Source organism: Cinclus cinclus, chromosome 3, assembly GCF_963662255.1.
Source record: "Cinclus cinclus chromosome 3, bCinCin1.1, whole genome shotgun sequence".
Lineage (NCBI taxonomy): Eukaryota > Metazoa > Chordata > Aves > Passeriformes > Cinclidae > Cinclus > Cinclus cinclus.
Genome location: NC_085048.1, coordinates 94622041 through 94746167, shown reverse-complemented (window position 1 = coordinate 94746167; position 124127 = coordinate 94622041). Strand labels below are relative to the sequence as shown.

The following is a 124127-nucleotide window of genomic DNA, read 5'->3' as shown; positions in this document are numbered from 1 at the left end:
TCACAAAGCAAGGCCCATACCTGGGAAAATACAGATGAGGAGCAGGACACAACTGAATGGCAGGAGCAAACAGTTGCAAATGGAGCTGAAGCTTCACATGCCAATCTGGAAAAGCACAAAGTTGGGAAGGGTGCACACTTGGGTTCCATGAGAAGTGCAAACATGAAGCAAGGAAAGACAGACAAGGAACAAGATATGTCTTTAGGTTCTGACTCTACAAACATGAGCAAGGATAATGTCCTAATGGTGTAAGAAGATCCACCTGGAAATAGCCCAAGAAAATACTGGCAGGGTTTCTTTACACCGACACACTAATGCCAACAGTAAGCAGGCAGTTCTGTAAATTAAGGCTTCCAAAATCAGAGACTGGTGTAAAAAACCCCAAGGAATAGAAAACAATTATAAATGTCTGGTATTTGACCCTGCAAAACCACATTTTCACACTTTCTGCATGATCAAAAATGGTAGGTATTCATACAGACTGTAAATACAAGAGCCAAGAAATTGCCCAAGTATTTCAGGACTTCTGCTCAGCTGTGAAGAACATCTAAACTAATCAGGCCTGGAATAAAGAACTTCAGGAAGATGATGGAGAAAAGGCAGGACTTTCCACCTTCCCAGCCCTCTGTGGGCTGTAATCTCATATCACACATATCCTCTTTCATGCAAGATGCAACATGCAAGATGTTTCAGTAGTTGCTGTTAAATAGGATCAGCAAGACTACAGCCTTGACTGCAATGAAATAGCATGAAGGAGAAGTGACAATATGAACATTTCCCATGCTGACAAATTGACATCAGCATTCCTCACAAGGCCTCTCCTGGTGGTCATTCCATTAGGCTGCCTGTCAGACTCTGGGAAGGTATGAAACATTTTTGGAATGCCAAACAGCTCGTTCTGCCTTTGGTACGAGCACTTTTTCATACTCAGCTTTCACTTGCCTGTTTTCTGATTTCTGCCTCCCAAAGATGAGCTGAACTTCGTTCTTCAGTCTCACTATGCTGCTCCTGGCAGCCATCAAAAATTCCACACACACACCTGGAACAGAGCTGCAGGTGCTGCTCCACCAGTATTTCCTTTAACTAAACAAAAACTGTAAAAGTTAAGTTTAGGAGGTGAGATTTACCCAAAAGGCCATGTCAGCACTGACTTGAACCAGAGAACACTGTATGCCAGGCAGGTACCTGAAGTTTTAAATTCAGCCTTGCATCACATCTAGAAATTACTGTTGGGCCAGGCCAACTGCCTACATGATTCCTCCTCTCTGTACAGATTGACAGGAGGCTTCTCTTCCCTCTCTAGCCTTTACTTTGTTTTCTGTATTTTATATATACACTGCAGTGGGTCCCAAAAATAAGTCTACATTTCCTTTCCCAATATGCAAAAGTCAAAATGTAGGTATGACATGAGTTATTTCATAGTGCAGAGATTATCTATTCATAGCAGACTCTGTTTGTTTCAGACATGTGGTTTTCCTTCCTTTTAGATAGTCTATTGTTTGTCTTTTTCATTTGTATTAAAAATAAAATCTTTGAGAACTGCAAGCAACAGAGAAGAAAAATATATTTCTTCTGAAACTAACAATTCTCCAAACAGGAAGGTTAGCTTTTTCCTGTTTAGACATTATGTTCAAAGAGAGGAAGTTGGGATTTTCAATTATAATAATAATTACATGGTATGTAAACATCAGTAAGTATCAAAGGAGGCTTCACTCTTTATTTAGTGTGTCCCAAATGCTGTATAGAGTATTTTTACCAGTTCACCAGTCTCTTGCAAAACTGGATTTATGAGCAGTCATTACACTGGGTTGATCACCATATACAAGACTTCACGGAGTAAGAAGTCAGGCTGCCTCAAGCCTGCATGGAGGGCAGTGAAGGATAGGAGTGGAGCAAATGGAGAATCCTCATGCAGAACAACAGTTTGAGATATCAGATTTGGGGGAAGAGTTTTGAATCAGGATTATACCTACCAGGCTGTTCATGCTGCTGCCTAAAGCTAAGTACTTCAAGTCATGAGGTCTGTTGACACCGTTCCTAAAAATTGGATTGGCATTGTAATTTCAGCATTAAGATCGGGTGCAGTTTCAAAACACCTATTTGGCACGTGTAAAACTTTGTAGCAGCAAACCTAGAAGAGTTTTATGGAGATGAGTGCATGTTATTATCTCCTCCTTAAAGATGCAGAAGTTGAGGCAGAGAGAATCAAGTCATGTACCTTTGGGCACTGGCAGCACTGGGAAGAGAGCTCAGGTTTGTCCAAGCTCTTAGGTCTGTTTGCTTGGTTTAGTAGGAGTTTTACAATGGGCATTTTTATTGCCATCCAACTAAAGTCTTCTGTTTATCAGCAGAACTAATTAACAGTGTAAGGCCCCATGTGGGTCAGAACTGGTTTCACAGGGAGAAGAAGGAGGCTGAAGAATCATTGAGTGTCACCAACTTGATCTGAGCCTATTCAGGATGGGAGCAAGAATCCACTGGGCATTTCACTGGGAGGTGCTAACACTTTTCAGCTACCCACCTGGTCTAGTATTTCTCATGAGGGCTTGCAAATTAAGAATGATAGGAAAAATCATGCAAAACGTATGACCCCAATAAGGACATTGTCCTCATGAAGATGGACCTATGGGAAAGTGAGCAGTGGAGTAGGGAGAATAGGGAGAAGGCAATATAATTTGAAATGCATTAACTCTGTTTTGAGAATTCTCAGATACTAAAATTCATCAGTAATCATGAAAAAATTTTGGAATGGGCCATTTGGATATGTTGCTTCAAAACAATGCCTAAGAATGTAATGTCAGTAAGAAATAAAAAGGTGAAGCAATAAATTGCACGGAGCATGAGAAATGAACAAAACTATAGTAACTAGAATCTCCTTTTATCCAAAGATCTGGTGTTCTGGAATTTATTCACTTTACCTCATTGGAAAGGAAAACCCCAGGCCCATACACCCAGCTTTCACTTTGGGATGGTGAGAAATGCCAGGGTGAATCACTTACTTTGTATAAGAGTGCTAGCACCTGCAGCCCTCCTGACATAAACATTCAGCACTTTCAAAAACAGGCCATGAATTTCTTTCTGTTTTTCTAGGGAGAACAGCCTTCAAGCTGCCTGTTGGAAGCAATCTTGCAATTTTTAGTGTGAGCTTCCTTAATTTCAAGCTTTAACTGCTTTGCAACTCCTTTTTGCAACCTCCCTTGTTCTGCACCATCAAAGATCCCTGCATCATCTTTTGTTTTAAATAGATGTGCAGCCACCCAGGAAAAGCCCATCCTGTGCTGAGAGGGAGAACTGAGGCAGCTCACAAGTACCATGAATGTCTGTGTGATTAAATACAGGTTAGGAAAGATCTGCAAACCATTTACTCACATAGGCCCACCATACTCTACCAGGGCTTCAGAGAAAAGCCACGGATTAATCACAGCCCTTCCTCTGAAGTCTGAGCTGCACTTTTCCTGCCAGAGGCAAGACCTTTTTTGAAGGTGCTAGCTCAGTCTTCAGCTGTAGCAGCCAGTGGTACCCTTGACAGACCTCACGGCACAAGGGAAAATACAGGCTGCTGTGGAACAAAGACAAATCCAGAACACACTTCACCTTTGCCAAATCCCTTGATACTCTTCAGGGACACATCCAGCAAGAGGAAAAAAGTAGGCTGTTGGCTAGTACAAAGACAGTGGTATTTCACTCAGTTCTGTCTTTACAATTCTTTATCAGGAGCAATTTTGGAATGTGACTTGATGGAGAACAGACCAGAGCTGGGAATGACAGAGCATGGTTAGTTTAAATAAAGGGGGGATTTCTTCTTTTTTGTTCCTGAACTTGAGACCTGCTTTAGAAAAGCCCATGCAGTTTTCTGCCCTGATTTCCATTTTTGTGCAATTCTCCTTGCCAATGATGGAAACAAATCACTCAAGACAGAGGCTAGGAAAGATCTTTAGTCTGATTTGAAATAGCTGAAGAACCCAGAGAAGCAGAACTACCAAGAACAGCTGCAGGAAAATGATATCTGAAGCCAACAGGAGTTTTCAGTGTGAAGAAAGAGGAGCTGCACTACTACAGAGGGCACTTGTCCCTGTCAGCTCACTGTCTATTCATATTGTAGAGGACCAAATGGAAGACAAAGAATGGTATACAAATTCAACTTTTAAAGAACCTCGTGCAAATCGCCCTCTTTGTGCCTCACTTTTTCTTTTTTTTTTTTTTTTTTGTGAGAAGACAGCACAAGCCCTGTGTGATGAGGGTGCTGTAATTGTAAAGATACTAAAACTGAGAGACAATTAAACAACATGCTGATGAAGAAATGTAAATGCAGAAGACAGATAAGAGCTTAACCTTTTTTAACTTAACTCCTCTTAAAGACGAATCCATAGGCTTATCCTATGGCCATGGAAGTACACCAGGACTTGTCTTCACACCCAGGAGAACTTACACTAAGGACATATATTATTTCAGTTTTTTGCTAAAACTGGAAAATCTTTCCTATTTAGCATGACTTCTGAAAAGAAAATAATGTAGTTCACTAGAAAGTGGGAACCCACTCCCCCTGGGTGTTCTTCCTTTCGAGTATTTGCTCATACTTCTGTGGTCGTTTTTGCTAACAGTGTCCTTTTCATCAGTGTTCTTCTCTGAAGAGACTCATTCATAATATTCTCATTTGGGTACACACACATTCGCCCCCTTGACACTTCAGAAATCCGCAGCTCCATTCATACCCCAGCACACACATCAGAAGGCTGTTTAAAAAGCCCCAGGAAGTTTGCTCAGACATGCTATTTTAGGAGACCTGGACTGGGTCTTGGAATTTTACAGTATTTAGAGGATTTGGCACCGTGACTGTTTCCACACCAGGCCACGTGTGCTGTCAGAAAACGGAGTGCGTGCCTCGGAAGGGAGGAATGAGCTACCTGCAAGCTGAGCAATAAAGAAGAAGGCCTATAAAATGCTTAAGAGTGGCTGTAGTAAATGATTTGGGGAAGACTGACCCAGTCAGCCAAGAGCCTGACCCCAAAGAGAGAGGCAAGCCAGGCTGCAGGTGGCCAACCACAGTGCCCACGCAGGGGACACATCTGTGCCCTGCCAGGATGAAGGGCACACAGGAAAGTTTGTCCTGCCTGAGGACAGGTTATAGCACAGTTTGGAGTTAGCTGAAGGGACAGAACTAAACTGCCTTGTTCATGTCACAGCACTATAGTGCACACAGCTACAAAGCCTGACATCTCTGCACAGCTCCACTAATCCAACATGTGTGTTACAGTCCTAAAATCACTGGGAGATAAAAGGGGTGCCCAGCTGTATCATCCTGAGGAATAAAAACAGTTCCTGCAGTTTTCTATGGAGCTCAAACATACTTGGGAGCTGCCAGAGGCCCCAGAGATGCACCTTTTTAGTCCATCCTGCTGATCCTGTGGTGAGTAGGCAGCAGTGGCACTCTACAAGCTTGGACCTTCTCATCCAACATGCAGCCTGGGACCCTTGAACAGACACCACTGACTGACCTCAGAGAGCTGCAGCAGGGACACTCTTATCACTAAACAATAATTTCTGCCACTCGAGTTACTCTCCTTGAAGGGCCCAAGATTTAGGAAGGATCCACAACTCAGCTCGGGTTTGCATGTATTCACTGTTTGCGAGCCCTTAGGAAAGAGACTTGACCCTATAAATTAGGGACCATCAGGAATGTCTGGAGAAAAAAATATTTTACAAAGTAGGTTGCTGCAAGTAATTATTATGGCTGGGCTGTTCTGCCTTCTCAATTCTCAGAGAAAGGTATTGCTCAGATGTCTGTTCTCCCATGGGAGAAGGACATTTATCCAGAAATTGGCTCGTGCTTCACATCCACGAGACACAGCAATGGGTGATGAAATTCACTGAACAGATCTGCATCACCTGCAGCACAACAGCAGCTCTTCTCAGCGAAGCCTCACCTTTTCTACTGCCATGCTGTAGACTTCCCAGATGGCCTCAAAATCCAGAGTTTTTAACTCAATAATTTACTGCTCCCTGACCTTGGTTTTACCCCTTTGAGGAAAAAGCTTAGCAGAAGACACTTTGAAAGGACACACTTATACTTCACAATACAGAAGAAGCAGCTTTTCTTCCAGTGACCCTTTGGTAGCCCTTACTGAGGTTGGAGGTCTCCCCACATCCTGTTGTCTTGTGTTTCATGGGCAGGACAAAGCAGCACATCCTGCCTAAACCTATGAACCTGAGGCCAGGGCACATCCTGAGAGCTGCAGGATACATGCATTAACAATTCCTGATGATCTACCCCAATGTGTTTGGTGCCTTAGTCACTGAAAGATATTGCAAAATATCACTGTGTTCTGGAATGTGCAGCTGGAGCCAGAACCTTCACTTAGAGCTGCTGCACCCCCAAAACACCCTCCACAGCAAAACCAGCACAGACTTCAGACAGTAGCTGCTGGGTTTATTGTGACTTCCTGAAAAGACTAGAGATGTATTGAGCCTCAGTTTTCAAAGTAGCATCTGGGATCAATGCAGACCTTTGTCACAAGTGGCTCAAGGTGCAAGGCTCAGGCTGCCTCCCACTGAGATCCAGCAGCTGCATACATCTCTGACAGACTGATAGCTGTTTACACAGCAGTAAATATTTTCTTACCCCATCTATTTATACTTTCATGTCACTTCAGAATTATTTATGTTTGTATTTTAAATCAAAGATACCAAGAAGGCTATATAATTCTGTGTGTTACTTCACAGTTTGATAGAGAAAACATGACCTAGAAGGGTAAGAGTCTGAGAAGTGAGATGTGATTACTTTAGCAGAAAGATCAATTAAATAAAATTCCTCAAGACCTAATCCCTCCTGCCCAGCTCCCACTTGGCTTTTGTGACTGCTCTGAATGTTTCAGTCTACCCACTGTGAAGTCATTGAATGGGGTAAAGGTTGCAGCTCACCTGCCTGATACCCACTGACTTTGAGGAGGATGGGAAAAACATATTTTTCCAGATTTACGAGAAATAAACTCAGTTAGTAAGTTGGCGACTGGTTAATGGATGTTTTGGCTTTTGTGAGTCATCTGAGATGTGATCCTAATAAATATGTGGATGGTTGTAAGCTGGATGAACTGGAAAGGGTAAGTCTTACACAATTATGTTATGGTAAAAAGAAAACCACTGACCACAAGTTAGAAGATAACAAAAGGGCTTGAAAATCAGAGAAAACTAGAGGAAAACAAAAAGTGCAGAGGAAAGCAAATAGGCCTTTCACATTTCAAGCAATCTAAGATGTGACCCAGCTTCATCGATAGAAAGATACCCAGGGAGTTCCACTGATATTTTAGGCGTATTTTTTAAATGCATTTTTACTACATCTTGAGTAGATTAATCCTGCAGCAAGAAGTATAATCTTTTTTTTTTAATCCAAAATCTTAGCCCTTCTTGAGAATTTTTTAAAAACAGTATTAGATCTTGATGGGGCAAATGAAATTATCTCAGAGCAGGGCCAGCTTCTGACTTAGGGCATCCAAAATTGTCAAGATTATTCTTCTGCAGATGTGACCTTAAGCATTTTTAAAATAGACAGCTGTCTATGAATTCCACATCTAAAAAGGAAAAGAATTACAGAAAGGGACCCACACGGTAACACACAGTTCAAATCTCCCTTACAAAAGAGATGTCTCTATCCCTTCCCAAAACATTGTGAGTCACAATTCTCTGATATGGGCCAGAAATCTGCCCTCTAGTTCTCAGAAAACCGTGTTTAACGCAGCAGTATCTAACAATTAAGGAATCACAAGGCCTCCTGGAGAAACAAAAGGGGCTGCTACACACAGGTTCCAAGTAAATTGCATGACCCCTGGAGAGAAGACATCCTTGCGGATGAATGTGGGATGGGAAAACAAAGATACAAGGACTGGTCTTGATGAGGCACCATCTCTGTCTTTTCCCCATGACTATAATACTGTTCCACAGTCATAACAGGAATTCATTTGGCAACAGAAGCTTATCAATATGTATTTTAAATAATTTCCAGGTTTTGATCCCTCCATGAACTTCTTCAAAAGTTGTCTTGGCAATCAGGCACTTCTGTTTTGCAAATCAGAGTCTCAAGCACACAGGAAAATCAAGTACCCAAGACCTGCTCTCAGCAGGAGCCTGAGCAGCATCTGCCCTGGTACATTACCTTCCCCGTTAGCCTCCTGAAACTAGGTTTGACTTTGCAAAAAGGAGTGTGGGGGTACCCTTGTCAGCTCCAGAGGCAGGAGGCGGGAATGGCACTTTAATGATCCACTTAGAAGTAATGAAACAGTCATTTATCCTAATTGGAGGAACACTAATTATACCAGAAAGTGGCACACTCTTAGATGGCAGAGTGCAAATGCTATCTAATCAAACTTAATGAATAGGTAAAGTGTCCTGACAGAGCATCTGTGCATCACTCATGCATTCCTGCAAACAGAAAAATTAGCCTGTAGGGAGCTGATCTGGAACTGGAGGTTTTAAAATGGAAAGTTAATTATAGTGGTTGGATACACATTCTTTATCTAAAAACACGTGTGCACATGAGCCTCGAGGGATATTTTCCTTTTGAAAGAAATGAAAGTGGCTGGAACATGAGAGGACATCCAGTGTGGAAGGCCTGACACAGTTACTGGGAACATTTGAGGCACTCCTTTCTATCCATGGCATGGAAGGACGAGGCTCAAGACAGTCTTTGAGTAAAGACAGTGCTGCTGGTAAGTCACAGGGGTGAATTTTATGCTGAAATGTCTTTGTTTTCTCTATAATTGGCTCCCAGCAAGCAGAAGAGAAAGGCCTTTGGCACTGCTGCCAATTCCAGTGTCTTCCCAGCCTTACAGGCTGGAGGGCAGCAGAAGCAGAGTGTACAGCCCTGGGCTGGCACGAAGAGCCTCACAAATCCTTCAGGACAGCAGTAGGGCCACTTAAACCAGGCTCTGAATGACACCTCATTTGCTCTGCATTAGAAGGGTGGTTGGGATGCAAGGGCTGGGAATGGACATGAAACAAGGAACAGGGAAGAAGTCCTGGAGAACACATTGGAGATCAGCACTCCTGGAAGAGAAGATTATCATTGCAAAGGGAGCACAGGGGTCTTGCCTTCAGTAGTCACAGAGGATGCATTTCTATGAATTGAGCTGGGCTTTCTATGAGCTGTTCATTGATGGCATCCCAACAGCCATGAAAAAAAAAAATAAAATCTTTGACACCTTTTTTTAAGAAACCTCTAATGAGGAATAGCAGTGAATTGACAAAGTTGAAACTTCTGCCAATGAAAGGAAGTAATCAGAATTTGCTCCTGTGAGCAAGATACACAATGTTAAAGTCAGAAAACATTTACCCTCCAGCCACATTAGTCAGAGCCTTAAAATATTAGCAGAATTGCTGCATGGAAGCCCTGCAAACAGCACTGGGTTTATATACTGAAGATGCCAAGTAAACACACAAGTCTTGACCAAACAAGTACTGCACTGACAGCTAATCTGGAAAAAGGAAAAAAAAAAAACAAACAAACCATGAGGAGTAATAAAACTCCAAGCAAAATGTGCTCCCAGCCAAAAAAACAAAACAAACCTCAACAACTCAGGATAAAAAGACATTCACAGCCTCTGAATGCTTATTGAGATTAGACATAAAAGCCTCTTCAATTTATCTTGAGTTGTGCTTTCCTCTTAGTGTCAAAGGGTACCCTGCTGCTTAGGAAGATGTTTATACCCTCTCATGGGAAGCCAGAGGCTTCAGATAAGGGAGATGTCTTTGGAAGAAGAGAGCTTTAAAGTCTTGGGCAGATAGCCTTTATTATCTGCTAACCCTCTATTGGGTTGGTGAGATTCCTGTTTGATTTGGCTGCAGTCTCTGGCCTCAAGTTCCTGCCCCAGCTTTTAAAATAGAACAAGATCTCCCTGCAGCTGAAAAAGGGCGAAGAGTGGAATGTGTAAATAGCAATTAAAGCAAAAATCTTGTTTTTAAAAAACCCTCCCCTAAAAGACATTCTGTGCTCTTCCCCAGTGGCCAAGGTTGGAAGGCTGACAAAACCAAGCATGCTCCACAAACCAGCTCAAGTTAAATGTGACTTGCCCAGCTATTTCAAACTGCAGATGACAACACAAGCCTGACATCACTCTTTCTTGGTCTCATGATCAGAGGCAGTTCAGCCAAAAAGACAGACTCCTTGACTGGGTTTCAAGAGTGCTGGGGGCTGTCCCGGCTTCCCCAGCAGCCTGCTAGGTAGATACCTTGGGGCATCTCTGCTGTTTTAACTTTCTGAACTATTTTGACTATTTTAACTTTCTGAATTATTTTTTGAATAAGAAGTTCTGACTGAGGTATTATATAGAGTATAAATTCTTACAGTCAGTGGGGTATGTTCCATATAGGTTGGTAAGACTACCTAGAAAAATAAAACAGCTAAGCAAACCAAACTTGGATTGGGGAATAAGAGCCCCCCTCAATGTTCCTTCCTTCTCATCATGGAATGGGCCTGTCAGACTCCTCTGAGACCCCATTTACTGCTCATGTTTTGTGACCTTCCCTCACCTGTTTCTCAGTTTTTCACTGTACTCTTATAAATCATGACTTTCTTGTCTCTCAGCATTTCAATCAATACATAAAATGTCAGATGAGATAACTGGTGCTCTCTCAATGCACACTAATGTAATTTCATAATGTGATTTCACTTTTCAGAGAAAGAATAAGAAAAGCTATTATTGGAACAGGAAGAACCAGGTAATCGATAAAGAGCACTTTAAAGGCAAAATTCTTAGAGTTTTAAGTAAAATATTTAGCTTTGGATTGCACAGAGTGGCTTCTGTGACCTCCACTTCACTTGCACATGCTACAAACCAAAAGTTGTTCCAAAACCTAAGAACACCTATAACTGACCTTGGACAAAGTATCCACTGGGATAGCAAAGAATCACAGGATGTTTAAGTGCCAGTACCTTGAGAGGTCTGTCAGGCTATGGAAGTTTTTCAGCATCTATGATAACTTTTTATATAGCATTATTACCATGTGCTACATAAAATTTATATAAGATTTCTATATCAGGTGGAAGTCATCACAATCCAAACCCATTGTTTTCTGTCTCATTTCCAAGCAATATCTGACATATGGGATGTATCTAAGGTGAAGTATCTCCAAGCATGACAACGCTGTACAGAGCTCTTGAAGAGCTGCAAAGTGTGAGGTGTGAAATGGAATTGGCTACCAAACTTTGGGGAATAATTAAAGAACTCACACAGGAGGGGAAAAAAACAACAAACCCTCAAAAATTCAGGCTGTTGTTTTCAATCTGTGCTTCAAAAAAGACAAATCCAAGATACAGACAAGAACCAATCTCAGTCCTGCTGGCTCTGGAAGCAGAGCTGTGCAATGACAAGATGAAATTCTGCTCATGTGTCTGCACATTTTCTCTCAGTTCTTTCATGGCCATATCATCCCACTGATATTTTTCATTTGGGATTCTAGGGAAGAGGACTTCAGTAACCAGGTAGTCCGTTCCAGGAGCAGATTAGGAATGTCTAGGTGAACTGTTCCCAATTCATGCCATGTAACAGCAGCCTGCAGTTCTTGGGTATTTTGTAAACTTCCCTCTGTTCCCTGAAGGATCAGCATTATCTTCCCACCACTGCTCAGACCTGAGAGCACACAGAAATTGAACAGTACAAGTCATTGGAAAAGTCGGAGTCTGGGCTGTTAATCACAGTCCCTATGCTTCTTGTTTTAACCACCACATGGACCATCCAAAATCTCTTGAAAGAAAAATCAAATAATTAGGTTTTTGCTCAGCTGAGTCATCAAACTCAGTTTTTGCCCAAGAACTGGTTGGACACGCTGGACACCTCAGAAGGAAATACAAGTAACTTTCTGTGATTGCAATTTCACTGTACAGTCTTGATGAGCAGTTTTGTTTCAACTTGTAAAAGCTTTTGCTTCATAGGGAGGGAGGTTTGGTCAAGACTGAAAAAAATCATTGTGTTGCACAGTTATTCTTATAACACCCCTAATTTCCAGGTGCCTTTGCCAAGGAAAATATAATAAAACAGATTTTGTGTGAAACATGGCAATAAGCAAAGAAGCAGAACTAAGTATTACTGGGATAGACTAATTTGAGATGGGAGGGAAACTGCAAACAGAAATTATGTAATGCAGCAAGGGAAACTGGCACAACGCTGTGCAGACATCTTGATGACAGTCAAAACTGCCCCAAAAACTTCACTGAAACCAGAGTGACCTCAGATATTTTTTAGCACTGATAAACTGTGTGGATGCCAGCACCTGGATGAAGTAGCAACTTTTCCTAAGAGATAAAAAGGAAAGAAAGTGAAGGATTTGGGAGATCTGGGCATCTCCACATAGAAGGATCAGCAATATGGGAGAAAGAATGCCTTTTTTTTTTTTTTTTTTTTCCCTTCCCTTTCCATATCCGCTGGTGCCAAAATTACCAGGAATCCAAACTTTCCTGGAGATGGATTCCCTCTGTAGTTTCTGCTCCCAGGGACTCGGGTTGCCAAACATCAGGCACACATGGTGGAACTGAGGAGTCTGGGGAGTTACTGGTTTTAATTGTTACCTGGAAAAGCCTGGAAGGAGACTTCACCTTGAGGTGACAGAGATAAACCAGACAGCTTGGGCACTGTTACACAGAGACATCTTAATGTCAGTGTGTGCCTTAAAGCAGAGAAGGTTATGTGGGAAATTTGACACAGGCATACCTGACATTCTTCCCAAATTGGAGTGAAAAGACCAGCCTGTGATTTATAAAAGAGGAGACAAAGCTGCACAAAGGCCAGGGGCAGGAAAGAGATCAAAGTCTTAAAGAAAGCAAGCTTTTCTTATCAGATTGAGGTCCTTTCTTCATTTCAGAAAACATTCAAAATATTAGTTTCCAGCAAAAATAATATATTCAGAATCATCTTCTGAAAGAAAAATGAACCGTGGATTAAAGAAGTTTCAGTTTTCTTGTGGCTATTTTTGTTGTTCACTTGATTGATTTCCTCTATCTCTTTTCCTCTTCTTTCACTTTTTCAGCAGCAAAATGGAAAGACTTCAAGAGATAAAGCGAAAATGTCAAGCAGCCACAAAGAAATGTGGACATTTTCTGTATAAATGCTGGTAAAACATTTTGAATTAATAAGGTGTTTATGCTGTATGTAAAGGCCTTCAAAACTGAAACATTTTAAAACATATTTTCTTCTATCCTCAGCACTTCACAAGCCCTGTAATAATACTCTGAGTCATATAAAGCATTTCTGACATTTCAAAATTGTCCAAACTGCACTTGAATAAAATCATAGCAATAACATTTGAAACAAACAATAAACCTGGAGGGCTGAGTCCCTGGATTCAGGTATCACTCAGCATCAGTCTGAAAACAAAGAGCATAACATGGTTGTTTCTTTCTTATTTTCTTTCCAGCTTCTCTTTTAAAAAATGACATTTAGGGGAGTATAGGGCTCACTGTATCTTATTCCTTCCTAGTGTCCCACACTGAATGGCAAGCAGAACAAAACATTGGCTACTGCCAATCCATAGTCAGACACAGCTCTAGACAGTAATTTCCAGAGTTGATAAACAGAGTTTATTTCATTAAATGGCTAAATTTCTTGTATTTGTGTTTTTCTTTAGAGTTTTCCAGTTCAACCGTGTTCTGAGGTTTTCGCTTAAAGATCAAGACTCCCAAATATTGCATTTTCTGACAGCCCCACTCACTCCAGGCCTGTGACTGCTAATTCTCTCCAGGCTGCCAGAAAGACAAGGTAGAGCAGCAGTCAGTCAGAAAGACACACTTATTTTCATCTCTCACGCAGCTGATATCTGAGAAGAACATCTCAGTGAGGCCCTAAGGGCAACAAGGACTTTGATTTATTCCAGAAACTGCTTTCTTAGACAAGTTGCTCTCTTGGCAAAATTTAGAACAAATTCTTGAACTGTAAAGGCCTGGGGAAGGTTTTGACTTCCTGCTTTGCTTGAAGAAATATTGTTTGTGCCATATTTTGTGTGACCCACTCAGCCCCCCAGCAACAGCATTTCTTGATGGCACATCGATCTGTTGCCTTCATTGTTCAGAATATCAATAATTATTACGCAAGCACAAGATTGAAGAATTATTTAAAATCCTCATTAACTTCACTACCAACAAGAAAATGAAACTAGGGCAGGAAAACCCTGCAATTACTCTTGTGGATTCCTAGCAACATCAGTCTCACCACGTCAGTACAGTGTCTTCCTAGTTCTTCTCCCTTCTGCTTGGATTTCCTCTGGCAGGGAACAAAAGCTGGATTAGACATTAGTAGGAATAAGAATAGTATCTAATATTACACTGGCTAATGAAAAATGACCAAAGGCATTGATTGTCATGCTTCAAGGGGATAAACTGACAGCCAGTCATGGAAAAGGAGCTTCCCCACCCTCACCCATACAACACCTCAATGTGATTCCAGTGGGAGCACAATCAGCTCTTAAACCTCTCTTGAAACAGCCACACCTGGGAGCAGACAACTCACTCACCTCTTCTGTACCTATAGCAGTGCAAAAACCAGGCAGAGCAGCAATCCAGCCTGAAATAATGAAGGAATTTTGCTTTTCCACTTGAAATGCTGGCAGATGAGTCACAGATGGCTGCGCGCTGCAATTCCTGCCAACACAGTAGTGGGTGTCTGTGAAGGCACTCCAGTTACTGTGCAGCATATTGTCTGCACATCCACCAGGGCCCCATGTCACAGTTCTGCACACACCGCTTGACTCCAGTTGTTCCAATCCCTGGACCTGCAAGGTCAGGCTGCCTTCATAAAGTCTGGCAGTTCTTCCTAACTCAACATGCTAAAGGCCCCTACCCACCAGGACAGCAATACACACTCTTAGGCAAATCTACAACTCAGGCCCTCCTATTCTGTGTGCCCCTTTTATTCTTTCAGTCAATATTAAATACACCTCTGAGCAGCCACTTCTGTCTCTGCTTCATTTACCAGGCAGAAGAAGGATTTATCTGGCTGCCAGTGCTATAGATTTAACCCATTATCTGATAATTAGGCTTTCCTTTTTTATTTTGTGTGTGGTTTTTAATAACTATAATCATTCAATCAGAGTGGAGATGTAATTTATGGGATGCTGCCTTCTCCTGGGGCTCTGCAAATTCTGAATCAGAAGTAGCTAACTGGAATATTAGTCACCTAGCTCTCCCTAATTATTTCATCTATTCCTCTCTTAACAACTTTTCCTTCTAGAGCTGACCTTAAATTTATCTGTAAATCCTGGAATATCCAGAAAAGGCTGCAGAAGCAATACAGAACTAAAAATGCTGGACAACCAAACCATCTGCCTTATTCTGGCATTCTTTTCACTAATGCCCTATCTTTAATATTGCAGAAATGAAGCTGATACCATGTACTGCCTTCTTTCTTAGAAAGCTGGGAGTGAAATACTATGATTTTAGAAACTAATGCAAACTTAAGCCTTCTCAAGAAAAGTGTGGTGATGCATCTCAAAGCTTCAGCTGGCCTAAACACTGTGAGTAAATGCTGTAAGGACAAGATTTTTAAAATTATTTTTTAAAAATATTCTCAACTTTTATGACCAGACATAACCTTTAAAGAAATTCAGGATTTGCCTGCTTATTTAGCTTTTATTTTTACACACACACTTACATATGTGCATATAATGATAGAATTTACCAGAAAAACTACTTGCCATTTAATTTCTCTTCACAGGAAAGGACAACACTAAATTCTACAGTCAGAGACGTTTTGTTCAAAATCTACATCAAATGATGACTCTGACATGCAAGTACAGAGGTGTGCAAGAGCAGATCACCTGTATTTTCTGACATCTGTATTTACAGTCTGTAAGATTCTGAACTGGAAGTCCACTGTTTTAGTTTACAATGAGCACACAAGATTCACAAAGTTTTTATTAAAATGCACATTGCACACAGAGCAGCACTACCAGCTGTCCTGGGTGAGTGCTGCCTGATACCATGGATAAACCCCACGCCTTTTCCTGTTAAAAACTACACACACAAACAAATGGGAACAATAGATTGGTCAACTGAATCAAGCTTTCCCAAGGCAGCACATGGTTGAGGGCTGACTGTTGGGAGGAAGATGAAGTGGATTTGAAGCATCAACACGGGAAAGACAAGAGACAAGAGCTGGGCTCAGAGCCAGGGACTACCGAAACCATCGATTCACCCCTATCATGACACAGGTAACCAGTTACCCTGAAAAGGAGATGCTCTGTCCCTAAAAGGCAACTCCTAAAGACCATTGCATGGAATGATTTCCCACAGAAGCCAGCACTGGCTTATGGTTCAATTTCCACAGCACAGTGATACCTGTGGGAGCTGAGTACTGAAGGAAGGATAAATAAACCAGGCCAGAGCTTGTATTGTCCCAGCTGGATTCCTTGGGTAGCTAAGGGAAGCAGAGCACATATCTCAGGTAAGGCTGTCTACTTATTCGTTTGTCTGGTCAAGCAGAAAAACTTATGGAAGTCCCTTTGCCATATTGCAACCTCAAAGCAGATAGAAGTTTGTCACCTGTTCCTGTGCTTTTACACCTTTCCCATGTTATTCCAGTTTCAGGTCTCAACCCGTTCATCTGTGAATTAACCAGAAAGAGCCTATGCAATGTTAGCAAAAAGAAAAAAAAAAAAAGATATTGCAACCTCTGAATACCTTCAGAGGGTGATGTTCCAAGTTAGGTATGATTTGCTGCTCCTGAATTAGGATCTTGGGCTCTCTGGACAGTCACTGGGAAAAGACACACATGCTTCCAGAAGGTTGCACCTGGATTAGTTGTCTGCAGAAGACAAGGGGGGTATGTCTCATGTTACCATTCCATAGTCCGTAGCTTCCTGTCCCACATTTAATTTGGAGTATTTTGCAGTGAGAACAGAGGGATTCAGCACAGCACAGCCCAGGATGCACATCCTTTTCCTTATAACATCAATCAGCTCGAGGTGCTGCATCCAAACCCAGGCAGGCTGGAGCTCCAAGATCTCCCTTTACTAATTCACTATAGGGCAACATTTGGTAGCTATAAGTCAGTTTTTCCATTCAGATCATCAGCTACAAATCAGCCACCGTTCTACAGAGACAGGATGGAAGGACTAAGTCTTTTAACACAGTTTCTGTCTTTCCCATCTCCCCTCCTGATGTAAGAGAGGTTACAAACAAGAGTTGCATCTGGTTCCATACACTGAAATATTACTTCAGACCCTCTGAAGTAAAAACAAACCAGTCTGAGAGCTGAAATTTCTTTGAGGAAATCTGTATTGAGCCAGGCACACCTAAATGTAAAAACATGAAGAGGCTGTGGCTTCCTCACTGTCTGGATTTCCTAAGGAAGGGCGGGCCCCTTTCCAGATAGCACGGGTTTGGGTGGAGGGAAGTGGGAGGACACCAGCAGCAACATCTGACACGAATCTTTGTGCTTCTGATCTTCAAAAGCAGCGTGAAACCAGAGCAAGTGCAGAAACTGAAAACTCCAGCAGGGTTTCGCATCAATCAGGCTTTTCAGGATACACTATTTTAGTGTATCAAAACCCAAGAGTGAGACAGCAAATGTGAGCTGTCAGGACAATTTCTGAGATCAGAAGACACTAGAGGTTTAAATTCACACCATTTACAGTTATGGCCCACCTCAGGAGCCCACAGCATCCCTGCTCTTTTCCCAGACCCCAGCAGGCAGAGGAGTTGACTGAACAAACAACGCCTACCTTTGGGGCAAGGCCACTGAAATTAATGAGTGCTACCAGCTCTTCCTCCACTTATCAAGGAGCTCCAACAAGGCTGCAACACCATGTTGAGAGCAGCAAGGATTCTTACCCAGTGGGAAGGGGAGGAATTTTTGCAGGCAGCAGCAACTGCAGGGATTTGGGGAATGTGAGCACCAGGAGGGAGCTGCTCTCAGCTGCCCAAAGGAAGGGGAATAACTTGCAGAGTAACACAGTGGCAATGGACAAAAGGCAAATTTAAACCTAGTATTGGACAGATAAATTGCTGAGAGTTCTAATCCTCAGGGGTTGCATGGTCCAGTGCCCCCCTGCTGCACAAGCCACGCCACCTGCTCTGCTGCTTCAGATCAACTTCTCCCTCTGCTCAAAGCACTAGGAGAGACATAACAGTTGGTCTTGTTCAAGTTCTGTATCTGGAAACACACTTAAAAAGCAGGTATACCCTGGCATAAGTGCAGCCCCTGGTTGGCCCCTTGCAATATCATAACCAGCTCTTGTCCTTTAGGATGCAAGTTCAGGTGCTTTGAATCACCTGTGCATCCAGACCTAGCCTTTCAAACTCATCATTTAAAAGGCCTCATTAAATACAATCACAAAGTAACAAAACCGGTAAATTAAATCAGAGCTTATATGTCTCTACTGGCCTTGCCCATTTATAAAAATACTGAAGTTATAATAACATTAAACATCAGTTATAATAATAGGAGTTTACGCAGGGATGTTATTCTAGCTTTTATATATTTAAAATAAATATGAATTGAAACATAAGAGCACAGTGTTTCTTTGACAGCACCAAAGCAGAAATAGATCAGGCCCAAATTGTCAACTTAACAGAGTGAAGTGAAAAATAAGTAAATTTGAACATAAGCAACTTCTTAGATACAAAAATCTAAGTATTTATTTGGAACAACCAAAGAATCCCAGCCCATACACACACTTTCAGCTACACAAGGACTTCGCTGAATCACCTTTTGAGTTTTGAAATATCTATGCTGGGCAAAGTTCTCAGTTTCTGAATTCAGGGGACAAGCAGAAGCAGAGATTTCAACCTCCGTTCTCCATTGCTTACAACAAACCAGTGTCTGGCATAAGCCAAACAGGCATACTCACATTGTGCTTTCAGAGGTGGTCTCAGTTTTGAGCTGCTCCTTCAGGAGGCACTTCAGTCCCCATCCAAAGTTCAGACTGGTGACAGCTGAATTCACTGCACTGATGTACCTATGAACCTGTGTAACTGATACCAAGTGGAGTATATTATAGTTATAGCACTAAAAACTATGTGGATGTACTTGAACAAGCACCAACGAGTTCTGCTGCACTACTTAGACACACAAGTTTGTGGGGTTGGATGAGATCCCACAAAAGGTACCGGAGGAGCTGGTGGATGTGCTCTCCAAGCCACTTTCTATCATTTACCAGCAATCCTGGCTAACTGAGGAGGTCCCAGTCTTTTGGAAGTTTAGGCAAATATGACTAAGCCCACTCCAAGAAGGAGTCTCCAGCGCACTAGAGGCCTGTCAGACTGACCTCAGGGCCAAGGAAACCATGAGGCAGATCAGCTGCGCTGCCATCACATGGCACATGCAGGACAGCCAGGGGATGGATCAGGTGCAGCCAGCACGGGCTGATGGAAGGCAGGTCCTGCTTGGCCACCCTGATCTCCTTCCATGATGAAGCGACCCACTTAGCCCATCAGGGCAAGGCAGTGGATGTACTTACCAGGACTTTTACTAAAGCCTTTGGCAGCATTTCCCACAGCATTGTCCTGGAGCAACCAGCTGCTCGTGGCTTGGATGGGTGCACTGTTTGTGGGTAAAACCTGGCTGGGTGGCTGGGCCCACAGTGGTGGTGACTGGAGCCACATCCAGCTGGTGGCCAGTCACTGGGGATGTTCTGCAGGGCTCTGCACTGGAGGCCAGCCCTGTTAAGTGTTAGTGATCACTTTATCAGTGGCCTGGATGAGGGCAGTGAACCCTCAAATGCTGCGTCCACTTCTGGGCCCCTCATTACAGGGAGGACATTGAGGGGCTGGAGTGTGTCCAGAGAAGGGCAGTGGAGCTGGTGAAGGGTCTGGAGCCCAAATTCTGCGAGGAGCTGGGGATGTTTAGCCTGGAGAAAAGGAGGCTCAGGGAGACCTTTTCACTCTCTTCAACTGCCTGGAAGGAGCTTGAAGCTAGGCAGGGGTCAGCCTCTTCTGCCAGGTAACAGGGAATAGGACAGGAAGCAACGGCCTATAGTTGCACCACAGGAGGTTTAGACTGGATATTAGGAAATTTTTTTTTCACAGAAAAGGTTGTCAAGCACTGGAACAGGCTGTCTGGGGAAGTGGTTGAGTCACCATCCCTGGAGGTATCTAAAAGACATGTAGATGGGGCATTTGGGGACATGGTTTAGTGGTGGCTCAGCAGTTCTGGGTTAACACTTGGGCTCAAGGATCATGAAGGCGTTTTCAAAGTAAGTGATTCTATGATTTACTGCAAGTTCATTGAAGGGTCCCTTTTCATAGGCTGGTGTTTTCAAATGCACAGAGGTTCCCATTCCCTAATTAAACCTCGATCACATTGTACATGCTATCGTTTGGAACAGTTTCATGCTTATTAGTTTGAGATCATAAAAATTACTGTCATCTCAAATATTGTGGTTTAAACATATTTTCAAGACATTTAGTCCCTCTATGTAGGATACAAGAGTATTTCAATACAAATAAGGATTTGGAATTCTCTCTTTGTCCCCTGCTCTAAAATAATTGAAGGTGTTATATCTAAGCTACCCAGTGTACCTACTGAGCTGTCTCAAATTCTTGCATACAGGCTTGAGTACCTTGCAGACAAAATGTATTAGTTCAAGTCCCACAATACTTCTCAGCTGCAAATGATGAAAAAGCCACTTCAATGATAGTTTCATTACAACACCTTATTTTGGCAAGACATCTTTCCCCAGTCCTTTTATTTCACATACTCAAACTTCTCTGGAAAGTGATACTGCCTAGAGGTATCAGAAAAAAGTTCCTTGAATTCTTATTCAACAACATCGTGTTGTTCACCTGGGACATATTAAGCAAGGTGGTTTTAAAAGTCCTTACAGAATTGAAAAAGCAGCAGAGTTTACTTCCTGGCAAGCCACTGTAATCCAAGAACTTTTCAATTTTATGTTGTTTTGCTTAATACTTCCTGAATTACTTCTTTTAAGTTTCTTTGTGTGAAGGCTATGCTACACAAAAGAAGGTGACAGTAAGTTATTATCTGTCTTTTATGTTACAAGATTCATAATGCCTGTCTTTGTGAGGATTATACTCTTTCAGTGCTATGCCAAATAAAACACCTCCATGTAATGGAACTACCTACTGCTCTAAGTATTCAAACCAGTGTCAATGTAACACAGCCCTCTCTATTTCTGCCCTATTTTGTAGTGCAATGCTGCTGTGAAGTCTTACAAAGCTGACATATTATACTCCCCAAATGCAAATAAAGCTCCTCTAGTAAGAAAGGCTCCATGAGATTATGCTATGCCACTACAGAAGCCATACTCCAGGAGCTCCAGAGAAAAGAAACCAACAAAAGGAGAGAAGGCTGCTACAAGCAGTTTTATGAATGCATGGGATACAGGGAAATTAGTTATCTTTAATGTACACTACTGACAGCACGAGCTACATTTGGCTCTTAACAGATTCAGTATTATATCAGGAAACAAAGCAAGCTGTCAGGGCATCTAAGAAAGGCCCAGAATTTTAGGGTTTAGTTGAGACAGAGCCCTAACTAAGAACACAGTATAGAAGGTAAATAACAGACTTGGACAACCTTGCTGATGTGACAGCCATGAGTTCAAGTTCCATTGGATTGAATAGAATATTTTTTAGGGAAAAGGTTTGATGTTCAGCCATGGTATATCAGGCCATTCGGAAAATTTTGCTACAATACTACCATATATTATAAAAGAGATATTTAAAGCATAGATTTTAAAAATATAAATTTAAAACTATATATTGAAACAGGCTATTTTTATAAAGAAAAAGGAGAGTATCTAATTTGGTACTGCAGGATGGCTCCAACAGATCTCTCCACTTAAAGCAGTGCTAAACCCGCTTTTCTGTGCTGCCAAATCTTTTCAGGACGGAGTTCACATACCTTCAGTTGCCAATTTCTGTTCATTTTTACCTGGACTGTAAGAACTTCGATAGGTTCTGATTTTGCACTCTCTCCTCAAAAGTGGATTTTGGGCCAAACAGTTTGGAATTTTTACAAGAGCCAGTAACTCAGCAGTTGTGATACCTCTCTTTCTTACACTAACACAGCTCAAATAACTCAAATTAACTTACCTCTGATTTATACCACTACAGCAAGAGGTGAATTATTGCTCCAGCACACAACACACCAAAGAGGCTTTTCTTACCAAATGGAGAACTTTGGCAGGGAGGAAAGGGGAGGAGAGGAGGCTGGTGCAGTTGCTGCCCCTCTGCTCCCCACCACGCTGCGGGTACCTGGCTGCTCCTCTGTCAGCTGCTGAATGCTGCCACCACAGCCAGGTGATCTCAGGTGACCTGCTCGGAGGGCTGAGTGAGAGCAACCAGAGGTGCCACCTTGTCAGACAAGCTGTCCTCACCTGCCCTTCACTCGTCCTGAAAACGACTTCAAATACGTGTAAACTCAGTAATAATTTCAGTACATCATCAATCTTACAGTTTAAACTATGACATTTCTGATTACTGAATAATACCGTAAAAATATTATTGTATGCAGAAGACATGGCTTAGGTCAAATTTTTAAGAGCCTGCCATTACTGAGTTTGTATTTTAGTCACACTGTTTTTCAAGGATCAGGGCACTGTAATAAAACCAACATTACTAAGTAGTCAGCCATGAATGATCTGCTCCTTTCCTAAGCCACAGAGAAACCTTCTAGAATTGCTATTAAGATTAATCTACAGACAATTTTGGTTAAGGCTTTACAAGGGTTTAAGAAAGTTTGTTTAGGCCTCAAAGCAAAGCCATCCATCTGCTCTAAAGACTCACTGCTGGAAGGGTTCAACATTGAACACTGCCACCATTGTGGCCAGCCCTCAGCAAGAGAGCAAGCCTTATCCAGCTGCTCTTAAGAAGACAGATGAGCATCAGTTTTAAATTAACAGCTTGGGAACTAGACTCAACATACATTTCTAAGAGAATTTAAGTAAAAGCAAAAAGCAGTTGCTCCTCTGGAATATGTCTATCCATTTGCAGGTAAAATGACATTGATCAAAACCTCAAATAACAGAATCCAAACTCAAGGTAGACATATTACCTTTAATACATTTCAGGTGTACCAAAATATCCCAAATGACATGTCTCCAGGACGCACCTGATTCCATGCACACCTGACTCCATGCAACTTTCTGAAGTGGGGATTTTAGGAAAAACTCTTGGAATACAGGCTGCCAAGTAAACAGCAAAGTCAAGAGTCCTTGGTTTTAGAGTACTTAGTATTCAGACAGTACTATCTAAAAGCTGCAGCCTCTCTAAGCTGTGCATGATCTATGTCACAGGCTTTGCAGACCTCAGGGACCTTTTTCTGATAAAGTGAGTGAATAAAATAGTCAAAGGATAACACAAAGTGAGGGTAGCTCTGCAATGGTGACACCAGAACCAAATTCATGAGTCTGCAGAGATCTGTTATGAACTCAGAAAAACTCCTGCCTTTCTTCCAGGCTATAACTTCTCCAGGCTGAGCTTTTTATTGCAGCGGCAAGCCTTGTTTTGCACTGTGGGAATATGCAACACTTAGTAGGATGGTGTCCCAGCTCACCATCATAAATCAAATGCTGCATGTATAGGCACTTCAGATGTTACTGGCAACAGTAAAATTTAATACACCTTGCCAGCATGTGGAAAAAATTTAAGGTCGAATTCAATGAAGTCAGTGTGATTCTGGCCTGAATCACCCATCTGCTACCTGTATTAAGTAATATAACTTTCTTTGTATAAATAAAATATATTCAATTTTTATCACATTTGACATTTCTTACAGTGCTGAAATTTTTGTCATTTGTCAACCTGTATTTTTAGAGCTCTCTTGGACTCACTGCCAGGACTCCATCTGGCAAAATGAGTGGTGTTCCTCATTCAAAGCACTTCAAAGCGATTCTCCTTCATCAGTTCAAAAAGATCAAATTAAAGTGATTATGGGTGATTGTTAAAGGATGAATTTTGATTTTCTTTAAAAACACAATGAAACAGTAACTTAAAGCTCCTTTACGTTACTCTATCAGCTACCTACCCACTCCCCAATCCTTCATATGAGGTAGTTGCATTTCCAGTGATTATATATTGAGCCGGGTTAAATATTTTAAAGAACTTACTGTAAAGTTTTAAATATTTTTTGTTAAACTGATTAATGTATTACCTACACTATAAATGTGATTATGACCTGAAAAACACAGATCCTAAGGACAATACATTTAACTAAGGTTATCTATTATGTTAAAAATTTATTTTCCCCCTGGGTGAAGCAAATTTGAGTGAGTTGCTCTCAGATACAAGCCCCACTCTTGGGAAGATTCTGGCTTGTAGTCTTTATTCCTGAAGAAAGCATACCAGCAACTTAAGAGCCACAAAGAGACCACTGTCTTCTCATATAGTGTCTCTTTCCTTCCTTGAATAATCAAATAGATGCCACTTTGAAGATTCTCTACATGTGCAAGTTACTGTCAAGTTTTTCCTAGACTTTGGAAAGGCAGAAAGCTCACCTGTCATGTCTCAAGCTACATGTGTCATCACTGGCAGAACAATTCCCAAACATGATTATCCATAGAAGTAAAGCTCTGCATCTTCTACATCCAGGACCACATTACTTCCTGGAGGAAGCACAAGCCAGTGGCAGGGCCCTCATCCAACCTACAAGAGAAGCACCTCACTGAGACAACTATGGTGTGCACACATCCACATCCCCCCTGCAACCCCAAAAGCAATGGACAGAAAATTAGTTAATGGAAATGCCAGTATTAAGCTCATCAGATTCCCTTGGGACTTGGCAAGTCTTTGAGAGATGTCTCAGCAGGATGTAATGATTCTTGTTAAAATTTCCTGGAGTGGAACAGAATTCCACCTATCCTTGCTTGCTCCCAGTAGCCTGTAAAAATTTAATTATTAGCATTTATTTATATATCTCCTGGATTTTCTGGGGATAGAGTAATGCAGAGCCTCAGCAGCATTCATCTGCCACTAGAATCAATTCCTACTCTCTTCCACTCTCCAGGGGTTGCACTGGCTTGGATTTGAGAGTCTACACCTGAATTGACACAGATGCAGCACAGACACACAGACACACAGACACATACACACAAGGTGCTACATCTCCAAGCATCAAAGTTATCTAACTTATCAGTGATTGCTCCTTGTCCAGCCAACTGATCTGGGAAAGATAAAGCAGTTTGCAGGGAGGAAATGGTAAAGTCACAAAAGGCAGATAGAGCAGTGATGCTGCTCTAGCCCAGCATATTAGCTCATTTCAATCTTTCCTAAGAGCACGTTACATCTCAAGACCTTATCTGCCCCATTTTTCTCACTGTATCAGCCTTTAAGAACATATAAATCATCATGGAGGTATAACATGACTCTCTGTCATTTACATCACCATTACAAAACCAGCTATTAATACAAGCAATTGAAGATAGTTTCCTTACCCAGAATGCAAGATGGAAAACTGGCTTAAGGAAAAATCACATTTTGAGCTCATAATCTGACAAAGTTCTCTGTTCTGTAGATGCATTGGCTGGGGACCTCCCCAAAGGCCCATGTCTCAAAGGTGTGAATGACAGCTCTTACCACAGGCACGGTGATCAGCACTACATGCTGCTTTGACAAAGGTCTGACAAACTGCACTCAACCAGGTGTGGTCAGTAGGAAAAAAGCTGGACAACAGCAACAGTCCAGTTTATTTCTTATTCCCTTAAATTTCTTTAGATTGCTAGCACTGCAAGTGTTAGCTTATAATTAATGGCATCTGCAGTGCACAGAAAAGATCTGAATTGTTTTCATTACAAATGAAAGAATCAGGCTCTAAATTGAGTGACAAGTTCCAAGGTAACTAAAACCGAGTTTTTATTTTATAACTAAGGAATAATGACAATCTTCTTAAACCATGTAGAACTAATTTAAGTTTTTCTGTAGATTTCGACCTCTTCCAATCACTGGGACATATAAACACTAACATCACTACTCTCACCCAAATCAAAGTGGCTTTGTTGCATGGTGTGAACCTTCAGCAAGCCTTCGACATGAGCACTAGCACAGAATTAGCCAGGCTTTTCCTCCAGTGATTCATTACACACTAAGTACCTGGTATCACATCAGCCCATGAAATCTATCTTCTGTGTTTCATCAATCAATATCATCAGCGTAACTGAGCGATGAAATGAAGACAGATTTGTCATTAAGGTACAGAGAAATCATGACATGCTACACAGTTCCAGCTCTCAAGTCCATTCTCCCTGAGTGATAAGAACAGCAAGTATTCCCATGATTACCCACAGCTATCATGTGACTAAACCCTGTACTTACCCTGATACAACATCTGAAATCCAATGTCTTGGTTACACGGTTTAGTTCAGTATTTGTAACTTCATCCTGGAACTTCTCCAGATAGGCACACTCAGAACACAATACTTTATGTTTCTGAGCTTTTTGAGTTGACTTAATCTGATAGTTGGCAGTAAGTCTAGAGCCTGTGCATTAACTACGCTTTTCTCCACAGTAGATTAACTCTGTGGGAAAAAGTTCAGTACTGCAAGGCACTTCATGTTCAATTATACAACTCCTGATTTTACATGCATCTGTTGGCTGCGTAAACTGTCTTTTTGTTGTCATCACTGAGAAATCAATGTTCACTGACTATTGTCTTCACCTGTATTCTCTGGTATTTAATGGTAAAATCTATACAGTAACTTTCAGAAAGGCAGTTTAAAATGCTTTACTGCACTATGTACACAGAAATGCAACACAGAACGCAAATGCTGTAGATCTCCAGGAGCTTTTCTTTAGATTTTGCTAGGATGAATAGTTAAAAATATTCCCCAAACAGGCTACTCTGTAGAGCTGCTCTGTCAAACAATCCTGAAAGAACACAGTTACAGTCCTGCTGCTGTTTCAAGCTGTGCAGAAGCCTGCCAAGGCAGCAATAGAATAAAGGTAAATTATGTCACTCAGGAAATGTGGCAATCTCGGTCTGCCCCAAATGTTCTCAATCTCACAAGTCCTGGCTTCAGAAAAGGGAGAGTTTCTTTGTAATGCTTTATAAAGAGAAATCAAACACTAATGCCCTGGAACAAAATGAAGCACAATCCACCTTATGAGTTATAGCAAAAAAACATTCTGGACAACATCAGCTTTTACTACATGTAATGGCTTTATGAAATGTATAAATGTTATTGTTCTATAAAATACAATTTTAATTCCAAAAGGCAAATTATAATTAATATTTCTTCAGGATTTACCTTTCTAGTGCTTTAAACTTACTTTTAAAAGAAAGACGCAGGATTGCCAAATTGAAGGTTTATTATAGTGTTTTTATTAACAAACTTTCATTGGAAAGTTCTGGGCGCGTTAACATAGGAGGCACATTGGCTTCGATGTTTGGCATTTGACAGTCAACAGAATTGCACTTCACTGCGATTGCCTTGCCACAACAGCGTGAACTTTCATGGCAACCCTCGGAGCGAGCCTCTCTCCCTGATCTGGTCAGCAGGTGTTTTTTATCTTTTTGGTCAGCCTTCAAAACTCGGTCATTTTGCAAAGAATGCTGATCTATTTTGCTCTCAGCTTTTTTTTTCTGCTTTGACAGAGAGGCTTTCTTGCTTTCCACCCCATTTGCTTCTGTACCACCCTTTTCATCACACTTGTCTGTCTGCTGACAGAATCCCTTTTGGTTATTTGAGACGCTGTTCTCACATTCAGAGCAACATACTACTAGAGGTGCTGCATTTTGGCAGAGGAACTGTGAGGAGCTCATCACCTTTGGAACAGTTCTTAGGTTTTCCTCCAAGTTTTGATGAGCGTGTGTATCTGTCCTGTTTATTCTTTGATGTGCCTGGAACTGTTGCACGGACTGGAGGAAAAAATTTTTAGGCAGAGAGTTTTGTGTCATCGTTCTTTTGAGCCTTCCTTGAAGGCAGCTGCAATGGAGGACGTGCTGGACTGGATGCACGTAACCCTCGGCAGCTTGCTGTAAAGCATTTATAGGAGCTACAGAACTTTGGATCTGCACAGTCCCTGGGGAAGGAGAACACTGGTAGCAGAAGGTGTCACTTAACCGTTGACAGGAGTGCGGACTCCACTTCACTGCCACCTGCTTATATGCATCAGGACAGCTACACTGCCTGCTTTGAGAGAAAATCGGGCATATGGTGTGTTGGTCAATAGATGACGGCAGCACAGCTGAATTAGCAACATTTTGGATGCCTTTACTCACTTCACTATTATAGGCTGGATGCATAGGCACACACGAGTTTTGGGGCCTGCTGCTGAAGAGCTCTGAGCAGATATGAGTTTCTTCATACGTCACTTTCTCCGCAGGGTTACAGATTCTGGTTTGTGATGCCAGAGGTTCAAGCTCATAGTGCTCATGCTCCATTTCTGGCTTTTGACTTCTGGAGTCCAGCTGGTACTTGCTAACAGGATGTGACTTGTTTTGACTTCTGCCCCCTTGGGCTCCTGAAAAGGCCTGAGAGAAGGCATTACACCGCAGTTTTTTTGGTAGTGGGATCTGGCCACAGGTGCCCTGGGGCCCAAGGCATCGGCACATGCACTGGAAGAAAAAGGTTGCGAAAGCCCAACTAATGCACATTATAAGCATCATGAAAGTGCCAAGCTGAGTGTATGCCAACACTGTCGAGGGCATCATCATTGCCCCAGCTACAAATGTAGTCAAGGCAGCCATTGCAATAGCAGAACCCATACGGCTCAAAGAAAAAATTACTTTCCCCTCTCGGTCAGGGTCAGGGGCTAAGCGATAAGCCACTCCGTAATGAACAGCAAAGTCCACTGACAAGCCAACAGCCACCGAGATTGTGACAGATTCCAACACGTTCAGCTCCCACCCAAGAAGAACCAGAGAACCTACGGTGACAAAAATAGTTCCAGCTATTGAAACTATTGCATAAAGGCTTATGATTATGTTCCAAGTTGTAAGAAGCATTACACTAAATGCAACAGCAACTGAAAGGCCCATGGCAATCAGAGTACCATCAGAAAGACTGTCCTGAAGATCATAAAATTCAAGATTGCTCACAAACCAACCATTGCTAAGACCTTCAGGAGCAGAACTAAGCTCACTCGAAATCCATGAGTCCACCTCTTTGTAGAACTGATGCATTTTCTCATAAGCCAGTGTGAAGAGGTAGGTGCTTTGGAACTCCAACACCACCGCCCTGATGGTGTCATTAAGGTCAAAGCGAGGCCCTGGAGTTTTGCTATCTAAATGGTACCCTGTGCTTCTTTCTAGCTCCATTATAGCTCTTTTGATACATAATTCAAAAACTTCTTGCTTGTATGGAAAGCTCCAGTGGCTGCAGCAGGGGTAAAGAGATGGCTCATCACAGTCTTGATTTTCCATCCACTGCTTAAATGTTTCAATGAAGCAGCTTGTGAAGTCTTGTTCTTCTGTCTGATAAAAAAAAGTCTGATTTCTTAACTTCTGACAGAAACGCAAAATCCAAACCTGTGAAGCTGGGCTAGCGATATTAAAACTGGTATCCAGCTGCAGCTCTCCTTTGCTTTTAGGGTTTAAAGGGTCACCATTATCCTCAGGTGTGACACCCCAGATTACTGTAATTGGCATGTGGAGCTCTTCTCCGTGGTGGACACGTTCAAACATAAAAAGTTTTTTGTATTCTGCATCGTATCGTTCAAACGGGTGAGAAGACCTAAATACCTGAAACTCGGAGAGCTCCAGCGATGGCAGTTTCATCTTTGGATTCACACACACGATATATGCTCCACCAATTGTTAAGGCAAGGAACCAGAAAAGCCAAATATACCGAAATTTGATAACAATGCACGGCAAAACTTTCTCAAAAAATATCCTGGATGCTTCTGAGACTGCAAAAATAATCCTGTGGAACATTTGGCACAACACTGTCCAGCAGTTTTTGCTGTTGTATACCCTCTGCTGAGGTTTCTTAAAGCAACTGAAAATATTGAGAAGATATCGTTCATGTAATACGACTACAGCAGGCAGCCATGTAACCATCAAAACATAATTCACCAGAATGGCAGTGCCAGCATAAACACCAAAACACCTGATTGCTGTGATATTGCTGACATAATTAGCATAGAAGGCAGCAGCGGTTGTAAAACTCGTGACAAACATGGAAAGAGCAGCGTGTTGCAATGTGATGCTCACTGTCTCAGAGGTTCCAGCATGAGGTTTATCAAACTTTGTGTAGTTCCAAACATCACATAAGACAAAAGCATCATCTGCTCCAATCCCAACAAGGATAATCAGTGCTGTGAGATTCATGAACGGAAAGAACTCAAAATTAAATACTACCCGATAGAGAAAATAAGAAATTATCAAGGAACTAATTATTGCAAACATAGTCATCAGCGTGATAAACATGGACTTGGTGTACACACACATAACTAACAGAACAATTACAATGGCTATGGCAGGATACACAGTATCCATCAACAGGTAATCTTGAAACAACCTATGTTTTATTCCAAATTCAATCCCTGTGACGGTTGTTACACCATCTGAAGCATTCCAGTTCTCAAAGTTATCTAGGTAAATACTCATCATGCTTTCCCCTTTCTCGGTCGGAGAGAAGAGCATGCTGTATTTTAAAGCTGGTAAGACATAGTCAGCTGTCTTTGGGCTTAGGAAATCCTTGTCCACTAGGTAGTGAAGGATCTGGTAAACAGCATTGTACTTGGTACATTTGCGAGGCACGTTAGTACACTTGAGTTGGTCCTTCCTTTTGGCATTCATGTCCCAGCAGTCCGGCCCCAGGGTCCCGTTGTAGTAGTATTTGGCACAAGTGCGAAGTAGCTTTAGGGTGTGAGACACGTCCCGTTCGACAATTTTCTGACACGATGACCTGTTGTTCAGAATAGCAATATAGTTGCCCAGTGTCCAGCTGGGACAGCATGAAGCAGCAGTGGCTCTCTGGCAGAGATCACCAAACTGGGAATGGGATCTGATCTGTACAAAGACAAGACAGGGAGAAAAATCCAATTAAAAGTAACAGTAACCAAAAAAAAACACCCCAAGGAACAACTTTAAATTATGAAAATTCAGTTTACGGTGCTTTGGCACTACCATTTTAAATTCTTATGTCCACACACACTGCTTTTGATCAGCATGCTCTTACATGCTGCAGACTAAACCAGCCAGTACACAGACTTGTCACAGTGGCACAGAATTGCCAGAAGCGTTAAGAGCATTATTTGAAGACCCACTGAGGTGTTTTGCTTCTTTGCAGACTGAGGACTGTTAACTCTCTTCTATTATGCTACACTCCTGAGAATAAACAATCAGACATACATCAGTTTAATTCTGCTTGGAATCATATCCTGAAGTTCCTAGGAGATGCAAGGACTTAACCATCCTGAAAGGCAGGATGTGACAGCTTTACCATAACTTCCATCACCTGATCTCTCTTCTACAACCCTAATTTTATGAGTCTCTTTTAGCTCTTGTACAGCTGGCAGGCACCATCCCCAAACAGCTCTGCCTGCCACCCAGGCACTGCATGTCCCTAAGTCATACAGGATTTCCAAAGCACAAACACAAGGGAATTCCACTGTCCTGAAGCAGCCCAAAATAACAGGTCATGCCTCTGAACACTGCACCCACGGTGCACGGCACATTCTGACTAAAGATTCTCCTGAACTAAATGAGTCTTGATCCCTTATGGGGTATTTTTGTTTCACTTCTAGAATATTCCAGATTTAGCTGAAGACAGTAAGAGCATGACTTAGCTAAATCACCACAAGACACTTCTATGCAAACTGAAGGTAACTGTAAACCAGAAGTGAAACTCTTAAGTAACAAGGTTAGATCAGGGAAATTTTCACAAGCTGAGAAAACTCAATCTTTGGAGAGCATGAGGAATAAAAGTCTCAAAAAACAGAGCTTCTGTTATATGTGACCAAGTAGAATTAATCCTTCTAATAGTTAAAATATATGTAAAAGTTCTGTTTTGATCAAGTTACATAGATGAACACATATTAATGTGGTCACATAAACAAGGCCATGTGCTTCAAATTTCACAGGAGTGTGCCCTGAAACAGTTGTCCATGTATACTTTAAATTTAGGTGATCTGAAAGAAACCACTTAGCCTCTTATTTCTTTTTTTTCTTCTTCTTTTTTCTTTTTTCAGCAAAATTGGACAGGTTTATTCTTAGCAATCCTCTGTAATGCAGACCAAAAGATACACCTGGGGATTCTTTCAGCAGTTATAAAAGCTTTAATATGGACCAAATTTTGTCAACCAGTTTCTGAACAATAACAAACTGGAATTCCAAAAAAACAGGATAATTCACATTTGATTGTTTCCAGATAAAAACACTCACACATGCAAACTCAGGAAAAACTGAACAACCTACTAAATAAAAGGAAGCACTGGAATAGCATATCTGTTTTTCATGGCACATTTCCAGGTTAGTCCTATGAGGACATAATAGGCAATCTGGGAGGAAAGGATTGTATTGTCTTCCCTATGTATTCAGGTTCAAGATGGGACAATGAGGTTTATATACGGTTCTTCTACACTTGCTGCAGGCCATAAATAATCACTGGCAAAATAACTGCTGCCATAGACAAAGTAACATGAGCTGGCAGCTGGAAATTAGAAAGTAGAATACAAAACTTAGCTCCTGATAGCTCATTAAAATACTAGGTAAAATGTTAATAGATTGTAGCGTTGGGCTTTGTTGGTGATCCAAAGAACTGGAAAGGTCATTCTGGTGTTTCCAGACCTGGTCTGCCACTGGCACCTCTCTAATTTACTTTGGAACAAGTAAGGCAATAAAACTGTGCAACCTGCATGCATCTGCGGGCAGATCTACCCAAATGGCTCTCTGCAGTGACAGAGAATCACAAATCCACTGCTTTGGGGAAGCAGGCTGAAGACATAATATACAGTCATTAAAGTTTATAAAACAACTGTTTACAGTTTATAGGGAAAACATTCTGCAATTAACAGGTGGGAAAAAACCCCCCCCTCTTCTTATCCAAGTAGTAAAAAACTTAGAACACCTCCTACAACTATTTTGTATATAAAGTTTCCATGAAGATTATAGAACTACCATATGCTGAACAGCTGCAGGGTAGAGCCCCTAAGTGTCAGTAAAACCTATAGTTAAAGTAGTTACAAGCAGATGGGAATACAATTAATACATAGAGGATATGCTGTTAGTTCTGTACTAAAGCCAGTACTAGTTGGTGCTGATATCCTACTTATCATCAGAAAAATATATGAATTCTAAGGTTTGCATTTCCACCAAGCAGTGCCTGGTTTTCCTGTCTTTGACTACAGAAAGCTTTACCACTCAGTTCAATAGAACTGTGGCCCTAAACAAGCATGAACTCAAAACTAAAAATAGCTACAGCCAGAAAAGTCTGTAAGACCAGAAGGTCATCGAAATCATGGATTTTTTTGTTATGGCTGCAGTGCAAGTCAGCAACCTCTCCCTCCCCAAGGACTGGCTGCCAGCAGAACTTAGCATTCAGGACACAGCACAGCACTTTGTGAGCTCTAAGAAGTGCTAAAAGTACTTAAAAACTGCTAGAAAGTGTTAAAATAATTTAAAATGTTACTTATAAGTAACAAGCATTTAAAAAAGAAACTATGAAAAAACTTCATGGCTTTCTTAGCCCTGAGTATCTAATTTTTATAATAAATGTACATGCACAGACTCGCAATAATAGCAAAACCAAACCACATTAATTTGTTTTCTGTACTAACTAGCTAAAAATCAATGCTGCCACACCATGATGCACTGTTGTTCTACTCAGCTGACGTGTTAAATTACTTTATTTCTAAGTAGTTTACAAATAAAGATCTACAAAAACATTATTTAAAAATTATTATTTATTAATATCCACACAACTGTGGGTGTAGATGATGCAGCAAACATTTCATTTTCTGACGTGTTCCTAATTCAAAGGAAGAGCTGTTTTTATGGGGCTTGTTTGTTGTAGTAAAGTAGTTTCATCCTTCCCTCAGAAAGTACAGCAGTATTTGATATCATACATTATTATCAAGGTGAGCAGATGGGGAGGAACAAAAGAAAAAACTCTCAGGAGCAATGCAACCATTACAGAGATACTCTTCAGAGGTAATTAACTGTCTTCTGTAAAACAGAATGATGTTTTTTAATTCAGACTTCACTGCTTTGCAATGATATGCGCTACCTGGGATTTACCTGCCTCAGCTGCCTGTGGGATTGAATTTCTACAGTTAAATGCACAGATTAGCATCTCCTCCCTCAGTCTCAATTTCTACCCTTGTTAAAGGTTATTCTGCCCTGGTGATATGACTCCTCCCTAGATCAGCTCATTCAAAACTGAGCTGGGCTGCTTTAGATCCTGTACTCTGCTCACCTGGCTCGTTCCGATGGCAAGAGATAAGGGCTAAAACCACATGAGCACTCCTGTCAGTGCAATCATCTCTGATGGGGAAATACAGAACATTTCGAGAGTGTGTGAGGACAAAACCCACTTCCACCAAGGGAGGCCAACCAGGACAAAATGCTGGTCAGCAGACTGCCAAGGGAGACTCATTATACAATGCTCTGCTACAGCTCAACATTTTAAGCCAGCAAATGATGGCTGTTGTAGAGAAAGCAGTTTGGGAATTTGCTAAATTAATACAGCTGTCTAATAGGCAACGACCAATCCAATAATGAAAATATTTCTCATTAAATAAATGAGAAATATGAATTAAGCTGTCTATGAATATTTTTAGAGAAGAGCAAAATGGAAATAATTTGTACAGTATTAACAGATGAAAAACACATTGCTTCATTTCCATGCAAAATTGCTTCATTTCCATTCCATTCATTTCCATTTTCATCAGTACGTGAACCAAAAGTTCATGTTTACTCAGAGGTTCAAAGGAGTTTGCTCCAGCAAGTGACAAGTTTTATTTTACTGTGATTTTTATTTTACAAGTAACTTGATTTAATGATAAAGTTTAAAGAGAAAATTAGTATTACTCTTCAATTATCATTATCAACATCTAATTAACTGGGCTGCATTTCTAGTTATTTTACCTAAGTTCCTTTGTTGTCCGTTGGACAACCTATTGTAAACTAACAAAAAAAAAAATTGAGTGATCCACTGTATGCCAGAGAAAACTGCATATACTATGAGATTATAGTTAGTTCACCTGGAGGTAAAAACACAAGAAAAAGCAATTATTTGCTGGGACCCAAGAACAAAAATCCATGGAATAATATTCTATGAGGAAATACACAGTAAAAGTTTAGACTGTCCTTTCCTGAAGAAACCCTCTTCTAACCCATTCTGGATGCTATTAGTAGAAAACTCAAAGAAATTCCCCAATATAGAACCTGATCTACAAATTGAAAGCAGTTTTTAACTACATGTACATGCTGACTGACCATTTGACAGGAGGTGAACCACATAAAGTCCTCTCATATGCTACTAGATGGCAGTGGGCAGCAAAACAAAGTTCCAAATGCATGCTCTGTACCTGCAAGTGAAACAAATGCCATAGTGACTTACCCTCAAGTTGTCTACATTGCACATTGACTTAATTGCATTCAAATTCCATAAATTCTCTCCTTCTGTTGATGTAAACACCACTCGTGAATAGCGATCACCTGAAATTACAGAAGGGGGTTTTTCACTGATTGTTTGGGTGGACCCAGTATCAAAGGCTGGGGCAAAATCCCACCACTCAAATGACACATGTGAAATCTTTGTAGAGTCATGGGAATTCACCTCCTTTTCAAGATGAGCTGTTTATCTGTAAGAATCACTCCACATGAAAGTTTCCATTTCCTTAAAGTGCTTATAGTAAATATGGCATCTTCAATACCACATAACACTCAGAAGCTCTACAAACCTTCTATTCAAGCAAACTATCTTCTGAAATATGACAAACAAATAAAAATCAAAAGATCTAATCAGCAAACTATGAAATTCTTGGCACAGCATAATGGCAGTATGCTGATAATAGTAATCAAAGGCTGATTTACTAAGTCATTTGGGAATATAAATAATAATTATAAAGCTGTTTCCACAAGAATGTTTTTGCCTTAGAAGCAAATGACTGCAGTGGAAATTGTGATATCCTTGAGGCGATTTTCAAGAATTCCACAGTTTAGACATACAGAGCTTAAATTAAATTGCATTTATCAGAAGACAGATTTAGGAAAGGAAATAATTACTTAGTGGCAGTGAGATCTGTCTGCAGAGCTCACAGGGGAAACAAATATACAAATGCAAATATACAGTACTGCCTAAGACAGTATGATACTTTGGGTTAAGAAACATCATCACATTAATTAAGATATTCCAAAAACCCAAAAGGCTGCATTTTCCCCGCTGCTGTGAAGCTGCAGAACTTTTGCCTTCCATAAGGCTGCAATGAAAAGACTCAGGGGCAGTGCTTCAAGATCTCCAGCCATGCTTTAGGATCAAGGGAACTGAAATCTGGAGGTCCTTGAGCAGACAAAGAAAGATACCAGGAATGACAAAAGTGGGTCAAGAGGAAGTAAGCTGTTTTCTTTACATAATGGACTGGCAAATTTTCCCATAGACACACAATTCCTTCATGATTGTCAGAACTGAGACTACACAGACACAGCAAAGGAAAGGAGAGTGAGACTGTGCAGAACAGCAGCCTGCATAAGAGGAGTTAATTCTGCTTCAAGTTAATGCTCAGCAGAGTACCAAGTACATTTCCTCTCCTTTACTCATGATATTCTCAGTCTAATTTGGTTTTGTTCACAGGAGCAGAAACGATGACCTTGCTCCCATCATCTCACTTAGATATAAGACCATACTATAATTGAAAAAAAACAAAAAAGAATAAAAATCTATTCTTCATGCCGGTTTTCCCAGGTCATTGCTCTCTTAGACCAAGTAATCTAAACAAATAATTTCACAATTGTGTTTTTCTCCTCTGTTATCAGTCCTCACATGTGGAAGTAGCCACAAAGGAGCTCAAGTCCTTCTATGAATAGAGGCAAGATCTACATCTCTCTGCCAGAACAGGACTTATCAAAGTTCTGCAGTGTGCCTTGCAAAAAGTCAAAAGACTTTGTTTTTTTTGTCCCCTAGTTTAATTTAGCTTCATAAGCCTACCGTGCTTTAAGGTAGGGACATTTTATTTCTGTTTCTTTGAGGGGGACATTTTCTTTGTTGGTTTTTTTGGTGTGTCTTTTTTTTTTTTTTCCATAAACAAACCCTGACATTCTGTACAAAATGTAACTGTGGATAAAGTTGTATTCCTTTAGGATATATACAGGAAAAATATTTTGATATAGGTTTTTTAGAATTAAGTTAATGGCACAGACAAAACACAACTTCTTCCCAAGTGTGAAGTAGCAACTACATCTCAAACCACACACAAAACACTGATTTTACAATGTTCAGTACTACCAAGAACTATTAAAATTCCTTACAGCAAATGGACACACTTAAAAGGAAGCACTTCAAGTAAATACAGTTTATTCTGAGAAAGAGCCAATAGAATAGAACCAATAAGGCAAATCTTTAAATAATTTTGAGAGTGACTTTGAAACATTTCAGCCCAATTTTATCAGGATTTCTGCATGGAGAAAAGTGGTGCTTATCGTGTGTATATATTAAGTAAAAAATATCTTCCTAATACGTCATACAATATACAGAAGAGTTCAGAAAATTCTGAATTGTCAGAAGTTTTTAGCTTCCCTTGTATCATTTCTCCACTTACTTGGAATATCACAGAAAAAGGTATCCTTGTGGAAGTTCCAGTCTGCTTGCCTCTTCTCTCTTTCATAGTGATCATCTGACCATCTGTCATCTTGATGACTAAACCAGAACAAAGAGTTTTACTTTACCTCATCGAAGAAATTATTAAAAGAAGCACCATCCAAACAAGTCACACAGCTTAACAGCTTTCACATGAGAAAACATATTTTTACCTATGTGATTTTGGTATACAAAAACTGAACCAGTAATTTAGTTTTTTCTTTAAATTAAGAGACTTCAAATGAAAGGATATTGAGTCCAGTACTGAAAATATCCATTGAGTAAAGTAAAATGATACATTTTTTTGAAAAGCTTGTAATGGAAAATATCTAGCCTGATATGAAAGGCCTTATTAGAATATTAGATTCCATATTTATGGCAATCAGTGGCAGTATATAAACTTCAGAGAGCACTGGTGAAAGCACGATGTACATACAAAACCACCAATAAAACAGAACAAAACACATTTTTACTATAAAACCTTACCTTTTAGCTTGCTCATCTGCATATTTGAAAGGATAGTTTGCAAGTGTTGCTTTGTACCCTGTGTTTTTCACCATATTGTTCCATGTGACCAATCTCTGTCCTATAGCTGTCCCTCTGGGTTCAAAACCCTAAGGGGAGAGAAGCACAAAATTCCATTAATGCTTTTCATTCCTCAGCTCAAACGGGAGAGTGGCAACACGATTGAAGTGATGGATAGTTTTCATTATGAGGCATAATTACTCCAGGCATCTACTTTTAGAGGCAAAATGCTTTATGACAAGTCAGACAAAATAATGAGTGACTGTAGAGAGTGACAAGGGATTAAGAATTCTTGCACGTCCTACTGCTCTCCTTGAGAAGAGATGATGATTTAGCCCACCAAATGAAAACCAACACTTGGTTTTCAGAGAAAGGGCATCTACAATGTCCTGTTCTGTATCTCAATTATCACTCTTTCTGGATTATATATTATTAAAAACTGCCAAGTATTTCTTCTCTATTTCTCCAGGAATAAGTCAAATATTTAAATAAATTTGAAAGTGACTTTCAAACAGTTTTAACAACATAGCTGTTTTCAGGACATATCCATTACTTATGCATAGGTACAGATACACATACTATCCTATAAATACCAATAACTTAGAGGAACAGTTTATTTTTATTTGAGGATAATAATTAAATGCTGTATTTTCAATAAAAAAATCCTGAAAGGTACTCATGCTTAAGACAATTCATGAAAGTAAAAAATGAGTGCAACATTTAACAGAATCTGATAAAAAATACTTTTAGCCTTTCAATGTGATGGTTACTATTGCTCCCCAGAAGGCATTTAGAGTCCCCTCTCCTTCACCAGATCCTGGACTTCATCAGAGGGAATGGAAAGTAGTGGGTAACATTCTCTGATGGGAACTGCAGCTTTGTATTATCGTTTGCTGCTCTGATGTCAAGATTTAATACTGTATCAACTGCTGTACCTGCATTTGCTGTTTACTGGTTCCACTGGGAAAAAAAATGGCAAAAATAAAAAAAAAAAAAACACTTATTTGACAGTACAACTAATTGATAAGGGCTTACCAGCAGTGGATCAGAGAAATCTGGAAGATCTGGAACTAATATTCCCACGAGTGCACACACCACTATGAGCACAGTGCACATGCCCAGGACCACCACGGGCCAGTCGGCGATGAGCGCGGCGTAGCTGCGGGAGAGGAGCAGGGAGAGGTGCTACAGCAACCAAAGCTGCACACAGAACCAATCCATACTTCTCTAAAGAGCTCTGCAGATCACACCATTATCCTTCCCCAGGTTTCTGACAAAAAATGTAAGCTTATCTATGACTGCGAACCACTAGAAAAAGATGCTTTGTCAAAAACATCACTGCTTGAGGTTTTTTTAAATTTAAGCATTTTAAAGAAAAACATCCAAGAAAGAAAAAGATCTGCTTGAAAATAGAACCCAAAGAAAACATTTCCTCTATTTTAAAAATAGTAATTTAAAAATATTCAAAACCTACACACTCATGATCCATGAAATCTGTTGTAGTTCAAAGGCTGGCAACATGATAAAGTAACCAACATTCACTCTAGTCTTACAGCATAACATCCATCCCTGGATTTTAACACCTAGTTAATTCTAAATTTTATGAGTGCAAGAACTGTTATATGGAAACTTAACTCTCATTATTTTTATAAAACATTTTTTGTTTTTGTTAATTCAAGAGAAATGTTCATAAAATTAAGTGAAACCAAGAAATCTTAGTTTCTAAATGATTTTTCTTACAATAAAGACTTGAATTCATAGAGTTTATGTTTTAAAAGCAACACTGTCCAATACTGGGAGCAAAGAGAATACAGGAAGTCCCACAAAGGCATTAGAAAAGTAATTACTGGCTATGAAACTTCTATATGAATGGTCTCTGTACACATTAAGTATTGATCAAGAAGATCTCCACTCTTATTTCCTCCTCAACTTACAAGCAGCATAACATCAAAGTTTATAGCAGAGCTGCTTTACTTATTTCTACTGTCTTAAAAGATTATGGCTCTTTTTCAGTTTTAAGAGCAACTTGCTAATTAATCACAATACAATAATCAGCTCGACCGAACATTTCTGTCCTGCTGCTAAGAAGGGAGGGACTGTCCATCTCCCCACTCCAGCAGTGGGCTCCCAGTGTTCTGACTGCAAAATCAATGGCAAGAGCAAGATTATTCCTGTTTTTCCTTACCATGTGGAAATAGGCAGCTCTAGGGCTCTAAGTGAGCTTTGAGAAGCAAGGAAATCCAAAGCACTGGGTGTTTCTCCATTTCCCATTAGGTAAACATGGAATAATTCTGACACGCTCACACAAGAGGTTAATTAGCAAAAGCTTGAAAAGCTATCTAGAGGCAAAGTTTTCATTAAAGTCAATCACAAAGGGGCAGCTTGCCAAATGAACAATTGTACAAAGAAGTGAAGGGAAGTAAATGACCTAATAGAATTTTCCTATTTACAGGACTAAATGTTTTTCTAAACACCAAGCAAGGCAAACTAGCCATTACAGACATTTGCTCTGAAGTTATAAGAGTTATACCCAAAATATTTCTTTTCCTATTCATCATGAGTGCCAGATTTACCACTTTGACATGTTGTCTCTATAGTTCCATTCTCAGCTGAGCACTCTTAAATTGGGTAAATTCCTTCAGCTGTAAAAGAAACTCTGTCCTAAGTGTTTAATGTGATAATAAGCCACATACAGAAAACAGTGAAGTGCTTGTTTACACCTGTAAAATTCTCTTGTTTCTTTTACCACACACTGAAATTCAGGTAAGTAAAGCTGACCTGGACTGACAGAAGGACTGACCACTCTATTTTTAAATTTTAAGCATTATTTAGTGCTGCTGAGGGCTCTAGCTCCAACCAAGTTGCCTAAAACCAGCCTCAACTCCAACCCACTGTATATGGCTAAGGAGATGGCAGGGTCTTTTATTTTTTTATCCATTAAAAAGCTATAACATGAGTTTAGTTAGTTTTTTTTTTCTCTATGAGGAGGAAGCTACCACCCTGACATATTGGGCATAAACAACTACTTGCCTGAAAATGCTTGAGTCCAAGGGGAAAATGCTTAATTCAATTTCTCAGTGGAGGAATCACATTCAGAAAGGACATCCTTAGTGCTAAGCACATCCTTTAGTACTCTTCTAAATCCAGATAAAAGCTCCCACTTTTGGATGGCTAATTAGAACTATTTTTTGGTTGTGCAATGACCTAGACATATAGCCACACTTACACTGTCTTGGTTTTTTTTTTTCATCCAAAAGATTCCAGCACTGAATGAACTCACATAAGTTTAACACTGAGTGAAATATCACTTTTTATGACATTTGCCCTGTTTTCAGTCTGTTAGAATGGTACTAATTTTAGCTAGCTATGTACCGTTAAAATGCATACAGCTTTCATTAATTTATTTCCTCCTGATGTTTTTCACACACCTAAAACGATTTGGTTTTAGTTGTTTTTTGTTTTGTTTTGTTTTGTTTTAATTCATGCTTTAAGTAATTCAAAATGCTTAGGAGATACAGTAATTCAACCTATATTTAGTGACACTAAAAGCACCACTGTTATCTAGCAATTTGTCAAAAGGTGATCCAAGACCTCAGATGTTTTCTTCAAAAGGAGAAGGTAAAAATGAGAATGTTTAGGTTCTTTTCCTATTTTAAGCATAATATGTGGCTAGTGACAAACTTCAATTCGGCTCCTGTATACACAGAAGCCCTCTGGTTCAACCACTTCTCAGGCTCATGTAGAGACAGAAATGCACCATATATAGTTTCTGTATTGTAAAAAGGTCACTATGCACAACAGATATTTGTGCAACCTAAATCATATCAACACAGATTTCTGTAACTCAAAACAGATAGCTAACAAACAGGCCTGCTCTCTACTGAAAGCAAATCCTAAGGATGGATTGTGTTTTTAATGTATTTTCACTTGAGATGGTTTCTTGTTGCCATTCTGATGCACTGACAGTTTTAGATACAATGCTCTGCTATTTTCTCTGACCCAGCCATGCTACAGAGCCTATACAACCCAAACCCAGTGTTCTAGACTGCATGGAATTTTAGGAAAAATTAAAACTTCTATTATAAAATTTTCTAAACTTGTCTGTCAGGTTTGTTTATCACTACTGATGATACAACCAAGCCACTTCTCAGGGCAACCCTTAATCAAAAAAACGTACTGAAGCATGGTGTAGTCAGGCATAGATTTTAATAAAAATGCCCTAAAATAGCTGAAAACAAGAAACATTGAAATCTGCATAGGTTTTTAAATTCTGGCCTAATATTAATGAGGAGACTGCTTTTCTGTCTGTAAATAGAGCCTGAGTTTGGATATCCTGCATGTTCTATCCCCTTCCTGCTCCCCCCTGATTTGCAGATGTGTTATTAGGGATGTTAAAGAACTTGGCCCTGGCTCTTTGTTTCAGTGTTTATTTAGGGACACATTGCAGATCAATTCTTCTAAATGTTCTTTGACCTTGCTGATAGTATCTACCTACCTGGTTTCCCACGGCAGTTGCAGAAGTTTACTATCCACTGCCTAAAGAAATACTTTTAAAATCTGATTTAATTTGAATGTTTATTATTTCCTTTGAATATTCCTTATTCTTGCTTTGCATGGAGAATATCAGCTTTGCCATCACCTCATCTACGACCTTTAGAATTCCACAAACCTCAGCTACGACAGCACTGAATCTTACCTTTTTGGTAACTTGAATGGTCTGGTTGGTCTGAAACAAGAGAAAAAAGTGAGTAATTGAGAATGCATGAAATATGCATGCACACACCAATTTGTTTCATTATTCTCATACAAGTGTAAGCAAATAAATTATAAAAATCAGATATTTTAGGATGTGAATTATTTTGAAAGGCCCACAATCATATTCAATTGAGTCTTTGCAAACAAGTAGTTCAGAGAATAATTACAGCTACAGACAGCTGGGCTTTCAAAAGTGGAATTTTATACAGCTGATTTTTGGAATTACTATTCCAGAGGCTTTTCCAGTGTTCAGCAAGAGACCAAATAAACTAATATGATGAAAATTCAATACTATTGAAAATCATGATAAAGTTTGCATATGATGGAAACAGAGACCCCCAACACCATGTTCTGAATGTAATTCACAAAATTTCACAGCTGTCCTTTGTAATTCCATCACAAGAAATTATTTTGACCATAAATTCTGTCTTGCCATAATACAGGTACTAGAATGTCGTAGGATACCTCTATGAAATATTTTTATGCAAGTTTTTGTTACTTCTTAAGGATCTAATATAAAGTACATTATTTTGAGGAGGAGATAGCAAACCCAAACGAAAATTATTCTTCTCTAATACTGTTCAGTTCAATTTCTTAGCTACTGGCCCAGTAATATTCACATAAATTTCACTTAAAAAAAACCTTCATGAAGAATCTGCAAGTAATTTCAAGAATGTGATAGAAAATCACTCTGATGTTGTGACCATACAACGGCTTCAGTTAAGTTATGGATCTGTTTTTCCACCAAGGACACATTTAATATTGCTTCTTTTAAAAAGTATGGGAAGCACTGAGTTAAGAAGCAGGCACTTGCATAAAATCGATCACTTAGTAGCATCACACGCCAAAAGCACAGATTTGCAAGCTGTCACACACAGATAACCAGTTTAAACCTCAGACTCATCTGAGATTTTCAGAAAAACTTAATCCACTCCACAGAAATGAAATTTACTGCTCTTCAAAGTAGAAACAGCTGTTTACTACTACACAGTAGTAAGACTTGCTCCTTTCAGCCACGAGGAAGTTGGAGAAAAGCAGAACAACCAATCTGCAGTTACAGAGTAACTCAAGGAAAGGTATAGACAAAGATTCTCTGTTGAATGCAGCCACAAAAGATTATATTTATGAAGTGACCACCAACCTTCAGATTAGGTGCACAGATCTGACTTCCAGAGGTACTGAACCCTACTGAATACCTACCTATCCTACTGGTACTTACTGAATACCCAGTTTTCCAACTGATGCAAAAAAATCCTGGTAGCACTACAACAGACTCGCCAGCAGCCAAAATGTAGAGAAACCCAATTGAACTGAGTTCTGAAATGACTTTGAACTGTCAATTCCCTGAGGCTGAAAGGAAGTTTGCGCCAAGCTTGGGGGACTGCTTGTCTGATCGACAGCCTCAACCACAAAACCAACTTTTCCCAACTCAGGCTACACTGGAGGATCAGAAACCCAGTACTGAAGTCAAAACTCTCTCAACTTGAATCTGAAGTGAGCAGTAACAGGACTCTGGATGAAGAGAATTGCTTAAACAGACAGACCCTTTCATGAACTTGCACCAAGGCAGAGCAAACACTGAATGTGCCTTCACGACTTCATGGAAAAGGAGGCAAAGCCACAGTGTTGGCAATAACAATTTTTTTAACTGCAGCATAGACTCCTGGGTTTACAGATGAGAGAAAAAACATAAACACACATATTTACTGTTAGTAAGTTGATTCAAACATGAATTCCTAGCTTTCATTTGTAAAGATCTGAACTTCCACATACATTCAGTCACTTATTTTTGGCTGTGCCATAATGGGCTCTGCCATGAGTAATAGTATCAGACAATGCTTTGGCACGGGCAGACCCACCCAACGACAATGATGAGTACAGGCTTTGTATTCATGCTGACTTGTATAAAGGTTTCTATGGCAATTCCAGTTTATATTAGCAGATAAAATTGTTTTCTCCTGCATGGGGGCTACTTTAAAATTAAATTTGCCTAATCTGGTTTACACAAGGTAGGTAAAAATACCAACACAATCATTCCTCATCCTCCCCCTGTCCCATCAAAACCAAACTACATTTCCCTCTGTTTCCTCCACCTGCAAAATATATTCAGTGCTGAACAAATGATGATGATTAAGTTCTTCAAAGTTAGGGAGGGTTAAAGGTCACACCTGCTATCAAACTGCTTTGTTTTGAAAAGCATGCATTGAAAAAACCTGAGTACACCCAGGCTTAAATTCCAGCAGTGTAACCAATCCCTTGCAGCTGTTGTGATGACTCTATTATATTGGTCAATATAAAGTTATCCCTGAAAACTATGCCCCAAAATTCTTTAGTTATGCTCTGAAATACAGAAATGCATGGCAAAACCAGATCTTTCCCACTTAATTAATTTTGCTGTATCTAATTTTTGAAGTATTATACTTCCAATGATCCAGTTTAAATATCACCATCAGCCTCAAAAAAAGCCAAAAAAAACCCAACCCTGTGGACAAAAGAGTCCTCATCAGTTTTCATGAGAAAGAAATGGTGAATTACACTCTTTTGCTGGGACAAAAGCCAAGTTGATCTGTGTATTAAATTACCTTTGTACTTAGTTCTCACAAATCTGATAGCAGAAAGTGACAATCACAGTTGTTTGTGACAAAACCAGCACAACCAAGTTACTGCACAAACTGCAGTCACTGATTACAACTGAATAAACACCTTGCTCCAAGAGGGGAAAAGGAAAAGAGGAAGAAAAGCACAGGCTCTGTTCCAGCACCATTTACTGTGAGCGTCAGCCCCTGCTCAACACGTGTTTTGCTTCATTTTGTCCTTTCCTAGTGGCAAGTTTTGTCTGAACATCACACAATTAAGAAATACATAAAGAAAATATAAATAGATTGGTTAAAACCCACAGATGTTTCTCAGTATGAAACATATTATGGATAACCAGCATCCTTCTTTGCAAACACGCTGAAAAGGAGGAATGGTGTCTTTAAAAAGGGTTGCTGTAATACCAGCAAGTTCACTCAAGGAAATAACTGAGTATCAGGAGGACTGATCAGCTTTGGACTGGACTACTACAGCTCTATTTAGTCACCTTTCCAGTCTAAATAAGCACTTAACTTCAGTGCTTCTACCGGTATTTTGAACAGTGAGGTAGTAGAAAACATTTGTTCCTTTGTGTACAAACCTACTTGAATAGGGGCAGTTCACAGGTATAAAAATGTGATTGCTTTACGTATTTTTCAAGCTGAGAAAGACAATGACCAATGCTTGAGCTTCCTGGAGGGGAAAACACTGTGTAACATGGCAGCATCCTGACTTTGGGCTCCCAGGGAAGCCAAAGCCTCCTTCAGATTACAGCACTGAATGAGTTTTCTCATGGAAGTGAATAGGGTATATCAGAGAGGGAATTTGGTCCTCATTTGAAGCATCACACTGGAAAACAAGCTTTTGGAAATCCTATGTATTATTAAATCTGGTTCATAGCCTTTATGTCACCTGAACATCACACTGCACAAAGCAATGTTAAAAAAACGTGTTCCTCAGCATGGGACTTAATAATAACACTATGGTTGATAGACTTCATCTGCAGTGTGTTTCATTCATCTAATGCATTTCAGGGAAACACAAACCTGAATGTGTCAAAGGACAATAAAAGTATCTAGATATTCCAAGACATTCTTTTTCAGGCTTTCTTCACAAACCTCAGTTGTGAGAAAGTATCAATGTGAGCAACTCCTTGGCCTCACACCCCAAGGCATCAATGCTCCCTGCTTCCTCAGTGGTGCAAGAAATCCTGCAGAATGCAGCCATGAAATAGAAAATTAGGGAAACAGGCTGTGTTTTGAAGCATACTTTGAAGAGTTTTCTAGCTGTTGTGAAGCACCCATCATTTCAAAAAAGTGTTAAAAAGGCAGCTGTTAATAACCTAGGAGGTTGAAAGAGATATTAATATGATTTTAAATAGGAACATTCCCACTTACACTGACAGTAATGTCAGTTGGGGTTTTTGTGAGTCAGTTAAAATGCATCAACACATTCCAAATCATATCTTTGCACTCCCTTATTCAAACACTACCTTCCTAAACTTCCAGTTACAATTCTGGATATAGCCCTGTCTAAACATTTGATTTCTGATTTATATCATTCCACTTAGCTGCAATTAATTTCTATTTCACCATGTGCAGATCTAGAGACTGGAACTTGGAAATAGAAGGGCTTTTCTTTTTTCCCTTGGAGGAACAACAAGCCATTTTTTCCCTTGGAGGAACAACAAGCCATTTAGACTTTAAGCTGAAATTAATGCCTACCAGACTGACATGGGGCAGCACAAAGGCACTGCCTGCAATTGTTGTGCCCTGTTTTTAGGTGTAAGAAAACAACAAACAGCTTCGTATAAAACTGAAACTATCAGTGTGGGTGCTTCTCCTCTGCTTCATTCCTGGGAGACAGGAGTTAAGGGAAGCAAAAGCTTAAGTGATATTTATCATAAAGGATTTACACAGTATAGAATCACAGAATATCCTGAGATGGAAGGAACCCATCAGGATCACTCAAGTCCAACTCCTGGCCCTGCACAGGACAACAGATTCATTTTGCACTCTTGCTTTTCACTTAAAGATTCACTGGAGTCAAAAAAAGGTAAGTTGCAATAAATAGCTGTATTTACTGAAAAAAAAAAAAAAGAAAAAAAAAAAAAGACTCTCCTGTCTAAGGATTATGAGGTGTTTAACCTCAATGCTTTACTTTGCCAGAGGGAAACTATTCCCTTTGTTGGTAGATCTGGTTACCAGAAGTGATAAAACATAGCTTTTTGTCATTATTATGCTCCTGGATAAGCTAAATCCCTGCAGGGTAGAATGAGATATGCATCATATTGTACATTCTCCATGAGAACACACAATACAAAATAAATCCCTGCACAGGAAGAAAATCCTCATGTTTTCAGAATGTCATTGACCCAAGAGAACAATCTGAATTGCTCCTAAATATTAAGCTAGTTTTTGCTGTTATATCAGATATAACACCTATGTGCTTTATCATTTTAACAGCCACTCAAACAACAAATCCCACATATTAAGTTGCCAAAAAAGTTTTTATAAGCCTCACAATTTAATTATTTAGGTATAATTAGCAGTTTTTCATTATTTTAATCATGAACTCTATCTAGATGTTTTTTAAACATGCAGTGTTCATTCTATTTGTCTGCACTTAGCTTTACTTGTTTACATCTCCAAGGAGCAGGACAACCCACAGCAAAATGATGTAAAGGAGATAGAGAATTCACTTTTCTGGTAAGCTGCTTTTTAAAGGTTTTATTAAAACCAAGAAGAATGCAAGTAATTTCCATGGGTTTTATCCCCACATAAAATATCTATGAATAATCCAAAAGGATTTTATATTTTTTTAATGTCTATATTATCGGGGTGAAATTATCTGAAACTAACTGCTATTTCATCCCATTAAAATATGGGAAATGTCAATATTGCAGCTTTTCTTAATGTTGTACATATGATTGTTCTTTTGCTTAAAATTAAGCAAAATGCAACTTAGCACACCAAAAACTGATACACTATTTGGCAACTGTATTACAGACATCAATGCACATTTTTACAGTTGAGACATCACGTTTTACAAAAGTTCTTATCTACTTTTCCTGTGTTCCTACCTACCTCTTCAATTCCAACTGAGCATCTGCTCTATTTTCACAGCAAATAGGAGCAAAAAAGATTGCCTTTCTATGAGGAAAGCACTTGTAAGGAAGGTGTTAACAATAAAAGCATTGTCTGAGTGATTCTTGCTCTGCTTGATTTATATTTAGCATAAAAATGTAAGCTTTACTGAGCTACAGCATGCCCACTGGCTAAAGCCCCACAGAGTGGGGAAAACCCTATATACTTAACTAAGCCAGTATTTCACTCAATTCCTTTCTGCTATGAAATCAATATTAATCTTTATTAACCCACTCTGCAAAAGTAACAGGGAGTTTTGATGTCTCCCATGGACAAACTTCTGGCTCATACCAGAGTTACAACAGGGAAATACGATTCCATCAAGGCACCAGATAGGAAAAGGTCAGTGCAATCCTATTAACATCCTCAATGTACGTATTTTCATTTGGAAATTTAGTAGCAGTACTGTGAAGAATGTCCTAAGAAGATGGGTTGAGGACTTTGGACTTGTCTAATTTGGAGAAAAGGAAGCTGAGCTGTGACCTCATTGCTCTCTACAGCTTCTTGAGGCAGGGAAGTGAAGCAGTGATCTCTTCTCCCTGGGATCCAGTGCTGGGACATGCAGGGATGGCTTGAAGCTGAACCAGGGGATGTTTAGACTGGACATTTCTTTATCTAGAAGGTGGTCAAGCACCTGAGCAGACCTTCTCAGGAAGGTGTTGATGTCCCAGTTCTGTCAGTGCTCAGGAGGCCCTGGGACAATGCCCTTAACAAGATGCTTTAACTGGCTCAGCCCTGAATAGGTCAGCCAGTTGGGTCAGATGATCCCAGCAGGTCCCTTCCAACTGAAATAGTCTATTTTACTCTCACTCTGTATAACTCATTATAGGCTAACATTAAAGCTTGTATAAATTTTTAACATACAGGCGATGAGAAACTGATATTATTCTACTGCAATCATCTCCAGGGCCAGGGGGATTGTTGGGTTCACCCCCCCGCCCTTTTCCTCACTGCTCTATAGGAATGGTATCCATATATGAGCCTGGGATTTACTAACCAACTCTTCAGTTTAAGGTTCCTTAGAAACCCATTTGTCCAATACTGACTTCTAATGTCTTTCCTCTTTCATCTTCAACAACTGACTAAATATTATCAACCACTAGGAAAGCTGGCTCTTTTATAGCTTCTACTTGGTTCACTTGTCTTGAAAAGGAATTAAATCATCATCTCTGTAGGAAAATCTGAGAGCATATGAAGGAGCCAAGTCATACAGACCCTCCAAACAAGGAAAATTTCTTGTATTCTTCTTTCCCTGAACTTTTCTCCAAGGAGTGTAGCCACTTTTAAACACTGCTCCAAAACTGTCAATAAGAAGATTGCCATCAAGCACGCTTCAACTGGATTCTCCCTGCTTTAAATGGCAAAGTTTATACACAATTTAAAGTATACAGCTCTTAAAAAGGTTTAATTGAAGCTATATACATATTCCTTAAACTTTTAAAGCACTGAAGGCAGGACCACATAGAGCACTGCCTGGCAAATTAAACAAAAGTTCTGAACTATTAAAGAGAATAAAAAAAAAGTGTAGTAAAATACCACCATGAATCATTATTTGAAAAGAAGCCAACAGCTAATTTGGAGCAGACTAATATTATTTCAAGATCCTTCACAAGTCTAAAACCATTAGTCTTTTCTCTTTTCTTGGTAATTACAGTGAAATTAATAGATATGTTCTGGGATTTAAATGATGACTAGAGTAGTTTTCAACATTTTTACTGGCAAAAAGTCCCTTCCTTAGAAATATTTTATTTCAAGGTTGTTTTTATTACACTTCCCAGTTGAATGAAGCAATGCAAGGTCATGGCCACATCTTGTATTTCTCTGACAGACAGGAAATTAACATGACCCAAGGAATCACAACATACACAGAAGAAAAACCCCATCTCATGATACCAACAAGAATGAGAATGTCCAAGAGTACCTATTTTTATGATGGTATTTCTCCACACAGGCTGAAGTGCATGTTCTTATAGGCAGTAATGACTGACATTAAGCACATGGAAGTTTGGCTCAGGAGTGGGGAGACTTGGAGTATCATAAATCACACCTCAACTGGTTCATGCTTCAGTCTTCCTTCCTGTTTAGATATAAAACTTGGTGATTGTAAGTCACCAAGGGGTTCAGTTTTGCTGTCAGAAAACCTCCTTTGACCAGAGAGCTTTTCTAAAGGCAGACTAAAAGCACTTAAAATTTCTCCAAATTATTCATCTAACTATGGGGACAACCGACAGTTTTTCTCTTTCTGCATGTTTAATCTCTTACAGCAAATGAAAATACTGTTAAGATCTTTGTTCTAAATTTATTTAAGTATTTCTCTTCAGTGTTGAACTTCTGTTCCAATATCTGTGAATTTAGTAATTTAGAATGCCACAACTTTTAAGTGTTATAAAACAAATGTGTATTTAACACAATTAAGATATGTAAAAGGATTTAATATGTAACTGCACAAAGAAGTCTCTTTAGCTGTTGTTAGTGCTAATGAAAACTTGTACATATATAATGCAACGTTATTTTCTGGTTCTCCTGAAATGAAATTTGTTTTGTGCACTCAGTAACAAGTAAATGAAAAAAAGGAAATATTTACTGAACATTTAAGGTTTCCAGTTTTGTAGCAAATACCCCAAAAAAGCACTCTAGGATTAACAGACTATAAAACATTTAACATAATCAAAGCTGTTCAGCAAAATGTTTGAAAAAGTTCATGTGTCTGACAGAACAAACAAAACATCCTACAAACTGGAATTGTAACATAATAATTTCAAAGCAGGGTATCCCATTAACATGCTAGAAAATATGAGAGAAGTGGCAGAAATGATGCATATAAGCTTTTCCTCCAGTACATAAATCTATTTATGATTTTACTAGAAAATAACCAAAACACACCCTAATTTGCAAATAGTGAGGCTAAGCTATCTGAAATATCATCAGGATTTCTACCTGTAACTTCCCTTACCTCCACTGATCTGTCGGTGGTACCATCTCTATTTTGCATTGATAGTCCAGGCTTTGCATTTCTATTTTGCATTGATGGTCCAGAGATGAAGAGATTTCTTTATTCAGTAGAATCTCACTGCAATTTTTGCATAACGAAATCAATGCGGAATTGCTCAGGTACCCTCTGTATTTCCCTCTTGAACTGTGTTTGGGATTTTGTTTTGCTTTGCTGTTCAAGCACCACTGAACCAATTAAAAGCATGCACATCAATTACTATTCACTAGGAGATGAAGACAACACTGAAGTATCAGAGAGGAAGAACAAGTGATTTTGGAAGGAATTAGAGACAGAGACAATGATAGTAACTCATAAAGACCTTTCTAAAGGTGATGTTGATCATTCTGCACTTTCCCCCATGAGAAGGAAGACTCAAAACTTTTAAGTAGGAATTTGCAAATCTTTCAAAACCTATCTCTTAAAGAGTGATGACAGTCAGGTCATTGGCCATGCAAAGTTTAGACTTTTGTTCTTTGTTGTTCTTTGTCTGGTGTTGTCTTATTCCCATTTGAACTTTACTACAACCTCCTATTAAATTAAAGGTACATCAAAACAACTATACATCAACAAAACATTCCAACAAACTGACATCATTTTGGATGTTGTGGGGTTTTTTCTGTCATAAATGCTCAGTTTTTAAAGTCATCTGAAACACCACTCCAATTAGTCCTTTTCCAGAATGAGCACAGCTAATGCTGGTTTTCCAGTCAATTTAGTACAAAAGAAAGGAACCATGTATTTTACAGCTTCCATCCCATTATTAGCCTTACATCTTCTAAAGACATCAGTTCAAAGGCCCAGATTGCTAGTTACGAGTGAGCTCTTCTGTTGTTCAGGGAAAGGTGAGGGATGCAGGGCACAGGAAATTCATCTTCAAGCACTCACAGGACCTGAATTCCCAAAGGGGCAGAGCCTGTGTGGCAAAATACAGGCAGGCTGGTACTCAGCTGCACTTGGAACCTTCCAAGCACCGCCTTCCTATGGCAAAAATGTTTGAATCCAAATAACCTGAAGTCTTGATGAACACTAGTGTTTAATTAGTACAATTAAAAAGCCTGCAAAAATCCCCTGGACAGCCCAGATTACCAATGCTATTTTTAATTTGGTCAGCCACTTCATTTGTATTCTGGTCTCTGTGCGTCAGGCCTTTGCTTTCAGCTCCAGAAAACGCAGCAAGTTGTTTGCACAGCCAACAATGCACAATATTTATCATGGGAAGAGTAAATGAATTAGTAAAACCAGAATAAAAATCTTAAGATATCACACTCAGAGATCATGCAAGACTAAAATAAATATTTGTGTAAATGAAGAAGCACAGCTCAAATTAGACAGACATGAAACATCACTTCAAGGAAGGAAAAAGAACCAGTTCATTTGGCCACAGGGAAACCTATTTCTCCACATGTGCACAACAGAGAATCCCACATTTGGACTCGGACGCATGAGGTGGCTTCACATTCCTTTACTTCTTTCTCAACTACATCAAAATCCCAAGCATGCCATTGGGTTGTTAATGGTTCATAGTAAGAAGAGGAGAACTCCTACACTGGCATAGAATAAAATGGCTTAAATGAGAATAGAGCCAGAATTTTTATTGCTTCAGGAACTCCTGATCTATAGCATGAAGCAAATATTTTCAACACCCTGAACACTGAATGAAATTATGGTAACAGCTTTTGCCTTTTAGTTGCAAAATGTTGATAAAACATTGCAGAAATCCCACTTCCAGAAACCTGACCTAAAGGTTTCTTCTTAAAGATTACTATTTTTAATCTTCCTTTATTAATTTTTAAATCATTATATGCATATATATTTTGTACAAAAGACATTAATATATAATTCATATAAAAAGTGAAAATGAAAATATCTTTTAATGCATCAAATAAACCAGAAGGTAACAACTTTCAAAACAGGATAGGTTGTCAAAAAAGCTCTATGGAAAAATGTTTGTGAACAGTTCATGTTGCTGAAATGAGGATACTTGAAAGTATTTTATTCACATGTATACGCAAAATCAGCTCTGCAAGCCATGCAGAATGTACTAGATAACAATTATCCTTTTCCTGGAATCAAGCAAGGAACTGTTTCATAACAAAGTCTTGTTATTAAGATTGGTATTTGGCAAACATTCCCTTGCTTTTTCAAAAAACAGGAGATTTTTATTTTTTTCTGGTTCTAATCTTCAGGCCAAATAAGTAGAAGGAAAAATCTAAAATGGGTAAGAGGCAGCTGTAATGTTCTATCCTCACTTCACAGCTTTTTCATTTTTACAGAGCTTTGTTTTAAAGTATTAAATAAAGTCTAAGTATTCACGTATATCTGCAGTACTGTTTGAACAGTGTGTGGCACAGAACTCTGAGACACAGCAGAACCCAGAATCCCAGAACCGCCACATAAATCTGCAATGCCAAAACACTTCAAAAGAAGGTTTAAATCTAACTGAAAGCAAGATGTACAATAAGTCTGGATGCTTTAACAGTTTCCTGACGCTGTTTTTTGCCTTCTCTAGAATATAAACCGGTCTAGCAAGCAAAAACTTTGAATCTAGCAATTTAAACTAAGTAAGCTTTGGGAGCTAAAACCTCCAAAGTAGGCTGGTGGGCAATGAGAAGCAATTCTTAAATTTTAGCCAAAGTAAGGATTCCGTGGGGCTTCAAACAGGTTTTATTTTCCAGTTCCAGCTTGAGATGCTTGTATGATTGTGGAGAGATCATCCCATATATCCTTTCAGCCTCTATTTTTTTTTTAAGCACAGATCATGCAGATGCTTTTCAGAACAGTTTTCCTTATTTGTCTGCTTTAGAGAAAAGCACTAACAGTATAGTCTAAAAAAGTAAATAACAGTGGGTGACACAAAGCAGGTTCACCCCGAGCCAAGAGGGCTTGTTTTAATTTACTGGTTTGATACTGCAGAAGTGCAAGCTCTGCACACACTGGCAGTCTGGAGCATTTTCCTTAGCAGCAGCACCATCAGTTCCTTCTCAGCTCCCTGACCTCTTCTGCCCCTACCTTTTGTCTCTGAGTCCACGGACTTAAGTTTTCTAAATTTTAGCACCAGAGAGATTCCAGCAGAGTTGGCATCAAGATTACAAAGCACGCAGGTAGCTTTTAACTGGTGTTTTCTCACTAAAACCTTTCCATACATGTCTGAGGGAAGCAATCCAATTTGGTACCAGAGATACCACCACTGTTACTCCATGTCTTCCACAATCCTGAGACAACTTCCTGAATGATCTCTGCACATTCTTCCTCTTCCACTCCTTTTTACATGCATACATTCCTATATGAAGAAAAGGTTTTGAAAAATACCAGGAAGGATTGTATGAGTTTTCTGGCTTCTTTAAAATGCTGGTAATTAGCTCTCCTAGAGAACTCTGCAACTGTTCACTATTTATTTTATCCTCCTTTTGTCCCACTAAGCTACTGGGCTTCAGAGTTTGAGTCTTCCCTAGAGACTCCTAACTCAGTGCTTCCACTCATTATGGATAATCTTCATGCTTCTGTCACAGCCTTACTTAGTTGGTTTTCCCCATTTTCTGCTCCACCCAGGTGAAGGCTGCTGATGACTACAGAAGCAGGTGGCAGCAACTACCCATCTTCCAGTGTGTCTAAGCCCCCAGGTTTCTTGAGACACATAAGTGCATTCCAACAAAAAGGGATACTTCAGTATGAGCTCTCCAAAGGCGCAGGGCAGAGTAAAAAAAAAAAAAATCCAACAGCATTGAAGAGAATTAAATGTGCCACGCTCCTACACAGGTAAATTTAGAAATGGTTAGAAAGCAAATCAAACCCCCAGACAACTATATTCTGATATGGAGAGATGGCTAGAATTTCCCAGGAGTGCTTGTGAGGCCAAGATATTACAGCCACTGAAAAAAAAAGAGGTATGAACAAGTTCACATGAGCTACTTTTTAAATATGTGCACGAAATAACACAAGAAACTTCACTCAAGATCTTCCAACCTCAGAAAAACATCTAAAAATCATCAGAAACATTACAACCAAATGTTGACCTTTTTTACCTACTTTTGCAATAGAATTTTTTTACCATAATAATGCTGCAAAACACCAACCACTAAAAATGTTTTCTTTTATGCTACAGAACTTTTTCACCAGCCTAAAACAATTAACAGTTGTCCAGACTCTCAAGCTATGGTGGATAGATGACGTTTCCATGTAATTTAGTTAAAGTACAAAGCTGAATCCTCTACAAAATTCCAGATCCAGCCAGCTTTAAGAGGACAGGACAAGTGTGGCATTATTTCAATCTGTCTTTACTCATTCCAATCTGCAATGATACATCAGAGCCACGTTCCTTTAATATTAGGTCACTGACAAATGTTAAGCCTTGGGCTTCAAAATCTGACAAAACCTGTTGCGCTGAAACAATTGGTTACCTGCCCAGAGCTGTAATCATCAGTGATGCAGTCTGCAGAGTGTTCGACCTCCTCTATCTAGTCATATATTTTCTCCTTCTTCAAATTATAACAATATTTGAATGCATTTTTTAAAAATAGAGAGAAATTAAGTGTAGTTTGACCACATACTGAATTTAACTAATGGACTGTACAAGAACCTGCATTATAAACAACCCTGTTAAATAAAACATGCACATTTTATAAAGCTGGATGATTTCCAATGAACCTTGTAATAAAAATACCTGGAAAAGAAGCTGCTGTGCAGATTATAAGCTCAAACTGCAATAAAATTAAGAGTGTGGAACAATGATTACATTAAAATATCACACACCTAAGCGCTACTCTTCTGTTTACAGGAAGTTACCCAAGCACATAAAAAATTAATACACATTTATCACCTCTCCTTTTTAGCACTGCCAAGAAGCTACAAATGAAGCAGTTTGCTTCTTCCTCAATGCACATCCATCCACCTGTGGTGCTGCATCCAGTTGCTCCCAGTTTTTACCATCTCCCAACATGTCTACGTTGACAGTGGCCTCTCTGGGTGATAACTTCACAATGCAATGAGAGATTATGGTATTTAGACACACATTGTTGAGTATGGAGAGAGAAAAGAAGTCTTTGATTCCATGCTAAGTGATAGTCAGATCAGTATACACTGTATGCACTGTCCATTAAGGCAGCCATGGGCAGTTTACAGAGCGAAAAGGCATGGAAGCAGTCCAGTACTCATTTGATAGGGATATGCAGGGTATGCTAAGAGAGCTGATTAAATAAGTAGAGGTGTTTTAAAGGTTGGATTGCATCTTTGTTTTGACTGCTCACAATAAGACAAACCATTTACCATAAAACATTATTCATAATTTCTATACATTTTTGTAGAAGTGTATGGCATGGCAAGGAAGTGCAAGATGAAAAACCAGCATCTTGGCTCAAGAACCCAATCAGAGCAGTTCAAACAGTTTTTGTATCTGTGAAGCATGACAGAAAACATTATTTTATCATATCCATAAGAAATTTTAACTGTTTTTATTTCTAGAATAAAACCAGAAACCCAGACTATGGATGCCATTTGTTCCCCTCCTCATGACTATGGAATACAGATGAAGTTTAACAGCCCTGCTGCACAGGGGGGAAAAAACAGTGAAATCAATGCAACCATTCCAACAGTTTGAAAAGTATGACTGATCCTACAGTAGTTCAGCTTCCTGCATACCTTTGCATACAAAATTGTACAACATCTTTGCTAGACATTTAAACAAGTATGGGGTGGAAAAATCATCTCTGATTGTAAGTGGTTCTGACAACTACGATTTTTTTCCATTTGTACGTGGAATAATTGGCAGGAGAAAGCTGATTTGCTCTCTGTATTATCATCCCTATTTTCATCTGCTTTTACCTTAGGAAAAAAAAAGCTTTATTCACTTTGAGTTTTTCCACACTACATGTTTTTTCCCAGTCTGATATTTTTAGGAGTTTAAAATTAGTTCATGTATTTCATCAAGGCAAAATTATTGTAACTGACTGAGAAACACTTACAGCTCCAAATTCTCGAACAAGGTTGCAGATGTTGGAGAACAGGGAGAAGGGTAGTTTTTAAGGCTCCCATGAAAATCCACCCCTTTTAGCCCAACTGCAACTCAAAAAATAATAACCTTGCTTAAAAGCTTCAAGGTGTCTTCCTTCAATGGGGAATTTGGTTTTTAGAAATGGCCTCTTAGAATGACTGATTTTGCCAGGACCAGGAGGCTAGAGAAGATTTTTTCTTGTTTGTTGCTCCCTGAAGCTCTGGAACTCCAAAGCTAACAAATACAAAGAGGCAAGTTCTTATGAAATGGAGAACAAAAAGGACTAAAACCTGGAACAATCCCAAATTTCTCAATCTGAGCACAATATTAAAGCTTTGCAGATAACCTGCACTGGAAAGACATGAGGGCAAACCACTGAACCAGCTGACCTGACAAATCAAAAACACCCTGTACATTTGAGAATAGAATGGTTGAAAGTATTTTCCAATTCATCTTTTTAAGGAAATAGGAGTTTTGGACTATGCACACACCCCAGATCTTTCAGCGTATTCTTAGCTATCTCTGTAGTGGCTTGTTTTACCCTGCATCTTCTAAAAGAGCTAATGAGCTTCCAAACAATCCCCAAGAAGAAAAAAAAAACAGCCTTTTTTTTTTTTTTTTTTTTTCCTCCCAAGAAAGAACTAATTCACTTCAGGAATATTCATGGAGCCCAGCAAAACAAATCTCCTGACTTGGTTTCTTCTGGACACAACAACTTGGTAGTGCATCAAAAATTGATCTGTAAAATCACTGGGAAAGAATTTTGGTTCATCTTCCTTTCAGACCTTCTACTTCTGTACAAAAACAAAATAGTTCTGGGAAAGATTACTCATCCTAAAACTAAGAAATAACGTAACCTGCTTACCTTATCCTGGCTATATGTTGCTGCACAGGCTGATGCTGGAAATGGTCAGGCCACTGATGGTGAAGGCAGAAGGATGGGGAGGGCTGCAGACAGCAGGCAGGCTGATAGATAGGGGTGTGTTTTTGGCAAATAGAGGCTGAGTACTCAGTGTGTGGCTGCATGCAGCACGAGGTCATAGGAGATGGTGCTGAGCTGCCAACCACTGAATGACATTCTTGCTTGCTATTATGGCTACTTAAAGAATGGTGGTATGGACAAGGGTGGCAGCATTGCGACAACATCTGCTGAGTTCTTTGGTTGTCTAAAGGCAGAAAAGATGGTTTGATTGTACCATTTAGTTGCAGGCAGCCATTTGGACTTGGTTTTGTTCTTGGTGTTTCCTTGGATGGGAGCTGTTGGACCGTGATGTCTCCGTCACTCGCTGCAACAACCCCCGGGCCAGCAGCATTTGACAAGATGCTGCCATTGCTCAGGACCACAGAGTCACTGGTGTTGCTCATAGCCATGCTCCAGGTTCTCAGTGGACACGTGATGATCCTGAAGAAACAAATAAAGCACAGTTTAGAGAGCTGCAGTGCTTTCAAGATGCTCAAAATAACTTTAGATTAATGTGAGTAAACTCTGCTCTGAGCTTCACCTTTCACAACATAGGGAAACAGAAAGGAGTCATACACGCTGCCAGGAATCTTTTAATGTACTTAAATTTGTTCAACAAAATGTTAAGAGTGAAGTTACGTAAATTTTCAGTGCTTATACCGTATTATAAGTCAAATGAATAGAGATTTGACAGTTTCTGTGTCACAGCTAAGAAGTAATGGTTGACACGCGCAGAACAAGATCATTGTGCACAAAACTAAGCTATAGCCACTATTTATAAAAACAGATTTTGGTATAAATGCTGTCACCATCCACATCTTGCACTGCAATTTTCTGTGTGCTTTGAAAACCTGCAGGAGACAAGCCCACACAATAGAAATTATTTAATAACCAGTAATGTGCTGGTTTCAGTAACTTCCTTTCCAGTTTCTATTAAAAATGAATCATATTCATGTTTATAAGGAAATTTTGAAATGTCTTATTTGAATAAATCAAACCATTTCATCAGACATCAAATTTTCTGAAGAGTAGTCTAGGTCTTTAGCAGAAGCTCAAAATGAACTTCTACGAATACTAAAAAGATAGAACACAACCAAAAGTTCTTCCCAAGTTGACAAAAAAATAATCCCAGGATTGAATTACTGCTGATTGAGAAATTCTTGCAGGTACTCTAAAGGCAGTACGTAACGTACCATATTGTAAAAAAAGGATATTAAAATATTTTCTCCTAAGGTTTTCAAGCAATATGTAGGTAAATGAGCCCTATTAACATTGTAGAAGTGACCACAGCTCCAGATCAAAACTTGTGTGAGATGCTCACAGCAGCCAATTTTCCCCATCTTAACTATAACTTTGTTTTAATAAGATAAAAAGGTAAATCGGAGATCATTATTTTGATAAATAAGATGAAAGGTCAAACACCACACTCAGATAAGAGTTTGCTACCCAATTTACATAGGCCTGGGGGAGGGAGGAGGAGAAGGAGCAAAAAACCACTAACTATGTACTACTTAGAAGAATAAATCAACACTTGATGAAGAAAAAGAATCAGTTAGCTACAACTGCTTTGACTTCTTAATACCAAATTTATTTAGCAGCACTGCAAGTTCAAATTGCAAGGCTTGCATTAAAGACACTGAACTTTGCAGAGAGACACAACACGCACAGATTAAGGCAGATAAGCAAGGAAGTTTCTAACTCATTTTCTTCCCTGATGCCTTTGCTGAGTGCTCAGAGAGCTAAGCTTTCCGAGCCAGCTGAGCTATTTAATTGCCTGAATGCTAATTCCGAGCAGAAAGTGCTTTGCCGACTGGAATGCTTCCCCTGGCAGCCCCCTGCGTAGCATTTTCCTGAGACAGAGCTAAATCCTCCATTTCTGAAACCAAAATTAATCCTCAGCTATTTGTTCTAGATCATGTGCAGGGCCAGATGCCCTGGGAAATCACTTTCACTTAGATAACCAACTGCTCAGAACAGGAGAATATGCTGCTTGACAAGCAAATTTTTCCAGCCTTCAATTCCACACATTCCTGCTGGGTACCCCCTTCCCTGGCCCAGGCAAGTCAAGCCCAAGGAAGGCTTTCTGCTGAGCACAGAGAGCAAATTCAAGGGGCTGGCTAAACTTCAGTTTTGTCTGAAGAGATATATTAGTTATGTGAAATTCCACTGTGTTTCAGCAGTCTGGTTTTCTCTCACACTGCGGGCAACGTCAAACCTCAGTGGACACCATGAGAGCTGGACACAGAGGCAGAGGAAGGTCTTCTCTAGGTGTCTGGCAGCATTTTAGGAATTTCTGGCTGCTTTTTTTTACATCCACTCATATAAGAGATAGGCTACAAGGTGATGCTGTTCCATTTGTTTCTATGTTAGTTGGACCCATCCATATTATCACTTGAAACTGCTGCACATTGCTGTCTACTGCAATAACTGAACAGAAAGGACTGCAAACAGAGACTGCAAATAACTGATATTTTGGGAAGACAGACACACATCCTTTTGCCTTAAACCCAGGACACTTGCAACATTAATTTTTAGTAGCTATTTTCAATCACTTCATGCAGGAAACCAGACATCTCTGTGCCAGGCACACACGTGCCCAAGCTCATGCCCACAGCAGCTGGACAATCCCAGCACAGACACACAGGCTTGGTGCTTCAGTCTATCCTGTGCCCCTTGAGAACACTGACATGGGAATTGCAACTTTTGTCCAGGCAGCTCAGCAGCCTCTATTTAATATGATTGAAGATAAATGCTTTATTTCCCATAGATGTAGTATTTACCTGAGTACCTTTTGTTCAGAAATATTTTAGAACTACTAAATGTGAAGAAAATATCATTAGTACCACAACATATAATTCTGCCTTTGTTTTCCTGTTGAGCAAACAATTCATGAACCATTTCAAACATTAAAATTTTAAGAGATAGAGCCAATTTTTTTCTTTTTTCCTAAGCCTTGAGGAACTCTTAAGTTCTGTCCATTTTTATGGAGTCTTTTAGAGAGGCAATGGAAGCACCTGCTTGCCTTGAAGTTCTTCCAATGATGTATTAAAGCAAGACCACTTTGCATGCTAAGGCAGCCATCTGATTAAGTATTTTATTCAGTCACAGCTAAGAAGAACTGGGACTCAAACCAATTCTCTAGACTATGAGCTGGGTTGTATATTTTCATTTGGTTTGGTAACTTATCTATTTTGAGTCACTGAATTTGATGAGGCCAAAGTCATCTGAGTTTTGTTTCACACGTGTTTGAGGGGATTAAAAATTCTGTACTGTGGTACTTCATTTGTGTCCCTCACTGCAGAATTGACTGCAAATCCACTGACAGCAAGACTTCACCTGCAGCTGTCACACCAAAATACATTCTTAGATTATATTCAACTCCTGACTGTATTTTGTCTCCTCTGCCATAACTGCAGTGATTGGGAACTTAGAGAAATGTAACAATAGCCCAATGAAATAGCTAATGGAGAGCCTTTTCTTTAGAGGATGAATAAATAAGCCATTTAAGATGTGACAAGTAAAAACATTTAAGATGTGACAAGCAAGATTTTTAATATGACATGGGCATGGGAAATCTAAGAATGTGCTGATCACAAAAAAAACCAAAAACATAAGAATCTTTGAAAATTCAGTCTTTGAGAATTCTGAATTCTTTCAATGTTGAAGTTTATTTTTGCTGCACTCCTCAGAATGCTTTAGGATCTGGCATTCTCCAGTACAGTGGGGTTTTCATACTTATGAAAATTTACACCGGCAAACTTTGATGCAGTGGACAGGTAATCTGAATAATGAGGCTGTAGAAAACACAGGTTCAGTGCAGGCAGCCCTACTTAACAGAAGACTAAATACCATTACAAAAAGTTCTAATCTGCACCTTTAATACATCCCATGTCTCTAGCTGGACACAAGGTATTTTAAACATGATCATCTCTTTAGAAATTATGCCACCTGGACTACAAAGGGAAGAACACCTGAATTGTCTTTAATTACTGCACTCTTGATAGCAGAAACTCCTCAGAAAGGACTTTAGCCATGCAGTTCAAAACAGCTCTTGGAAGATTATCATATCTGGAATGCACCATGGTCTGCAGCAGTGATATTCCTTCATTACAATTTTATGGAATAATCCTTCCACTATTTGTGGAGCTGACAGTGAACATAGCTCAACCAGCAGACAGCTGCCATCTGCATTGCAAGCCCTTCAGGAAATAAAGTAATACTGTACCACACAAACATTGTGGGATTTGGTGCTCCCCAACTAGCACGTTCTTTTAAAACTTGGATTAAGTTCACCTGTTCCTCTGGCTGCAACTGAAAGAATTATTCCTTGATTTAAGTTTCTTAAAAAGAAAAACAACCAAACAAACAAAAAAACCAACAAGACTTAAAAAAACATTGGTTCAACAAATCCCATCTGGACTCATAATGCCTGCAATTGGGAATGACAGAAGTGCTAATCCAAGAGGGAATGATGTAGTTGAAATTTAGTATAACCTAATATATTAATACAGATAATTTATAGATTTTTACAGGACAACAGAGAACAGCCAAGTGTGGAGGTTTGTTTTAACCATTTAACAATATAAGAAAAGACACCCCAAAATCTGTAATTTGCACAAAACCGAAACTAAACTGTTGTAAGACTTTAGATTTTTCATTAAAGGTAGAACAAAATTCAAATTTCATTTCAGAGTTATCTAAAGCTTTTCAGTCAGCACTGCACCATACAGTCACCTGAACCAGCCCAGGCTTTATGGACTTTGCAGACCCGTCAGCTACAAAGCATCATAGTTCTGAGATGGACACGATGTCCAAAGTAACAAAAACGTCTTTTCACGTTGAAATTCATCTAAACCAGCTGGATTCTAGAAGCAGTGCAGCTCTAAAAGAAACAACATTTAACAATCCCAGCACTACCTGGTAAGGCTCCTTCCAGATGAAATGCAATAATGGCCTTGCAGTCCTTTAAGATGCTGAAGTTTTCCAACATGGCCAATAGTTTTACAGTCTGTGTAATCTCAGTTAAATCCTCTCCAGGCTTCGCCTGCTGTGCCAGCCAGTGCATAGCCACTCAAAAGGAGGGTTTGCTCCTCCTTCACATTACCAGAATTCTTTGTGTCTTTGCTTTTTCTCAGTGCTCACAGAAGTAACAGGTGGTGCCTGGTGTTTGATACTGGGTTTCATGGGAGATGTCTACTTATCTATCACTGCAATGGTCTGTAGCGAGTCAAACTGCTTTTTATGTTTTATGGTTGTAGATCTCCATTTTGGCTCTCAGCTAGACATTTTTCAAATTCTCCACCTCTTACTCCACTGCTATCATATGTGGTGCTTGGTTTCTCTCAATACCTCGATTCTTGCTTTTCCATTTCAGCTGTTAACCCCTACCTCTTCCCTGAAAAGCCTCCTCTGTACAAAATGCAGCCACTTCCCAGAACAAGCCACCCCTGTGCTTTCCTTTTTTTAACCCCTCAGGTATTTAAAGTATATTAAATGTACGCATTTCAGCTTCAGGAAGTCTGAAATTCTTATTTCATCAACAAGCAAGTCTACCTGATATCTTTATTAATGCTGCCATTTCACTTCGAGAACTGGTACAGCACAACTCCTATTTTTGAGAAATGCCGTTATTAGAGTTTGTTTTCTGCAGTCTATAAATACCCATTTTTTCAACTCATGTCACCCTATTAACAAGCAGATCTTCAGCAATCTAAGTCCTTGTTCCGAGGCAGGAGTTAGCAGACAATTATGAAGCAGAAGAGGTTTGTAGAGGGGACATTTCCCCTCCTCCAAGTGTTCTGAGAGTCAGCTGTCCCTGCCATATCCCTCCACAGCCTGCGAGGTTGTGAAGCTGTCCTGTCCTGAACCTGAGACTCCATGAGTTCATTTCCTGTGTCGCAGGCTGCCTCGGGAACCATAATTCCTGTGACAGGGAGTTTCCAGATGTCACCATGCCAGCACCACAGCTCACGTACAGATGGGCGCTGGCAACCAGTGCTGCCGAGCTGGCACGAGAATGGACCCACCAGCGACAGCTGTGGATGGGGTAAGGGAGCTGGGACAGACTGCAAAGGGTGGGAAAACCAGGACTCTTCAGACTCTCAGAAACAGATTTTGCTTTGCTTTTAAGCTAAAGTTACTTCTCCAGACACAGAGGGAGCAAAACAACAGCAGACCATTTCCAGAAATCATCTGCAGGGATTCGACTACAGAAATCGATGGCAGTGCTTTAACTACAAAGTATTTTCAAAGTCAAAATTTACAACAGATATAATTAGACTATAGATAGAAGCAACAACAAGGAGCTCTGAATTATCTTCCAGAAGTTTTGTATGATTCTGTTTTAACTAAAAAAAAAAAAGGGGGGGGGGAACCGATCTATGTAGAGAAAATGGGAAAAAAAGGTACTAAAGTTGGAAAAAAACTTCAAATACTCTGAGCTTTGGAATGAGATACAGCTACAAGCAGAAATTATTGGAATATTGGAACCGTGCTACTTCAATAAAAAACGTGCATAGTTCTGGAAAGCAGGTGTATACCTCGGACAGTTTTAAAAGCCCAGAAAGCTGTTCGAAAAACCCCAAAGATTGCTTACAACTGCCACACTGTCATCGCGCTAAATCTTATTTACACAACTTACTGATTTTCCATTACCATATGAAAGACTTTAGCGTTTTTGTAATTGCAAATATTCTGATCCAAAACAGCTCTAATCCTGCTTACACAGAGTGGGGATAAACCAAAATATGTCTCTTCCTGGCTCTAAGAAGAGTTACTTGCCTTGAAAGTTCCACAGGCTTTTATTTCATCATGCTGGGGGATTATCACTGAAATTATTACAGCTGCAAAGAGACACAAAAGTAACACTCTTCAAGATATGGCCCCCAGCTATATCTACCATCACCCTGGCTATATTAATGTTATGTAAGAGGTTAAGAAACCACTCCACCATCTGCTTAGAATTAGACTTTTAGTTTTCTGTCCAAATTTGAAGGCTATATTTGAACACAGTAACACAGTAACAAGAACTGTAACTGATATTAGCATTTTTCTTCCTATTTCAGTAGAAGCATTAAAATAATGCTCTTCTACAGTGCATTAAAGAAGGCAAAGACTCAGTGAGAACGTCAGGGCACATCAGGCAGGTACACACTGGCAGTCACACCTATTTGATAAACACAGAGCATTCTTCGTATTTGGCTACAGAAAACACAGCAAAGCACTTTTACACTATCAGTCCAGCAATAATTTTCCTCGAATGCTAAACATGGGAGTTGTTTTTAAGTTGTTATTTTTTTTTATTTTTTTTTTTCCCCGCTTCATTTCCCAAGCGTGAGTGGATTTAAAGTCTCCCATTTGCTGAGCCGTGCCGTGAAGGTTAAATGATAAACCTCGCACAGCGCTTTTATCACATCGCATCTGCCCAAAGAGCCGCATCTCCAATCGGGGAGGGGGGGGTTTGCTTTCTCACCAGGCTCTGCAGCGCTGGCAGGGTCCTGTGCTAAGCTCTGCGGTGCTAAGCTCTTTTCTACCCAGCCGAAAAGCCCCTCACAACCCCAAGAGCGCACTTGCGTTACGAAGTAGCACTGCAGTGTAAATACACGCCCTGAGTTAAACCTTCATCCATCCCAACGGGACGCAGCTCTCGCCACTCACCAGCCGCACACGGGGGCAGAGGGGCAGGTAGGAGGCGGCAGCCCGCTGTCGATGCAGCTATCCCAGCTATCCCAGCGATCCAGCTGTGCCCCGGCTCCGCGCCCGCTCTCCCCGCTGCTCCGCTCGCCCCAGCCCTGGCCCCGAGCGGGGAGCGCCGGGAGCCGGGGCCGCCCCTCCCCGCCGCAGGTCCGGGCTCCGGCAGCGCCCGGCGGCTCCTCCCCGCTCCTGCTGCTCCTGCTCCTGCTCGTGCCGCCGGAGCCCCGGGCCGCCCCCCGCCCTCCTTCCCAGCCCCCTCGGATCAGGCTCGGGGCTGCAGCTTCACCTGCCCGCGCCCACCGGCGCTGCTCTGCGCACCCGCGGGCTCCGCGCCAGCCTTCCCACCTGGAGAGCACCCGGGCATTAGCTTGGCACCGGCTGCTGGAAAGGGAAAGAGCCGGGGAAGGCGAGAGACCCAAAACTGCTCCGGGGCTCATTTAGAGTGCTTTTCAAAACTCACTTCGGCCCTCATTAGCTCCTGGCAAGGGCCTGTCCCTCAGCACCAAGCTCTTACTTCATCTTTGGTTTATTAGGCATTTCTTACAAAATATTGGTGTGCGGCTACAAATCTCCAACAGGTCTCCAGCAACAAAATACCTGCTGGGATTTAAGGGCTTTTATCCCGCCAGATTTCACAATATTTGTACCTAAAAAAGCTTCTTCCACACAGGAGTACTTGAGGACCTGGCAGTTCATCTCTACATACGTCTCAGATAACATTTTTTTTAATGACTTTATAAATACAAACATAATTATTACTGACTATTAATGCAAAAAACTGAAAATTTCATGGTTCACAACTCAAAATGAAAAAAAAAATAGAGATTACCAAAGTCTGGAGATATTTGAACCCTCAGTTGTAGGTATTAACGTGGGGAACAGCTCACTTAGCAGAGCTTTTCTATGAGGAGCTTAAAACCCTACCAGGAGTGTAAAACCCTATCAGAAGAAGAGCTATAAAGGGTCTCAATCTATGGTACACCAGGACATTATGTTCAAACTAACTACTAAAACCCACATGCTCACAAGCCTTGCGTTTTGAAAGCTGACTCCTGGTTCTTCCAAAGCTCTGGGTACCTCAGATACAAACATCTGAACTGGCATCTTCCTGGGGCACATCTTGTGAATCAGTCCTTGATCAAAGTAGTTCACAATTCACAGGCATCTAATTGGCTTTTAGAAGTGCTCTCCTTACTCTCTACTTAAATACAGGAGCTCTGATTTCAGGGTCAAGTTGAATTGGTTGGAGCAAAAGGAATTTCTCATCTATAAACACCTTCATTCTTTGTAAAGCAAAAGACAACCAAAGGGAACACTGAGGTTCAATCTCCCTCGGTGGGACCTTAGAATTATGCATTCCAGCTGTGATACAATTTTTTACACAAAGCAGTTCTTCCTGCTAATTGTATCTGGTCTTTTAATAGGGGGTGAAAAACTGTTGCTTCCCCACTTCTAAGTGGAAACGTCTTTTTTAAACCTGTCTTCCTTGACTTTCTCACAGAGCTTCAACTGGGAAATTTCACTAGCATCAGCTGCCATCTCCACCTTCCCCACACCATCAGCATCCTATCTAGAACATAATATTTCTAACATTAACGGATTCTCTTACAGGCAACTTGCTTTCCACCCAAGGTAGAACCATTCAGTGTGAATGATCTAGGACAGGTTTTATATAAGAAATGTATTTTGCTCAAAATGTATTTAATGAGCAAAACAGCACTACTACAAAGCAGGTAACTTTCAGCCGTATTTCAAAATGAAAGCAGGACTGCAATACAGTATTCACTTTCTGAATATCTGAAACACATAATATAGCCTGGAAGCACCAGAAGAATAATCTCCAAGTCACTTTTACAAAGTCATACAGCAATACGTATTTTTGAAAAACATATCCACTAATAAAAGTATTTCTGAAATGTATAAACATTACAGTGTATCAGTATATATATCAATAATATTTGCTCATTGCTTTTATATCTAGGAGGAAAAGGATTATAAAAATCTAAAGGATTATAGTCTAATAAAGCTCTTATATTATATGTACTGCAGAAAATACTGTTAGCTTCGTAGCACGTAAATTTAATGCAGATAATTTGTTCCCAAGGATGACAGTAAAACAAATGTGTAATTCATGTTCAGAGATATGCTTAATCAAAGTATTTGTCCAAATGGGATTTAAATAGTGTATCATATATTTGAATTACAGCTTTGTAGTAGATTATTGCCTAGTATCTGAAAATCAAACTCAACATTAAGCGCTGAGAAACCTTTTCCCTGTGCTACACTTGGTTGCCCTGGGTCTCCCCAGCATATTCCTGGTTTGAACATTGCCACCATCTACCCTTTAACATCACCTTCTGCATCACTTCTACATATCCCACTATTCACCTCCAGAAACAGCAGATAAATGTTGACTTCTTTATTTGCAAGCGATTAAAAATACAACTGAGCCCTACAGCATATGAGATGCAGGTTCAGGAAAACCAGGGGAAGGTAAAAAAGGATGGAAGAACTTAAGAGTGATTCAAGGCAGACCAGGAATGTCAGATTTGATCTGTGGAAGCCTCAAGAGGATAAATGAGTAACACTGCCCTATTCACTGCCTGGAAATGCATCTATACAGGGAATCTGGAGGACATCTGCACTACTAATTTAGCCTTGGTTTAATTCAAAATGATCCTCGATGCATCAGGAAGTTCTGTCTACCTATGGATCTACCAGTATATTTTACAAGTACTTTGATTGTTCAGCCAAAGAAAAATTCTTTAACATACCATAAGAGATGCTTTCTCTATTTTCCTATCACAAGTCATGGTTTTTTTAAATTGAGATTTCAAAATAACATTTTTCACAGTATACTTCATTAATAAAATCAAGTAGTAGTAAAAAAAATAATACAGTTCCCAGATTTCTATATACAATACTTAGGGAAAAGGTTATGAAGATAACCATGGTAGAGACTCAAATGAGCTATAGTCTGTGTAAGAAAATAAGCCTAATAAACTGAAGGTTGTATTTACAAAGTAGGACTGACAGAGTGTTGTAATGCAAGAAGTTTGACCATTCCCTCTCTTCCAAGATACAAAGAGCTGCAATACTTGGCCATGACCCTTTTAGAGCCCCTCCTAGACTGAAGACATCAGGGAATGCCATCGAGTGCCAGCCAATTCTTTGATCTTTGGCTTCCCATGATCAAGAGTCGTGGCCAAGCTGTCACCCTTCCACCACAGGAGGTGCAGCTACACACCTCGCACCTTTTCCTGGCTGGATGCCTTCACATGCCTCTCTGAGCTTAATATGACACTAATCACAGGTTCTTCTTGGCACAGCGTCACTCTTCCACAGAGATCCAGAAGACACTGAAAGACTTTGAGCATTGAATGCTAATAAGAGAGTTGGTGGAAGTCTTGGGTGTTCTGGAGACAAATGGGTGATGAAGGACTAAACAAGTAGTCAGGAAAAAAGTGCAGAGGCTTCCAAAATCCTTGAAAGCCAGACAGAAGGCACAAGAGGTGCTTTAGAAATTCTGATGAATTGCTAATGAATGCAGAGAAGAAGGGGATATGGACTAAAAGAGCCAATTAGAGGTTAAAATGACAAAATGAGTTCTGCACGTGGCACATGTACTCTGCACATATTTTATTACAGCTACATTGAATTTTTATTACAATTCCTATCCACCTACAGAATTTCCTGGCTGGTGGTTTTTTTCCTTGGACACAAAAGTATGTTGCCTTTTAGATGCCACAGCACAGTACCTGCAGTAGGCAATTTACCAAATGCCTTAAAATAAACAATGCAGCAGGAAAAATATGGTATGAACCAACCATTCATTTACTACTTTTCATACTAAAGTATATTTTTGTGCAACACCTGAGGTAATACTAAAGTAGCAGCACCTACTTTAATTATTCAGAGGCACACAAGGCACAGACCAGGAACTTCCAGCTTCTACGTATTGAGGAAGTTAACTGGGCTGAGTCAGCTTGATCCATCAGAGATCACAAGGTCTAGACTGCCACTGATCCTCACACCTGACAACTTGCAGAGAGATCCAAGAGCCTACAAGTGTTCCCAAGTGTTCTTGGGTCCAAAAATATGAAGCAAAGACACAAAGTAATGCATCTGAGACTGCAGCCATGCAAATGTGAGCTCCTAAGCATGGCTGCACCCACAAGAAAATGAAGTTGGAAACTCTCAAAACTGACCTCTGAACACTAGAGTTGATTTACAGCCTCTGTTACCCATCCAGAGATGAGAGAAAACATTGCAAAATATAAAAATAAAAGCAGCCAGCAATGAAAATCTGGCACTTCAATCGGTAGGTTTATTTGAGATACAGCATGAAGAAAAGGAAGTGACTGAAATTCAAGGTATTAAAATCTGCATCCTCTTACACCAGTATTCTTCTATACACTTTTTTCTTCCCCTTGAAGAGTCAAAGAGACAGACCTATTTATAAATACAGTTTGTACTATAAGCAAAACTGATTCAATATCATCATATACCTATGGCAGAAGCCTTAAACAGAGTCCTCCCCTTACAGACTGCTGCCTCCACAAAGATTAAATATTGCCTGATCAATAGAGGACATGAAGTAAATTGACTGCCCTTTTCCAGCTTCCACTCATCCAGACTTTATCACAAAATCTTTCATAATTGATAACCTGGAGAAAGGCTGAGAAATCTTTAAACCTTGCAAAGCAGTCTTTCTCCAGCACTAGTGACAGGGAATTAAGACATGCTCACTGCTCAAGATCTATTCATTGTGGTTGTTTCTGGGCTTTGGTTTATTTGTTTGTTTTAGCTGTTTGAGTTTAAGATATGCAAAAGACATGTGGCTTGGATTTGGAAAATTTAAAGTCCACACACTACATTCAATAAACCAGATCCCAACACATTCTGTTTAATATGCTAGAAACTGGACATTTAAGGCCACATCAGCTTAAATAACATTGAAAGTCAAAGTAGAGAAATAAATTTCTGGGAAAAAAGAGGGTTTTTCATTCTCCATGAAGCACCTACAACAATGCCCCCTCTCAGCCCTTAGAGTAATGAAAAAGTTAGTTCAGTACAAATCCGCAAACAAATACACCCTGACTCTATAAACTATTTCCTTTCTTGATTTTTTTGTCCTTTAATGACTTTTTTTTAAAAAAAAGCTCTCAAAGTATGATAATGACATTTTACAGCCTTGTCTCTTCCCCCAACTGAAATAAGTCACCAGCAGCATTTTCCTAACTTTTTTTAATTGAGATCCTGAGATTTTTACTGTAAACGCTGAGTTTTATGACATGTAAGACTATCTTGTCTGATCTACTTACAGAACAGAAATACTAATATAAACTTAATCACTTTTTTTTGGTGGTGATCTAAGAGACATAAACCTTTTGTTTTCCATGTTTCCAAACCATATATACTCTCAATTGAAATGTGTATCTGAGACTCCACAGTAACTCAAGCCCCACATCATACAAAAGCCTTGAAAAGCCATTAAGTTTTAAAATTCCCCACACTGGATGAAATTATTTACATTACTAAAATAAAACTGAAAGCGGTGTATTAATCATGAAAAACAGAAGAAAACATTAGTTTTAATACTCTGCAAAAAAAGCTTTAATATGGAAAGTTTGTAAGACAGTTTTATTAGCATCTCAAATAGTTTTCAGATACTAATATGAAGAAAACTTGTTAAAAAAACCAAATAAATCTGGAAGCAGAATTGAATAGCTGTACTTCTGATTTATCTACAACTTACAATGTTTTGAAGGAATTTTTAATAGCTTGTCTTCAGCTGTCAAAGTTTCATTCTCTAAACAGAGTGCTCCAATAATAAGTGACATTAAAATGCAGCTGCATAAACATGTTTACACACAGTTATATTTTCACATTCACATTCCTTTCTCACAGGTGTACCTTTTCCACTATGAAGTAACTAAACTTAAGCATATCTTATGTAACTACACACATGTATAATGTCACTTGTAAAATAGTCCAGACTGACCAGGGGGAAAAACTAACAGAATACTTTATCTGAACATAAAATAAACAAGTGACATAAAAAGCAGTAATTCTACCACTTGTACAACACCAGCACTTAAATTACAACCAGCCTGATGGCAGCGAAAGTGACTATTGCAGTATAATTTTTTTTTCCCATGACAGGAGAAATGTATTTTACTAATACTGTTTTAATAACCACCACATTAACTTGTCTGCAATCAAAGAAGTAACAAAGAACTGCATTTCTCCCATCATTTGGAGAAAATCATATAGCAACAGTCCAGAAACCACATTTCCATTTCAGTAAGGGAAGCAACAGGAAAGTCACTTTTTTCAGATTCATATTCTTAGCTGACAAAACAGTAAAGTCTTGCAATGTATGGGATTCTTTCAAAAGATATAAATTATTTTTAAGATAAGGACAACTGCTTTGAACTAAATTTAGGGAAACTAAAACGTAGCATCCGTGCTTATTACAACTGCGTAAGTATTGACATGTAATACTTATGCAATATTAACAGCAGTGTGCCAAATAAACTTTTATGTTACAGATATCAGAAAACTCTTTATTTTGCTTTTCACTTCACTCACAGAGCTAAGCAGAAGGTTCTCGCTATTTATTTAAGAGTGAGCTAGGTAGCAATGGCAAATCAAACATTTCTCGTTTCTTCTACCTATTGCAGGTTCAACTTTCAGCCTAGCCTAGCTCCCTTGGCTTAGTAAAACTAACAGGAGGGAAAAATCCCGACTGGCTTTTTTTCTGTTTTGTTTGTTGTTGTTGTTGTTGCTGCTGATGTTGTTGTGTTTTTTATGATTTTCAAAATTCACTGCCTAAACCTTCAAACAATACATGAAAGAGCTCCCCCTCCTTTTGTGCTCAACCGGTATCACACCTTCACCTTTCTTCATTAGGAAAGTGAAATAAGCACCAGAGCTAATATTTTTTTTTATCCCTCCAGAAAAAAAAAAAGAGAGATCTAAGTGTTTGGAGTAGACAAGCATTACTAGAGCCCACAGAGGACCTTTTATTTGAAGTGAGCTTTACTAACACACTAACGAAGGCCTGACAGACAAGGCAAGAGAAAATGGTATTTGAACACAACCTCAATGTTTGCTCACCAGGCTACTTGCCTGCCACAGGCTTACCCAAACACAACCCCTGCAATGTGAAGTCAGTCTTTTCTGGCTTTCTCTTAGCAAACAGATGTGAGCCTGGGAATTCCTCATACTTTCAGATAAATTAAGAACCAGACCATTCAGAGCCCCAACCTTCATGACTTTAGGAGGAGATGTCAGATTTCTGGAGGAGCCTCTGATTTCACATGACTTAGACTAAAATATAGTTACTGCCAATCATGTTCAAGTCACATAATTTCCAAAACTGTTCACCAAGTTTGATATGCTTCTGTTTCACCTGCTACTCTATGGTAAAAACCTTGAGACAAGTCTAAACTGCGAAACACCTACTTAACATTCCCCTATGGATTTTTTTAATGCTATCTCTGTTATTTTTTTATTATGCCCAGGGATAGTGAGGCACGTCTTCTCAAAAAACTGATCTGACATTTTCTACTGTGCACAGGTTCCCACACAGTTCTGACTGTACAGTACAATACCTGTGTTGTCAGTACAAAAGTGCACTTGTACCTTCCTGATCAATGCTTGAATCAAGAAATCCTTTAGAAAAGCACAAGGTACACAAACATTGCATTACAGCTGTAATACAAACCCACATAAATTGCTTCTCTGCATAAAGGCCATTTAACAAACCAGATTTTTACGCAGATGACCCAGTATTGACCAAAATGTCTAAGGTGAGGTACCCGAGTGCTTTTCAAGCTTAAGGGTACCTCTTGACATTTACATTCAATAAATGTAGCTGCATACCTACTTAAAGATGGAATTCAAAAGCAGACTTGGACTAGATTACTTTATATATACTGTGATGTATGTAGAAGTTCAGTTGGACAATACTGATTTTACCATTTTATCCAGTTACTATACAGGCTACACATGCTCAGTTTCTAGGAGTTTCACTGGAATAGGATTTGGCTCTCTACTGGTTATATGAACTCTAGCATCAGATTAACTCTCTTCACACAAGAATTAAGGAATGTGAAGAGGATCAGCTGCTGAAATGTATATAGGAGCACAGTATCTTTTCCTACCCAGGATGTGAGGATCAGGACTCTGAAGCAGCAAGACTGATACCAGTCTGCAAAGAGAGTCAGGCTATGAGAATTGAGAGAACACCAGTCACTGTTGGTCATTAGAGACTGTAAGTGTGCAGTTGTTTTTTTATATCCTGGCAAAGAGGAATGCCTGGGTATATGCCAGGAGTACCACAGCTGTACAAAGTTAACACCAACAAAGCACCTCCATTATCAGACATGGAGACAAGGGAACAGCAGCTGTGGAATACTCCTGGCAGCCCCAGGCAGCAGCAGCTGCAGAGCCATTTCATGGCTCCAAGGAAAGTTTGGTCCCTTTGCAGTTCCCTCCCTTCCAGCTCCCTTAACTACACCATGTACCTGTTCCAGGGTGTGGGCACTGGTAATTTTAATGGACCTGAGAAATCCATTTACTACCAAGCCACTGAACCTTTATAGCTAATGTTCAGATATTAAAACCTGAATATGCTTTTCATAATTTTAAATCTTACTTCACAAAACAGCCTTGTTTAGTCTACAGATTTAACAGTCACCAGCACATATCATTTTAAAGAGCAATGCATGCAAAAGATACTGACCTTCCCAGCCCGAACTCACAGCCCAGCTAGGAAAAAAAAAGACCAGCCTCAGTAAGGTTGCTCCATTTGTCAGAAGATATTAAACTTTGTATATGCCCTTTCCAAAACAAGTGTAACCCCACCAGCAAAAAAAACCAAACCCCTCTCCCCCCCAAAAAAACCCACCCAAAAACAAACAAAAAAACCCCACAAAAAACGTGAGAAAGAGCTTGCTTTAGAAACAAAACCAAAAATAATCTAACTGAGGGAACCATCCCAATGAATTTTGCATGACTTGTTCTTCATACCTGTATGACACATCCATGTTTTTCCTCACAGTGAGAAAAAAAAAGTATCACATAGATCTAGTCACAGTACTCAAAGGCACACAGAGCTATTGCTAGGCATTAGAAGAGAATAATAGTAATAATACCAGCCAGTGTTCCTTCCACCTTTCCAGTACAGCTGAGTGTGATCTACCAGGCAGGGCCAACACTGTGCACAGTGACCGACCCTGAGATCCTTGGTTACTGGCACATTATAAACTAGGGGTGAGATCAAACTGCTCACACATATCAAGGGGAAGGGGGGCTGGAAAGAAGGGAGAGCAAGGAACCTGGAATGCTTGGCCCAGGGTCAGAGGACAAAGAATTTCAGAGTTAGGCGGTAATTTTAAGAAGGAAGTGCCTATCACGCAAACACGTGCTCATCATGCTCACCCACACACTTCCTCTTCAAAGATTAGTTTTAATCCCAATAAACGTTCTAAATTCAACCCCCACATGCTTGCACAAGCTTGTTTGCTGGCATAAGGATAGTGGCTATAGCAGGCAAGGATAACCAGATGGGGGAGATGCATTTCTTTCAGTGGCACTGATGATTTAGGTTCACTTAGGAGAACATGTGCATATAATGTGTATATTAGGGTACAAACTGCAAAAGCAACAGGCTTTATAGGACTAAGGAGAAACTTTTGAAAAAAGCTTACGAAAAAGTATGCAGTACACAGAATATAACTAAAAGGCAGAAATGCAAATCACAGGGATAAGCATGATGCACAATGTCTGTCTCCGAGTTTTCTGTACAAATTATTGCTGAACTAGCTTTGAATTCTCACAAAATAACAAAGCAGAAACAAAGGGCTATGTTCAAAACACTTACAAACTGAAATTCCAGTTCCCTACTTACAGGACTTTCTTTCACTAGGACAAGATGGGAAAACAAGTCAGTGATTAGCATTCTAATTCAATACTAAAACATAGTGGGGTAAAGGCACTGATGGGCATTTTCCCAGGTCCCTTGTTGAATGACTGCACTTTTTCCTTTCAGAAAAAACAAGTCAACAGTTCAACGACATCATTATCTGCTATGACTTTCCCCACAAGCGCTGCATTACTGAGCTCCTTGCATGGCTACTGTAAACATTGAGCAGGAGCATCGAAGCTCCTCAGATTACCAGTCAGAGCATGACTGAGAACAGTCAGGTTTCTTGTGCACAGAACACACCCCAAAGACTCCACAGCCATCAGGAGCTGGTTTTCAGGTAAACGTGTGAGTGACAGCAGATAAAGCTGTATTCCATTTAAATGGCAGCAGTGAAATCTTCAGAGGGAGGTAATTCAAGGAAAACTATGCTGCGCATCACTGGAGTCTGCACAGTACTTCACAAAAGCCTCATGATTTCAAAAGTAAAAGAACAGGTTCTATTTAATTTCCTATGCTCACTCCTTATATGTAAAGGTGGAAAGAAATATTTCCCTCAGGGAAGGAGGTGTGGGGGGCAGTTCATAATTTTTGGATTAAACCCATTACTATCAGCTGCAGAATGAAATTATTAGTGACAGGTTCACTGAATTACCTCTTTACAGAGGTCACTGGAGCTTCCTAGAAACCTAAAACTGCCACTGTAAATTTAACTAATAACAACTGAGTTTTTGAAACCAACTAAATTGGAGGTAAACATAATAAAGAGCCTGCTTTAATACCTTAATCTAGTCATGCACTGTAGTACAATACATTTTCATTTCTTCACTTTGAAGTTATAAACTGAGAAATACAAGAGTTCTGGCATGCACCACTATTACATCAACATTTTATATCCACAGATGTGGATGTAGAATTTCTATTGATTTTAAATATGTTCATTTCTCTTTGAACTATAACACAAACCAAGAATAATTTTTCTGGCAAGTACACAAACTGTAGCTTGATTTGCACATTTAAAATAAGATTATGCAGAGACTTAAAATAGGATTAAACAAAAGCTTTAACCACATAAAATTCTGTTATGAAATGAATCAGTTTTGCAATAGCAAGAATCTGAAAAAAAAAGAAACCACACGTACAAAAACTTTACTTTGATTCTGTGTTTATTACCACCATTTTGAAGTTTTGTTCACAATTATTGACAAAGCACCTTAGACAGAAATTGTTCAATCCACCACTTCATAGGTTACACTTAGCTCTGCTTAATCTTCCAAGACAGTTCATAAACTCTGTGCACTGTTTCATGTAAAGTACATACAGAGTCCTCAAAGTCCAGCCTGTGTTTTCCCTTTCCAAGGAAGTGACCTCACCACCAGATTATAAAGTCCTGTTTCTCTTACAGGTGCTCTCTGTCGCTCTGGTCTTGTAAATTTTGCATTCCTAGGAGTACAAAGGGTGCTCTTCATCACCATCCAGTAAACAGCTGAGTGGTTAAGAGTCCACTACTTGTTGAGAAACCTCAGCTGGAAATCCTTCAGCTGGATTTCAGCATTAAATCCAAGTCTTCCCTTTCTCAGGGTTATCACATAGCTGCCCAGCAATTAAACCCCATCTTTGCAGGGCATGTGGAGACAGCGCTGTGGTGCTGCTGCAGTGGCACTGGGACACTGGGGTACTGGCAGGAGCAGCACGGGGCACAGCTCTGCTCCCCAGCACACCAGTTTGCCTGGCTGCTGGGACCACAGAGGGACAGGATGTCACATCTGCTTACACCAGGCTCTCCAGTCCTCCCACAAGCAACGGGAGCCCTCATCCCTGCTGTCCCTCCCAACTCCTGATCTACTTTGTCAGATGTTACTTCAAGAACTCCCAGAAGTAATGCCACTCCATCCTAGCCAAACCCATTCTGAAGTGCCTATTTTTACATGGTGTAAAATAAACACCTTGAATTCCTCTGGTTCACAAGGAATTGACAGGTAAAATGGGGCTATAACTGCATTAGTGGGGAAGAAATGGAACACCCCATGAAATGGTCATGGTAAATCTTACGCCAAATGAGGGTCATCTGTCACAACTGAGCCCTGTTCATTGGTATTAAACAGGAACCTAACAGAGTTCTCATAGTCTCACAAGCCTTAAATAGATTTAAAACATGCTCTGCTAAGATTTATCTTACCAGTGGAACACTATTATGCAAAGATCACAGAATCCCACTGACCCTGGTCATGAGTTCTTTGGAACTATTATCAAAAATCCACAGTTGCCAGAGACCTTGAATTTGAAGCAGACTGATACTAACTTGCAATTAAGAGACTAACCTACCACAGAGTGCAGGTTTCTTGACCTAAATTCAGTTCCCTTTGTAATTTTTCTGCTTACTATTGCAAGGGGTTTTGTTTCAGTAACTAATACATCTCATGCAACAACCAGACATGCTCTAAACAGATAATGATGCAAAAGGCTGGAAAAAAAGCTTGATTAATCAACTCTAAGATTCAGTATCACCTTTTGCACAGGACACATCTCATTCTGAACAAGGCAGGCAAACATGTTCTGTGCTGTGCTAGTCTCTGTATCTTTGTGGTAGAGAGTAAACCATATTATTCCACTTCCTTTTGGTACTGAGTGCCTAAATTGAAAAAACTGCCACACTCTTCAGTGTCTAGGTTGGGCAAATGACCTCACTAAAATGAGAATTTCTTTGAATTGTTCCAATTCAGAATTTGCAGAATACTCTCAGTATTCAGAATTTGCAGAGGACTCTCAGTAAGAATAAGACAAGAAAGGACAGGCATTTAAATACTGAGGAGTTTCTCATCCTGCTAAACAAACTTAGAGGTAAAAAAACATTAATTTAAGTAGGTAACCAAAATGCTGAGAAATTTGCAAAGGAAACTGAGGCACTGAAGTCTTAGAGCGGTCTAAACTATCTCCAAATTTTATTTTATATTGCATTTCAGGAGTCTAGCTCCTCTTACAGAGCAACTTCTGCCAGCCTCCAGACACTAGGTGATCTAAAATTCAACAAACTCTGTCAGGGGCTGTGCTGAATTATCTGCCATCCAGAAACTGTAAAACATCAAAATCATAGGAAGGGACATGAAAAAAATACTATTAAAACACAACAGTGATGGTGAAGCTTGTCAACTTTCCAGAAGAACTAACTGGAAACCTGCTTTTTCTGAAGACCAATACAACCTGAAGCAAGCTCAGTGAGAGCTAAGAGCCCTGAGGCATGAGGTAAGGCTACCCAAGCAGAGTGTCCTACCTGTGGAAATGAAGCTCTATTTCCTTCTACAATGAAATGCAGAATGTTTTTTTCTAGCTTTTTAATTGGATAAAAAAATATAGATCTAATTTTAAAACACTGAAGTTCTGTCCAAAAGTACAGTTCCCTTTATCCAGCCAACTCTGTATAGTCTCTTTTTGAAAAACACAGCACTGCTCAAAATTAAGTTAAAGGATTATTTGGAGTTGTCTTGCATAAACACAAGCCAAGAATCAGCTTAAGTTACTATAATGGTCTTTATATAGGCCCATAAGTCACACAGCAAATTCTGGCAGAAACAGACTTCAGTCTTTGGACACATTTAGGTATTTGAACACAGTGCCAAAAATCTCCTAAAGATAAGTGAAACACACCAGGAAAACTGGTTTTAATATCAGAATAGTTATTCAAGCTCAACTGAATTTATCAAGACAATGAATACATTTTTTTCTTGCTATGCAGAGAACAGATCAATCTTTCTGCTCAATATCAAACAGCTGTTGAAAATAACAGATGCTGAAAACTTTAACAGATTCTACAAAAAATCTTTTATGGAGCAAATTACTTTGCAACCTAAACACCAAACCAGAGTTCCTATAATGAAATCAATTTCTATGCCATGGTCTTAATTTCAGTTTATTTCATATATTCATTCAACCTATGGCCCCTGAGCTTTACACTCAAGAAGTTCTCATACCAGCAGTTGTCTTCCATAAAGAGCCCTGCTCCCTTAACAGTGCTAGTATTTGCCCAGTGAAATAATAGTTCCTGCAACCTGTCAGAAAGGAACCAAACAACAACACACTCTGGTCTGCCAAAGGAAAAAAAAAAAAAAAAAAAGCCTAAAGCAGAACAAAAAGGATACATTTTCAAAACTTCGTGTTTTATTCTACATAGAACAGTTCATGCTGATTTTGTACTCCAAAGTTGAAAATGGTAATGTTTCACTAATTTACCAAAACAGCTTGTATGTTTTTCACCCAAGGTTTAAGCCAAATGTCTTAGCACTGGATCCCAAACTTTAATTTCCTTCTACTTCTGCTATTGTTACGCCAGCACTTCTAAATATTTACCATTCCCAGATTCCTAAAATGGAAGAAGCCAGGGCTCTTTTGTAGTGCAGATGATTTGCACAGACCCCAAGCAGTGGAGAAATTCTCACGCTTTCATGGGAGGGAACCGGATTTAGGGGACACTTTGCTTCTGACAGGGTAAAGTAATCTTTAATAAATTTAAACTGAAGGGTCTTTCTAACACCGAGGGATTATGTATATCTTCCCTATGTACAATGATAAACATTAAAGGTATTACGAAACATTCCTTAGAGAACTGCAGACATACATTTTTCGTAAAGTGTAGATGTGGTTAAACTGCATCTAAAGCTAGAAATGTTTAGCACTCAGCTACTGAAAAATTACTTTTCTGTATATGTCACTTCAATTTATCTTCTGAAAAATTAAACTGACATTATATATAAGGATCCAGTAAAAGCTTGATAAAAAATGTGAAGGCAGTACTAGCAAAATGCAGGCATAAAACAACATGAAAAAGTAAACTGCATCTTTATGTCTACTGAATATTTTGAAGTGTCCATAGGAGCAATTTAGTCCTTGGCATCAAAGAGGGAAGCCAGCTTGGTCATTTGCATCACACTTTTAGCAAAGTGACCTGCAAGAGAAATGCTCCATATACTGTTTATTTATTAAAACAACCCCATAAAAAGTCATGCTACAGTAAATCTAAAGGAGATGTAAACATGTAAACACTACAGAGTCATCTGAGACAACAGCAGTTTTCCCATTTTTGTAAGCATACACTCAGTTATATCCTCCTACTTAACAGAAATTTGTTGCTAAGGATAGACAGAAGGCTATTTAAAACTTGCTAAAGCCATTGATTGTGTCATTTTAGCTGAAGCTGTGAGTAAAAGTAACAATGTATTATAATATTCTTTATTTTGAAGTTGTCAAATCATGAACTCTAAGGAAAATCCTTCCAGAAAATCTTGGTGAGCACTGATCCTCTTTGTTATCAAAGTAAACATTTCTTTGTGTGTCTATCCTATCTGATAAAGTTGGATTTTGCCCCATTGCAGATGCTGAAAACTTGGGGGATAAGAATCTAAATGAGATCATCATTCCCATGTATTCCTTAAGTATCCATACAAGTGCACAGTAATCAACAGAGGAATATGAAGAAAATAAGTGGGGAGCTACAGTTTGTTAGTACTGAACTCAGAACACATGGGCAAATCAAAAACGAGGGAAGAAAACAGAGGCTGTCCCAATCTGCTTTTCAGTCTAAGGCAGCAAAATACAAGCCATAATTTAAAAACTGAACAGGACAAAGATACTTCAATGGCATGGCTGTTAGTGCCAAAACCATTTCACACAGTTCCACCAGTCTATCAAAAGCCATCTCTCCTTATACTCCTGGTACTGTGCCACTCCTCCTCACTTTACATGACCTTTGCTTCTCTCTCTTCTCCTGTTTCTGCTTTTTATCTCCTCTTGTCCTGAATTTTCTTAATTACAAAGCCTTCTAAAACAGAGGAATCAGAAACTTCGATGAAAAATTTCCAGAAGCAGCAGTCTAGATAGGGAAAAGGAAATCTGTCTCTGTCCTGCAGGCAATCTCCCTGTGTAGAATACCTGTCTGCATAAACACCACTTATCACTGCAAGAAGTTTAGATGTGCAGGACAGTTTGAACAAATAGCCAAGGAGCTGCTCTGGGCACACAGGTTCCATAGATCTCATAAACCAGTTTCACCTTTTAATAATTGCAGTGAACTGCACTGCACTTGTACCTCACACAACACTCAAGTGCCAGTCATCATAATGCTCATTCATGAGGCATTCCTTGAGTTCTCCAAATTAGGGTAAGATTATTTCCAAGCTATTTAACCCCTAAGGGAAAGAGCTGGAAAACAAAATCTGAAGTTCTGTTCATGAGACCAGGGAGAAACTGCAATGTCCAAAGTCTTCATTAAAATGACTTTATTTTTACAGACTGACTTCAAGGAAATACTTCAGAAAACTCTTTCTAAATGGTTCTAACTTCATTGGTAAATTACAATAGAGTTACATTTCACCAATTTCAGATCAAGCCAGGCATTTAAATTAAACTTTAAATTTTTTAAGTTTTAATTTCTTTAAGTTTTTTAAGAACTTTAAATTCTCAAAAGACCACTGAATAAGCAATAGCTACTTAACACATAAGCTATCTTTAGAAAATATTGAAAACCAGCGCTAGAACTTTAAACCCTTAAAGCAGAACTTCAGAAAATAACAATGAACACTGACAAATTGTAGGCACTTATTTTTTTTAACCTTTCTTTTTTAATAGGTATAACATTTGCTTTAGAAGTCATAAGAAAGAAACCCAGTTGTTTACTTCTCCCATTTAAAACTCACAGCTGAACATTTAGGGTTTGATGCACTGAGTAACGCAGCTGCTGGCTTCAAAACCAGTAATTATGAGAAAATTTTAAGAAGCTCAAAAATGCTAAACTTCTCATAATCTCCCAACTGCAGTAACCAAAGGTTGAAGATACTGAGGACTGGACCAACCTTTTAAATACTCTTAATTCTGCCTTTCCCATTTACCTGTCTTAAAATGTATGCTTTCCCCAAATCTGAATTAAAAGCAGAGAGGTAAGACAGCTAGCTAAACTGGAAACTGTAATAGCATCAACATTACATAGATATGCAGCAAACAAATAGATTGCTAACACTGACTAGTAAGGTAAGAGTCTTATGTTCAGATAGAAAACCAGTTTTAAAGAGCAGTCATGGTGAATTTGCGTGGTGAAGAACAGTCTTAAAATGGTAAACATTTAGAGAGTCAATAGTTCTGTATATAAAATAAATAACATCCAGACAACTGGCCACAGGTACAATTCTTTCCAAACAGTGTCTGCTATTTTCAGGAATCTTGCCCTTTCCAATGCAGAACGTATGATGGCAACTCTGGAAAGGCAAAAGGGTACAGGAGAAGAAAAGGCACCTGGAAAGAAGCAGCCCAGTTTTAGGTGGGATGATAACACTCTGAAAGCTGCTGCATAAAGAGAAAAGCAACTTGAAACAACTCTTTGTGTTACCCTTCAATAGAAGATTTTAATGATAACAAAAATAAGACAATCTGAAAAAAAAATCCAACCTCAAGCTACATAAAAAGGGGATATGTTCACAAGAAGAGATGCAAATACTTACTGCCCTTTCTTCCAGCCATCAATGCAGACCATGACATTCTATGTCCACATGTCCTCAAACCTAATTTTCCATCGATGCTCCTAGCTAAAAGCAAGAAAGATGTCGCTTCCTGGTTCTGGGTTAGCTACCTTGAACACAAGTGAGCTGACAACTTTAACAGCACCTTCCCAATAGAGCGGAATTGAAAACATGAACTTCCCAGAGCCTGCACAAAGCAACCCCATCCTTCCTTACCCAGCCATGAGTGTGACTCTTGAGAAGCAGCTGACTGCACTCAGACCAAAGTCTCTGCTGGAAATCAGGCTCATGTGTAACATTTGATGTACTTCAGGCAAGTGAAAAACTTCATTAGAACATTCCAAACAGGTTTCCAGGAACAGCAGTACGCTGAATTAGAGGCTAAAGGAAGAGGAGTTGTCAGTTGTAAGTGCACCAGAAAGAAAAACAGGAACACACTTCCTGGGGCTTTTTAAATTACACTTCAAGAGTTATTGTTACTAATAGCTGCTCTGAGCTGTAAAAACTGCAAACTTGGAGGGCAAAAGTCAAAGAAACCCTACTGGTTTTCCCCGGATTACTCACAGAATTAATAAGATCATTTGGAAGGCAGCCTTGAGGTTATCAGAAATCTCCCGTCACATGCCCACAGCAAACTTTTCCAGCATTTCTGCTTACAACTCTTTAATGAATTGCAGCACTGAAGCAGAAATCCTCTTGCCTGCTAGCAGGTCGTGCTGGAATGCAATTTGGCTACCTATGTGTTTTGTGTTTCCAACAGCAAAGTTACCAAAAAAACCCCCAACCAACCAGATAAGTCTTAAGCAGTTTTCCACTACATGATTCTGAAACAGCTTATAAAGTGTACCACTGAAAAAATAAATGTCAAAACTTATGTATCAGTATTATTACTGACAACATAAGCAAATTCTCTTAATTTTTCAGTACACAATCAAAGAGAATATTGCCTTAAAGTGCCATAGAAAGTGTTCCTTCTTCAAATATTCTTTAAAGCAACAGCACTGGAACAAGCTGCTCAGGGAGGTCATGGAGTCTCCCTCTCTGGAGACATTCAGACCCCACCTGAACACATTCCTGTGTCACCTGCTCCAGGTCACCATGCCTTGGCAGGCAGTTGGACTGGTGATCTCCGGAGGTCCCTCCCAACCCTAATGAATCTGTAATAGGTCTGACATGTAGAAACAATGAGAATAATGAGAGTTTGTAGTTGAATTGAGCTGTTTTGACACTCAGAAAATCCTAAATACCAATGGAAGTAAAGGTGGACATGATTCAAACAGGTTCTTGTCAAGGAAGGAATTGTAGGATTTTAGCTACAGGTGTGTCTTCCCTACACCATGCTTGGGTACTTTGAGGATTTTGGCCCAGGCCGCTATTTGTGCACAAGTATTGTGCACATTCTGAGCACCTGGTTCAATGAAGTTCCTCACAAAACAGACACACCAGGGTGGATATCAAAATTCAGCTTGCCAGCCATAAGCTCAGACATTCACTATGATTTTTGTGATGGGACGTCAGCAGGAGAACGACCCAAATTGCTACAGCCACTACAGGACAGCTTTTGACATGGCCTCAAGAATAAGCAGAAACAGGTGGAGATCAGACAAATAAAGACAATACTCATGGCAAACCAGGATTTCAATTTGTTCTTAATATGATGGGCTTGAACAAACACCTGGCATTGCTGGAAGTGTGCATCTGGAAGTGTTACACATCTGAAAACCTTTTCTTTTGGCCTTTTGGACAAAATTTCTAAGAAGAAATTGAAAGGACCTGAAGAGGGTGAATTCGTCTGGGAGCCAGAGTAACATCAGAGAAGAGCAAAGACTGAATGCATGTCATCATCAGGTTGGAACCCAAGGAATTATAAAAATCTCAGAACTTACTTTCCACCTTAAAGTCAAAAAAGAGGCCAAAATCCCCAAAGCAGCCTGTCACAGGTAAGAAGCTGAGTTAACTTTATCCATTTGAGAGAAACCAGTATTTGTGGAAGGATTTTGCTGGTTCAATCAGTACACTCATTGGAGACTTAAGATAATCAGGCACTGACCGTCACAGCTTAAAACAATGTTTTGCAATATTTGACTTTCCCTCCTACATCTCAGACAATCCAAAATGGATTCCAAGCAGGCAGGGAAATTAAGGGTCTTTAGTCAGTCACATCTGTTTTACTTGAAACACTAAGCAGCACAATAAGTACAATAAGCAGCACAAATTCAACACATCTCACAAGGCAGAGGGAGCACAGATGTCCATCCAAATACATTGCTGTTGGTTTCCAGAACAGAAAGTTAAATCAGAGTATGGAGTGAGGTTGTGTGTCTCAACTGCTGTACATGGAAGTTCACTGTCCTGAGAAGCGTTAACATGGAGAACTTACTGACCACTTGAGCATGCAAACCTTTGCATGTCTTTCCGCACATTAGAAACAGCCCTAACACACTGAGATATTTTAAGTCATAAATCCTTTTGCATGAGATGCAGTTATAAGAAATCTCATGAGACTGCTGTTGTCTGCTATCAGAGCACTACTGATGCACTGTTTGTATCCATGTGCTGCAAAGATTGCTGTCACGTGCAATGTTCTGAATCCGAGCTGTGCATATTATTGTTTTGGCAGGAACTTCTGCCCACTCTTGACAGAAGAAGCTTAAGAAGAGGCTTAGAAATTTCTTGTTCAGGGCAGATTCTTCCTTCTCCTCATACGACCCATGTCAGGGAGCAGGAAGAAGGACGACAACAGAAACAAACTTATTAATAAACTCTCAGACCAGAGAAGCATGGGCACATAAAATTTTGATAAACCAAGTTAGCAGTTATCTACACATTTTACTCCAAAAAAGATGGAACAAAGGATCTCTCTTGCTTTCCCTGGAATGCTATACCACAACCTTGGAGAGCTGCATGTCCTGCCTTGGACTCAATGATTTCCATCCGATCCCAACAGCAGCTCTTGGCCTTACTCTTTTTTTTCCCCTTTCTTTTACCTTGTTCCCTCCACCAGCAGCGACATGAACCAAATTTGCCATTTGAACAGGTGGGTAACAGCAGTTTGCCCATCTTGGGCCTTCAGCTACCTTCAACATTGAAAACTGCTCAGTACAAATATTCTTTTATCTGGAAGATGCTTTGCAAGTTCAAGCAGCACAGTGTCAACTGGAACACCCAACAGATGGGACAGATGTACACTGGCTGATTACATCCATGACAGCAGGGATGCAGCAGACAAGTAAATGGTTGTAAATCACTGAGGTTATGGAAGAAATCCACTGTCTCTGAGAAGTCACTTCCAATGATAAGATGCGAGGATAATTTCCATTATTTGAAAATAATATTCACATCAATGTCCTCAGCTGTCAATACAGAAAAAAGACAAAGTTTTACACTACGAAGAACAGGTGTGTCTTGGAACTACTGGTAGCTAGAGACATCCATTAGCTTTCTGATTTTTTTTTTTTGTAGATTTTTTTGAGCCAACCAAGTTTTGCCAAGAGGCAAAGTTTCACCCTGCCATTACACAGGGAGTCCAATGACTACTAGACCAAGACCTGTACAACTCCCTGAAATTTGCCCTGCAGACCACTCTGTCAAAAAGGTTAACAATGACTTTTTCCCCCTTTTGTAGTGCTTCACCAGTAACCCCCTGATTTGATTTGTATGATACAACTGAAATCTAATTTTTGCATCTTCTGGATGATGACTTCTTGTCAGAACTGTATTATCTTGGGACTTTTAGAACAAGATGCAATTTTTGCACAACAAGATTAATAGGAATTATCATCACAATCTCATTCTCTCTACAAAGTAACTGGTATGGATTTATTATTTCATCTATAGTATCTTCAAGCAAAAATTTTCAAGTCTGAAACAATGCAGTGAAAGCAGACAACATCTACACTCCACATTTGTGCTTATACATTACCAACAAAACAATTATCAACAAGTGTCTTGATACTCAGCTTCTGGCAGCATCCATTAAAAAAATGTCATCAGACAACTTTTTGACTGCTCATGCAAATTGAACAAATGACTTGATTCCAAGAACTGAGAGTAAAAAGCTTTACTTGGTGGAAACCTTGGGAGTGATGGGAAGGGAGAAGAAATGCCTGCAAAAATAATCTGATATTATTTCAGCATCCCTCAGAGATTATCACTGGGAGAGGAGACTCCCAAGGATGCTCCAGTCAAGGCCTCTATGATGCAGTTTGTGCTGGGTATGGAAAGCCACATGAATTAGCTGTCCAAGGAAATGCAATTCCTTGGCTGAAGCATCTCACTGATCTTGCCTACTACATGAATATAAAGTACCTTACTCAAAACCCAAAATGTAATCAAATCTGTGTAACTGAAACAATAAAAAGGTAAATATTTGTGTGCAACTGATGGCAGATTTCTAATAATCTTAATACCTGATTAACATCAGGAATATGAACTCATGTTTATCTAACCTTTATTTGAGGTAGAAAACACACCAGTAAAACACACCAGTACAAAGTATTTAGGAAAATAAAAAATATTTAGTATTATTTAGGAAAATCACATCTCTGCAAAGGGTACTTATGAGAAAGACCAGAACAAAGTTTCTCATTATCAGAATACCACTTCACACTTTCTACATAGCTTTTCTAAGAAATCAAATTTTTCTTACAGTGAAAAAGGAGTTGTAACTGGATTGAAAATCAACAGTCTGAATGAGGGAATCTCAGTGTAAATTTCTAAGTGGAGCTCTGCTTGGAATTTCAACAAGGTAATTAGATATAGACCACTTCAAAGTAGGACATGTCTATACTGATCACTGAAACACACAGTAGTGCAGAAAGGGAGCCAGTACTTCCAACAACATTTGAATAAAACATGGATTTAAAAAAATATCTGTACTCTAAAGGAAATATAAGAAAAGACTGAGAGAATATCTGAGCAGGTCTGCTTTTCGCTTTTTTTTCAGCTAGCATTATTTATGCCTGTATCAAAAGCTTCTCTGGAAGCACCAGAACTTAGCTGTTGGCTCCAAATACCTTAAAAATAACTTCGTAACTTCAGTTATGCCATGCTTCCTCACCCTTCTGTGCACACTGAAGGGGACTGAAGATCCAGTTTGCCTTCCCTCTTGCTGACCTCAGCTTGTCCTGTTGGAACTCACACGCGTGAAGGTTTCCAAGCCACAACTCTTCTTCACAAAAGTTATATTGTCAGTATATTAATCTGTCTGCTGCAGAAGTGGGACTTACACCATTCTTTCCCCTCCTGTCTGCAACCACAAGTAAAAAAAGTGTTTAATCACAGTATTGAAGAAAAAGATTGTGTGCTGGGCTCCGAGTTAGCTGATACTGCAAAACAATAGCTAACACAAATACTAGGGCCACTATCCATTGTTTTAGCAGAAAAAGACTTTATGTGCCACACAACATGCAGATTTTTTTAAAAGGAAGAGGAAAGTTCACTTGTCTTTATCCTAAAATAGAATTTCTGCTTCTCAGTTTACTGGTTTTGGGTTTGGTTGGGGTTTTCTTGATTGCTGTTTTTTTTTTTTGTTTGTTTGTTTTTGTTGTTGTTGTTGTTTGTTTTTAATAGCTAAATCCACACTTCATATATATCCCAATGCCCAAACACATATTTGCATCAAAAACATATTTTGCAGACTGAGGTGCACAGTTTTGACAAACTGAAACTTTGCCTGTGATGACATCAGCCACTTGCAAATAGAGTCTAGGTACACTGTCTAGGTACACTGAATACAGGCCAAAAGCCCTGGATCCCTCTCTGGAGACCTTGACAGAAAACAGAATTTCACTTTTAGGGCAGAATACACAAAGAAAAATAATGTACCTGCCTTTTATAACAGAAATTTATTTGGCTAGATGACCAAACAGGTCATAGCTTCAAATTACCACTATGAGATTCAGGGTGATTTTTTGGAGCTGTTTGCTTGTTTTTAAAATATAAACTTAGACACTCTTACAGTCTTAATTTGCTCAATGAGCTTTATAAAAAAATCTGCCATATTCTGCAGCTTTGCAAACTGAGACCATATGTGAGCATTACACACACCACAATAAAAAGGCAAGCTGCCTGTTCAGCTGAACATGTCTTCCTGAACACGGACACAGATGGAAGCAGCTGTTGCCACTAAACAACTCACAGAGCTAAAATGCATCTGAGAAACTGCTCCATTCCCCAGGCAGGACCTGCTCTTATGGACAGCAGCAGAGCTGGATGGGATAGAAAGTAGATGCAAATAGTGAGGTGGTTTGACATTCCCCCTTCAGCTCCTGAAATGAGCTCTGCACAGATACTCATCCATCTCCAAGAAATGAAAAGACAAATACATACACCACTTCCTCCTGTAATTGCTAAGATAAGCAAAAATACAAAGCGCTCTTTTATTTCACAGCACAGCACAAACAAGAATTAGGCTTTTTGTACCAAACCATTAAAACATGCAATTTGCCCATCAGGTCACTGTAGGAAAAAGCAGTGGAAAAAAGTAGTGCCTGCAACACTGGCTTATACTGGAAAACAAGGAGGTGGAAGGATGAGGTAATGGAAAGAGGGAAAGCAGTTTATCACCCCACTCACTCTCCTCTCAGACAAGACTGAGCACTCAGGAATAGCAGGGGACTATGCTCCTACTCATGACCTTTCCTTGAAAAAGTGCAGTGCAAAGTCTCAAAAAGTAAAAGTCAGGGAAGAGGCAGAAATCTGGCATTCCAGCACTCCCACTCCCAGCTTAAAACTTCAAGGCAGACCTATTACTATTTCACAGTCTTCTGGTTTGCTCTACTTTCCACAAACCATGAATGCTTAAGAAATTCTGATTTAATCTCTGCTTAATGTCTCAGGTTAATCACATTAAGATTTTGCTCATGGAATCTTCAGTATCATCAGTGGCAGTAGTGGGCCACCGAAAGTGAACATTCAATAAGAAAAAGAAAACTAAGAACCTCCTTGCTGGAGGAAAGTGAGCCAGAAGTCTCTTTTCTTGAGCATTTTTGAGACAGGTTAGTTTCATTTGCACATTTTTTGACAGGCATGCGCCTTTAGGAGGAGAAATCACATGTAAATCAATGTGGAAATAACACAATTCTCTCTAGTATTTATCAGGTTAGGACAAACCATTAGCAATGGTACTGAAGCATACATATGTGTTTATGGATTAGAAAAAGCATTCCTGCTTTCTGCAGCTGATGAAATAATTTCTCTTGTAGAAAGCAACTATAATACTACACACTACAGTCTATACAACAACTGTAAGTATTTACATTTCTGTGACTGAAATACAGGAATGATTATGCTGAATCAATCCTCAAAATAAGAACTTCTTAAGCCTCAAAACCAACAAAATACCTGATTCTTCAGATAAAAGTATCATTACCACAAAATGGACAACTCTATGGGGAATGCTGTCCCTAGGAATTTTGATTTAATTTTTAACTGTTTGAACAATGTTTCAATTTTGGAGTCCATGACATTTTTAAGGTAGGTTTCAGACATGGCAGAGGGCCTATCTCTGCATCATCAATTCCGCACTATGTAGCCAAACTGTCTCATCTCCAAACAAACTATGCCTCTTATAAACAAAGAACTGCAATTTTTGCATTTCTGCAAAGCAAATAAATTTGTAGAAGTACTTCATGCTGGATGCTCCTTTCCCTGTCATAGAACTATTTTACAATTAAATGACTAAAACTGTCAAGACTTACATGAACACACAGGATCTCTCTAATCTTTAGGTATTATTATATAGGTGTAGTTCTGCTTGGACATGTAGAACGTAAATATTTCCAACCACTGGCCCTTTAGAGATACTGAGTGGGTAACGTTAACAAGGGAACACGAAAGCACACATGTTCAAATTTTATTTGCAACTTTCACTCCCAGTTCTGTCACCTAAAAACTTTATATAAGTTTTCCATTTCAATAGAGAAACCATGCTACTATCTTCACCCAGACAAAGTACTTCTTTCATCCAATGAAAAAGGGTTAATTCCAAATTTTACCTAAGTATTCCTACAGCCACCTTCATTACTTGTCCAAGCAATGAGGCAAACCAAAGGAAAAAGTCAACAATTCCATGAATCACACAGAAAATGCTTTGCTTCCACTGACAGGATCGATGTATAAGTGAAGTACTGATGCCATTTTAATGGCACACCCTCCCCTGCTGCAGGACCTCACACTCCACAGCCTGTGCCCAGCTTCCATCTCATCCAAGCACACTCATTAGGTCTGCACTTCTGCAGCAGGCTGCACTTATGTTTGCACTGTATTTTAAATCATTTAATTGTTCTACCTGTTTTTTTTAACAGAGTCGAATCAGATACAATAATCATTACAAGCAGAAAAATAAAAATAACAAAAAGATTCAGTAAAAAGAATCCTCAGTTACTTAATTGCCTTTTAAATCCCATATATTCAACTTTGCTGTTTCCAGTTCTTTAGGGATAGTAATGGCTCATTTGACCAGTTCTTTTTTAAAAGTCAATTACTGTACTTGTAAAATTTACCTTTAATGAAACTGCCACCCAAGACCCCTTCATCATTGTTGCTGACTGATTGCTCAGGTCCTACTCTCAAAGTAAATTTCTTGTCAGGACTGCAGCATCTTTCCCCAAGTCACTGCTTTTCTTCTTCTCCATCAGCATCAAGAAAGCAATTTCCAATCACAGAATTTCCATCTACCCTCCATCTTAACTCTCCCTAGTAAAACAGCACTCTTGTCATTCTGACTTTCCCAGGTGCAGAAAGTCCATACCAAAAGACACTGAATTTACAGAAGATAATTTCCCTTGCAATAACTCATATATTCCTGAGCTTGCAATTTATATTCCTGCCTTACACTGTTTCCCCCTCAGCTGCCTGCATCTCCTGAGTTTGCACACAGCACCTTCATTTTCTTCCCCATACCTCACATGCTTTGAGCAAGATTCAGCTGCATGAAGCCACCAGGCATCTGGCACATGGAAATAAAGCAGAAGAGAAAGCAAAGCCTTATTACAGACAGATGTTGCTGCTCTTACTGCAGCTCCATGCTCAGGAGTCTCATTAGAAAGAATATTGCTCCCAGTTGCAGCCTAACAGTGGAGAGAAATACAACAGAAGCAACCAAGTTGTCTGCTCCTGACAAGGGAACATTCAATAAAAATCTAAATTTGGCACCTTAATGTCTTTGAAATCAATCAGCCTTTAAAATTCCCTGCCACATGATGCTAACCATGGAATACAGCAAAGTTTAGTACACTGCAAATTTTTATGGCTGTCAGGAACTTTTAGCTGCTCATACTATTAATGCCAACAGAAGGACTATTACAAGAGAAGTAAATATCTGCTGTTTAAGATGTTAAGCTTTTCATGCCTCTAGCTCAAATAATTTCACACTCTGAGACAGCAGGATTCCACGTTCTTCGTCAACTTGCATTTTCTCCAGCTTAATAATGGTGCACTCTCTTCTGGCTTATTCTGTTCCTGCACACTTGCAAAAAGCATCATTGCTCCTATACACACCCAGCACTCTGACAGGCCTTGTACAAATAAGGATTCGACTTCTTCCTGCCTTCTCATAGCTATTCAGTCCTCTGCCATCTCCATCTCATCTCTCCTCAAACTACCACAATATTAAAAAAAAGTAGTGAGTAAATGGTACAGCAAAAGGGTAGTGAACAGCTCTCCCCTTTCTAATAACGTTTTTAATGCCTTAGGCTAGATCAGATGTTTCTCTTCATCTTAGCAGGAGCACTAAGTTAGTATTTCCTTTCAGTATCAAGATTATGATGCTACCAAATAGTAATAAATCTCAACTAAATATTCTCATGAAATTAAGTTCTAAAATTAGACTTGAAAGCATTATTTTTAAGAACCTCTAACGACTATTAGAATGGGAGAAAACATAAAAAAAGAAAACTGACTGAAGTGGTTTCAAAGAACACTGTAATTACAGATGAGCTTCTAGCACTTTATGATCACAAAAAGAAGTTATCTTCTTAAACTGAATTATGACAAATTGCTCCTTCTCAGGTGTGGAACAACACGAAACTGGTACTACCAAAATCTTCAGCTGAGGCAAAGTATCTTCAGCAAAAATTTTTGTCTCTATTATGATCTTGTGGACAGATGACTATTACATGGCCTAGCAAAACCAACTTTAATGTGAATATATTTCTAACCTGTAGCTAAAGAAACCAAAGTAAACATTTGTCTGCATCAGTTCCTTTATATCCATTTGCAGAACATGAGAGTGTAAGTATATAATGCTCTTCACAAACTTTAGGAGATGGTACAATTCAGGTAGAGCATCCCAACAGTGAAACCACAAAAGAAATAGCCTGGAGACAGAATCTGGGAGGAGAGATAAAACAAACTGCCTTTCAGACCCATTCCAGGAGGGCAGCAACTTTTCATTATTTGCCACTTGTAAAAATCTTTAATTCAGGCATTCAAATAGAACCTTCATGATATGCAAAATCTCTACATAAGGACACTATTCCTAAAAGGTGAATATATAAAGTTATATATACATACATAAAATATATAAACATACCAACTGGAAAACTGGGATGAAACTCTCATATCACTGCTTCTTGCTTAACACAGAGGGATTTCTTTAAGAACACTTAGTTTTAGTCAACTACAGATAAATTACTAAGGTTATAACTATGCAAAAGAACCCTCAAAATTCAAACATGTTCAGATGAACTGTTCTGTATTTCTATCTGAGAAGTGAGTTTTTTGCTAGAAGTGCTGGTTTTCCCTAGCTCAAATAGCTACCCACTTCTAATATTCTAAATGAAGTAATCTGGCTTTTTCCTAATTGCCACTTAGACCCAAATCAACCATAAAGACACAAAAAATAAAACAGAGATACCAAAACCTAGGACTATTCTAGTAAACAGTACTTTTGGTACCCAAGCCAAGCAGCAACCACAAGAATGCAGTCTGGCCATGATGAAACTCTTGATATCCAGTCCTTGCCTCCCTGACTGACCCCTCATCATCCAAAACATTTCAACAATTTCTGCAGGCTTGCCCTAAGATATTATTGCGACTACAGCGTGATACAGAATAAACTATCTTCATCTCACAGCACTTTAATAATCTCCAGCTTCTCCCACAAATGTAAAGCTATAAAATATTTTAGTCGTCCAAGACTAAATGCTAATTTTTAATCAGATTTCACTGCCATCATCTTTCAACCTAAATATTTCCCCAAAAAGTACTTTTTAAATTAGATCTTGTAAGCAATACATTCTTTCCCTTAGAAGCAGCATCTCATTTTGTGCAGGTTTAAGATACCAAAAGCCCACCTAAAAACGCACACTATTTCTTGGGCAAAGTTAATTCTTTGTTAATGTACGTATTAAAGCTCAAAATCATGTTTGTTTCCAAGTAACTAAAACAGCTCTTTAATAAAGCAGCAAACTGTAGTTTGAATAGCATGAACATTGTCACTGTCTCCTTAGCAGATAACTTCATTTCACCATTTTATTTGTATAAAATAAAAAATTTATTGTAACTACCTTCCAGTACTTCTCCCCTCTCAAATTTTTCCTGTTTTGTAACACTCTGGAAACCCAACATTTCGCTTTGAAACAGCTTTGAAACCCTGGCTTATGGCCAACTTGCAACTGATACTACAGTTTAAATACCTTCCTAGCAAAGTTGCACAAACTTCAAAACACTCTGGGATCAGTCATTAAAATGTTTTTGTTTCAGTTACAACACTAACGAAAACCAAATGCCTACATTTATTTTAGCCAGCTTAATGGTCTAGGGACTTCGCTTGAAAGAAAGCTCTGAATCAACCCTCATTTACTTGACTGAACAGATTAGCAAAACAACATTGTACAGAGATAGAGAAAATATTTTTAAAAGGTTTAATAAGAGCCTTTCAGCCACAGATTCAATTATGGAGGCCCAATTAATCGCCTCAATTTTCTTCTTCTCCGAAGTCTTCAATTAGAACACACTCAAAACGATGCACTTTTAGCTGCAACTTTAAAAGGCTCAATTTGCAAACAGATTTAAGACCCAAAACTAATGCTGTGCTACAGGACAGGCTATTGCACATGAAATAAGGTACAAAACACCAGATCCTGCCTGAAGTTTGAGCCTTCCCAAAGTGCCTGCCTGTGAAAAATATCACTGTGCTACGTAAGTGTTATCTCCCAGTTATACACACGCCACATTCACCGGACATGGGAATATTTGGGGTGGGAATCGCAGTGTGCTAAATGAAATGCTCCATATAAAGCTGTCTTTCAGCTGAGAGTCGTGACATTCCGCTGCTGCTTTAATCCATACCTTCCACAATAAAGCCAACAGATTCTATGCTGGTTTTGTACAGCCTTAGCAATTCAAAATGAACTGACATTTCAGCAACATTTCATGCCTAAATTAATTTTCGAACTTTGTACGTCCTTCTCCACAGCAGAGAGTACGGCAGGTCTGCTGAAACAAAACCAACACAAGCTATCACAAATATCTACATTTCAGTAACACTGCTGACCATCATATGTATCTCAGAATGTTTGGAGCATGCACCACCTGTTTCCAACTAGATCTCACACTGTTCAACCCCATGATTAATGACAGCTGCTAAAAAGTCTAAAATATCAGGGAAAACAAATAAAAGTTTAACAGCAGCTATGCAGGACTGAGGAAAGCCACGTTCTTTTTGCTAAATATGAGTCATTATAACACATACAATACTGCAGTAACATGTATTTGCACTTCACAGACTCCCTTCACCACCGTAACAACTCAAAAGTTAAGAGTTTCTGTCTGCAGGAATGCCAGCACCTCTGTGTAACAACTGTTTCTAGGCCAGGAGGGTGAGCAGGCTGCTCCTGCACTTCCAGAGTTTTACAGACCTAAGGAATCCCAAGCAGAGACTTCCCAGTACACAGCCCTAACATGCACATCCATCCTATTTAGCCAGAAAGAGAAAACAGAGCAAAAAGCCTGCTCAAGAAGTGATACCAAGTGCACAAATGCCAATCCAAAAAGAAATTTTAAATGAATGAATCACAAATCATCAAATTTTTACTCACCAAAATGTGTAAGAACTGATACACAGCAAGAGTAATGGTTATAGGTAACTGATGAGCCAGTAAATAGACTTTGTAACATCCACTTTAAGTGCATTGCCACTATATTTGAAAGTGCATTTTACTTATGAACACTGCCATTCTTGCCATACTTTCAAAATATGCACAACTCTCCCTGTTGTTTCCTTCTTTCTAGCACAGCAACACATGGAAAAGAGTGACTTCTCATACGCTTAATTCAGAGCTTCACAAAAAAAGAAAAAAAATCACATTCTTACAGTAATTCACTTCATTTTTCTATTTAGGAGATTTTTTTCCCCGAAATTAGAACATGGAATTCTGGTACTCGGTAGCTGGTAATTGCTTTTTTTTTGTTCATCCCAAAAGGAGAAGAAAGGAAAAATACAGGAAAAAAATGCATACTTAAAATTAATACATTCATGTTTCATAAAAAAACTCCAATGCAACATAAAAGTCTTCCAAGGCCTTAGGTCTCTGACCTGGTCACTACTTTATAGATGATGGACATCACATCAAGAGCACCACAAACAAAGAATGCTTTCTCAAAGTTTCAGCTAAATTATCAGTAAAAGCAACAGGAAACAAGATCAGATAGTCCAGGTATTTAAATGAAAAAATATCTGGGAATAATTTCTTATTCCTTTATTTTGTAAATCCACATACCTGCTCTTTATTGCTTTGAGAGAGAAGCACGGCATCTTGTTTATATAGTTATTTCTCTTATGTTGATAAGAGAAGTATGAATTCAACCACACCCTTCAAGAACTTTCAAAAATACCATTTCTCAGTATGAATTTTTCTCAGACCCTGGCAGCCTTACAGAACAGTCACAGCCCCAGCCAGCAAAGAGGTCCTCTCCTGACATTTCAAACAGACACAAAAACGCCTTCATTTATTATACTGACCATACCTGCCTATCACAATTTCTTTCAGACATTCAGCACAGAAGATTAATAAAGAGCATGTGGATCAAACAAGCAATGCCCACTGAGAACAAGAATAACAAATTCCTGCAAGAACACAGTTGGAGATAAGTTCCTGCTATCGAGTACTGTTTGCACAAAGCAGCACAGAAGTGCAAATCACGAACTCCCAGGAGACTCCCATATCCCAACTGCATACAAAGGGAACTTCTAAGTTTTAAAACCTAACCTGTGGTTCAGGACAAACTTCTCAAATATTACTCTTTTAAGCAGTAATACACATTCATTCCTCTCTCAAAGGAAAACAATTACACCAAAATCAGATTACAGAGAAAGAGCAATACTGAAGATTCAAATCTCATAAATTCAGAATATTAAGATTGATTTTTATGGCTCATAGAACAAGCTCCAGTTCTTGCACGTGACAGGGGATCTTTCATGTGAACACACCTCGAGGGTAAACAGATAAATATTTTCCAGCAAAACAGAACTTGAGACTTGCCATATATTGAGCATTTTCACTTTAAAGCCTCATATAATTTAGTTCAGACCATAACCCATATCACATGACCTGTTCCAGAAGAGTAATATGAAAGCAAGGGGAGCTTAAGAACAAGGTGGCTGCTCAGCTTCCTTCACACTGACACACTCAAAGGAGCAATCACCCTTTTTGGAATAAGAGAACAAGATTCTGAGTATCCTTTTTTTTAATCCAACATTTCGCATTTGAGACATTTTCTCACTGGGTGTTAAGGGTTAACCCAAACATATTTAATAGAGATTACTCTGTGAATATTTAGGATCTTGATGGTTGGTAGCTTTGGAAGCTGGCTGTTGGGTCATTTCAAGAGGATTGATGGAAAACGAGGTAATTGAACAGTTGTACACAGCATTTTGGGTTTTCTTCCCTGTCACTAGGGCCAAGTGGCCTTACTATGTACAGAACAGTTCCAGGTATGGGAAATCAACCTATGGGATGACTGAAAAAAACCCAAAAAATACAAAACCACAACACACTAAATAGAAACATGGTGGCTTTTAACCTAAAAATCTGCTTGGAAATTAGGCTTGAACTGCCATAAAAGTGTTCTAAGCCAAAAGCATTTGGTCACTGGTGATTATCAGGAGAAGAGACAGATTGGTATTGTTAAGACAAAATCTAATAAAATGAAATAAGCATGGACTGCAGAAGGCATTCTTCCCCAAGCACTGTAATGTTTTAACACCCTGCTGAGTTTGTACATTTCTGGGATAGGGGCTGTTATTAGAGCAGCATTTGGAGCCAATACTACATCAGGCCTCACAACCTGAAGCTAGAAATTCACTTCTTGGCAATTCCAGTAAATATTCTCACAACTTCATTTAGTCCTGGACACGTCTTCAGATCCGTGCCCGCTTTCTTCCCAAAGAAGCTGAACTTGTGTCAAAGAAAACTGGACTACAGCTTGTCTCACTGCTCTGCAAGGGTTCCTTCCCAGGCACACACTCCTGACTGGATGTTTGGCTACAAGGAAGGACCCAATGAAACTGTATTTCTACAGAGGTGCAGAAAGTACAGACTCCACACTGCTCATTCTGAATTGAAAATGCAGATGTTTAGCAGAGGTGGTGCTTAGCCTGCATGAACCACTCAAGATATTTAGCACTACATCTACAAAAGCAATGAAAGAGCTCTTCTGTGAAACACAAATAGTTTCAAACACAGCTATCTCTGTACCTGTCACTTTACAAAGGCACCTCTTGCTACTGCTATGGATACTAAACCCAGAGAACATCTTGTCACCCTCACCTGGAAACTCAGACCTACTGCATTAAAATTAGCACACTGAGGGTATTTCATTTACACTTTTTAATTAAAAACACACAAGACACTTTTTGTAGAGACATTTCAACGTTTTGGAACACACAAGGTGTAAGACTACCACACTTTTCTCAAAACACTTTTAAAAAACTTTATATGTGAGGTAACTTTAAAAGGTTGACAGCAGAACTCATAGGGGAACCAACTGGCACAGACTGACCATGCCCAGGCTTCTCCCCACTCAAGAAATCACTTTGATTATGAAGTGGAAAGGAACAGAGTCATAGTGGCTGTGGAGTTTCACAATTAAGTTCTCACACAATGTTCACAAAGATCAATTTTACCAAGAAAGCTGCTGCTAATTCTTTTACTCCACTAAGAGTGGTCATCCATTTTTAGCAGCTGCTTCTTTAACAGGTGTTTCTCTCTCACCTTTCACTTTCCACAACAGGACATTCACCTTTTCATTCTTCTGCACTACGTTGCCTCTTGAGTTTTTGCTATTCTTTTGGCTATTTGACCCAAAACTGAACCAAGTGTCCTGCAGCACTTGTTTGTCTCATCCTTAAGGATTGCACAGCTTACAGTAAGACACGAGCAGCACTTAGTGACACCTTCACTGTGACAAACACAGGGTTGGTTTTCCTCAGCTTTCACACTTGCCTGTCCACACCTCTTTCAGTGAGACCTGGGAAAGGAACAAGTTAATGTTTGACTTCTGGTTTAATCGCATACTTTTTCTAGTGGTCACTTGACAGCAGAGTCTGGTGCTGCGCAGGTTGTTTGCATGAGTTCCAAAGTCAGCAGTTTGTATTTCTGAATCAAGATTTGAGAGGTTACATAAACACATTTATCTTTGTGGTCTTTATTTTGGAAGGGGAGAAAAGTAAGTGTGCAACTAGGAAGGAGCAAAGCAGATGACTTGGAAGGCAGAGAACAGATCAAAAACATTTCAAGCTTTGTATTATGTAATAGAAATGCTCTCTCATGGGCATTTCATCTATGCATGCAGGAGTTTTATGGCTTGATTTCCTTGTTATGCCAGTTCTTAGCCAGCAAAAATTCATCATCCCCCTTTTCCAAATCACAGCAAGTGTTTGAACCTCTTTGCTTCGTGCAGGTGCATGAGATGCAGCACGTTTTGCAGCAGCAGTTCCTTAGCTCTAGGTGAGTGCACTGCCTCCCTATTTCAGTGCTGACTGACAGGACTCCGATGCACAACACAGGGCACACAAAATCAGCAGGGTCATTTTACTGCAGAGGGAATAAAGCTACCTGAACAGCTGACAAGCTGATGCAAAGAAAGGATATACAAATGAACGTCTCTGCATTAACTCTTTTCAAAGTGGACATAATTCTCAAAGCAGACAGCAGAATTTACATCTGGCCAGTCAGTTCCAGTGAGAACAGCATCACTTGAAAGAAGAACATGCATTTGAAAATAGCTACCATAAACCTCTACCTCATTCCTCTGTAAATAAACATTAAGAACCTGACATATCCATAGCAACTTATGCTGTGGAAACGAGAATTCAACATAACCTTTTAAAAAATGATGCCAGTTCTTTTACAAAGAATTCATTGAAAGAATTATAAAGCCTGTAGGGTGACACCACAATAATAAATTTAAATGTCTGTGCAGGCCGAACTTTAAACAAGCACCTGCAGGAAGAAGCCTGCAGGGATTTCAGCCTGATGCTACCAGCCTTGGAAAAGGTATTTCATTGCCCTAAAGACCCCACACACCCTCTTACTCTTCAACACTGCTGGTCTGTTGAACCAGAATGACATCATGCAGCACTGCCCTCAGCCTCTAAAGGAACTTAAATTAAAAAATACATCCTTCAGCTGTATTGCTGTATCAATGCTCCAAGACAAACAAGCTTATACCAATGCAGCCTCCTTGCTTAGAAAATAAGAGGACTGGGATTCCAGTAAAACTTAAATTCTGCAATCTTTCTGTATCTTTATAAATCATTAATTAAGTTAAAAAATTACACCATACATCTGAAGTCTTTGGCAAAGGAGCTGTCTTCAACAACAGCAGTAAATCAAAACAGCAAAGGAAGAAAAAAAGAATTTGCATTTTCCATATATAAAGACTAAGGAAAATACCACAGGGTTAAGTATTTTTTAACGTGTCAGAATTTTAAACTATCATTCTTTAACCTAAGAATACTGCAGCAGAAGAATTCAAACACAACTTAGGAATTCATGAATGAAAACCTTGGACTTACATACTAACTTTCAATGAGGAAAGACAAGTCTGAGAGTTTTATCTACACAGCTAAAGACAAAAATTAATCCTTACAGCTTTACATTCTGTGAGTGGAAAAGAGGGCCAGGAATTAAACATGCCCTTCAGCAAATCAAAATTCAACATGTCAAAGATTAAGATGCTGACAGTTCTATCTCCCAGGGTCAAGTTACTGCTACCAGAGTACACTGCCTCTTATTCACATATTTCAATTGCCAGGTTTAGGAAAAAAAAAAAAAAAAGGCATGCAAGATAAAGGCTCCTATCTGCTAATGAGGGAATGGTTGATTTTATATCTTAATTCTGATTTGAAGGGATGAGCTAAGCAGTCTGAAATCGTTAGAATCTGGTATCAAACTTACCACGGGGTTTGAAGAGTCTAATTTCTCCCTCATCCCCAAAGCAATTTTACATATAGCTAGGGAAGAAAGATGATTCTGGAAGTTTGTAGCCATCAGTACACACTTAGTGTATCAACTGGAAGATATTTATAGACATGAAATGGAAGTGAGCCAGAAGATTTATAAAAGTATTTCCCTCTCTCCCCCAATGCAATATTACTTTCTTTGAAGAGCAGGAAGTGGAATGAGGGAGTACAGATGTGTAATTTTGACAGCAAGACCCATTATCACAAAATGAGAAGGTGATTAACATGGGCCCAGTGCCATTAACCACTTTGATACCTTTTTAATTCGAATGTCCCTGCTTTCTAGAACCCCTTCTAGGATTTTCTAATACTCTAATGGTTAGAAAGCAGCTCAATAAATCAGCTAATCCTGCCTCTCAGGACTGAGAGAGAAAAGCATGGTCTAGACATAGTTAATCTGTGCCTTATGAGGCACTCTAGAAATGGCAATACCACAGTCTTCCCAAGCAATCTGTTTCAGTGGGTCACAGCTCTTTCCTAGTGTCCATTTCCACTCTCTCTGTTGCAGTTTAAGCACATTACCAGTGGTTCTGTTGTCAAAGAGACTAGACTGATAAATGCTCTCCATGTTTATACCCGACCTGAAGAAAACTCTTCCTTCCCTCTGTAGTCTTCCATTCCACAAAGGAAACACTTCTCAGTTTTTTTCTGTGAATAAAATATTTACATTTTCAAGATTTCATTCTTCACTTTCTTCTATACTGTCTTGTAATTGAGCTTTTCCTGGGGTGAAATGCTTAAGCCTAGCATGAAAGATTATTATGGGATATGCAGAAACTCATCCTTCTTACATATTACAGTACATCCAAGCTGTTTGCTGCAGCTGTGTTAACAGAATTGTATCTGGCTTCTCGACTGCAACATCCCCAGAACTCTTTGCACAAAACTGATTCTACTCCTCCACAGTCTTCTTGTACAAAGATGATAAATGGAGGATATTGAATCTTGTCCTCATCCAAAAGGCATGGTTTTCTCCTTCCCAGACTGCTTCTTCTCAGTCTTCAAGTCTCTCTGAACCCTGACCACATTTTCCAGCATACTCACCAGCAATTCCAAGCTTGATACCATCTGCTGTTAATATTGCACAGCCTTGACATTTCACTTAAGTCAAAATTAGTGACAGAACCCTGCAGAGAGCATTCAGTCTCCACATCCTCTGGTCTGACAGTGATCCATGAAACTATTTAAGGCTTTTCACCAACTCTATAATATTTAGAGAAATATCCTTGGTTATAATAGAGAAAAAGTCATTAGAATAATTAAATAAACTAAGAACACATTTGTTCCTCCCAAAAAAGACTGGATACCATACCATAAAAGGAGATTTGGCTGGTTGTGAATTTTGACTTGAGAAAATCCACACTTATGTTTATTTAACGTTTTTTGTACTTATTACTTGAAAAAACTTATCCAAAAATGCACATTTGTTGCAATGTTTTTACAAGTGGACTCCAGAACACTTGTGCTTCTTTTCCACTTGACCCACTTAGGCACAGGTGCCAGGCCTGGCTTCTCTCCCTACGTACAGAACTTTATCTGTCTACATGGAAACTGGTAACAGTTCTGTGACCAGGAAGCACGTAAACCAAATAATCCTTTAAGTTTCACCTGTTTTCCAAATTAGCCCTTTTGGAAGTGTTCTTCATCATCTTCATTATATAAGAAAAATTCCTCTCCTTCTGTTTCTGGTGTGTCAGGTGTAACTACAACTTATCCTGCAATAAGGATATATCTGAAACAAGTGTATTAAGCAGTCTAAAATTTTTAAATGTTTTTCTGGGAAGAAAGTTCACTCAAACTTTATTTCCAAAAGCGTTGCAACCAATTGATTTCTTAGAATATTTTCACCACTCAGGTCTTTTATTAGGTGTCTGCACCCCGATTTATAAACACCCAGCAGCACTTCACATTCAAGTTAACAACAGTCCAGCTGGTGCACATGCCACCATGCCTTGAGCTCGTTCTGTGTAGCCTCCTGCCAGGACCTTACAAGGACAAAGGATGTCCAGTCACTGGAGCACAGCTGCTGCACACAGCAGCCACATCTACACCTAAAATTACTTGATATTGTTAATTACGGACACCCGCCCAGGAAGCTGTCTGTACATGTCTGAATTCACTGGAAGGAGGTAACTGTAAGGAAAGAAGAACTTAAGCAGTGGAACAAAGCACTGTCCCTTCTCCATGGAATAGCCATGATTGCTTGTTTTGGCCCATGGATTGTTACACAACACAGCACACCATGGAAGGCTACCCAGAAGCAGCTCACAGAAGAGATAACCACATGCAATTAAGAACTACCAAAATATTTACTTAATTCAAACTTCTCATTTGCTGCATTTTTGTTTTCCACTCTGCTCCAGTCATTCTGCTCAATGCTGTAATAAAATGGGGAAAATTCGTAACACAAATATGAACACCAATTTCCAGAAAAGACAAACAAGATACCACAGAACATCCTCTTAACAGGGCTGATGCCTTAAAGAGTAAAGTAGTACAACTGCTTTGACCTATCATTCAGATCCATTATTATCAGCTAAATTTTAACCCATTACCTTTGACACTAAGGCACTAACCACTAGAGCCTTCCCTGAACCAGAGAGGGCAGTGATGACAGGCACAGTACATAACAGAGAGCTCACAAAATTGAAAATTCATCTCAGAGTCTCATAATCCCATTATTATGGCTTCAGTTTGGGTGTTTTACAGATTTTGCAGCCTTCAGTTTGTAGGTTCTACAGGTTTAGCATCCTAAGTTCTAAAATCAGCAAGGAACTTGAAACAGCATACTCAAATTGCCTTTAGGGGATAGAGGCTAAGATGCCAATTTAAGAAAAAATAAAATCTTATTTGGCACAAGCAAACAAATGCACTCTCTCTTGCTTAGATAGTAAATAAAAAAAATAGAAAATCTTGTCTTTTTTGAAGTCAGTAACTTCTTTTTTGTGTATACAATTAGTCAAGCCCTAAAAAAAGAGAAGCTAAAGAGCTTCACAAAACAAAAAAATCTAACAGAGGGACAAGCCTTTCCCAATCCATTCAACATCACACATCAGTGATCAAAATCCATTTCAAAAAAAGTAATTAAAACCTCTTTCAGTTTTGCCAGAAAGCAGTTTGGTTTGTAGAACTCAGCCATATACAGGGCACTAACAAACTACCATGTGACACTCTTATGGTAAGGCCACGGGGGAAAAAAAAATAAAGAAATCTGTCTGGAGTTTGTGTTGGCCAGGCAAATCAACATACTTAGCCATAACTCAACTGCACTACTCACAAAGCAAGTAACTGTTTTCCCACTAATGCCATCTCTACCATTTCTAACAGAGAACAAGTTGCCAAAGTACTCTGTTTGCAGCAGATCAAACTGGCTTTGCTTGACAGTAAAGAAAAGCAGAGAAAAGCAATTTACTGATGCAACATTTAAGCAGTAACAAAAAAAGAAACCCCAGTTACAGCTCTCAGTCAACCACAACTACTTTTTCCAGCTGTCTTGGTGTATAAACATTATTACACCATGACATTTCCAAAACCCTTAAAGCAAATCTTGCCTTTTCAGTTCGTGAAGTTTCACTGTCACAGAAAATACCCGATGACTAATTCAGACCCAGAAAGCATCTAGGACCATTCAGGATCTTGGACTTCACTGCCACAGAAGCGAGTTCTAAACTATATTAATGATCTTAGTTTTAGTTTTAAAATAGATTTTGGTTTTAATTCCATTATGTTTTTATAAAGGTATCAGCATGACATACATTTCACAGGACTTAACTTCAAAGGGTTAAGATTAAGTTACTGAATTCTTACAATACCTGCTGTAGTTTTTTATAGTATTAAAGAAGCTATCAACAATAAGTGAGAACATATGTTAAAGACTCTGGTAAAATTTATCCAAAAGGCAAAAATTCCCTTCAGCTTTATATAATTATTTAGAACAGCATACATATTAAAGAAAATATTTAACTTACTTGCATATTCAAAGTTTGTGGCATAGCACTCTGTAATTTTCTAAGCCCAAAACATCATAACCACAGCAATATTTAATTAATTACCTAGCTCTCAAAATCCCCCTCTTCCTTCCTCCCACCCAAAGATATCTCCACATCACCCAGTTTTTGATGCAACTTCAAGAACTGCTGCCAAGAGGGGTGTTTCAATATTAAATACTTTTACCATTAGAAATGGATCCTATCAGCTGCATTGCTGAGCACAGCAACTGCTTTCAGTAAATACAACAGGGAGAAAATTTCTAAGTCTTTTAAGTTCACATCAAGTCTAAAAGCATCTTCAATCTAAGCCTATAAGTATCAAGCACCCTCTAGGTCTTTCAACAAGTAACAGGAAAGTGCAAAACTTGGAAGACCACAAATGAGGCTTTGCAAAACAAAACAAACAAAACAAAAAAAAAAAAAAAAAAAAAAAAAAAAAAAGCAAAAAAAAACAAAAAAACAAAAAAACCCCAAGCTTTAATTCCAACAGCACCCCGAAGCACAAGTGTAATCTGAGCTCATTCCACTCACATTCCAGGTAGAATGGATTTTGTGTTTACAAAACCTGTCCTCTCAAATCTCACTACCAAAGCTCCATCCTGTCTATAAAGACTTAATCACAAACACTTCATGAAAGGCAGCTCTTTGGCAAATGAATCACCTCTAAATTAAAACACAGAAAAATTATGTTCACATAAATATGGTACTGGAAAAGAAGCCTTAAAGAGAGATGCATTGAAAGAAACAATTTCTTAAGTCAGTCACTTTATATCTAAAATAGTTTTCAAGCATATTCATTGACCAGACATATACATGTCACAGGAAGATGATGCTGTACTTAAACTTTGAAACCTGAAACAATTCTCCTCGAGACTCTCTCCAAACACTCGGTAACAGCAGGCAGGACACTTTTAAAAAGCAAGGCACAAGCCCAATATTAGCTGTGGCAATAAACCTTAGGGTTCAGCTCCAGCAGGCACGTCTTATCTCATGCAAGGATGGCAATGGCATAGGGAAATACCAGGAAGTCTAAAACAAGGCTGTTTACAGCCCCTGACCAACCCTGGCTACATAAAGAGGAAAGATAAGAATTAAAGCTCTAGGAGGAGGAGATATTCTTGTCAACCCAGGAATAACAATAGTTTAATTTCTAAACATTCTGGCTCTGCACAAGAAAGGAGTATTGCTGAGCATGCAGGCTTTACCCAGGAGCATAAGTGTTTTCAGATGACAAGGCAAACATTTTCCCTTATTAAAGCCTATCTCCCTCCCATTTTATCTGCATGTGAAGTTCATTAACAAGGAGAGACTACACAAGACTAAACCACAGTTTCCATCTGCAATTAGTTATGACTTAATTCAGTCAATTTTATTAATTTGTGTTACACAGCACAAGAGTTATGTTGTACTATAGACAGCACAAGAATGTTTTTATCATGCTGTGTTTGTCTGTTCCTACAAAAACAACAATGCTATACATAAAGATACACAGCAAGACCTTTCTTCAGAGACTTGAATTCAGAAAGCTGATGTTATTTCCAGTCAAGTGTTGACTGTACCAACCCACCAGAAACCAAGTTTTTCATGTCTCCCATAGAGAATAAAGATGGAGGGAAGAATAAGAACAGGGAGGGCAGAAAGGATGCTTCTTTCACAGTTTCTATAAGCTGTGCACACTGTGAGCAGCACTCTGGGCTGTGCATCACTGAGAACACCCATCATGGCACACAAACATGTCCCTCTTGAGGTTGCCACACAGCTTCTCTCATGTGGGGCTGCAAGTCTTAAGCTGTCTCCATACCACAAGACCCCTGGATCCCCACCTCAGCACTGAGGTTCTCCCCCCTCACAGCAATCGACTCCACATGCCCCTATTCTCATTTTTCTTCCACACACTCCAAGAACATGCACCTTTATAGTCACTAATCCTTTTTCTGGTTCCTTTCAGATGTATTTCTACTTAATTTCCAATGGCACTTTCCTGCCTAGTTTCTTTCTCTGTCCCTCCTCAATGCCATCTTTACTAACCAGAAAACTTTACGCTTGCAAGGTCTACGCTGCTCTACAACACCACCAGCAACCTTTAGTCTTCTGATCCCTGGCTTTGCCCCATTCCATTTCCCAGCACCACTTTTGTTGCTTTTCTTTGCCCCACTCCCCTGACTTGATTGCTTCCACTTCTAGATCTCCTTCCAAGATCACCATCTGACACTGGCTCCCCTTCCAGCAACTTTCCTAGATAGGTTTATTTTTGTTAATATTGCATGCTGAAGAACCTCCCACAGAGAAACTTAAGCTGCTATTTATAAGCATAGAGTAATGGTCAGCTTAAAAAACACAGGATTTTTCACCTTTATAAAACTGCTTCATAAACAGCTCCAAGCTTTCCAGCCAAAGACTCCTCTGTGTTATCCAAGCTTTCACCAGTGCAGCTGAACTGTGCTCCTTGATGCCCAGAATGTTCTCAGAAGCTCTTGATTTTAAATCTTAGAATCATTACAGTTGGAAGAGACCTCTAAGATCATCAAGTCCAACCATTAACACTGCCAAGTCGACCACTAAACCCTGTCTGTAAGCACCACATCCACATGTTTTTTGAACACTTCTAGGGATGACTCCATCACTTCCCTGCGCAGCTTTTTCCAGTGCTTGACCATCTTTTTAATGAAGACATTTTTCCTAATACCCAATCTAGACCTCCTCTGGAGCAACCTGAGGCTGTTTCTTCTTGTCCTATCACCTGGTACCTGGGATAAAAGACCAACTCTCATCTGTCTACAACTTCCTTTCAGGTGGTCATAAAAAGCAGTAAGTAAGGTCCCCCTGGGCCTCCTTTTCTCCAGACTAAACAACCCCAGTTCCCTCAGCCACTTCTCATGTGACAGATAAAATTCACACTTTTTTGATTACTGCAGGCCTCAAAAAATCAGAATTCAGATGGAAATTTCCTGTGGCTGTTGTATTAATGTCATGACACATTTAACAACAGCACTAATGCATCATACCTCAAGAAGGAAACCCCTTAAAAGGGTATGACACTGAAAAAGGGGTCTCCCTTTTATAGAAAAGCTAAAAAGTATTTTGTTTGCCACAGAATTGATCTGTTGATCAATTAGTTACATTAAAAAACTTCAGTGTCAAACAAGAAGTTACAAATTTTTACTGCTTTAGCATTACAGTCTCCCTGGAACAAGTGATTTAGAGGCTACCATCTACTCTTACACCAAAGTTAAAGAAACCTGCTTTTTTTTTTTCTCTTTTAATATAAGAACATTTTCACACCTTCCCATAGTATTTAATTTTTGCTGCACTTCACACCAAAGCCCTGCTGACTTTGTAAAAACCACCTACAGGAAATCACACTAAACTCAGAAATACCATATGGCTGCTGAATGAGAAAATGGTTAAGAAACCAAATTAATGCCACTGATCACTTGAAAGAGAGATAGATGTAGGCTTGCTAATTACTTGAGGTGCTTATTATGTATTTCAAAGTTTGAAAGTAATTCTATCCTTCTATCAAAGCCAGTAAATCAATCATCTCTGTTAAAAGCTTAGAGAAAAAGTCAAGCTTACTGCCCAAATAAATCTATGGTCAACATATGAGAAACATTACTATGAAAGCCATTCAAAAAGCCTCCTCATGGGAAAGGGTAACATTATGAGAACTAAGTGTTTTCACATGTTGTTTTTACCTTTGTTCTTTCAAAGTCTTACTTTTCACCTCTTCAAGATTTTTTTTGGAGGCTACTAATCTGAATTCCACCTCTTTCTTCTCAAGGTCCCTTGGGACTGCTTCTCCCCCATCACTGATCCTGCTACAGTAATTCTCTGAGCAGTCAAAAATAGCTTCACATGGCATGCTCCAACAGGGCCAGGAATCTGTGATGGCAGTGCATTTGGAAAGGAGGAGTGAAAAAAACTGAAGTGAAGAGAAAAAGAACACCTTCTCAGCAATGTTGTGAGTCTATACGCTAAAGAAAGCTTCATCCTCAAGTCATGTCTCCTGTGCCCTACCTGGGCAAGAGAAGGCAAATCAATTGAAGCAAAGGTACGGATTTCAAATTGAAGCAAAGGAAAGCCCAGCCACTGACACTGCCCTCTCCCAGGTGCCTTGAAGGCAAACAGAAGGCAAACTGTGGCTTTATTTATCACTTCATATAACCTGCAAACAACCTTAACTTCGCTACAATGAGTTCAAAAGCAGGCTAAATTAATGGAAAACCCAACCATTATGTTTTATTCCCTACATATACCTTGTGTCCCTCGAAAGGGGAAAAAGCCCCTCCTGAGTCATGGCACAAAGCTCCAAATCCTAAGACACCCTCCCAGACTTTGCCCCACTCTGGTGTCAAGCCCCCACTTCAACATCCATCTACTTTTAACCAACATGCACGTTTAAGCTTCTAATCTCAAAATAACTAAGTCCTCCAGCTAGGCTATGATATTACTACAGGATATAACTCCCTTCACTCTAAAGGAGGAGAAAAATCTTCCCGTGGAATTTGATTGTTCTTTCTATTTAATGACCACTAAAATATCCAACACTACAACAATGGCAAAGTTCAGAGACTCTCTTCTGAAACAGAACATGAGTGCCAAAGGCTGTTTTGTTTTCTTACTGTAACATTTAAAGATAATTACTTAAGAAAAAAAAAAAAGCTTAAGTAATTATCCAGCCCCAGCTGGATGTTTGCCTCTTTAATTTATATTTCAATTTACACAAGCATTCAGCAATCAGCATGGCAGTCCCCCAGTACTAGTTAGAGTTTTTGGGAGCTACTAAAAAACTAAAGATGCACAAGTTGTTTATTCTGCATTCAGAGAAAAATATAAATATATGTAAAATAAATAGAATCTGTAAATGTTATATACATTCTAATATGGTGTAGAGGTTTGATTACAAGCTTAACCATCTGCCACAAGAGACTACAAATCACAGAATCTCCTGGGGTGGAACAGAACCACAAGAATTATTCAGTCCAACTCCTGCACAGGACAGCCCCAAGAATCATACTGTGTGCCTGAAAGCACACTTCTTGAACTCTGGCAGCCTGAGTGCCATGCCAATATTTGAAGTATTTATATTTTTCAAATACACTTTTCCCTGGTGCCACCTTGGCAGTTTGACACTGGATCTCTTCCACATCCATCCCTACAGGCTGCTTGCTTCAGGCTTTTATTCCTTTGTCCAGTTAAGAAATTACTTATTCCTTCCAGTCTCAATTGGAAGCCATCTGCTTCCTGGCACCTATTTTTGCCTATAGTTCCACCAGTCAACACTATTAAAGCTGAGCACTTTTATAAACCCACTGACAATCCAGATGCTTTGTCCTAAAAGTGTGTGTTACTACTTCACAGGTTTGTTCAAGCCAGCTATTCTATAACAAGCTAATTGCAATTCTGGATCAGAGTTTTTGTTCACTTAAATCACACACATGCTTACAGACACGCTTTGAGTAACTACAGCTCTTCATCTCTCTCCCGAAGAGCTGGTTTCATTTACATCCATACAATGTGAACCATCAACCATTCTGCAAAAATGTGTTTTTCCATCTTCTCCAGAGGCTGAGAAAAAGAGATGGAGCGTCCTATTGCCATACTCACAGAAAAGTTTTTCATTCAACTTCTAGTATCCTCTCAACCTCTGCTAGGACGAGGACGTGCAGAACTAGCAGGTGAGCTCTCCCTGATGGAGAAACTAAGCCATTCCCAAAGCGGGGTACAGCGAGAGCTCCTGCACTGGCTACAGGTGCCATCTCCACAGAAAACATGGGAACTGGTTTCTCGCACCGAATCCAGAAACTGAGGAGGCTTCCACACCCTTCTGGACAGAGCTCTGCCCTAGGTCCCTCCAACACACCTCCAGCATTTTCCACCGCCGCTGGAAGGAATGAGCAGCCGCATCACAACATCGGTTGTGCGGCCACAAGTCAGGAATTGCCGTATCCTTATTTCCCAAGACAAAGGGTGCCATACGAGCTCCCTTTCGAAACCACTGCCCGCAGACCTGCTCTCAAGGAGTCTTTGCTCCTAACAAATAAAACAGGCAACTACAAGCACCGTGTGTCTGAACAAAGGGCAGGAGCACACGAAAGGCTGATCGCATCTCAACCCGTACCGAACGAAAAAAGTTAGGTGCTTAAACACCTTTAAATAAAGAGAGGGGGAGGGCGGGGGAAGGCCCCAGGTCGCATCAAAATAAACACAAAAGATTCAGAAGTGAAGGTGAAGAATTAACTCATTTTTACAAGACATTTTAAGGTACGGCTCAGCCGTCAAAAGGGGCACCTCGGCCCCCGGCAGGGCTATCCCCCGCGGCGGCTCCATCGCTGTCCCGCTGTCCCGCGGCTCCCGGACCGGGGGTTCCTCCCCCCGCTACGCGAGCGCGGGGCGGCCCCGCCACCTCCATCCCGGCGCCGCCGGCCCGACCTGGTAGCTCGGCGGCGCGGAGAGACCGCCCCGCGGGGCCCGCCCACCCCGCCGGGCTCCTCTCACCTCGCGACCTGGCGGCTGCCGGCGGCGCGGGCCCGGAAGCGGCGGCTGCCCGTCGTCGCGGGCCGGGCGGCGGCAGGAAGCGAAAGGCGGCCGCGGCGTCCCCACCGTGGCGCAGTTACCATGGGACGGACGCCCTCTCCCGCTCCCTCCGGAAGTCACCGCCGGCGGGGCGGGGGAAGGCGGGGCGACCGGCGCCGCCATCTTGAGCGTGGCGCCCGGCCCGGCTCCCGCCGGGCGCCATCTTGAGCGTGGCGTGGGGCTCGCCTGAGGGCCCGCCCCGCCTCCGGCCCCCGCCCCGCTCCTCGGGTAGGAGCTGCGGTGAGCGGAGCGTGACCAAACCCCCCAAAGAACCACAGTCGAATAGCCACACTTTAAGAAATGTATCGGAACTGTGGGAAAGTAGTGTCTGGGGTTGGAAGGATTCCGCTTTAGTGTAAGGAGATTACACCGCGAAGGCCACGGTGGCACGCAGACAGTTCCATCCTGGCAGTGACGCAGATCAGAGCCCACGCGATGGACCACCCTTCATCTCTAAAAACACGTCACTGTTGTATATGAAATTGTACATAAGAAACAACATTATCCATATGGATAAACCCGGTGCTGAATTCCTAGGAGAAGCTTGATCCAGACGTGATTGTGCCACTTTGTGTTAAAGGCTCAGTTTTTAATTACATGATTGCGTACTATTCTGTCCCAAAACGTGTCTTTCTCATTTAGCACACGGAATGGGCCGAAATACGGACGTGGAGTTTCCTAACCTTTGAGCGCTTCCTTTCGCAGTCAGAATGAAAGTACGCCTTTGTAATTTTTAAAACCATAGCAACACATGGGATGATCTGCAGTGATCCCTTGCACATGATGAGCTGTTTCACATTCATCCTGTCCTGAGGGTAATTGGTTCTCTAAAAACCCTTCTGAAGCCTGTGAAACACCCGGGTCAGGCTGCTGATAGTTGGAGAGCCTGAGTCAGGTTCCAATTCCTTCCTTCCACTTCCTTCCTTGGTTCATTTGGAGTGGTTTTTATTGAGGGCTCCTTGTGATCTCCGCTTCTGACTCCGGTTCAGGCCTCCTCCTGAACACCACCGCTGTGTCTCCTCCGTCAGCCCAAGGGTTTGCCTTTGTCAGATGGGGCAGAACCAGAGCACAGTGATATGCTGTGAAAGTTGGTGGATTTAACACTGTCAAGTTTGGGACTAGAACTGCACTCAAGGAGTGCTGTGGTGACAGGGAGGGAGCACGTGAATTCTGGAGGAGACGTTCCTGAAGTTCCATTTCCCCCATCTGCAAAGGGACTTTGCTGTCAGCCCTGATCATTTAATATCATGCTCTGTCACTTCATCTCTAATTGCACCAATTTCTTCCATAGACTCGAGAAATAACTGAGTTATGCCATAAAGCTTCTGTATTTCCTTTGACTCTTTTCTGTCTTTCTTTCTTCCCCCCACAGAATGGATTACAGGATATCATTTATGCTGCGGCAATCCTCCATTGAAGTACTCAAGAATGTAAGACTTGTTTTCCGTACCCCAGCTCCTGTCTTTCAGTGCCATCTAGTGCCCACGCATGGAAGAGATGGTGTAATTAATCGAATTTCTCCTCATCAGCTCGATTTGCTATAATTAATGCATTTTGGAAACTGATAGAAGGCACCAGTAGAAGTTATATTAATACAATGCTTATCTATAAATCTAGCGATATATAAATTCATATTTTTATTTTATGGCACTAAATTCTGACACAGATCTCTTTTGCACTAATTAAATTAAAATCAATAGCACTCACAAATCAAACATATATATATATATATCAGTTATTTACTTTTGGCTATGCTTTTCTCTGTAATTAATTAGATTGCTTTGGGAAATAGTGGTCTCATTTTTAAAAAAGTACTGAAATAATTTATCACCTTGCTTCATTTTCATCTCTGTTGAGAAGGAGTAGCCCCCCAGATCCGAACCCAATTACAATTTTATTTACAAAGTAAATCTGCAAGTCTTGGAGTAAAAGGTCTTTCTGTCCATCTACAGAAAGGAACAAGGTGGTTTTTGAAACAAGGAAGGGACAAAAAATGAAGGGTTATCCAGAGATCATCTGACTTCAGATTGTTATATTTTATCCCTTCATGACTTTCTTTACAGTGATGGCTAGTTTTATTCTCATCAGCAGTGAAACAGTTCTTAACCTTGAAATACCCTTGGCTGCCTTTTACTGTAACACATAAACTTGAGAGATGCACATGAGGGAGTTACGTCATCTCCCCATATTACTGCAAAGAAAGCACTTAATGGTCAGTACAGATAATTCCCCCTTGAGGATCTCAGATTTTAAATTAAGATACAAATTGTGGGTGGCAAATACAACAAAAGGAATTTGAATACAGAATTCTGTACGATAGTCTTGTCCATATTCATATCCCTGTTTATATGTAAGAAATCTTACCCCATTTCCTACCTGGACATGAAAGAACTGGAAAATCACTATTCTCTGAATTAGTCCAGCTAAAAAGGAAACAAAACAAGGTGCTCAGCTGCTTTCATTCTAGTAAAAATCTAATTTAATTAGAGCAATTTCAGATCACAATTCTGACAGCTGTGTTTATCACACTTACTTCAAAAGATAGAAATTAGCATTGACTGACATTAGCATCAAAGCTTATTTATTCACCCGCCCACATCCTAGCAGCCCTTCTGAGTTTGTCTGTTTATTTAGCACTTTAATAACACCACAGTAAATAAGATTTCATTTCAGAGCATGCATGTTTTTTTTGTCAAAGCATTTAGTGCAGGCTTGTTGGAATACCATGGTAGAGCCCCTCTTTGCAGGTTTGATGAAACAGCACTGGGTGTTCTCCAGAAAAAGCATTTTAAATGGTTAACAAGGACATAGGCTGTGATCCATAATTTATTTTTCTTTCTTTTTTGTCAACAACTAGAAAAATATCTGTCTTTCAGCAGTAGCCAGAGACAACCTGTCAATCCTTAAGCTGCAGAAGACTGTCCAAGTCTGCCAAAAGCTTGGATGGGGTGGAAATGGAGCCTCCTGTGGACATGACCCAGACAGAAATGGCTGACCACAGGCCTCCTCTGTTATGTTTTCTTTACTTATGAAATCAGAAGAAAAAGCACAGCTCTGTGAGCAAAGGGGCAGTGTGGGCATTTTCTGCCTTGCAGTGAAACACCAAAACTAATGAGGGAAATAGCTGTTCCTTCCCAAGGTCTATCATGCACAGTCAGGACAGTAGTCTCCCCTAGACTGTGCTAGCAGCCTTAGCTGAAACAAAAAAATCAGAGCCCTCACTGAAAGATGTCATTCAGAACATGAACAAGGAACAGCATAGCTGTAAAATACTCTCTCCAGTGAGTATATGGTTCTAAAGAGAAGTCAAATTTATTTTTTTTTAAACCAGAAAACACAGAGACTAAATAACGGGAATAAATTCCACTGCTTTTACCACAGAATTGCTTTCTCAAATCCGGAGACTTAATGTGCAACAGAATTATCATAAGACAACAATTTGGTGTAATGGAAATAATTTCATTTTTGGTTTTTCATCCAGCAGTGCAGACAGGCCTGTGGAGTGTGCTATCTTAGCTAGAGCACTTACTGAGTCTGACCACTGGTTTATACAGCAGGAGCTGAAAAGTGACAAATTCGACTCTCCAATTCTGAAAGTAGGAAAAACCAAAAATGCCAAGGAAATGAGACGCTCAGCAGCTGGTTGGTGAGACGGAGAGATTAAAAATTCACAACTTTCAATCACTCACAGCACACGTTATGCAGAAAAAGACTGAAATCCCAGTTTTGCTTTGGAGGTTGTGTCACTTCCAGTCTTTCCTGTGAGACTCAAGCTTGGCTTATGGTGGTGATTTGCATGTGGATGAATGAAACTTCTGCTTTCAGGGATTATATTCCTGTCTTGGTTTTCTCTAGTTGAGAGAGAAAACAGCTTTTGGGAGGATATAAAATATCCCCATGCTCCAAACCATTACACCCAGACTCACTTTGTTTTTTTAAATAAAAGGAGGAGAAAGGAAAAAGGTAGGGGAGGCAACAGCATTAACACTGATTTGCATTTTCAACTGACAGCCCAGTGGCTGGAAAATTTTGTTTATTCTGTTTAGCTAGCCAGAAACCATGCAGGCCCATGTAAACCCAAATTTTGGACATGCTTTTTCTCAATTACCATGAAAATGTCACGGAAAAGCAGAATTTAAATATCCCTTCAAAAACACATACAGAAAACTTGTCTTTACACAGTCCACTCTTCCAGTGGTTTCCCTCCCTTTCTTCAGGCATACCAGCAACCAAAAATGTACAACAATGGTAAGAGTAGCTTAGGACAATATTCAGTATTTCATTGGAGATTATTACAGCAGCATATCAACTAGGATAAGAGTATTCTTCTTTTATTAGATTAGTTGATCTATAAAGCAAATCTACCTTATGAATACTGACCAACCCTTTAATCTGCAACAAAAATATGGAACCTGGAGAGCAAGAATTAAGAAAATCACTATTAATAATGTTCAACTACTTGCTTTGCTGAATATAGGTAAATCTTACGTATTTCCAGTCAGCCAAAGTTCTTTTTCCCAGACCAAAAGAGGAGTCTGCAGACTGGTTTAGGGACATCAGGATATTGAATTCCTTTGTAACGGCCCAAGCAGGAAGTTTTCCATATTCAGAAGCTCCAAGACCCATGCATCAGAAAATAAGAGCTTCAGTTAATGGCAATCAGATGACAAGCTCCAGCAATCCCTTTAGCTTAAATAAAGCAGCAGGTGCCACCGAGGTCATGTTCTTCCTTACAAAACTCCCTTTTCTCTTCCATGGTTGTGGTTTTTTTCTGCTGCACACTAAATCTTGCTGGCTGGGCAAAGGGAGGGGATGTGTTGCGCCACAAGTGGGTAAGAGTTCACTCCAAGCCTATTAAGTTACTTTAATCAGAGATACATTAGAATAGCAAGTTTTTTGGTGTTAGTTTTTGAGACACTTCTTGGGTCACATTCTGAAACTTCATTAATATGTGAAAAAGCACGTTGTGAGAAACCCATTGTATTCTTTGTTGGTCTTCAACACTCTGTACCTCAAGGTGTCTTTTGTCACCAAAAAAAGTCCATGTCATTTCCCTCAGAGCTTTCTCTACTACTTCCATGCTCCTGAAGATAAACCAGTAAAATACTCATTAGATAAAAGGCAACTAATGTAGGTGTCTTCTGTTAGAAACACTTAAGAAATTATAATTGTCCCAGTGCTTCCACTTACCTTGCACTGAGACTCCATCCCATAAGGCTGATTTATGGCTGTAGCTTATGTGGTGAACAGTGACAAGACATTTGCAGTATCAGAAGCCACAAAACACAGTTAAATCTTGAAATGCAACAGTGTGGAAACACCATCAGCAAACCTGCTGTTACATCTTGGAAATAAACCAATTTTGCTTTAGCAGCAAAGAGCTGCAAGAAATTGTATTAGAGCAGGGAGGGTGAGCTGCAATCACTACTGGCTCGTGCGTCAAGAATCCAATTCCTGTGCTACCCTTTTCCTCTCAAGCTACTCCCTCCACTAAGCAAGCGTGCTGTTAAATAGGTTAATGTATCAAAGGTTCCTATTTAAGTCTTGTTAAAGAGAAATAAGAATAGAATTTGATGGACAAGAACCAAACTCGAGGGAAAGATCTCAGAATACACTGTCAGAGCTGAGGTCCTGTTTTAAAATTCAGTTGCAACACACATAAAACTTGGAAAACTACACTACCAGTTTTAGATATTGCTTTTCTAAAGCAGACATTCACTTTAAAGCACAAACCAGCACAAGCTGACACTTCAGGCTTTCAGGGAAATTGTGTCGCACCTATATTGCAAGAGCCCATGTGTGATTATTCTCTAAAGTTAAACTGGCTAACTAGAACTTCAAATACAGATTCACACAGTTTCAAGTTTCAACAACTTTTGGGACCCCTTCATTGATAGGCAATGAAAACTGGATTTAAAATTACAAAGTCCATAATCTGTTATCTTCACACTAAAAAAAAATGTATCTTTTCTGTATAAGTTTATAGCTATCAAAACCCCATCACACATTTCATGCATCCTTAGTTACAAAATTTCACCTAGCTGATCATCCACTATGCATTTCCTCGAGTGGTCCTGGGACTTAGCTTGGATCAGCTGAATCTCCTGAACAGCACCATGTTGCAGCCACTAGTAACCAGTCTTGCAGCATAACAAAGCAGTGCAGGTTATTTCCTTACTGGCAGGAATTAGTAAAGGATAATAGGAGTTACCTTACATTATCCCAATAGCAAACACCACTAATAGAACCAGGAGAGTTGCAACAGAACCACACACTTTAGGGACTTTCAGAGAACTGGTGACAGGAAAAAGGTTTAGAATTCCAGTTTTGGGAAGAGTTTTGTGTCACCTACATTCCCAAAGGGTCCTTATGGTTAGAAAAAGTTAATCCTGTACAGTGGCACGTAATTAGTGACCCATCAAAAAACCTTCACCTAATTCTTGGATCATGCTTGTAAAGGTGGTATTTGCACCACTTAATTAGTGGCTTGTCTGCAGTTTCTTCTGTCTTCACTCAGAGTCAGGATTAAAAACCACAAAGGAGATGAATTTTCTTGTGTTCAGGCTTGGTTGTTTCTTAAATCTTATCTAAAGTACAGAGAGTTCAGCAACACTTCCAGCTACTAACTAAAAAGGAGGAAAATGGAAGTGAATCTAGCTAGCTACAAGGTCTCTCAAAGCTAAACATTCCAATAGAGAATTAACACCTCTATTATTTATACTTTTGACCCAATAACCAAACACCTGTGACTTGCAGTGCAGTACTAACTGCCCAACTAGAAACTACTACCCAAAATCATGAAGAAGGAAGAACACCAAAGGAAACAGCACCCAAAATTCTCCATCTTGTCCCATACTTATTACTACATTATAGAAACTTCAAATTCCAAACATTTCACCATGTGAAATCACACACTTCTATTTTAACTACACACCTGTGACTCTTCATCACTCAAATCTGGAAGCTTTCTCCAAGGCCTCAGGTCAAAAGCAGTGTTCTCCTGGGGCTCAGTGCCAGAAAGCACAGAAAGGTCAAAAATCCCAGGTTTCTGGGATCCAAAAAGGCTGAATTTGGGATATTGCCTATTACAAAGATGCACATAAAGGCTCAACTATTTTCTGTTTCATGTAAAAGAAGTTGCCTGACATAATATAAAAACTGCTGGATTGGTCATTTTTCCCTGGAGAGAATGGCTTTGTAATGTGTCCAAGGACCCTCAGGTGCTCTTCTCTGTACAGCCAATGTGGTTGTCCTCATTAGCTTTCTCTCCACACCACGTGCAGTTTTTTGTCTTGGCTTTTGCTGAGGAATGCAGAGGTGCCCCTGCCTCTGCCTGGGCACCATCCTGCTGGGAGAACTTGTGGCTTTGTGTCCCTCTCCCCCAATACTTGGGCAGGTGCCTGTGACAGCAGAGTGTCCAGGAGCCCCAGGAAGGTCTTAATTTGCAATGCAAGGTTAGAACACACTGAGTTTAACTTCACATTCCAGTGCTGTTCATGGGAAGTGGAAACGAGTGGAATAGACAGATTTATTTATGGCAATCTTGTATCTTGCAGGGTGATAGATTTTCATGGTTATATTGAGATTACTTTCCTAAAGCCACACTGATTTCCATGGAATCATTTCATATCTGTATTCCTGTAATCAGGCCAGGAAGAATCAAATGTTCCATTTAAACAAATTTTTTTTTTCATTCAGTGGTAAATTTTTCATGCTCTTCTAGATCAGAGTTCTGGACTAACTGTAAATAAGAAAAATAAAATTGTGAGGGAAGAGAAAAGACAAAGATCTGTTTTATTTATACCAACTCATTTGCATTAAAATCAGTCGTGGCCGATTTTGGGAGCCACGGTTTTTGCAACATGCATGGGGAGCTTTTTCAGGCCAGGTCCCTCAGCAGTTCTCTGCATACCCAGCACTGGGTTCAAAAGAGCTTTTCATTGGAATTCGAGAGTCTGTCAAATTTACCATGTTTATTAGTATTTATTTATTAACAATTTGCAAAATCAGTTGTTCCTGCACTCTGAGTATGAATTATTAACCTTATCCAAAAGAAAAGCTGGACACATGAAATCCTAGGGAAGATTTCCTCCTATAGCACCATTTAAAACTGCAGCCCCAGTGCAGGTTTCAATCAAATGCATTATTTTTCCTTTAAACCTGCCTGCACATACATCCCATCTCTGCGTGGCAGTGAGGAGCAGTCTGAAGGTTATTGCTGTAGCTATGGAATATCAGTACCTCCATGGCCACAAATGCAATGTCTATGTGTTTCTTAAAGCACCTAAACCTCCTATCTTTTACTTAATTGTTCCAGTTGTGGTTATCCCTGATGATATTAAAAGCAGGCAAAGTGCATCCATTGGGTAGAAAGAGCCAAGTCTGTGTAAATTGTAAATTAGAACTCCCTACAACTGAATGAGCATAGAAGCACACAATTATTTCTGTCTCAGAATTCCTGCAGTAGGTGAATGCCCTTGGTTACCTCCACAGGCTGTGCTGCCCATGTGCAGTTGGTCAGGATGTTCTCTGAGCTGATGGAGGGGAAGAGGTGAAACCCAGTGACAGTCCTTGGTGGCTCATTTCAGACATGTCACTCAGTAACTCCATATTTGCCTGAAACTCTCCAGAATGTGTTTCCTTACCAAGGAGATTTTTCCTTTCAGCAGGAGACAAGATATTGTGGAAGCTGCAGAGAGATTTTCTATCTGCCTTGCCAGTAGAAAGGCTTTTCCATTAATAGTTACAGCATGGGGATTTTTAAGACTATGCTGCCAAAAGAAAATGGTTTGAATTTCAATGTGTGGCTTTGAGTTCAACATTTTCCCCCTTTCTCTCTTCATTAATTTCCTCTTATATTCCTAAGGATTTACCATGTATTACAGTACTTTTCACAGGAATTCATGTAATCTGACTCTAAGCTTTATGTGGATTCTTTTACTGGTCAATTCATTAATACTTAAAAGTTTCTGCAGCTTGAAATACAGGAGAAAGAAAGTCCTTAGTCAGGCTGACTACACCTGGTGATACATGGCTCAAATTCAGCAAACCTGTAAAGAATGACTTGATCTTTCTTGGTCCACTCTTGATTAGAATCATCCTATTCTGATTTTTCTGCAAGTGCTTTCTGCCACACTGGTCTAACTGTGAAGTTTGCACAAACTTCATACCAGAGCTAACATACCACACACTGGTATCTGTCTACCTGTGTGATAACCATGGTTTTCTACTGTTTTCATCCACAAAGGCTGCATCTGGGCATGCAAAAGCTCCTTTGTGGGTACTGTAAAATATAGCCTTTGGAAAAAGCTGATGGGTTGGTTGATACTCTGCAGTGTAGTCTGAACTGTATCGATAAGAGTTTATATCATTTGAACAAAAAAAACCAGCTAATTTTACAATTCACCAAGGGTTTTAAATCCTGGTGATAATCCCTTCAGACAACACCAGTAAGTACTAAAAGAAGGAGAAAAAAGAGCAAAGTGCTAGCTTTGTTGCTTGAGTAGTGACTACATTCCAGTTAATCCATCCTTAATATAAGTTAATCAATCATACTAAAATAAAAAATAGGAAAGAAAAGGCAAGAAAAAACTTTCACTTCCTAAGGAATTAAGTGGCTGCAATTCACGCTGTCTGAAAACAGAGCTACAGACTCCAAGGACACCGTGAACTATGGAAATTAGAAGAAAGCTTTAATTTTGAGCATAAAAACAAGTTAACCTGTAAAGTTACACCAAACATATTTCTGTATCATTCAAAGTGGGTTATGATCTGCCACTTTGCAAAGAAGAAAACCTGTAGCCTCTTTTAATTATCTCCTCAGATTGGCCAGACTCAGCTAATATATTATTTACTTTAAATAATCCTACCATGGGTAGCAGGTTTTGATAGAACAGTTAGTGTATGAAACAGCCAGACAGAGATCTGAATTTGGAAAGAATCAAGTCTTGGTATCTGTATCCTGTTTGCCAGTTTGTCAAATCAAATGCATTGGTGAAGTTCCATGTTTTATCCCAAAAACTCGTAACTCCATGACTGAGCTCTCCAGACAAAAGATTCACATCAATCTCAGTTGTTTCACATCTTCCAACATGGCTGTTGGAAGACTAACTTGGTGGTCTTTGTAAATACCACAATTCCTGTATTTGTGACTTTCTCCATTTTTAATACTGATGTTTTAGCTGTGGAGATTTCCTGTCATACTTATGATTTTTTGTAAACATCCATAGCTAAAGCTCCTGTTTCCTGCTGCAGTCCTGATCTGCACATACTGCTTGTGTCCTATCATTCAGATGTTGTGTGCACAGAGCACTGCTGTTATGGTTTTACAGAGGACCATCATGATTTATCCCTGGTTGGCAGCTCAGCACCACACAGCCACTCACTTCCTAGCCCTGGGAGAGAGAATTAGAAAGGTAAAATACTGGCGGTTTGAGATAAAAGCAGTTTAACTAAATTTTAAAAAACAAATGAAAAACGAAATGAAATAAAACAAAACAAAAAAAAAAAACTAATCAACCAACCAACCAAAAAAAAAAAAAAAAAAGAAAAAGGGAGAAAAAACCTCCAAGCCCAAGAAGAACAACAAACTGATGCCCAACCAGTTTCTGAGTCAGGGGAGCCCCTGCCATCCCCATGGTTTCATTGCTGAGCATGGCATCATATGCTGTGGGAAATCCCTCTGGTCATTTGGGGACAGTTGCCCTGCTGTGTCCCCTCACAGCCTCCTGTACACCCCAGCCCATGGGGGTACGCTGGCAGGGCAGTGTGCAGAGGAGAGAAGCCCTTGGTTCACATTTCCAGCTGCCCATTTCATTGTCCACCTCACAGCCTTTCCCCTACAGCCATGAGAGGCAGCTGATGGACACAGCTTTGGCCAGCAGTGGGTTTGTCTTGGCGCTAGCTGGAACGGGCTCTGGCCAATATGAGGGCAGCTGCTGCTCACAGAAGCTGCCCCTGCAGCCTTCCCACTTTGAATCCTTGCCATGGAAAGCCAGTCCAGGACCCCAGAGAAACCCCAGACAGATGCACACAGCATCACGCCACTTTCTTCCCAACGGGCAGATGCCCTGGAGAGGGTGCCAGGCCCTGGGACAGAATAGCTGCTGGGACACAGGGCAAGAGATTATGTTTGTCAGTGCTCCTGCTCCATGGCCTTAGTAGTGTCCTTGATGGAGGGGTAGCTGCTCTCCTGGTCACAGAGCATGCACAGGCTCCTGGATGTCCCCTGTCAGTAATTACACAGATATTCTACATAAAATGATGAAGGTGTGACTTGTGACACCCCTTCCCAATTTAAAGCTGTGGCACTGTCCCAGGGTGCACACTGTCTGTGCTGGGCAGCTGTGTGGAAAA

General features: G+C 39.7%; 1 protein-coding gene across 2 annotated transcripts; it reads right to left on the bottom strand.

Annotated features, from left to right (window-relative positions):
* Nucleotides 1-27239: 27239 nt before the first annotated feature.
* Nucleotides 27240-112813, bottom strand: DISP1 (dispatched RND transporter family member 1). Of its 2 annotated transcripts, XM_062490454.1 has the most exons (8): nucleotides 112695-112813; nucleotides 58515-59051; nucleotides 42893-42922; nucleotides 39232-39355; nucleotides 38158-38285; nucleotides 37634-37731; nucleotides 35437-35534; nucleotides 27240-30884 (listed from the first exon to the last, which is right to left on the bottom strand). In XM_062490454.1, exons 2-8 carry the CDS (start codon nucleotides 59018-59020, stop codon nucleotides 27240-27242), a joined length of 4629 nt encoding a protein of 1542 aa, XP_062346438.1. In that variant the 5' UTR covers nucleotides 59021-59051; nucleotides 112695-112813. The 2 variants fall into 2 exon arrangements, with proteins under 2 accessions (XP_062346438.1, XP_062346439.1); XM_062490455.1 differs by lacking the exons at nucleotides 58515-59051; nucleotides 112695-112813 and adding an exon at nucleotides 50593-50718.
* Nucleotides 112814-124127: the final 11314 nt, after the last annotated feature.

Excerpts from the sequence above, each read along its gene's own strand:
- DISP1 (XM_062490454.1), bottom strand. The coding sequence starts at position 59,020 with ATGGCTATGAGCAACACCAGTGACTCTGTGGTCCTGAGCAATGGCAGC. Across the intron at positions 38,286-39,231 it reads ATTTCTCTGATCCACTGCTG|GGTTTTGAACCCAGAGGGAC; the intron begins GTAAGCCCTTAT and ends CTCTCCCCTTAG. Across the intron at positions 35,535-37,633 it reads CTTTTTCTGTGATATTCCAA|GTGATCGCTATTCACGAGTG; the intron begins GTAAGTGGAGAA and ends CTGTAATTTCAG.